Source organism: Manduca sexta, chromosome 27 (assembly GCF_014839805.1).
Source record: "Manduca sexta isolate Smith_Timp_Sample1 chromosome 27, JHU_Msex_v1.0, whole genome shotgun sequence".
Lineage (NCBI taxonomy): Eukaryota > Metazoa > Arthropoda > Insecta > Lepidoptera > Sphingidae > Manduca > Manduca sexta.
Genome location: NC_051141.1, coordinates 18,844,248 through 18,952,340, shown reverse-complemented (window position 1 = coordinate 18,952,340; position 108,093 = coordinate 18,844,248). Strand labels below are relative to the sequence as shown.

Here is a 108,093-nt window from a genome sequence, read left to right as displayed (position 1 = left end):
CCTGGATAAGGAGGCGGTGGAGATGACTGACTAAATTATTTTGGAACTATAGCCTTGGAAGACCTACGTTCCTCAAGGAACGCGAATCAACACATCAAAATTGTATCTTATTGAATTTAAATGGGAAATTATGCCCACAAATCTATTTTTACCAAATTTTACCTTTTCTTATCAACTTTTAACTGTACAACGCTCAACAGTCCATTGTGGTGATTTTATTGTAATCTGATAAAATAGTCCATAATACGTGTGTACGCAAACATAAAATGACATGAAAAAATATTTCGTTTATTACATTAGTGTATTTATATTAGCCACGTTCCGAATTTGACAGTATTATTTTGAAATGTCTTGAAAAGAATTCTTATATAACGAAAATCGAAGGTTAGTGTTTGAAGAATTCCTTGTGTTTGTGTACATACTCTGATATTACTGTAACTAATAACTCGTATCTGTGAACTTATATATAGTAATTTTAGGGGAAGGTGGGGCATGTAATAGTTATGTTTAGGCTTGTATGACTTTGTTTGCGTGCCTTTGCACTGCGGCGTTTTCGTCGGATTTTACAACATTTACTGGTAATCTGTAAGTATATTTTTCACAGCTCATTCAACATTAACTACTTATTGCTTATAATGCAAAGAACAGGCACTGTGATTTTTTATTATATATATTTCCTATCCATGAGCTTTTGCTTAGAAATGTTTTTATTACAAAGAGTTTTCTATGGAGTATATTCGTACGAGTCGAGTTGATGGTTTTTGTACGAACGTACCTCAACAACTTTATAAAGGTATATTGTGATTTTGTTTTAGTGCTTTGGAGAGAAATGTTGTTAAGATATTAAAGAGGGAAATGAAGACTACGATAGGAGGGTTGTCTATGGTGTTTCAAAGAATGATTATAATAGATGATAAGTGACTATCCGAATAGCCGTTTGGGAACACATTACCCTATTATAGTAGGTAATCTTGATGACGCGGGAGTGAAAATATTATGGCAGTGAGTTTTTTTTTATACGATATTTGGCATTATAAACGTTACGGAATTTTATGTTTATTTATAAAACAATTTATAGGTGAGAGACGTTGATCATTTGAAATTTGAAAAACTTGAAGCGATTTTGTCACGTTGAAATATGCCAAAAAATTCATACCGGCTAAGATAACTTGGGTAAGTTTAAAAAAGGGGCACAAAGGATATATTAACCTACGCGGAGCGAAAAATATAGTGCAGGACCAAGAAAATGATCAACCAACCGAATGGCATGTAGAACATTTCATTGCACAGTAGTTCGGTTAATTGACAAAATTTTGCTGAAATACTACGAGACGTGGAGTTCATCCAACTTCATTAGTACATATTTCATGTACTGTCCCGTTTCCTAGTTCCATGATAGACAGACACCAATCCCTCAAGTGTTTATGCTGCTACTAATATTAAAGAGAGTAAATATTTATTTATTATTGATTTCTGATAAAGGCACAATATCTAATAACGTGCATATTCACTGTTTTACAAAAACAATCTTGATACTTAGCTATAAAATTCAAAATCAATCACTAATATCATTATTTCCAAAGTAATTATTTTTATAATCTATGTACATATTGGCGACGCAGGTATATTGTTATGTGAAATGGATAGAAGGACCAAAGTACTTTATTATATTTATGTAAGTATTTCTGTTACAATAAGACTTTAGAAGAATCTATAATTTTTAAATGTTAACTTACTTTTAGTGTTAAAAATACTAATTATTTTATTAAATGATAATAAATTAAAATTATTTTAGAAAATGTTAGTGAATTGCATTACAACAAATATATTATTAATTCACGTGTGTTTGTATACGATAGAATGTACTAAGAAGTGTATACCCCTTGCTACTGGCACACGAAAGCGCCATATTTATAATATTTTATTATTAAGGTCAGTGGCCCTATTCCGTCTACAGGGGGCAAACCCATTTTTTGCCATTAAGGGCTCTCTAATCGAAGGACAGCTTTGATAATCTTATAAATAAAAGCGCCGAAACGTTCCCTATTTACCTAAACCACCTGTGAAATCGTTCGATTAGAACGCCCCTAATTGCGAACAGATTTGCCCCCGTGGACGGTATAAGGCTCCCTGACCTTACTTTATAATGTTATAAATATTTATTGATAATGTATTATTTACTTTGTATAACGATTGTTTAGCGCAGTGTTTCCCAAACTTTTCAGGCCATGCCCCTCCTTAACATTTCTAAAATTTTTATGCTACTATACATAATTTTTAACGTATAAAAATTGTTTTGTTCCCCTAAAGAATACAAATGATAAGTTTTAGGAAGAAATCACTATGAAAATGTTATTAAAACATCGTAAGTAAAATTTAAAAACTTTGTTAAAAATTTGAAAATTCTGTTTAAATTTTCCCCCATAACTATCAAATTATCCCCCTGTGGGGCGTGGGCCCCACGTTGGGAAACACTGGTTTAGCATAACGTTAATCAACTTGTACTTGTTTTAAGACAATAAGTCGAAACTGTCCGTGTCGCTGCACTTTCCCCTAGCAAGTGTATAAATTTAATATGGCGTACTTTACACGCCATAGCCGTGCAAAGCGGGCTATTTTAGACTTAGATTTACTTAATCTTGGTGTATGGATCAGGAAATATATTCCTGAGACATGGCGATAAACCGCCATTATAGATATATAGAAATGTATCAAAATTAATAACACTCTCATATTATAAGTTTTTAACCACATTCTATGTGTTAGATCTGTGAATTTGTAACGCGAACGCTGACGTCCGGTAATTGTCATTGTTGTGTCGACCGGGAACCAGCTGGCGGACTTAAGGAACTAGAAGGTGCGAGAAGTTTCTGGAATGTTCCATTCTGTTTATTCATGAATATATAAAGAATGTAACTCGATATTGTCGAAGAATGACTAGCAAAATATAGCGTGTCTCATATATTTTAGGAATATCGAAGTTTTGTATAACATCCGATCTGTTCATAACTCGTGAGCCATATAAAAATAAACAAGAAGCTACTTTAAAATAACAGACGCTGCGTTAAATTTGACATCGACAAATCGTTTATCGATAACCTAGTCGTCAGCGTTTTGCGTAAATTATATTAACATAGTTTATTAGGGAATTTCAATATACGCGATATTCGCTTTATGAACCGGGACTGGTATTCATTCCCGACGGATGTTGCGTGACTATTCTACGTAAGGGCGAAAATCCCGTACCCAATAGGCCCTTAACACTATCTAGACAAAACCCAGCTTTGAACACATCTTGATGTAAGCTTTGAATGTTTCATTATCAGTGTGCATATTTAACTAGAAATGGTTGTAACAATGAACAAATCTGCATTCAATGAATCTGTATTAATTAAAATAAATAAAGTAGAAACAGTACCATTTATGTTGCCTTATTCACTTCAACTTGATTTATAGATGAGAAAATATTTTAATTGGAGGAAATTTTCCCAAACGGACCACTTATAATAAGTGGCCCTTGAAATGTCTAGGGGAGGCCTATGTTCAGTGTTCACCAATTGACTTCTAATGGGTGATGATGACAATAAATAAAAAATGTGTTGTTTTATTCTTCCACGGATCAACTCAACTTTTCTGTTTATCCACTAGGATACCCTGATTGAGTCCGCTAATAGGTTTCTTAGTTTAGCCCAAACCCTTACGTTTTGGTTTGATATTTCCTTAACTGCAGTCAATTATAAAACTTAATAATTTTATTTACGCTGAATTACTAGAATTTAGTTATATTTTAAACATATTCATAAGGACACGAGCATGCCGCTGGTCCCAACGAAGTCAAAAGAATAGAAGCAGTTCTTTTAGAAAATGGGGATGATAAACTTCAACTTCACTTATTCTGATGGTAAATAAAAACCAATGCTGCAAACCAGAAATAATTATAACTATCAGACGTATATGAATCGGTGATACTGTAAGTATCCAAGCTGCTTGGCGGGAATCAGAGCTGAAAAATTCAGACGCCGGTTGTTTCTACCCATGTTGCGTGATGCCTCGAATTGTGAGTACATACTTCTACCTGAACAGCGGCAGGTCCGAAGTAAGAGTACGGTATTGTGCAAGAAAATGGCAAATAAGACACAGTATTTTTTGACCAGACGTGCCAAATGCCAAAGTCCTATCGTCCCTATTCACCCCGCCCTATGTCTAATTGAAGCCACCGTAAGTGGTGGTGACATTCAATCTTCAACCGTTTTGAGAAATGAGGAGTCTTAATAATTCTTCAGTTAAACTAATGCTAAGTGCAAACTGCTAATACACTGTCGCTTGTTAGCTAACCTAGGTCACGGCTATACCGTAAAGAGAGCCTCGACCTATTGACGCAATTTCTAAAATAATTCGTCTTTGGCATTTGAGGTTTTCGACGATTATTTTTTAATTCTTTATCACACAGACACAGAGAGTATATCAAATTAAAGCTCGTAAAAAAAATATTATAATATATTATAATTATTAGCAATACACATTAAAACTAAGATGAATTACAAATGGAAATAGTGACAACATGTACAACAAAAAATATTTCCTATAAATATCACTAACATTATTCACTATAATAAAATCTCCGTATCGTCTGTATAATGCTATTAAAGGGTATCTTATTTAAAAAAATAAAATAATACTATAAAGCAATTATGGAGCTCCCCACAATAATTTAGACTTGTTAATAAGTACCTATGTGTGTATTTATATTGTGTTTAATTTTACCCAAATTCATAACTTATATACTTAATGATTATAATAGTATCGTTTTTGTATAACTTCAGAGGGTACAAACGATACAATAGTAAGCACTGTTGACGCTGTATGGGCAACACAAATCTTATTTGTGTTTTAAGAGCTGGCAGCATATTATTTGAATTGTTGTTTATAGAAATATCAAAAATGTCTACACCCAACTCTACTGAGTTCTATGTGCAGTCTTATTTTGGTTCGGTTTTGACGAACAATTATTTACTTATAAATAAACAGTCATTCTTATAAAATCTAGTTCGCTAACACTCCCTGAACATACTAATTCTGCCGTGCAACTCTGCGAGGGTGGTCTATGCCAATAATGGACACCCATAGCTTAATAATGATTATAATGAGCCCAGTAATTAGAGATTGAAAATTTTATATGCCATTTCTAGTGACATTTCGAACTGTGCAAATATAGTAGAAATTAATATCTCGGCAACTCGTATCGAGCCTTTCAGTAAGGAAACCTAAGAGAGCTCGGCAATACAAAAAGCTATTCTGGTTGAAAGTAATGGATAGAAATTCGTAAACAGTAAGCAAGTAATAAGTATATAAAATGTTGGGAGAAGAACGGACTGCCGAGACGAAAGTCCGCAGGTTCAAAACCCAAAGGCACACGTCTGAATTTTCTAAAATTATGTGTGTATTCTTCCTGAATTATCGTTTGCTTTAACGGTGATGAACCTGCATCCCTGAGAAGTTCTCTATTGGAATATTGAGGATGTGTGAAGTCTTCCAACCCGCACTAGGCCAGTGTGGTGGACTGCGCCCCTATCTCTCTGAATAGTAGTGGAGGCCAGGGCCCAGCAGAGGGACAATATATATTACAGGGCAGACATTTTTATTTATTTTATTTAAAAGCAAAACGAAGCCCATTGGCGAGGCTAACATTTTTAAAATGGGAGGCTGAAGACGCTAAGTCGAAAGCAGATATATTTCTTGTAATAAACGCCTTAGATCTGCGACCTGTGCGAGTCTGCACTACTTCCAAAAAGGTGTGGTTACATCGATATATATGTACTAAATAAATGAAATAAAATGCTTTATTCACCACGTAATTGCACTTATCATAAGTCAAAGTACATGAGAATATTTAATTATTATTACCTTATAAAAACAAAGACAATTTATATCTATATAAAATGAATGAAAAATATAGTAAACAAAGAAGCCAGCTCGGGCTGGCAGGAAAGAACGTAACGTAACGAACGAATGTACTACGTACTAGATTTGGCGTTCCGTACATCCACTGTGTTCAACTGAATTGAACTGCAATCCATTCAAACTGACTTAATTATGGTGTCATTATTGACAGCTTGTGGCAATGTACGGAGCTGCGCTTATATTATAATAATTAATCTAGTCTAAGTGTAACCCTGGATGTGAATAAAAATTATTAGTCAAGTAAGTCAAATTATTTGTTGTTTAAGTGAATAAATAGGTGATAATACTGTTATATAACAATAGAAAAAATATGTTTATATATGAACTAGCTGACCCGGCGAACTTCGTAACGCCTAACAGTCAATTCTTAATTTTTGTTTTAATACTTTTCTGCTATTCGGAACACCGGGTCAGGTAGTAAAATAAAAATAGAAAAAATAAAGATGGATATGATGATGGATGGATAGTGGATCAGTCCAAACACACTGATGATAATTAATGCCTATTTTATTTTCTTAGGAAAATCCTATGGCATATTGGATCAGTCTAATCACACTGATGATAATGAAGGCCTATTTTGCTTTCTTAGAAAAAGCCTATGGCGTAATGGATCAGCCCGAAAAGGCTGATGACAATAGTTTCCTACTATTTAAAACACTTACGACAAAGTACCTTCAAGTGTTCGATATGAGACGCTAGTGTTCAGTATGAGACGCTAATAGTGTGATCAGGGGGTACTCCGCGCGTTCGTCCAGCGCGGCGCTTGCATTATTTAATTTCCTGTTACGCTATATACCTTAGGCATTTTTTATCGAATGTTGCAAACGAAGGTTTGATGCTAGTGCCATACCGGCGACTACTCAGTCTTATAACGGCTGTCTAAGCTGACGTTACTATGCGAGGTCTGTTTTCAAATAAGCCTTTATTATCTACGAATTATGGTATATGAATACTTTGAGAAAAGATCTCTAGTTCTGAAGATAAACGAGGTGAAAATATTAGAGATTCACGAGCTTTACCGTTATTACTTAAAAATATAAACTAATAATAAACATAAATTCTTAACCCTACTAAAAGACCAATCTGGTATCGGACATATTAAATCAGCATTATAATTAATTATTCATTAGTATATAGCTTAATCTCCCTATAAGTTTCTAACTCAACCAACAAATATGAATCCTGAAACAAGGACATTTACTCCTTATCTTTGCACCACACCTGAGTATATTAAGTATGTTGAGGAAGAAAAAGCCGAGAAAGCAAGAACAGGAGGAAGAAATACAAAATTAAAAGTTGTTCGTACTAAAATTTCAATGATTTATGAGGGAGTGAGAACAAATATGGTAGCAACATTCCTATTCAACCTGGAAGAATCAAAGGTACTCATAACAGAGAATCAGATAAGTCACTACTCTGATCCTAATTACCGCAGAATCACCTATGAGAAAATCCCCAAGTTAGCTGAGTTCATAAAAAATCAAAAGAGGGTAGGGTTAGAGCTTCCATTTATTGCAGATCAGAAGAGACCACTCTATATTCCAGCCAACAAATCAGTTGCAGCGGGAGTTATCCTTGCATTCTATAATGGAATGAGAGACCCAATAGAAAAGATTACCACTATTTATGGGGCTGATACAGGGGAAACCTCCGAAGAAATTACTAGACTGATCACGACATATTACATGTGCTGTATCAAGTATATCACTGATGTTAATTTAGTCGAGTTAACCACTCTAGGGTCGGAGGAACACATAAGTTTCATGATTGATGACCAAACGTTCACTCCAAGTGCTTTACTAGACAGGTATTTAAAATTAAAAGAATCCAAAATTGAGATACCACACAGTTGTATAGCTTTTTAAGCTGTGTATGGGGCTTATGTATTATGTAGACCTGTTGCAAATAAACGTGAATTTCGTAACTGGATTCTCAAGAGATACAATGCCTTTCTGTCATCAATCCAACATACAACCGAGACAAATGTCTTCCCCGAACTACAACAAGGAGGCACAAGAGTAAATAATCAGGCGGTCTCCAGACCAACCCTGAGACTAGCAGTTTACAAGGTTATTAACAGTGAGTATATTAATATCAGAACATGTGCCGCCAAGAGCCACATCAAAATGTTGACAGCTCTTTCAGAGATGACTACATACTCATTAGTTAATCGTGTTATCGCTTTAGCAGGATGCGCCATTTTAAAAAAGCCTCTCCTTGAACAACTAATTAGATTCACAAATGAACATAGAGAAATTGAAGAAATGCTTGAGAAAGAAGGATACACAAATGATGACATCATATTATATATTCATTTATTTCGGCCCCACATCCAATCTGCTCATTATGCTGACCTGGTAGTGGCTGCGAATGCTATCGAGGAACATAATGACCCAAAGAACAAGACTTTAGATAGATACCGTGCCAAGACTGAAGGTGCAACATTGAACATTACAAGGTTTAAAACATTTTTATGAGCCCAATCGGGAACACCGACATGCTCGGTTGATGAGGCAACCAAACTTCGGTTGAGGGGAATCTTTGGAGATTCGATTGATAGCATGATAGAGGAAGCTGAAAGAGTCATGAAAATACTCGCACGGCAATCTCGTTTGGAATAACTTTCCTATTATACATAATTTTTATTAATTGAGTAATTAAGTAATTTACTGGTGGTAGATATCTTCTTACTATGAGAGAGTCCGCGTAACAAGCAGCAGTGTGTAGTCACTGTTGTGTTCCGGTTTGACGAACATTGTACCTAGTGTAACTACTTGACATAATAAGGCTTATCATCTCATGTCTTAGGACGGCGAACGCTAGGGATACCAAACAATACTTAGTAATTCAAGGTGTTGGATGTTGTTTCTACTGTTTATCGTAGTATCGCCCACCATTAAGCGAACGGCAAACTCGTCTCGTCATTCAAAGCAATAAATAACAAGAAAAAGAAACTTCGAGTTTTAATTTTCGACACCCAACATTAAAGAATACTTTAAAAAAATCCTTCGATATAATCGAAACCGCAGCATTTCGACATGAAGAGTCTCCTCTACCCGCTGGGCCAAGGCGCGACACTTGAAATCTAACCCAACCAATCACGACATGAAAATTGAATTCTACGAAATGGACGGGGTCCAATCTAGACGCAGATGCCGCCCGGGACCTAGATCAATAAATGAAAGGGACAGAGCGATCGAGGGACAGTGTTCCCTAGAGTCCCGATTTTTCAGCAAATCTCTCAGATTTGAAGGAAACCAGTTTTTGTTAAACTTAAAAGTATCACTGTAGAATTTTATTATAACGTAATTAAATGACACTATTACCTCGCTCAATATCCAAAATAATTTGAAAAACCTCCAAATTTACCGTAATTCAGAGGCTTCTCAACTAAACAAATCTTGTGTTAGGAGACTGCAATAAAATTTGGATGTTGTTGACGAATTAAAGGATAAAATATTAATAAAACAAGAAATAAGAAACTGAATACTACTTAAACATCTATACTATGGTTTGATAGATTTAATAACAGCAGTTTATATTGGTATAGTTTTATTTTCACTTAATAATATTCAAAACAAAGTAAAATAGTATTTATAAGTACTAATACCTTAACTGATGTTTATAGTATAAGTAAATTCAAAACTGAATAAAATAAAAACTTAATATTCCCGTTTCCGAATATGATATAAGGAAATCCCTTTACCGAATAGGGAATTGTGTAACTTCGGGAAAATTCTCCCGATTTCGGGAACGCGTGCCGCCCCGGCGCTCGGTGCAGGTATCCCCGCTCCCGATATTGCTCTGTGGACGCGCGCGAGTCCGGACGTCTCCACTTTGTACACCGGACTATGTATTTCATAATCGCTGCCGACGAAGGTTAGTTTGTGTTTTTTAAAACTGGACTCGCAAGAGATACCGCGACAGTAGAGCAGTGAAAACCGTGTTGTGAAATCCGTGCCGCGACTAGACTCCAAGCTGCCATTTATTTCAAAGATCGAGACGCAGCAATTTAATTTTCAATTTCTCTCTCAGCGTAGTGATCCAGTGTTGTTTAATACCATTGTGTATTAGGGAGTGAGATATATTTTATAGTTTTATAAATTTTGTTATGTGTTTGATTGGATAGATATTTTTATGTATTAAAAAAATTGACAAATCTAATTGGATACTTTAAAATTAATTCCTAGGATACTAATCTCTTGTTCCCAAAAATCAGTGTAAATATCAAAATTAATAATTTTCTTGAAAGTTGTGATAAATAATATATTAGTGTAGGATAATTATTATTGTATGTCCAGTCGATCCCCAGGCATTGTGTTAGGCATATGTAGATAATAAGGGATAGGGGTGCGCCGATCAATACTTGGTGCACTCGAAATGGTTCCCCTTGTTAATGTGCGCATGTGCAATGTGCAGGAACCCGGTACCTGCACTGGACGACCCGCACCGGCCGACCAGCGGGACAAAGGAATAACGTTCTTCTATTAAAATACGAACAACACATCCTCAAAAATTATATGGAATATTTGATGAAGGATAGATACCTACTTTCCGGTTAATTTTTAATTACATTATATTTTGTCATATATTTTAACTTTCTCCAAGTACTAATATAGACCTTTGTTGCAGATTTATCGGCGCAAAAAATGCTCAATATTCTGCGTGAGGTTGACCGCGAGGACCTGGAGATCCTCGACGTGGAGACGCTCATGAAGCTGTTTGAGAAGCAGATGCAGAACAGGGGAGAGAACTTGGGCCATCAGTCGTACCTGCAAGTGATCTGGCGCAAACTGTACGAGACGTACTTCATCAAGAAGGACGTGCACCGCAACGACAAGCTGCTTGCGTTCAAGCAAGGCATCGCGCTCAAGAACTCGCGCGACGGTGCACGCGAGGGTGCGGCCGAGGGGGCTCGCGATGACGCCGTGCGCCTGCGCCCCAGAGCCGAATAAACGTCTTTATTATGTTTATTACAACGTTTTGGAGTCCATTCATTGTAACTTAATGCCAATGTATTTTTATAAGATTTTTTTCTACTCTATTTATTTTAGTATAATATTTTTGAAAGAATGACTTGTAAAAATGATGTCTGCGGACCTTGTTTTACTTGTTTCCATTCGAGAGGTCTAAAATATTTTTGATAAATGACTAAAGGAATTAAGTTGGGCCTAAGGTCAGTTATTTAAGTATAAAATTCGATGTCACCCAAGCTTTGCACTGCGCTGTTTATTGTTGAAATTGTTAATGAATGATTTATTGATCTGCCAAAGTTATGCGTAGCGAAAATTAACTGTTTATTTACAATTGTTTGTTTTATAAGCGATTGTGTTACGAGTGTTTAATGTATTGCTCTATTTAATTTTATTAATGGAGTCACGGCGGTCCGCTCTCTACATTCCTTTTCTCAAAAGATATTGAAATATATATTTTGAAATCTTATTTAAGCTATAAGTACTTTCATGTTTATTTATCTTTTTATTCTTGTTCTCTTTCAATCCCCTTTGGTTTGGTCCCACCCTCGTTCGAATTTGCGTTTCATCTTTCCATTTCTCGTTTCACTCCCCTTGTGTCCTCGGCCCGAGCGCCGCCTGACATCTAAGCTACGCGCATTTCCTTTTCTATTCAGCTAAGCGTGGGTCTCATCGCAATCTCTTCAAATTGTTGGTATATAAAACAAATTAGTCCTCTCACACATTGGCACTTAAAACGAATGAAATTCTTTTCTATTCGTCATTGTACTGAGTCATTCAATGAGTATTTCTATTGTTATTTTGGTATGCTCTGTCCACATTGTATCTTTTCGGCGCAATGTTACGCCACTAGTATCGAGGTGTAGAACCTTAGACATATCTTAATGTATTCTATGTATTCATGTATTTAACAGGAATGGCTGAGCGTGAACTAATGTTGGCGTTGTGACAATAGGCAACTTGTGAGATGAATAAATTGAGATGGTACTATAAATGGTGTATCATTTATCTCTTTAGGGCTCTGCACACTGTCTGTTATCATGTTATTACCACATACATACACATAACATCACGCATTTATCCCCGACCGGGTATACAGAGGCGCAACCAGAGCACCCACTTTTCGTCAAGTGCGTTCCATCCCATGATGTGATAGGGGGCGAGTCTATGGCCATATCGGTCACAAATTCCAGACTTCGGACTGACACTGAGCAGACAATCCTAAATAACACTTTGCCCGACCCGGGACTCGAACCCAGGACCTCAGAGCGCTGTCGTACCGCGCAGGCAGTACCACGCTACTGAGGTGGTCAGACTATTATTACCGATACATAATAATACTCACACCTTTTATCCCCTTAATATCAGACTACTAATCTATCAAGCGATAGCAATGGATACTACTGAACACTTGCTGAATGAGTGGCTAGTGAGTGACTGACAGACCATGACCAACAATCGCTTGTGCTAGAAGCAAGAAATTAACGAGACTAGGTCTACACAGATTTTTCAATATAAGATGGCCATATATGAAAGTCATATTGTTGATTATACACACAAATAAACAATTACTTATCAAATGAAACACTATTTATTTATTTGTAATAAGGTACACCAACAGCACTACATATTAGATCAATCAATACTAAAAAAATCAATAAGGTACAGCAGCTGATATGTCTGCTTCTAATAGGTGAACACAGCAATCACCACTAACAACATATTGAATTAAAATCTAAAACATAACAATGATGAAACACTATTCTCATAATATAAGTGACTGATTATTGAAATTAAAATACATCCTAATTTCAATAGGGAAGATGGTTGGAAGCTTGCACAAGCCTGGGATCCAGTCCAACATTTAATTAAATTGGAACCCAAAAGACCGGCTGCCAGACTTCAAGACACTGTGAGCTCATTCTGCGTCGATCGGACCACCATCACCTAATAAAAATTTAACAAGTTGTAAAATGTAGGTAGATATTGTAATTTTGACTTTGCGAATGAACAATACCTCAGTCTCCTCCGTGACCCTGAAGAGTGCAAAGTCTTCGAAACGTCGCGAGAAAACCAAAATAATTAAAACCGCGATGAAATCCGAAAAATAGTTTTATTTCAATGTTAAAAGACCATACCGGAGGATTTAAGCCTTATCCGACTGTGGCGGTGGCCCGGCACCATTTTTTTGTTTTGGACCCCGCAGTCAACACCGGAGGAAACCTGCGAATTGGATACTGCAATCCCCCAGCTTAGGTACTGCAGGACCTGCATCTATCTTGGAGTAACATACATATAGAAGATAGGACTTATATAGGACAACTGAAACCGTTCTATAGAAAACCTTAATGTGGATCGAGTTAATCACCATGTACATTACCCGAAATGACATAATGCATACTTGAGTTATTAAATTTGTGATATTTTTTATGAAAATCGACCTTTACACTGAACCTCATAATTAAGCTATACTATTGGGTCTACAGTCATGGTATTTACACAATTAGGAGTTATTCTTAGTCGTTCTAATACCTATAATAGCTAGAATCACTGTCCCGTTAATTGAGACAAGAATAATTTTTACAGAAAACTTTGAACTGCACAATTTTCTCTGAACTTAAACTAGTTCTAGACAAAAAAATCACTAATGGTTAGAATTTTCAGGAACATGTAAAGGTGTAAACCAAGATAGATTTTACTTTATTCTTCGGATTAAGGACATTATTCTTAGATGGCGAGTCAGCCCTCATGTCTCCTGGATATTTAATGAATCCACCCTCAAAGAACGTTTTGAGGTAAGCAAATTTAGAGGTTGACTTTTTAGAGATTCAGGATACAAACCGGAACCATAATTATTCACACTTTTTGAGACAACTTAGTTATGTTGAAGAGAAATACAATGAAGCACATATACAACAAGAAATATTGTGGAGCAGTGCGTTGGTGTGTAGTAATAGCACTTCCAACGCCTGCTCCATGGCATGTCTGTTAAATGCCAATGTGAAAACAGCCTCGCATCTAGGGAGCGGGGGAAAAGGGGATTCAAGCCAGGCCCCGTGCCCCGGGCGGCGAATTCATAAGGCGGCAAATTCACACTTGGCAGACGCATACAAAACTCATCATTGACGCAACTTTGACTACTGAGACGTTCAGTAGATTAAACACATAAATGATGATGATAACAAAGGTACAGATGATGACAAAGGTAAAAATATAGATGGTCGGGGGTGGCTTTATCCAGGCTTATCCATATTTTTATTTTGCCCCTCCTCCAAATAATTCAAGACTGTGTGAAGACTACTATTGTGACTCTTGCAGTGTTGCACAACATTGCAATTGCTCGAACAGATACATATGCCACTAAGAAAAGAGTGTCCAACATTTGAGAAGTGCCTAAATCAATTAAATTTAACACTGACCCAAATCCTAAACGGGGCAGAAATTTTGCCATTTTGCAGGCTTTTTAGGTAGGCACTTCAATGAATGAGGGTCACGCCCAAAGGTCATAAAACATCAAAATATAGTTTAGAATATTTTATTTTTTGATGTAAAATATTTAATTCTTTCTTCCATTGATATTTCATTTAATGGAAACATTTTTTTTTTCATTTTCCATTTGTATGGAATTCAAGTTTTTGGACATTGTATTTCGAAATCAGCAATTTGTTCTGCAGGTGTGCGAGAAACCTGAAATAATATAATAACTATTCTTTTGTTATTTACTTATCTTTAATGATGGGTATGTGTGTTTTTTAACATATTTATGTTTGTTAGTCTGTCGAAGGCCGGCTTACACAGTTATACTGGACCTTTGGGTGTGCTCTTTAGGCGCTCGCAAACCTTTAAAAATTAAGAGACCATTTACCGCGGTCGAATGGAGATGGATGTGTTTTATAACCGGTTAATTATAATATAAATAAATTTTGTCACGATTATATTCAGACGAAAATTTCATTATTACTATTATTTACTCCTTAAATAAGGAATTTTAAAGCTTAGTTACTGTAGCAACCTCTCTTTTTTGTTTGTTTATTTGGCTGTGAGTCAAAAGCTACTGGAGATGGTTTTAAGGGATCCACGACAATAGTGTTCTACAATTTTATACGATAAAAATCGAAATATTTTATAATGATTTCTAAATACCTCCTTTATTTTTGCAGTTGAAGGTAGATTTGGAGGAGGCATAACTTATTCCTGAAAATTATATGTTTATTCATTTATTTACAACAGTATGCATATTAACATGATATTTAAAAAAAGTTGCTATAAGTTTGTTTGCCTATATTCTTCTCACGAGTCCCAAATTTTTAAACAGTTATAGGTCAAACCCTGCCAAAAAACAAAATTCAAGTTGTCTTTTATTTGATTTCAATATTGTGTTTTGAAAAAGATTTCTGCTGGCCCTCATGTGTGTTAATTTAGAATCTTTACATTACTTTTGAATAAAAATGTTTTTATAATTTGGCATTATAAAAAAAACATACATATAGTTATAAAGAAAGAGAATTTTAAAATATATTTGTTAATTTAAACAATTTACCATTTACTTCAATTTATCCTGAAATCATAAATTCTGGCAAGTTCGCAAATTACAGTAATTAATACATTATTAATTACTGTTCTTTTTTATAAAAAACATGAAACCCTCCTAGCCGACTTTCGGACTTAGCTTAGGACGCAGGATATATTATAGTGTACAAATGTGTTCTGTTCCTTCACTCTCACAGTCGGATGGAAAGGCAATCCGACATGACTAGAGAGTGATCAGGCGCAGGACCAACGGCTTTACGTGACCCAGGACCTCAGCGCGGCAGCCTTACTTATAGCGTGTGCAATTACAACTATGCCACCGAGACAGTCAAATAAAACATAAAACAATATACAAACGAATATACACTATTATTCTTATAGAACTTATGTTAAAAGTCTTTGTCCTCAAATTATTTGACATATTTTTCTACTAAAAACCAAACATAATTTATTCCTCTGTAGGCCCTTGGGGATCACGTCTATGTAAATCAATGGACCATTCTTGGATCGAAAAGTTGCTTTGACATGTGGAAAATAATAGTCCAATAGGCCCACGCCTATACCTATAATAAACAATTGCGACTCGATCTAATGTCTAATTAACTTCCAATATAACGCCATGAGAATAATTTAAATATATGCCGCACAAAATACACTACTGCGTGGCGTAGACAGACCTACGCCTGTACGACAACAATAGAAAAATACCATAAGAATGCGCAGAAAATTTCGCCATAATTAAATAAAATGAGATAAATAATAATGTACTTGGAGATATTATTAAGTACATTGAACGAATAATGAAAGTTTACGGAGAATATTCGAGCTGATATGAGATCTGTCCTTACCGAAGAATTACAACATTTGTTAACGATCTAATTAAACCGAAATATGGCTACAATACAGCTCCAGTACTCACTTCCAACATAATTCACTTATTAGAACATAATATCCTCCAAGAAATCTAAAAATTATCCAAACCACATCAAGCGACATAGATGAATAAATAATTCACGAATCATAACAAACGCAAGTACTTAATCAGATTTTATTTATATAGAAGGGTGGATTCCACCCCCTGTCTGGCGGGTTCCCTAGCAACCGCGAGGGAGGCCATAAATCAATATCGCACACCGGTCATTTTGGATGCATCCGTCCTTGTCACCTCCGTGCATCTGAGAGGAGGCGCAGTTACAAGGTACATTGATATAAATACTAGCCATCTCCCGCGACAGCGCGAGGAGCATGCAACAATTTTAAAACATATGATGTCCACTCATTTTCTGCCGGTGAAAAATGAAAAAAGCAAATTTTCGCAAGGCATGCTGATTCTTGAAATGTAATTGTTAATTATGTATCAAACTAAACAAAATGAAAATATAAAAGTTAAAAAGATCGCTGTCGGTAAGAAATCCTGTTTAAAAGATATCGGGACGTTCAAAATATTACAGAATTAAATGGAACGTGACGAAATAATTAGACATTAATTCTATCTGACATTTATTTCAGCAACAAGAAAAATTTTACTCCTTATAACGATACAAGCAATTTATTACCATCAAAATATACTTAGTTAAATCATATGGAAAGAAAAAGAAACAAGAATAAAAAATTGTTAATTGGACAAATACACACTAAGACGACGAAATGTAATTTCCAATACATTTAACTCTGTAAATTTTCATAATTACTTAACAAACGCAACAAACAGACAGAACAACATTCGTGATAACATAACTGTGTTTTATAATAAATCATATCTATGTACCAGTGTTCCGCCATTGCAGTAGTGGTGGGGGTAGGAAGATAGAATATTAACTCTCAATACGAGCGACAGAGAGCTCTCGTATAAGGCTATGACGACATTAAATCAAAACTATAATTTAATATAATAATACTCTGTATTACATACTGCCCACTGCTGAGCACGGGCCTCTTCTATTACTGAGAGGGTTTGGCTCAAGCTTTAGACTAAAGTCTTCGCTGACCTAATGCGGTTTGGCAGACTTGAGACACCTTCCAAATTCTTATGGAGAATTCTCACGTACATAGATTATCTCACGATGTTTATCTGTATACCTAATATAAAATGTCTGTAATTATATAAGTGATCTTGAGTGTTATTCAGAAATAATAATTATTCTTATAAATTGTTTTAACGTATCATAAATTCAACTTTGTTCGCTTACGTGATAAATAAAGTATTTTATTTTATGTATATTATATTTTAAATCGAACTATAATCAATAAAGAATACACTCGTAATTGAGAAAATTCAGATATGTATGCTTTGGGTTTTGAACCTGCAGCATTTTGTCCAGGCAGTCCATTTTATTTACAACCAGGCTATCGTGCGCTTGTACTAAGAATAAGAATAATGTTAACTAACCAAAGTTTTAATTTATGTCTATATGAACCTGTAATTCTAAATACTTGCATGTGTTCGTTCAAGTTAAAAATATTTAAACACACTCATGTCTCGTCGAAACGTGTTCAATAGAAGAAAAACAATTTGAATTATTTTGTCACTAAACCGATCGTCATGAAAATTAGTATACATATACCCGAAATAAACATATGTGCAGATGAGACCGCGGCGAAACCAAACATATGATTTTTCTCAAATAAATTAATTAACCGCCTTATCTAATTGCGGTGCGTCCTTGTATGCCAAAATACATGAAGCTGCGAGGCTATTGACGGCAACTACGAATAATTGTGAACAAAAATGCTCTTCAGCGACCACATCAAATATATCAAAACAACACGATATCTTAACTGAACGAATTTACAAAGATTTTTATTCCACTCTCGTTTGAGTAGATTTTTTTGGTAGAGATGACATTCAACAGCCCAATAAGCATACATGTTTAATTTAAATTTATATATTTGTAATAGATTATTGACAGATGCATCTTAAGGTTATAGCTTAATAACCTTAATTTAATACGACGAAATTTTAGAGGCCGAAATATCCATGCATATTAATTATTTTTACGTTTTTCTTTCAACTGCGAGAACTAATCACTAACTAGACGTGAATTTAAATTCTTTACTTGTCAATACTTGTTTAGTTACCCAGATTAAAGGTGAAACAAAATGTATGAAAAATGTACCTTAAGCTATAACCTTAATTGGCTTGCCCAAGACGCAATTATATTTTTCATATTCAACTAAAATTAATTTACCTTCCCGAGCCAGCATGTTCGAACCCTTATTGATATGCGCACATCATGCTGCGGGGTGCGGGGGGAAGGCATATTGATCGATGTGAATCTGCAGCTCTCGGGACAGGATTTAAACTCATTTTAACATCACAATTTTCAATGTATGAAGTGGTAAAATTAAAATTTTCACATTACTAACAATTTATTTATTTATAAAGATACACTAAACAGATTACTGACAAAAATAATCTAAATTACATTACAGTGGATCTAATGGCTAGTCAGAATCCAAATAGAAGTGTATACAACTTATTCAAATTGGGTGACACGTACATGTTATTTAGTTACAAATATGTTATTTGTATCACATAGGGTTCAAAACAGAAATGTATACATACTACATAGCATCACATCCTTACCTACGATTAAGGGTAGGCAGAGGTTATCAAATCCACATATCGCGACTATGTGCTGATGGTTGGATATATTTTATATCCGCCGGGATAGCGATGGCCAAACACAATGTCTTAAAGTCCGCCATAATGGACGACGTGAGTGTCTCGCGTTCCGGGACCAGCCTATGCATATTCGTTTATCGGTGGGGTAATCATCTTGCAGTCGACAAAATTATGCCGGCCTATTGAAACCGGATGTAAGTCGTATAACAAAAATGGTCTATAAGATGTCCTATATAATACTACTGACAATATTCTACTTTCACGTATCATATCGTAGTTCGTAATAATAATTATATGATAATGCATCGTTTTTGAATTCCGAATGCAGTATAGGTGCCGTGGCTGCACTTATTTTTATTCAAACATAATTGTTAACGAACACAAAAATTGTAAAGATGCGATGTAGTGATAAATTAATTGATACATATAGACATAGAACTGATAAACATTTTGAGGAAAACATAAGGGATAATGTAAAACATTGTTCAAATCTTTTTTTTAATTATACCTGAATACGATAGTACAGATCTGGCTGTACGACTGGAATCGTTCGAATTCGAAATTCAAATTCGAAACGAATGAAATCTTATGCCACCCGTAATCATTTATGAAGGCATTTTTTTGCAAAGGTGTTCGTGTCAAAAATATTGAAATCGGATCCTAGGATAAAATTAAAGAAATTTTATTTTTTATGAAGTGTACCTAAACCTCCTTTTAAGACGGTTAATAATACACTGTTCAATATATTTTTTTGCCAATTTAAACAATTAAAATGTGGACGTTTAATATAATATATTTTAGAGTATCGCAATTTGACATAGTCCATATAGCGTCGGATATAAAGTAAAAAAAATGTATTACGTATTGTATAAAGTAATTGTATCGCTGCCACGTAGGTGTTAATTTATTATGCATCCTTTGTTACCTGAATTAAATAAATAAAAAAATAAATCTATATATATTATAAAACAAAGTCCCCAAAATCTGTCTTGTATGTGATCGATTTTCTCAATATCTACTGAACGGGTTTTTGCATGGTTTTTATTAAAAGATAGTGCTATTCTTGATTCTTACTTTTTATTAGCAGTAACACCTAGTCAGGAATAAGGTGTAAAGAAATACATACGATAAAATTCAATACATTTTCATGTCTCAAAACATAAAAGAAACTAGTGATAACCTTAAATATAGGACATCCCTCCGTGATTTGGGTCAGGAATGACGTCAATGTAGGGTTGTCAAATACTGTGTCAATTGTATTATTTCAATTATTATGGGATTCTTAAAAATGTATTACAATAAAAAAGCCTATAACTACTAATAACTTACGTATTTAAGGCTAATAAAATATTTTCCCATGAAGTGACAGCCCTGTGTATAGGATATCTCTTTCCCTCATTTGGGTCATGCAATGACGTGCATGCGCGGAACTTGTTGCGCCTTGCATTTCAGTCTATTGCACCACTTTAAAATATTACATAATAACTAACAATATTTTCGACAAAGGAGATACTATTTTCACACTGACTATGCACTTTCATACTTGCTTTTCGGAGGCAAATATGAACAGCAGTATCTCAAATTTCTTTACACGGGTCAACTTTAATATTATCAAATGGTAAGTGATCATCGTTGTCATCTAAAGGGATAACAAAATATACAACAAACTGCTTAATATCCATCGCTTATAATCAGTGAGATACATATCAAATTTATAATTATCATGTAAAAAAATAAATACGATAACAAACCCTTGAGTAACCGCGGAACACAAGGGCGAAACAGGGGTATGTCACTCTATTTGTCTTTGGTCTAACGTCAATTCAAATTTTGTTGTATGTTACTTTCATTTAGATGACAGTGGAAATAAATTTTCAAAACACTAGTCATACATAATTATTTTATAAATTTAAATAAGTAATTAAAAACATAAAAACAAATGTCAGAGGCTATTTTGATCAATCAAAAAAAATATGGATTACTTAAAAATTCCGAACGAAACACGATAAAAAATCGACGGACACAATGTCAAGACGAATTGCCACAATATCTGATGATTGTTATTAAATGGTAGAATATTTAATGTTCTCCTTCTGTTGTAACATGACAACTGAAGCTAAATTTAATATTTCCATTTTATTAATACAAATACAAACAAATCAACGCATACTTTTAAAAAAAAAAAATTCCAGTTTCCAATACATTAAATATCTATTTTCTCACAAGCATGTTAAAATATTTATTGCATTAAGTGGCAGCATCGCCTTGTTTCCGTAATTCGTTCTCCGGTTGCAAATTCTCAAATTTCCCATTGCAGTTTGTGTGCGATAAGTGCGATTACTATTTCCTAAATAATGAAAGAACTTTGCTTATTCAAACGGACCACCGATGCCTTCTTACTAATTCACCCCTGGGCTTTGTTACTTGTTTTGCACGTGATAAGGAACTGATAAAATATTTGGACAAAATGTCTCATGTTATCTTGGTTGTGCGATTGATGGTAAATGACATTTATATTTTTCATAAAAATAATATCTGTAGTACTCATTAAAATCGTACATAATGTTTACTTATTCACCGCGATGGCGAAATCTGCTCATTTAAATAAAGTCTTTTTTAAAACACGTGTGGAAATCTGCATACCTTAAAATTATGCGATATTCATTTTTAATTTAAACTATGAAAAATCTGTTGGTAGACAAGATTGTTGTTAGTACGTCATCTTGGTTTAATATATTTATTTTGGTTTGCCTATTGAATAAACAAATTTCAGAGCTGTATGTCTAAGGGACTAATTCCTTGCATTTGTATTGTGTTAAAAATACATGGCATCATTTATTATATTTTAATAAATTATTGTATTATTTTTCAGTACCATTACATTATGTCCCTAATGCAACTAGTTATAGGTGCAAATCTTGGCAGGACAAAAGGTTTCAAGTTTGAATTAAAGTTCTCGATAAAACTCTTAACAGAGGACAAGAATACATATAAAAAAAAATTTGCGGTACACATATACATAGGCACTTTGAGAGCTGTTATAAATTATATATTTGACAGGTTGAACTGATTCAGATACTTAGATATTATATATCTCCCTAAAAGTGCTTAGACTAGATGTTAAAAATAATTATTAATCATGGATATTTCGGCCTTTAAAATTTAATATGACGAAATTTTAAAGGCCGAAATATCCATGATTAATAATTATTTTTACGTTTTTCTTTCAACTGCGAGAACTAATCACTAACTAGACGTGAATTTAAATTCTTTACTTGCCAATACTTGTTTAGTTACCCAGATTAAAGGTGAAACAAAATGTATGAAAATGGACCTTGAGGTATCGCCTTAAAGGACAAATAATAACCCCGTTTATGAGCTGTTGCGGCTGAACATTTAACGGCAAGAGGCGACCTTCCAGCAGAATGTCGTCAGTTAGAAGATTTCACACTTTTACTTAACAATTTATTTGATTCATTGAACGGGTGTAGCGATTGTTATTTATTGTAAACTAGCATTTGCCCGCGGCTCCGCCCGCATGATATAGGTTTAAATCTCTCAAAAGTTATAAAATTTCCCCCTTTTTGCTACAGTTTTCATTACTGCTCCGCTCCTTTTGATCATAGCATGATGATATATAGCCTATAGTCTTCCTTGATAAGTGAGCTATCCAGCACTCAAAGAATTTTTCAGTTTGAAGCAGTAGTTCCTGGGAATAGCGCGTTCAAACAAACAAACAAATTCTTCAGCTTTATATAATAGTAAAAAGTATCCTACGTCCTTTTTCTGGTTCTAAGCTACCTGCCCACCACCGTTCTTGAGTTATAAATAGTGTACCTAACACAGCTTTCTTTTATATGTATAGATTAGTTCTCAATAATTAGGTATAAACTCAATAAAGCTAGAAGACTTAATACTTAAGTAGGTTGCTTATTTCTTCCTGTGCTCTAAGTCTCTATGCAGAAATTGGTTTTAATTTCATGACAATTCACTCATTTATCTATTTATTCAATGACCCTCACCAAATATATATCTCCGTTCTTTAAATAAATTTGTGTTACTGTCCCACTGTTGGGCATGGTCCTCCTTTGATAATGAGAGGCATTAGGCCTTAGTCCACCACGCTGGCCCAGTGTGGATTGGTAGACTTCACACAACCTTGAAAATTCCTATAGAGAATTTCCCAGGTATGCAGGTTTCCTCACGATGTTTTCCTTCACCGTTAAAGCAAGCGATAATTCACAAAGAATATATTTTTTAAATAATTTTTTAAACAAATAAAGCAAACGACTTTGATTTGAGTTTAAAATAGATAAATTATTAAGTCCAAGTGTAATTCTTTTTACTGACGTATCCTTTATGGAAGAAAGCTTCAGCGTAAAATTGACATTTCAAAATGTTAACGTGCCTAAAACAAAAATACCGTTTGTAAATTTTTCTACTCTGAGTACGATTATGTATTTTTCATATTTTTTAATACTTAATTTCAAAGAAACAAAAAATAAAAACCGAGAAATTCTTGATGACGTCACAAATACAGTTGAATGAAGTTGTTCCTTGGTCCACCTTACTTTTTATTAAAAAAAACTAAGACATCGTCATTTATCAATGTCAAAAGTTAATATTATGCCGGCGCCACAGATAGTAAAAATATTTGAACTCATGTGAGGCACGGCCAATTGCGTATTTGTGCAAAGTTTGTTTAAATGTTTACGTATTTGCCACTCGGTATCGGTTTTTCGACCACACATCAAAGCGTTCAAAGTTATCGAGTTTTAAACCTAAAAACCTAAAAGTAAAAGCCATAAAAATTTAAATTTGGCCAGTGTCTGTAATAAAATAGAAATACGCAAATACCACGGGTATTTGCGTATTTGTATTTTTGCTACCAAACATGAGTTCAAACAAGTGTTCAAAAATTTGTCTGTGTGTGGCACCGGCAAAGACGTTTTACAAATAGAGGCGTCATAGACTAACAAAATTGCACATAAAAACGGCGCACTATTCACTATAGCCACATGACTGTACAATGTACATATAATTACAAATTGGCTCGATGAAGGAATACATATCTGCTTTTAGTTATACAGGTGTCAAATTAACGAAGGACCAGCTATACCAGGTTGATAGAGGATTAATTTGCATATATATGTATATATAACCCTTCTGTGTCGCCTAATAATATTGCATCGTTCAGAAAATATTAATTAGTTCCTCCGTCGACCTGCTTGCTTTAGTTGATGTTTTGTTGATGTTACAACCGGTACCTACATTTCTGCAGCAATTCGCATTACTTCCTTTATATTTTATGTAACAATTATCATTTTGTATACGACTTATTTATGATTTCGTTATTTGATCATGATGCTCATTTTGTGTTTATTGTATGTTGTAATTTAACCACCATATAACCCATAATTAATAGTTAAGTGATGGCATTTTAAAGATAATATCATGTAGGTATACAACGGCGAAATTATTTTGCTTTTATCGCGTATATTGTTCGAATCTCTCCTTTTTTTTTAGTAAATACTCTATTTAGATCATATAAAAGATTTTTTTTGCTTCGCCTGGGCTTTCTGCAACGATTAGATTGTTTATTGCAGATAAAATAAATGTTATCAACTCATACAAAATTAAATAATATCCTCCTTTACCACGTGTACTTAAAATAACAAATGGGGCCTTCAAAAAATTCTACTAAGCCTAATTCAAAATCGCAACATAAAGTACCTAAGAACCTGAATACACCCGCGAGCCGACTAACCATTAACTCCTCGCGCACTAAAGAGAACAGTTCTGATTATAATACGAGTATCGAACAAAATATAAGCCCAGGGTTAGTCTCAGGAAAGCCCGAAGATTTAATTACTGTAGAAAAGATCCGTGAAATATTAATAGAGGAGCTAACTGCAGCTCGAAAAGTTGATCGTGAATATATGACAAGTCAGCTCCGAGCAATACAGGAAGATATTGGATCTTTTCGTGATGCGATGAGTTTTTAATATACAATTTGAGGAATTAAAGACTGAACTTAACCAAAAACAGCTGTAATTAGCGAACTACAGAAAGAAAACGAACATCTTAAGGGAAATATTAAGGATATCTCAGGCAGGCTCAACACATTAGAACTCCATTCTAGGAACTGCAATATTGAAATTAATGGTATTCCCGAGCATCGTTCAGAAAATTTGATTGATACGGTTATACAGTTGACCAAAACAGTAGAAGCCCCTTTGATTGCTGAAGACATCCAACTCGCCACTCGAGTAGCGAAATCTAATCGAGACAGCGATAAACCACGAGCAGTGATTGCCAAGCTGCGAAGTCCTAGACAACGTGATCTCATTCTGTCCGCCGTATCCCACTACAATAAACGGAATCCAAGCAACAAACTTAACTCCCATCATCTCGGGCTTGGAGGTACCAAGAAACCAGTTTTCGTTGCAGAGCATTTGACACCTGCCAATAAATCTCTGCACGCTGCGGCCAGAAAGAAAGCAAGAGATCTGGCGTATAAATTTGTCTGGACTCGTAACGGACGCGTGTATTTAAGAAAGGACGAATTTAGTCAAGCAATATTAATTAAAAATCTAGAAGTATTGACCATAATATCAACTTGAACGTACGTAATTAATATATATAAGCAGTTATATATATAAAACATAATATAATTATAAGATATAACTTCACAGAAAAAATATTTTGTTTCCCTAGTTTGCTTAAATTTAGATTTTTAATTATAGTTTAAAGATAGAGATAATAGTAATTTAAGTTTCATATATATTATCAGAACGTTAGAGGCTTACGAACTAAGACTGACAATTTTTTAAAAAATGTTTTACAAACTAACTTTAATGTGATTGCTTTGACAGAGACATGGTTAAATGCCAATATATCCAACAATGAGCTAATCGATTCTCGGTACACTGTTTACCGCAAGGATCGACAACATACTAGCTCTACTAAAAAAGATGGTGGAGGAGTTTTACTGGCAATTAATAATGAAATCCCTTCGACTCGCATGTCTCAATGGGAATTGGACATTGAAAATATATGGGTTATGCTCGAAATAAACGCCAATAATATACGTAAAAAAGTAGCTATTTGTGTTGTGTATCTTCCTCCGCCAGTAAAGTCGGAACTTTGATCAAGTTTTTAGAATCTGTTGATACAATTTTAAATGAGGCAGATAACATATTGCTTATGGGAGACTTCAATCTTCCACTGATTAACTGGTCTAAAGGACCAGATAATTCCTTCATGACACCGTCCAACAATAATTCTGGGTTAGCGTATAATCTCATAGATTTTATATCATTAAATAATTTGTATCAATTTAATAGTATTAAAAACTGCGATGATAGACTTCTCGATTTAGTATTAAGTAATTTGAATAACATAAGTGTAGAGACACCTACTGATTTATTGAGCAACTTAGATAACAGACACCCACCTTTGTTAGTAAACATTAAATTTAATAATGTAACACCTATGCGCAAACAATATCGTACCGATTATAACTATTTTAAGGCTAATTATACAGTTATACTTTCACATTTGAAAGTCATCGACTGGCAAGCGGAACTATGTAATTGTGATAATGTAAATACAATGGTTGCAAAATTCTATGAACTCGTAAGAAATATCATTAAACAAACGGTACCTAAACGAAACATTAAAAAGAACAAATATCCTACTTGGTTTAGCAATGCACTAATTCAACTTTTGGCTGAAAAAGATAAAACTAAAAAGCGACTAGATATATATAACAATCCTCGTGACAAAGATGATTACCATAGACTCCGAAAGAACTGTCATAAACTGTACGACATTTGCCTCAAAAACTATAAAAATACTATAGAAACAAATTTACCAAAGTGTCCAAAAATATTTTGGAGTTATATAAAAAACATACGAGGAACTAAGTCGTATATCCCTGCAAATATGGAACTAAATAATCAAATTGCGAAAACTAACATTGAAGCTGCTAATCTATTTTCGAAACATTTTTCTTCTGTTTACAACCCTAACATGAACAAAATATTATCCTCAACTACTAATCAACCCCAGGAAAATTCCCAACTTATAACAAATTGTCTAACTAAACTCAGTTTCACGGAATCTGATATTCTTAAAGCCCTTAAAAAATTAGACACTTCGAAAGGTGCAGGACCGGATAATATCCCTCCTCTTTTTATCCACAGATGTAGATCTGTTCTTGCTCTTCCCTTGAGTCTCATTGTTAATTGTTCCCTCAGCGAGGGTAATTTTCCTAATGAATGGAAGAAAGCACGTATAGTCCCCATTTATAAAAAGGGTGAGCAAAACTCAGTTAAAAACTATCGTCCAATCTCAATCCTCAGTACTTTTTCTAAAATATTTGAATCCCTTATCTGTCCAATACTATCAAAATACATTGATAGTCAATTATCAGACTTCCAGCACGGGTTTCGAGCGAGTCGATCCACCAGCACTAACATGATCTCATATGTCTCAGACCTCTCACAAGAACTAGATAAAGGTATACAGGTGGACTCTATATATCTTGACTTTTCAAGCGCATTTGACAAGGTCAGTCACTGCTTACTGTTGGAGAAACTAGACGCCTGTGGCATAGGAGGAACATTGCTCACTTGGTTTAAGTCTTACTTGTCTAAGAGAACTCAAACAGTATCCGTTAATGGAGCCGAGTCACAGGCTTATATCGCACAATCTGGTGTCTCACAGGGATTGCACTTAGGCCCCATACTATTTTTGATATTTATCAATGACATCACGATTGCTATTAAACACAGCAAGATATCTCTCTTTGCCGATGATATGAAGCTTTACAAACCAATTAATGATCGCAACGACACGATTCTCTTACAGACAGACTTAAACGCCCTCTGTTCTTGGTGCAATATGAATGACATGTCACTCAATATCAATAAATGTTTCCATATAAGTTACACCCGTAAAAAGAAACCATATGATACTAGTTATGAGCTTGTCGGGGTCTATCTTCAGCATGTAAATGAAATCCGTGACCTCGGTATTTATATGGACAGCAAACTTAATTTTATCTCACATATTAACAAAATAGTCGCTAAGGCGGCTCAGATGTTAGGATTTGTAAGAAGAAACAGTAAGGGCTTCAAACCGCACACCAAAATTATATTGTACAATGCATTAGTTCGCAGTCATAGCACGTTCTTTTGTTCCCTAATTGCCCCTTGGGTATTTGGGTATTAATGAGTACAAAAAAGAGTATTATGAACCTTATAAACACACGTTCTGATGACGTTGCAATGGACATTGCTTAACATTGAATTTCTTAACATTTTCGCTTATAACTTTTTTTATTTATAGTTCTACGACAAAAGTTACTAAACCAAAGTTGTAGAGAATTTAATTTGCAACAAAAAGTGTTTATACATTTTTGTAAGATAAATAGTTTAAGAGATACATCGTAAAAACCATTTCAACCCCTATTTTCAAGATGGCGGCCGTGGGACAAAGGTGGCGACCCCACAAACTTGGTTTTAGCTTTAGACTGACCCCCCCACCACTTCAAAAAAATAAAATTGCGTCCTCTAAAAAACGCAAGGTAAGGCCTAAAAAATGTAACATTTCAATGGAGTACATGACTTGCCTGGGATCGGAAACCTCCACAGGGTTGGTGGCGTCGGGCATGCGGCCCGTCATTAAAACTAAGCTGAATCTATTCTACAAATGTGTTGACGCCATATATAAGAAATGAGATAATAGCAGGTGAAAATAAAGATTAATTTAATCCATGTAATAAAATAAGTGATAAGTTAGAAAAATATGTACTTACACAAAGGGTCGGGTAGTACTTATATGCTCAGTGGAAAAACTAATATTCCGCCATACTATCTTAGAAGTTTTATTGGAGCTACGTCTCATCAGATATGTTAATACCTATCAGTTTCTTAATAGGGCGATTAAAGCTAAGTGAAAAGAATGTCCAATAACTGTTTATAGCAATATCAAGTAGGTACTGCAATATTGAACTTAATTAGGCACGTAGGTACACTCTACCGTACATTATTGCAGTCCATACTTAACCTCAAAATAACCGAGTTATAAAAATTCTGATTACTCTTAACTCCCATCGAATATCCAATTGATTTCAATTTATTTAAGATTTAGGATACATTTCCTATAGTTTAGTGAAGGTTTTCTACAGACGCAAGCGTAGCCCAACTTTCATACAAAAATGGGCATTCTCCTTTATGTTTGATTATTCTTTTTATTGTATTATTTTTATATTTGCCATTTTATTGTATGCTCGTTGTTCAATATATTTTTATAATGGCTAAATAACGTTTCATTTAAAATAACCACTCATTAAAATCAGTAATAAATCAAACAATAGTTAGTTATAGACTGGACGTCAGGACCCAAGGGCGCATCCAAAAACGGTTATTATTCGACAGTAACTAAATTAGATAGAACTATAAATAAGGAGCCTATTGCAATAAAGCATTTAATTTAAATAACTCTGATTATAAGATTATTGTAATTTTATTTTACTCTATTAAATTTTTTAAAAAGGCTTTCGAAATATAAATGTCTCTGCATTGGAACGCATTCCCAAAAAAGGAAAATTGTCAAAAATCTAGTTTATTTGTGTCTGAGAATAAACGCAAGACGAATCATAACAAATTAAAATTGGACAATAACCGCGAATTTAAAAAAAGTACTTTATAGCCACAAATTATAAAAAAAAAACTATTTACTAATTATAGCTACTATGTCAAAAAGAAATTAAAATTCTAAGTAGTTTCCTATTCCACCTCTAACAAATCAATGAAGTCATTTTTATGAGTTACTCTGCCACGGCATTGCTCTCTTATATTTTATATAAATGGAGGGCTTTAAAATGACTATTTGAATGATTCCAAGCTCCACATGTTGGACACTTTTATCCAATATGTTTGAGGTTGGTTGGAATTTGTTCAAAATAAACCACCACCATACAAAAAGCGGATATGTCCTTTACACCCACAAGTCATTACCAAACCTTAAAAATTCGGTTATGTCTTATTTGAAACGTCCATTCGAAAAGTCGTCACAAACCGCTTAGATATATACAAAAATAATATTTACAAAAAATTATCCCCGTTTGCGCATTAAAAACGTACAAATCTTGGAATGGGGGGGAATAGTATGGTAAAATTTTATACATATAATTTCAAAGAGCCCTGGGTGGTCTAAGAAGCATAACACGAATAATATACACACAATTGTAGTGTCAAAGGCAGCAAAAAAATATATGATTTTTGTTCAATATACCTATAAATTCGTAATAGCTAACGAACGTTTATTATCTGTATGAAATATGAAAGCACACAGGCTAATACTTATTGTATGACAAGGGGATCAATGGGCTTGGCAACGTTGTGACAATACGAGTTACTGGCATTACTTAATTGGCATCGATATATTATCAGCAAAAATTGAGCCACACATTAACACAACGTGTGGCGCACCGTCGGAGAGACAAGGCTGATGATGGTGATGATTAACACGACTTAATTGAGCACGTGGTACTGAGCCACACCTAATATATAGTTTGCATGTGGACCAGTCATACTGACTAATACAACAGTCATGAGTGCTCACTCACAAACCCCTTGAGAAGTAACAATTAAAAGATTTTTTTTTTACCTGAAAATACGTTTGTTAGCCTGGCTAGGTCGGCTTATACAAACACACCGGACATTCGGGTGAGTGCTTTAGGCGCTCACAACCCTTAAAAATTAAGTGGCCATGATGAGGACGACCCACTAACGGATCACGAACCTCGGCTCATGATCAACGGGAAAGGATGGGACATCATCGATTATGAATTAAAAGAGATCACAAATAATCAATTAAAATATTTGCAAATTGGTATGGGAATGTTTTAAATACGTGGAGTAAAAATGATCGGTCTGAAACAAAAAAAAATTCTACGTACAGCATAGAACATTTTTGATATTGATTTATTCACAAAAGTATGTGCGATGAACGAACGCACTAAAAATATTCCTTATCAATGAGAAGTAGAAAAAAACAGACAGACAAACAAAACTTACTATGCGCCAAAAAACAATCAAGCAGTCTTAACCCGCAAAACTGAATACCAAACATCAACCACAAAAAATATTACATACAAAAAACAATAGTTTCCAAATCTGTTTTCAAAATTTTATGTTATAGTGCAAACTATTTGCCAATACAATATTGTAGCAAAACTTGTATTTATATTAGATCACCTATCAACCTATCAATGTATTTATTTAAATTCACATAATCCTTATAAAATTTCTATGAACAGATGAATGTAAAAATAATTGACAGAACAGGAATGTCAATTTAAAAAGTAAACGCGTAACAAAACTTCTTTCGTCGTAACATACCTTCACACTGTGTCCAAGGAGTTTTATTTAGAGTGACACATCATTGAATCAATTGGTCAGTGCAATACTTCGTGTTATGCAGATCCTGTTACTATGTAGCATGATGGATGGCCTTGATGCCTGTAAACAATAGTACTTACAATTTATCCCATTATAAGTTATTTATACGCAATTAATCCAAAAGTGATACGTTACCGCCGATTGTAGATTAGGAAAATGTATTATTTTTAAATAGTAGTTGTAAATAGTATTTTGTATTTATAAAAATACAGGCAATATATTATCAAAAATATTGTAAAAACAGTATGAAATAAAGTTAAAAAAGAATACTTATCATACAAACCAGAATTAGTCAAATAAAATTTATAACTTAAGCCTGTATGCACCAACGTTCCTTAACTTTTCAGAAATGATATTATAAAAAAATAAAAAAATAATTAAAAAATGGTGTAATACATCATTCCATAACATAAAAACAAATTTAAATATTTCTAAAACGGGTCAAATTATAAGAAGTAAGTAAATGAAATTTTTAAACGAAAACCATTGTTTGTAATACATTGCTGGATTCGGCGTCTACGGTGTTGAATTGTATTAATAGTCCACTGAAAAGTTACATTTGGGGTTGCGTTTTTTAGAGGACGCAATTTTATTTTTTTGAAGTGTAGGGGGGGTCAGTGTAAAGCTAAAACCAAGTTTCTGGGGTCGCCACCCTTGTCCCACGGCCGCCATCTTGAAAATAGGGGTTGAAATGGTTTTTACGATGTATCTCTTAAACTATTTATCTGACAAGAAAATTGTATAAACATTTTTTGTTGCAAATTAAATTCTCTACAACTTTGGTCTAGTAACTTTTTGTCGTAGAACTATAAATAAAAAAGTTATAAGCGAAAATGTTAAGAAATTCAATGTTAAGCAATGTCCACCGCAACGTCATCAGAACGTGTATTTATAAGGTTCATAATACTTTTTTCTGTACTCTCATTAATACCCAAATACCCAAGGGACCATTAGGGAACAAAAGAACATCTGCCTGCTATTATTATTATTATTATTATTTCTAACCTCTTATTGTAAGAATAGCTGATAATATTGTGTTGAAGTTGTCGTTCAACTTATATCTTTTAGTTGTGCTACATATTTCTGTACGTGCGGATGTATTTTATTCTTTTTTTAATTGTGAAGACGATTTCGAATGATGTTAGACACTATTTTAACTTTAGTGAAAACTACTTTTTTTTTATTAGCATTTTGACTTTTTAAGTGAGCTTTTTTTATTATTGCATCATGAGTGATTGTTTTATTTGTAAAAAACCTTTAGGTGAAAATAAAATATGAACTGTGAAGGCAAAAGGTGTAAAAACTTTAATAGAGCGAGCTGTAGCAAAAAATGATGAGGTTAATGAACAATTTTTACGAACTGTTTCGGAAGTTACTGTACATATTTCGTGTTACTGTTATTACGTGGACAATCGAACCGATAATGTTGTTCGTCGTCGCAGCAGCAGCTCCAGTAGTTTATCGTCAGTTTCAGAAGCTCCAGAGCCAGACTTTGATTTTGTGAACAATTGCTTCATCTGTGCCAAAGCGATTCAGGATCCAAGTAATTCGCGTACAAGCCGACAACCGCGGGTTTGTCTAATACGTAATACGTAATGAGAGTACAAAAAAAGTATTATTAACCTTATAAACAGACGTTCTGATGACGTTGCAATGGACCTATGTCCATTTAAGCTATCTTAACATTGAATTCCTTAACATTTTCGCTTATAACTTTTTTATTTATAATTCTACGACAAAAAGTTACTGGACCAAAGTTGTAGAGAATTTAATTTGCAACAAAAAATGTTTATACATTTTTTTTGTCAGATAAATAGTTTAAGACATACATCGTGAAACCATTTCAACCCCTATTTTTAAGATGGCGGCCGTGGGACAAGGGTGGCGACCCCACAAACTTGGTTTTAGCTTTACACTGACCTCCCCTACACTTCAAAAAAATAAAATTGCGTCCTCTAAAAAACGCAAGGTAAGGCCTAATAAATGTAACATTTCAATGGACTATAAGCATTACAATATAATAGATCCATTTATAACATTACCCAAAAAGGTTCTCCGAAACAATTAATATGTAGGTAACACAAGACAAACAAAAAAGTATTGGTAAATAATTAACTCTTTCCTTTAATTTGCCCTATGTCTTTGCTTCCCATAATTTGTTTTACAATCAATTCCAATTCAACGTGGAATATATCCTTTGATATAAAAAATAATTTTCGTAATCTTTAAAAAGTGTGTGTGCAGTACACAGGTGTACTCTCTGTTCCTTCACTCTCATAGTCCGATGAGACAGTAAGCCGTTATGACCGGAGAGAGCTGAAACGCAAGATCAACGGCTTTACGTGGTTTCCGAGGCACGGGGGTATCACACCCCAACTTCGTGACTCCGAGCTGCGACTGAGTAATTTTTAAGATGGAAAATCCCATTCGTATTTATTTTTGGCCAGACCCGGAATTCGAACCCACGACCTCAGCGCAGTAGTTGTACCCGTACCACGTACGCATAACAACTACGCCACCGAGGTACCCATGCTTTTAATCTCAGAAGGGGTAAGCAGACCCGCAAGACGGAAAGTAGATCCACATCTACCTTCCGTCTGCATGCGTATTACGTCCCACTATGTATTAAGAGGCAAGCCCATCTCCAAATTATCGAGCACAAATATCAGAGCTCCAGACCAAAATCCTCAGCACCGCAGTTGTACCGAATTACAACTACGCCACCAAGATAGTCGGCTGTATCCGTTACTCATAAATTGTATTCATATTCGTGAGAATTATTCGCCAATGGCCTAATGAGGCACATTATCTCCTGTATTTGCCGGCTCGAACCAAAAGGTCCAGTAACTCATAATTCTAATAATTCTACCGCACCACTAGACTGTGGAATGGTTTGCTAACATAGGTGTTCCCTCCTTCCCACAACTACTTCCCGTTCGGGGATGTTTATCTCTTAGCCGTCGACATGCCTTTGGCCAACTCTTCACTTACCATCAAATGCAGTGAGACCACTTACCCGTGCCTGCTATAATAATAATAATATCAGCCCTGTATTATATACTTGCCCTCTGCTGAGCACGGGCCTTCTCTACTACTGAGAGTGATTAGGCCTTAGTCCACCACGCTGGCCCAGTGCGGATTGGTAGACTTCACACATCTTCGATATTCCTATAGAGAACTTCTCAGATGTACAGGTTTCCTTACGATGTTTTCCTTCACCGTTAAAGCGAACGATAAATTCACAAAGAATACACACATGATTTTAGAAAAGTCAGAAGTGTGTGCCCTTGGGATTTGAACCTGCGGACATTCGTCTTGGCAATCCGTAGCACTCCCAACTAGGCTATCGCCGCTTTTTAAACATATACATATGGAATGTTAACTCCATAATTATTGTTCCAATGGTCGTAATTGCGCATGGGTTGATACCAATGATAGGCTGACCAACATCTCCAGAAGGTTTCAATTGGACGTTGGATCAGACGCCAGACGCAAAAGACAGTACTGCTGGACATGGCATGCGTTGTGAGGAACTAACTACCGATGGCTTGGGTCTTGAGCTTCGGCATCAGAGGGTGCTTCATGATTTTATATTTTTATATGAAACATGTAACTGTATGGAAACCCCAGAATGAAGAGGATTAATATTTATTTTATTTAGAAATACCTTATTTCTTATAGGTTCTGGGTATTGTTTACTAGAAACTTCTATGTATATAAAAATGAATCCCTATGTCCTTTGGTCACGCCATCACGCGTGAACGGCTGGACCGATGTCTCGATTTTTTTTTGTTTTGCTTGTTATTGTCAGGAGAAGGTTCTTATGAAAGAAAAAAATCATAAAATTGCGCCGAAAATTAGAAAATTTAACGAAAATATGAATTTTATATAACTGTCAATTGTTTGAAATAACATAGTTAGGACGGGACAACGTCTGTCGGGTCAGCTAGGTCAAAATAAAATTACGCAGATCGGACTTCCATACACAAAGGAACTTTAAGACATCTTTTCAACAACAAAAATATTATGAAATTTCATTCAACTAACTCCGAACCTATAAATATTTGACAAACCTCTCAAATTAGCCGAGTAAACGACCAAAATTGTTTGAGTCAAACCTATGTTTTTGACCGTCTCGGGTGCTCTTAAGGTATATCTAGCTATAAATAAGTAGGAGTGTCGCATAGGGCAGGAGCATAGGGCGCGTGTGCACCACACCTGATCGATACAGCGGCGGGCCGGCGCATCCGGCATTAGTCTGCGAAGTACCGCTATCGCCACACGTGTGCAGTGTTAGTAAAACCGGTGCGAGTGAACTAGGGAATACTGACCATGGGCTACATTATCCGCAGTCATAGAAGTAAGTCATGTTTTATAATTGTGGAAGCTAGTGTCGTGGGTGATACCAGGGGAAAATCTGTTACCCAATGACTTGTGAAATTCGTAATGACAAACTTAGTACATGTACCTATATGTAATATATTTATTTCGTGAGGAAAAATAGGTAGTTTTGAATTAATTGTTTATATGAAAAACTCAAACAGTGGTGATAATTGGTGATAACTATATTTACATACATGATTATATATTACTTTAAGAAATAAAAGTGCAGTCAAATCTACTGTCCTGCGTAATTTGTGATATGACGTCAATATGCATCCTATGTATGTGGTAATGGTCTCAAACCAAAGCTAAATTATATAAAAAAATATTATATAGTAACTTTTTTGGGTATGAGACAATTTTAAGACTAATTAATACGCATTTCAATTGCACCGTTCCAGTTGTACCTATAGCCAGTTATAAATATTTTATAATTAATAAAACAAATCTATGATTACATGTAAATATTTACTACAATAAACTTTACTGGGATATTTTAATCATGACAACTGTCAGCTGAGACGACTTTACCTATATAGAAATTGTTATTAACTTTTTTATATATTTGTTACAGTGCTGACTTTGGCGGAGGTCACCGATTCTCTCGTAAAGAACTACAAGATAAATGTGAGGAACAACGAGACGCCGCTCGCTCACCTGCGCAATAGGCTGGATGGTGACCACGCCAGTCCGTTCTATATGGAGTGCGTACGTCAGAACCCTTTCGAGTACCTCATTCTGAACTCCGCTGAAGTTGATCAACTGATACAGACCTCAATGGAGCATAACGTCTCGCTGGAGGACCTGTGCAAAGTGCTCGCGCGCAGGGACCGCAATGACGATCGTGACGACTATTTTGAGCCGTCGGATAGTGATGAAGAGGAGGAGGCTGAGGCTGCAATCGGTCCGCAACCACCTTGGCTTGTGCGCGGACCTAACAACGAGTTGGAAGAAAACCCCCGCTTCCAAGATTGGGCCCAGCGCGCTATCAGAGTCTCGCCTGCCGCTGCCGGCGAATACGAATCTTGGGCCGTGCCCGGAATCGCGGGTATGGGTATTGACGAGTTCGAAACTTGGGTGTTGCGCGAAATCGCAGCTATGCCTGCTAATAATGCTGGGGCCGATGGTGCTGCTGCTGGCGATAACGAGGCACCTGTGATCAACGGTGAGCCCGCCGGCGAACCTGGAGTTGAGGCGGTTGTCAACAACGCCGCTGATGCTATGGAGGCGGCAAACTAAATACAAACCAGTATGAAGATGGTTGTAATGTGGCATACCTACTCCAAATATCAATGGGTACATGCCTCCACGTGAAGAGGACTAGAATTCCTCATCTCTAGTCACATAGACGCCTGTTCACAAGGCATTAAAATCCTTCTCTAGTTGATTTAAAATGATAAACTTGAGAAAATCCCCTCTGTGTCCTACGATGCCAATGTATTTAAGAGGGATTTATATTATATTATGTTAATTTGTGCCCTAAAGGGCATGTTGATAATTTTTCTAAAATATTTTTAAAAAATTAAAAATATTTTTGATAAACTTTTCTAAATTAAAGACCCTAGGTCATTATGAAGACTGAGGACACCCAAGCATTGCTTTGCGTCTTTTAGTTAATTGCGAGTATTATATGTTCCTAATACTTTGTGTATTTGCAAAGCGAACTGTTTTTTTTTTATTTAGATAATTATGATGCAACATTATTAATTTCCATTTACAATAATAATAGCTGGCTTGCTCAATTTTTTTTATAATTATTAGTACCTGTTCAAAGTACTGCTACTTCTCATAATTCGCTCCATTCATTCAGACTTGAATCGTCGCCTCCACACTTGGGTTAACGGGTTATTGTTTGACTTTAATCCGTCTTTACCCGTAATTTGCTTTATAATGTAGTTTGGCCTCTTGTAAGCAACGTTTCAGTACACTAATCACATAATTCAAGGTATAGCGCCTTCTTGCTTCTACAAGGCTATATTTATTTAAAATCCCCCTAAGTAAGCCCGGGTCTGATCATTGTCGAGTTGTTGGAGCATCATTGTACCCGTTGCTCTCAACAACAAGCCCAGATTTTAAACACATTGGCACTACCCTTTCTAAGTGTAATGTTTGTATTTATAAAAATCTGAATGTAATTTCTTCGATGGTTTATTATAAGTGTTTGAATCGTCCATTGCTTAATATAGTGGACTGATTTCATGATCTTAATATTAATAAAAAATGTAATACTCCGATTATACTCTTAATATAAATAAATGGATGCGATTGGTTGTTTTAATGTATACTCACACTGTAATGGTCGCTATACGAAATATAATATTTTACACACACACATATCACGCCTATAACCCAAAGGGATACGCAGAAGTGCACCTGTGGTTGCAACCAGGTAACATACTTTCCGCCTTTTGTATTTCATTCCATGATGTGACAGGAACGAGATGGTATTTGTACCCAATATGGTGATAGCCCCATGTCGGGTATAATTTTCAGACTCAGGTTGGATACTGAGCAGAAATACTTGATTTCACTGTGCCCGTCTCGGGCTTCGAACTTGAGACCTAAACTGTGCAGTCGCATCGTAATACAATTACGCCAACGAGGCAGTCGATATTTTGGAACAAACTAATATCGTTTTATAACAATAAACATTATTCGGATTTCGAAATTCGAAACTCGACCTTATTAACATAAATGTATGTAACTAACGTAAAATTAATATTACCTGTAAATTAATATTTAATATTAGCTGTATAATTATTTTTTTCTTACTTAGGTAAGACTTTTTTAAAATAATGTAATAGATCGCCACAAGCTAATCACAACTGCAATATTTTTAATTATCCATAAATATAGCTGTTTCTAAAATATGTAGAAAGAAAATCAATAAAACATTCTACAAAGTTAAAATTGGTCTACTCTGAGTATTAAAAAAGGTTTTATTAGGCATATAATGTTTTGTTTGGCTTCGTTAACCTCTACATGACAGATAAAACTAATACCTAACCATAACAAACGTATACTAACGTTTATTAGTAAGGTAGATATTTACTTTATTGCCCGGACTCTGTGGCTTACCTTGGGAGTGGTCTATGTCCAGCAGTTATTGAAATGGGCTGGTAATGATGATGTACACTTGCAATAGCGAAGTTTTATATTAAAGTGGAAATATTTTGAATTTTTACTTTGACACATTTCATTAAAAGAGTGATAAGCGCCTACTTATCGGCGGTTGGGCCAATTGATTTAAGCGACATTTTTTTTCGAAAAAATTTGACTAGGTTAAAAAAACATTAAAAAAGAGCTGATTTTAAATTTGTATGCAAGTTAGGGCGACAAAATGCAAGAAAAGAATGTAAGTCAATTAGATCTTCAACCATCTATATATTTTTTATACTGAGCGGTGGGATTGGCGAGCCGCTCGCATGATAATGCAGCCATTAACAGCTCACCCGAACTTTGAATTAGAAACACTGCGAGGCGCTGCACTGCGTTTGACACCCTAACACATTATACCTTACGTATATTCCTTAATAAATTCGTCCATCATCATCATCAGCCGCAGGATGTCCACTGCTGAACATGGGCCTCCTCCAAAGATCCAGATCGCCCTATTGGAAGTGACCCGTATCCAGCGACCTCCTGCGACATTAATAGATTAATACGCGTCTATTTGCAAATGGCGACTGCACTGGCTGTATATCTTAACAGCCTCTTGAAATAACTTGTTACATAGATGTAAGTAAATGAGTGTGTCATCACACGAGCCCGTCGGATTCTTCTCTCGTCTTTGAATGCCACATGTGACGGTTCTACCTCGGTGATCATCCGTAACATGGGTTTGTATATTACATAATATTGTGCAACATAGGTTAGTGGTGGCTATATCTTCTATACAAAAAATAAAACCCCAGAACATGGTAAAAAAGTAATAACTAACAAAAATGAAACTGCCTTACAAACCACTAAAATCCAAAAAATACTTTTATGAAACAGGGCCTACCTACTGGTTATTAATTCTGCAGTGGGTAACTATAAAATAATGTATATTATATATCGTCTCTATACACTTTGTCGAAATCCACTCATTAGTTTTAAGTTGATCACGTTAAGGCGATACCTCAAGGTCCATTTTCATACATTTTGTTTCGCCTTTAATCTGGGTAACTAAACAAGTATTGGCAAGTAAAGAATTTAAATTCACGTCTAGTTAGTGATTAGTTCTCGCAGTTGAAAGAAAAATGTAAAAATAATTAATAATCATGGATATTTCTGCCTTTAAAATTTCGTCATATTAAATTTTAAAGGCCGAAATATCCATGATTATTAATTATTTTTACAATGTATAAGGATATTTACATACTGAACATAAAAGACATCAACACGCAGTGCTATATTGAATATTTAAAGTACTTAAAAATAGGAACATTGCTTTATTATATGAATATAATTTAATTAAAAATATATTTTGTTAAACAAGTTTTTTTTTCAGTTGCATTTATGCCACTAATGAGTACCTATCCGGTACGTTTGTGTGGACTTGTTCTCCAGTCGAAAAAGAAATTGGTCGACATAAAAACAAATCTGGTGATCATCTAAGTAACAATCATCAATTCTAAAAGTGGAATGCAATAAAATAAATCATGCTGTGTATTTGATTTCCAATGGTTGAATGCCGGTCAACCGTTTGGAGCCCCGCGCGATGACTTAGCTGAGAAGGGAGAATTTTCGAAATTAAAAAAAAATACGGATTTTATCGCGGTATACTCGTATTATAATTATCTCCCGATGTTTCGAAGACTGACGGCCGTCGTGGTTACGAATTAAAGAAGATTTGTATGATAATTGTATAATTGTAAAATGTAGGTAGATATTGTAATTGACATGGCAGATGACCACCACCTCAGTCTGCCCCGTGACCACGAAGTCTGCAGTCTTCGAAACGTAGGTAGAAAATTATACTATAAGAAATATTTTTATTTCAATGTCTAACATTCGTGTATACATAAGAAATCAGTATTTGAAGTTTTCTTTGGAGAAGGTCATCACCTTGGTATCCAAAAAAACATCTTGGGGCCGTAAAATAATTGTGAATATAACAAAAAAAATGACACTAGAATTACGTAACTTTTGGATTGCGTACAGGAAAACGTGATATTTATCCGTGGCCTCGGTATGGTTAAATAGCCGTTGCTCACACTATTCCGGTGTCTGCATTGTTGAAGCCGGCGGTAAGTAAAGTAAGTAAGTAATTTCAGTGAAAGATCATAAAAAATAATAAAAACAAAAAAAGACAATGTACTAAGGTATCAGTAAATTTTGATTAAATAATAAATAAACAAATTCCTTAGTTAACGATCACATTTTGTAAGCTTTGGTTTAGCATCGACCATGCAGCCTGCTTGAGGTTTAGGTTCCTAAATAATGAAATGCCATATGGTTTTTGCAATAACCCTCAGAACAACAAGCACTATAATGTATATCTTGACACAATTTCTGAAAGGTTTTGACATTAGGCAAACGGCCTATTTTTTTACAATGAGCTCCCTCCATCTGATGTTATCCATGAACAAATAACAATTAAACCAAATACATGAAATTATTACTCATAAGTCTACTAAAATGTGAATGCATTGAAAGTTTTAACTGATCTTAAAGCCTGATGTGCCTATACTGGAATGTGTGGGTTGCTTATAGACAGCACTTATGTATGTATGTAGGTAGATAAAAAAACATTTACTAAGTACACAAAATTAAAATAAAAACTTATATAAAAATTAAATTAACACAACATAAAAATAAATATTAATGTAAATTTTATATCGATATTCCGATGTTTTTATTTGTAATGCCAAAGGATTAGCAGTCATATAGTATAGGTTCAGACCGGCTACTTAGCCTTTGAAGTCAATTTGAGTTCATCCTTCGAGGACGGCTGTAGGCGTCCACGCACGACAGCTGGCATCCCTTCTTCAAAATATAAACTTTTTATTACTATCTTTACTTTCTGCACCCTCTTTCCTTCTACACTATGTTAATTATACTTATAAAATCTACCGTGAAGCCAACTCTTTTTTTTTCGCGATGACAAACGCGGTATCTCTCCCGTAACTTGGAGGGGAACGGTTATGTTTTTATCAACGGTCTTACGGCCCAATGTCGACATTTGGGAGTATAGCATCATCCGAGCGAGCATTGGACCCAGTCTCTAACTTCTGTATATCACCGATATCAACTAAAACCCGCGGTGGCCTTCTTCGTTGTAATACAGGACGGCCCCGGGGTATCTTGTTGCACTAAGATAGCTGCGCGAAAGTCCTTTCGAGGAGTCAACTCTTAACTTTAATTTCTCTATCACTCACTTCTGCTATCGATCACCTATTCACCTTCCTCATATTATGATAGTTTGACAATGATTTTTTTATTGCTGTGCCGCTGATTTCTGAAATCCAGCGTGTATGAAATGAAGGACCGTGGGTGCCAATCCCGTAGGCAGGGTAGCTACCATAAAGCTAGGTGGTGCAATACACGAGGGCACCAGGGACCAAGACATTGACACTGATCAGTAACAAAACCAGAAACTGCACTTGTAAAGGAGCCCTCGCGCGGTAGTTTGCTTAGCACCCTTTTTTTAGGTCACCACCATGCGACAACTAACAAAGCACTTTGCTTAACAAAAAGTACGCACATAGGACCATGACGTTTTTTTTAATTTTGCATCGGGACTTGTTTACTTATTTACTTGATTGCCAGTACAGAGAGGAAAGCTTTATGTGATCCACAGCAATTTGCTACCAATATTATGAGACCAAAAATTCTCTCGTAATATCTACAACACAAGAAAATGGAAAATATTGTAGTATCAGGATTACGTGTTTGCCTGAATATACGCCATTTATAAAAAACATCAAGCCGTCGCGGGGGAATATTGAAACTCGTTTGTAAATAAAATATATATGAAAGGGTGTTTATATTTGAAAACATGTTAAAGTTAAAAACAGAAACGAAAATCAATAAACGAACTGGTACTATCACAAATTAAATGCATACACTATATCTTTTAGATGTACAAAATTGCAAGTGGCGAAAAGGCTGGGAGCATCGCCATTAAAAGGACAGGAAGCGGACTCCCTATCGATCCGACGAAACGCGTTTTGCTTTGTCATCGCGCATTCACCGACTACATTTAAAATGGCGACTCTGATCTATATGCTAAGTCAAATTCCTTTTTCGTTTGAACAGATTGCTTCAAAGGTTGAAGATCGAGTGTATTATTAATATGAAAGAATTTATAAAATATTACAATTTACTTGGAACCTTAATAAGTTTTCAACGTGGCTTTGTCCACACCACAACATAGAAGGCTATCTAAGTTGTTCAATAACCATGGAGAAGTGGGTCTCTCTTTGTAATTTGGTCTATATTGCGACTTCAGTTTTCGTGATTTTTATTTTTTGCGTTGTATATGGTTGGTTGGCTTGGTTCAATATAATACAAAACAAAAGAATAATTATTGTGTGTATTCTTTATGATTTATTGCTTGCTTTAACGATGAATTAAAACATCGTCAAAAAACTTGCATTTTGAGAAGTTCTTTTTGAGAATGTCGAAGGTATCTGCTAACCCATACTAGAGCAGCATGGTAGATTAAGACCTAAACCCTCTCAGTACAGGAAGCCCGTGCTCAACAATAAGCATATTTAAAGGGCTGGTATAATTATTTTTATAAATAAAGACAAATAGATACCCTCGTGTTTAAGAGAGATATACCATCTATTTATCTTTAAAAGGATGATTGGAAATAAAACACAAAACATCAGCGACACCGACTATATTTGTCCCATAAGTTGTTATAGCTTTCACACACACATCGACAAGTTTTTTAAGACCACATAGGGGCGCCGACTTGAATACAATATATTGAAACGATACATTGAATAAACTTAGTACTAACATATAGGTTGCGCTGTTGGTATATGAGTAGCTCCGTCACATACCAAGACATATCTTAACTTACGAACAGGCTGCGAATATTAATTAAACGTTATGATTCCTTTTTTTACGACATTCATAAATGTAGACACTTAAACACGACCTCTACTGTTACATCGATAACTAACATCAAGACAAAAAAATGGCTCATTGTAGCCTTCTTTCCATATAGCCGCGCATTCGTACAAGCCTCCCCCAGGACCGGTGGTACCCTCACAATATTCCCTGCTGTCCGGGGGACCTAACTAACTTGATTAAATACTGATACATCAATAACTAACATCAAGACAAAAATTGGATTATTGATACTAAGAAAAATGTTATGTTAAAATCTATTAATATGAATATTCCATACACACTTATGCTAGAATAACGTGGCCGACTGTTGACACTGGTTAAATATATGCTTAAACGGCTAATGTAAGAACAAACATACAATCTTAAGCTAACACCGAGAATTCAAAATATGTCACTATGAATTAGCCTGGTCGTTATGACCAGGCAAAGAAAGAAATCCCTTAGGTTGATCATTCCTGAACGCCGGCCCCCAGGACTTGTGTTACCCGCGCAATATACCCTGCTGTCCGGGGGGAACCAAAAGCTTTACTGTTCAATCATCGTGGGAGTGCGTGATGGTGCTGCGAACCAGTGTCGCTGGTGATGGTTATACCATTCTGGTCCTTCTTACGGTGGTGAATAGACGTCGCCCCAAATGTGCCGGCGCCGACCGCTGCTTGCTGGAGAGGCAGCGATGCCCGGCGACGAACGCTCCTCTGCCCGCCGAATCATGTTGAACCTTCACTTCAACCGATACATCTTCATATCCGGACTACATGCTTGCAGACAGACCTATCTCCTTCCCCTCGGCAAGCAAATTCTTCAACACTTCGTGAATGAATTCTGCAGAAAACAAATATTTGAACATTAAAACTTCACTATCACTGACGGGGATATTAAGTTTGAATCTAAAGGCTTATTACTGTAGGAACGCCTATTACGTTAACCAGAAGAATTACCAATTTAGAAAGAAATTCAGGGGCCCATGGCTATGTACTACCCTTCGGAAATATCCAGGGACCTTGCTGGAATAGCTCAGGTCCCCAGATATTTTCGATAGGTAGTGCGTGATTAAAATGTGAAACAAGACTGGCCTGCAGAGCTGCAGGGCGCGGCGTTAAATACCCAGAGGTCGGGCACTGCGTCACTGCACATTGCACATGCGCGACCTGCGCAGTTGGACTGTCGCATTGGCTATCCCGAATGCAGTCAATATTGATCGAATGATCCGGATATTACACAAAGGTTTCTTACACACCTAAATAGTTTTATTCTAATGGACATTTTTAATGATAGAAATAAAGGAACACACATTTACTTTTGCACCCAGGGCTAATATAATAAAATGATAAAACAAATTTATGAAAATAGTAAGGCACTACACAATATACACCATGCAAGGGAAGGCATCAAATCTCTTATTTCTTTTATACTCGCATAAATTATACACTTACCTTGGACCGCGACGACGCTTGGACAATTTCTTCTTGGCCATATTATAGATACCAACTCAGAATACCTCTCTCGTCCGGCGGTGGCTTTGATCTAATTAGACGGTGAGACTGAATTGAACGAAATTCTATCCCATACCATTCGTTCTTTGCGAATAAAGTGGCGACACAAACGGCGCCCAAAAGAAATATATAATCAATAGGGATATTCATTCATTCATTCTTTAAACGCCATGCGAATTGTGGCATCCAGCCGTATAGGGTCTGTACGGTGGAAGGACCGTAGATCGTCCATGTTTTTCTATGTTTCTTACAAAGCTTGTTGATCATAGTATAGTTTGTATGGCTATATATTGCGAGTGAGACAGAAAACACTAAGCAGGTGTTAATAAGACAATTTGGGTTTTAATCGCTAATTCTGACATCTAGCTTTCTCATGGTTTGGATAACATTAAGTAAAAGTATTCATTAGTAACAAAAGGAGGCTGTACTTAGTAATTCGTACGAAACAAAATAGTTGGAGCTCAAACTGCGCAGAATTGCAGACATGCGCATTTGCGAATGCGGATTTTAGCCCCATAAGCAGACCGGTCTCCGTGACGTAGTACCTTGGGAAGGCCATGTCCAGCAGTGGACTGCAACTTTTATAATTGATGATGCAGAAATAAAGGACGTTGCCTGGATATATAAATTTTTTTTAATCACATTTATTCTTTGTTGAAAAGACTTTTTTTTCTTTTTTTTGTAAAATATAAAACGAAGATATAAACACATCTGCCACAACGCAAAAAGAAATGAAATCTTATGAGTTTGAAGAGTTCTTTACTGCGTCTTCGAATTCCAAGGGCCAATACCATTGAGACTAAAACGTTAGGCACCGTTCCGAAGCTATACACAATCCAATGTAAAAACATAGGGTTTAAAGTTAGTAAACATATTTTTTTTGTATTACGAATTGAGTAACCTCCTTTTGAAGGGAGACGAAATACGTATCAAATAACGGACAATATGTGAGACACAATTATTAACTATCTTCGATTATATTAAAATACCAATTTCGAATCATTAGGAAAAAAAACTCCTTTTGAAGTCGGTTAAAAAGAATCAGGTCATGACTCATTGCCAAAGCGATTATGATACTAAAATACATTTTGCCCACCAATGATCAGCTAATTTATGGACATCTAGTACCCAGATCGCCAGATTCGTCTAATTGGGACTTATAATTATCACAAGTGTCGTGTATAACCACCCGAAAAAAATTATTCGAGAGTTCAATTACGGTAAATCTCCGACGCTTTGCTAACCAATCTTCGTGTTTATGTCAAAAGGGAAGTCCTTTTCTCGTTATGAAATCCGCATGATTAAACTATTCATCGTAATTTCCATAATTTTCTTTCTTCTTATATTCTTTTTGTAAGAATATTAAAAATAATATAAGAAATATTAAATTTTATCTATACTGTCATATAAAGTTTGTTTGGAAGCGCTAATCTCAAGAACTAGCTAAACCAATTTTGAGGATTTTTCCCTAAAAGCTACATTACTCTCAAGTGCAATAAGGTCCAGGAAACTTTATATTCCGAGAAAAACATTTTCACGCCTACGGAACCGCGAGCAAGACCTAGTATTCAATCAAATCAATGTCACTGATTGTTCAGGCTCTAGAGTGTTCGGTGCTCCAAAAACTGAAATAAATTACGGTCTTCGCAAAAAAAATATAAATGCGGACGCGGATACCCGCAACATTGCTACTTTGATCGGGCCTGAGATGCCGAGCCTGCCTGATTGACGACTGAAAGCATATATCTTTTGATAGCCTATCTCTGTTGCTATTTGCTCTAACATTGTTACAAACACATCACGCATTCATTCCCGAAGGGGCATGCAGCGGCGCAACCAGGGCACTGTTTCCACCAATTTTATTCCGTCCTATAATGTGATAAGAGGCGAGCCCATCGCCATATCAGGCACGAATTCCAATCTCCGGGCTGATATTGAGCAGAAATACCCAAATATCCTATGCCCGACCCGGGATTCCAACTTAACAATGATTCATGTAACGCGGATTGCAGTTCAAAAGTATATAACGATTTAAAATTTAGACTTTGTCAATCAGTTAACATAGTATAAATATAACTCAACTGTAATAAAAACCATTATTTTGTTATTATTCCTTTTTATTAGTTTCTTCAAATTACGCATACAAAAGGAGGTACATTGCTTTTTGCGGAACTTTGCACAGGGTATAATCTCAAACATCGATACATTATCTATATGTTAAACGATAAACTGTAATATTGTAACTAATTTTAAGTGCAAATGTTCCTACATTATTTCGTGTCCGTTACATCGATTTTCGCGACATTTGAATTTATGTTGTCACCGCTCTGTGCTGGGTGTTTAGAAACTCGATTAAACGGACATGTGCAAGCAGTGTTAGCGATATCGACCCATCTTATAATTCTCTTATCCATTGACCATAATTAATTACAATTTAAATGACATTGCCTCTAAGGGGCGAAACGATCGAATTTTCACCGCAACGTGCTGCCGGCAATAGGCTAAATTGACTAGCATAACCAAGTCTGCTCAACATTGTGATAGTTTTGCCAGTAAGTTGATTAAAGAAATTGCAAATTCCTAAATATTAGCATGAAATGCTTGCCGGTCGCACGTTGCCGCAAAAATGTAATTTACACGTACGTACGTAAGAGACTTACATCATCGCAAAGAAATACCCACGTATTATTTAAATATCGCATTCGCAATATAATAATGACCTATTTTAAAATTGTTGATTTGTAGCAGTCGTCGGAAAAGTATGTTTTGTTTGCTACCTATTTTTTGAAGTTGCTATAAAATTGAGCTTATTAAAGATAGGTAAAAAATTAAACCAATAGCATGAAAAAAAAAAGGGAAGAAACTAAAAGGTCGCAAAAAGAAATTGTTGTTTGACGATTACCACAAATTGGCAATTTTGGAATGGGTCATTATTTTATTAAGAGTGCGAATTATCTCTATTGTATTTAATTGACAGATCCATCAAAGGCATTGTACAAGTATAAACTTTTCTTTTCCTTCCTGTGATGTAAGACATTGATAAGGGTCCGTATCGCGTCCCACCGCCTCACATTATTGCTTTGACGAGGTCGCACGTTACATAATAATCCTTAAATATACGTTAACAGGTTTTAAATTGCGCTTTTTAATATGAAAATAATATAACCTATAAAACATAATATGTTCACAATCAATTATTTCTCGTAATAAGATTTATAAATTCAAATCAGTCGAAACGATGAAAATTATATTCTATTATCAACAATTATGATCTATTTTAAAAAAAGCATTTCCTTACCTACAGTCCGATTCGACCTGACTCAGTATTGTCGCATTATCAGTTCACTAATCTCACCAAATAAATGCTATTATGCTTTTTGTTATACTAGGGTTTAAAAATGTCTAACGTCAAAAAATATCTCTCTCCGTCCCTCGCAGCGCAAACTGTGTAAGGAAGCAGTCTACATTCTAAAATACTGGTAATGTGACAATAGTGTGTCCAAAGTACATTGAAATGTATATCCGCGCCCGATTACCCGACACCACACAAGTGTGTACCGCGAGACGGACCTAGCGGGACCTAGGGGGCCGAAAATAGACGAAGAATATGAATAAACCAACTTCACTGTAATATATTCGATTAATTAACACGTATGGGAAAAATAAATTATTAATAGTAGTGAATAAATTGCAGAGCAGTCGTTTTATCCACGCCAGAGTTGCGATGTTCGATTTCACCCCGTAATTCCCATTCGCCCCCTTCACTGATAGCAATGGACATAAAATACGCATGTAAAATTAAACTAGATAATACAAATCGATAATTTAACTAAAACATTACCGACCACCGATTAACTTAGTCTCGACTTATCGGCCACGGATAAATTTGTCATTAAATAAAATAATCAAATGTGTACATCGGAATATTTGCACCAATATACTAGACACTTTCACTTGACGCTTTTATTTATTTATACTAAAATTACTAGCAGCAGAAGCACGGCGGCCTTTAATTATAAGCCGTGGTCGGCCATTGATTAGTGCCGGCACGTAAGTGGACCGCTAGCGTGGGATGCGCAGGAGTGGACGTTGAATCTCTACGATTGATTGATATCGCAAACTATTAGCTGCCGTTGTGTACAATAGCCGACAAATAACTTGAGCACGCTACCGCTTGGTGGGTTTTTTTTACGTAACTATAGCTTCGCTAACATACAATTGGTTCGCATCATACCGTAGTGTGCTCAAATAATTTGTTGGCTAGTATAAAAGAAAAACAAGTTATTTTATGCGCATGCGCAACTGAACGTTCCACACAGCGTCCAAGTTAACGCCGACACGTTTAACTATAAATTTACTCCTACAGTTACCGCTAATGTGGAACACTGCATAACAACAATGACATACTGTGTGATGTCAAAAATTTGCCTGAAAACCACTGACCCAGTTTTCAGTCGAGTGTTCTTGAAACACGGTATATTTATAGCGTAGTCTTCTAATATATTTCTAGAAGAAAAAAAGGTACATTTTAATTATGCAGCATATCACATTTGCGTCCATTACCTAGCCAATAACTTGAACGTTCCGTTACAAAAATATAGAACTCCGACACTGAAGGCAGACAATTTTGACCGCCCGTGTCAAATGTTCTTGTATAAAAGTCATTCGCAAATATTGTACCAATTTGAATAATAAAATATTCTACAATATATTTTTTAAATATAACGAATTTCAAAACCAGTTTTGGTTTGTTTAAAAGTTTGATATTCAAAAAATAATTTTATTGTTTTTAAAACATGATCACTATAATTGTATACAATTTTAACATATAAAACATTATTTGTTATTCTTCAATAAAATGTGCCCAAGTAATGTGACGAATAAGAAAAAATATTACCCACATATCTCAATCTATTTTCATAACCAATATCTGAGCTATCAAAACTGCCATTGCCTTTAGCATCAACATAACTGAACTATATTCGACGTAATTTGCGTCACGGAATTTCCGCATAAAACGCGCAATGTATTTTATTATAACTTGCAAAAAATTCACTCGACAATCATACTGTAGCTACAAAAATAGCTGCCAAAAATTAAAACGCACGTCGACTTCAACTCCTCATTAATTTATCGTTAAAATTTATCGCAAAAAATAAAAATTTCGTCATACTACGCAAACACCCGTCCACAATACAAAATTTCGCGGAAATTACGCACCAAATACGCGACGGAAAGTACGCCACAGTCCGGCAGTTAGCATACAGTCAAATAACTTACGAACTAACAATTTACATACTGGACAGAAAGCGAGGCTCGCAAGCGATACTGATATGCGATTTTTTTTTTGTCAATCATTTACGTATTGCATTAATAATTCGAAATAGTTTATCAAAACTGAGAACACAGCGTCCGTGGAACACGTAAAAATCTGTTGTACTTTGATACTAGTTTCAATTCTATTTGGCGTGATCATATGCCCGTTATGTACAAAGTGAGTATAATAAGTATGTATTATACTATCTTTAGCAATTTGTAAATCTTTAGTTAAAGCGATCTGTACGAATTCCATGGACACTGTATGATTTAATGCAATTTTAGTATCTCGATTAAAATACAATATTCTGCTCAAACCGCGTGTTAAGTGTTGAGAGCGTGGCAAAGGTATTAAGGCCTTAGTACGAGTGAGACAGCGTATATTTATAATTACGCGTAACTAAGACTGACTGAGCGCCGTGTCCGATATTTGTAGGAGTTAGGCCCCATTATCCTTAAATTTATTCACAAAATATCAGCCGAGGTTGACAATGAAAATTGAGACGTATGACCCTACACAATAGCCTGGTCTTAGTCTGTTATAGCTATTCACTGTCTGTTTAGATTCAGTGATAATATGCTATTCTATGGTATAGGCAAAAGCGCAACTAATTCCCACGCGGAGGTCAAAACACGACAAACACCTAGATAGTATCTGTAGGACTTACACGGCAGCCCGCCAGTATATAGGTCGATTATATAAAGCTAGGGCATACAACAGGACCGCATGCATAAACATACTGCCATGACAACGCAACAAACCGCCATTTTCAATAAATGATCCATTTTTCGATCCACCTAAATTTTTTGGCTTTCTTACTAATGAATTATTTTGATTGGTTCGTTCTCGGATTTGTATTTAAGTAGATTCGGATCGTTTATTGAAAAAGGCTGAAAGTCGATAAATTTATGATGAATCTATTCCTTAAATTATAATATGAATATTTTTAAACACGTGTAAAATTATATTAGTGTGGGTACAGAACGTGCCAGCTTTAATTAACCGACCTATACAATTATTACATTTATACATTTACACATACATAATATATACTTATATTAAAAATATATAATTAGGTTAGACATTTGGCATATCTAGCACAGTCACCGCGGACGGGTCCGAGGTTTTGTGACAATGTTACAGATGGACAGAACCGGATTTTTTTTTAAGGTGCACGGTATAATGATCCTTCTACACATGATTATAAGTGGAGTGGCGTTCAATAGTCGAGTGACGAGAAATAATTATCCCTCGCCAATCGACACAACAAATTGGCACTGGGCTTAGTATAGAAAGGATTGGAATTATGTAATATTAATTATAGAATGCTATATCTACGTGCTTCATATGTACGTATATTCTAATCTGTGAATGAGTTGTCCGTAACGTTGCCTCGGAACCCCGCCACCCGCCGTCCTTAGGTACCAGACCTCGATTTTAAATATAAATATGTATTCTCTTGACTAAAATTAATCTTGTAAAGCTTTCACGTCGCTACCTATTTGTGTCGGACCGTAATGCGTTCCACGTTTAAATACAGGGTGTTACATGATAGATGCACCGAGGTAAAAAAATTCAATACGTATTTTTTTTTACTTATATTGTACGTAAAAAAAATCCAAATTATCAAAACACTAATTCTATCTATTATGAACATTCGAAAATCCAATTATTACTCTTATTTGAGTAAAAATAAATATGGCCGAAGACCGAATACTTCAAGTTTACTTACGAAATTTTGTTTTATACTTTCATAGCAGACATTCATAAAAAAATGACAAAACTCGACTAACATATATAGGGGGTCACAAAAATCGACCAACATATATAGGGGGTTACAAAAATCGATTAATGTATATAGGGGGTTAAACCGTTGCTCATTTCGACCTGCTTCGCTTGATCCATCTACCATGTCGCACCCTGTATATCGAAGCTTCTTTAATGTGCTGTAGGTATATATAAATCTATTTTGAGGACTTATTAAAGCTTGAAAGTCGATGTCACTTATAAGGAACAATGATTACCCTCGTCATGCACGCTTGGGTCATATGGACCTTATGTGATACACTTCAAACCGATGTTGACGCAACTTTAACATACTCTGACGTCACACCTTAAACGATTACGTCACGAGTCCCTAATAAACGTACACCTCAAGCATATTTACTTATTGATAGCACGCTATTGTTTTTTTTTTTTTTTGTCATCATAACACCTCAAACAAACATAGTTATCGCATTTACATAGCCAATATAAATATTTTGATATATTTCCAATCAAATATTAGTCTTATTGTCGACGGTTAAAAGGCTAATTGACTTAAACAAAATTTGTTTTAATTAACTAGTTTAAAAAAGCATAGAAAAAGGTGTTGATTTTAATTTTTTATGAAATTTAGTGTCGAATAAAAATGTCGTTTAACTAAAATGACTTAAGGTGGTAGCTCAAGGTCCATTTTCATACATTTTGTTTCGGCTTTAATCTGGGTAACTAAACAAGTATTGGCAAGTAAAGAATTTAAATTCACGTCTAGTTAGTGATTAGTTCTCGCAGTTGAAAGAAAAATGTAAAAATAATTAATAATCATGGATATTTCTGCCTTTAAAATTTCGTCATATTAAATTTTAAAGGCCGAAATATCCATGATTATTAATTATTTTACGTTTTTCTTCAACTGCGAGAACTAATCACTAACTAGACGTGAATTTAAATTCTTTACTTGCCAATACTTGTTTAGTTACCCAGATTAAAGCCGAAACAAAATGTATGAAAATGGACCTTGAGCTACCACCTTAAACGACATTTCTTTTTTTAAAATAACTAGTTTAAAAAGCATAGAAAAAAGTGTTGATTTTAAATATTTATGAAATTTAATGTCGCAATGATGTCGCTTACTCAATTACACTTTCACCCGCCGTTTGTAATCAATTAAATTTGAACATGTGTTACCGCGTGTCACTTATAAGTGTCATTTACTATTTGAAAGGCCATTATGGTGTGTTATCACTACTTTATAACAAACACTAAATTGTCAAGATAAACGCATTACTCCGCGGTACAAAACACACTTTCCAATCAGCAAAGTATTCAACGTAGGTAAAGCGTGCAATTTTTTTTTTAATTATTTATTTTTTATAAATCTATGATAAACAATGCCCCGACTGCACTCGAATCGCGTAAATCTACATATCTATACACTAAGGAAATAACATTCATAATAAAAATAGCCTTGTGTATATTACCCAATACTTTTACGGCTCAAGATTGCTTGAAGGGTTGTGGCGTCATACATAAATCTGTCTCATAAACATGCGATGACGGACAAAGTGCTTTAGTCATTGCTTTTATGTTTTTATTATTTGTCATTATTTTTATGTTTTGGAATAATAAATATTGTGTCAATGTTTTTTGGTCAAAAAATATGTCTCAGTTAATGTCATAAAAATAAAATATATTAAAAATTTAAATAAAAAAATTCGCTTAAAAATAAACAAGTTTTTTTTTTGTTCTTTATCTTTATCATAAGTTTTAGTAATATTTTTATCGTCTCGCTCCGGGGTCCGGTTTCCCGCCGAAGACGATTTGTACGCGAAGGTTAAAAAACAATTTGGTCACTAAGTTAAAAATAAAACAATTTGTTAAATAATAAATATAAAAGCACTGCAAATTTACATAACGGGAAATTAATTTTATAAAATATACTGTGTAATTAAAATTATTGAACGGAGCATTGTTGAACGTAATACAAGTCCCATATTATTGAATATTATATTGCTCAAGATAAAACTTACTACTTAAATATATTCGTCTTAAAAATTCGTCAAAATAATAAAAAGAAAAACCTTTGATCCCAACATAAAACACGTGCTCAAAATTAATACTTACATAATATTACTGTTTAATCATCCAATGAAACCTAAAGATAAGTCATTTGAAATTCAGTCACGATATTAAATAAAAAATAATAATTAACCATTACGTGAAGTATATGTTTCAATTCTGATATATATATATTTTTTATATATCTATAGTCAAATGTCCTCTACACATTAGTTTTTGTTAAAAAAAAATAAACATATACCTACATAAATAAAACAAAAACAATAATATACATCTTTGCCCTTCATTAGACATGGTTACGAGACAACCACGTGGCGTCTCACAACAGCATCGCAAACACACAAGTCGACATTTTATTGCTACCGTTGCAAGCCATTGAACGTGAGCACGGAGGACACATCCGAAACGTATTACAACTAACCGCCATTTTCAATAAACGATCCCAAACTCTTTTTCGATCTATCTCAATAATGAACCAACCAGAAACAGATTGAGATTGAGATCGTTTCTTGAAACCAGTTGCAAGCCGATAGTGTTCCGCGCGTGACGCCTCGCTGGGGTTGTACACCGATCGCAGGTTCACAGGTCGTGAGGGGCAGTTAGTCCCCGACGCCGCCGCCCGCGGCGCTGCGTCGCCTGCTGGGCAAATTTACTAATTATAATAATCCGAGTTCTATAAATCACGCATGTCCATAGAAAAAATCTTTACATTAATTTTAAAAAATATTTAGAAAAATTAAAATAATATAAGCCACAATAAAGACGAATCGATGAACACTATTACTCAAAACCAAGCCACTAGATACATACGTAAGATGTTAAAATCATTACCTTTCCTTCTTAGCCGTAGTCGGGTAAAATATGTTATTATGACCTAAGAATATTTAAAATATAAAAATAATACACATTTATTCCGCAATCTACGCTGTTAGCCAGTTTTATTACGACGTCGTTCAACAGCACCAAGATTTTCATATTTCGAGGACTCAAAAGTCGTAAACCAAAAAGTATAATTTTATAGGAGACTCATTTTAATGAGTATTATTATTTTAATAAACATTTATAATATTTACGTGGGTGCTATCGATTTTTCAATCGTATAGCTGACTTGACAGCTATCCGAATCTTTTATCACGAAAGGCTAAGGTCTACTTCGTACCTGTCAGCTGCCATGAGTGCTTGGTGCGCTTCACGCTGCGCCGAGACCTGGACTAGCTCTGCGACGGTCGCCGCTTGCTGCTCCGCTGTAATACACAACACAAACTCAATTCAATATATATAATTTTTTAATTCCCCAACATAATATAGATATTAAATATTTCTACACAATATCACTCTGGATCTGGAATTTTTGCCTACTACGGCGCTAGGCTCGCCCTTATAACATTATTGTCAAAACGCACATGGCAAAAAGTAAATTACCCACTCATCTGCTTACCCTTTTGAAGATAAATAGCGCAAAATGTGTATTTATAACCTATTATAAAGGAGGATATTACACAAGCTTCAAGTAAATTTTAATTAACAGTTATTCACTATACTATTGTATTGAACAGCTAATGCGTATACCATTTATTTGGAAGGAAAGGCTACAGTTTGACATATATGGAAAGCTTATACATTTATGTGACGAGTATAATTCACCCAGAAGTTGTGAAACAGGCCCTAAATGCTATAAACAAAGTAAAAAAAATAAAAATAAAATGGTACGCGCTGCTATAAATACTGCTAGCTTTTAACTGTATCTGAAAAAAAATAACCAAATACTTTGTGAATGTGTGCAGTGACAGCATGCTACGATATTAATTTTGAATCCCATTCAGATGACAAGCATTCGACCTGTATGTCGCATGGGGTAAAAATATGAAGAATATACGGAGGGACAAACTCACATTGAAATCACTACAAAGATATATCAACCGAATTAATAAGTATTTTTAATTATTAACATAAATTAATAGTCGAATGTTTTACTAATTAATAATAGTGCTGTGTTAATACCGCCCTCTTCTATCGAGAGGCGCGTGCCTCTTCTAGCGTGCGTGGTGTTATGAAGAATTTCGTTCTTATGAAGAATTTCTTACGGTGTTTTCCTTCACCGTTAAATCGAAGTATACATCAATAATTTTAATTAGCTCGTTTCATTATTCCAATATAAGTCTTGTCCGTATTATCCCCTCATCATTATTTACCCCAATACACAAAACTAATTTATTCTCTAAGTTAACAAGCTAAAGTTCAGTCTAATGTTTTGTAAAAATCAATACAGACGACGCGATGTCCAAAGCCTGTCATGTGAACGGACTGATGATTGCATATGCTTGTATGTGATGTCGCATGCTGTTATGTAAAACGTATCATAAGTGATGGGATTAACGATGAAAATGGTTTGACATTGACTGACACACTGCAGCGTGTAGTAATACAAACCCTGTATTATATACTGCCCCTTGCTTCACAGGTCTCCTCTACTTAGGGTTTAGGCTTACCACGTCTAGATGCCATTAAATATAAACCAAATATATAAAGATTGTTTAAGTTTCAAACTAAAAATAATGTCAGAATTAAAAAGGAAAAATATGTTAACAAAACACCTTGTCAATTAAAACTAACATAAAATTTAGAAGTTGAAAATAACTTATACAACATTATGAAGTCCAGAACGCGATAAACCCAGAATATAAGAGACCACGACCAACAAGGAACTAGTCACGACAATTGCAGAGAAATTAAAAATATAAATTTAAAAATATGGTTGCCATAAAGAACACAGTCCTTCTAGAATGCGGTGTAACAAACACGACACAAAGGTTCGTGTCGTTTAACTTTGATTGGTCAACTTACGCTTGAGACGTACTGATCTCTCGACCAATCACAATAAAATGAAACGGATGTTTGTTTTGTGTTTTTATCACGTTCTAAGGGGGCTAGGTTTTTTTTTTTATTTCGAATATATACTCCAGAAATTGAATCTGAAATGATAAATCCAAGAACCAAATAGAATACCAAGTCCAACCCAGAAAACCGCAGCCGCGACAGACATAAGAATTGGTTTATTTAGATTGTGCTAAAACAGGAATAGAAAAAGGTTTATACACAGACACCCCCTCCAGCTATACACCTGCCATAAAACAGATACGCAGCATAAAAAAAAATTAAGACTCAGCAGAGCGTGATCCTTCTATAGTCTGATAGAAAAAGCAAAGGAGTTTACATAAGGAACAAACAAAGTGGGACATATGATCCCATTATCGGTAAGTGATCATCGTTGCCCATAAATATCTGTCATAACAAAGGTATAGTGTAAAAGTGAAGAGAAACTGACGCTGACACCAATACCTTATACAAATTAACGGCAGTTTTAAATAAACGATCTCAATCTTAATCTTAGATCCGATCCCAAAAATAAACCAATAAAAATAAGTTGTTTGTGAGCACGTCAAAAATACTTTGGCTTTATTGGTCCGTTTTCGCGATGGATCGGAAAAAATGATTGTGATCATTTATTGAAAACGGCAGTACCTAAGTGAATAATGGGCTTTAGACAATATGCCTTTCTACATTCGATAACGCTAATAGAAATTTAAAAATGTACGGGAATGACAACGTAGCGATAAGTCTATGTCATTCTCACATATTTTCTGTTTTCTATTAGCGTTAACGATTGTAGATAGGTACGTTATTTAAGGCCCCATTTAAAGAAAAGTCGACGCTGAAACCAGAGAGAGGCCTAAGTGAATGTATTACCAGAGAGCGGTCTGGTGAGCCTCCGCTCGAGGCGGGCGAGGCGGCGCGCGACAGGCTCGTCACGCGACACGTCGCACGACATGTCCCGCGCGCGTCGCTGCGCCACTAGCCGCGCCCAACGCGCCTCGAACCACAGCTGCATCGCGTCGCGCTCGTCCACGTCGCACGCACTCGACGACGCTAGCGCCGCCGCACGTTTAGTACCGTACATGAATATGATCAGGTGACAATACCTCCTAACTGACATATCAACCTACACACTTAAGCCTCGTTTAGATAGAATTATTGGTATCAAAAAGTAATCCTACACAATTATTACTTAAACAGTTACCACGTGTGATCATGCGCAATGTCTAGACAAGTCTTGGCCGCGTCGACGTATACGGGTCTTATGACAAATATTCAAAAGACGATTATAGTTCCGCCTAAATGAGGCTTAAAGGCCTTACCTAAATAACTTTGTTTACGTCTGTAATAATAAAAAAATGTTTACCTTAATTAATATAACAGTAAATGACACTTAACTCAGCACAACAAAACTCTTGATAATTATTACAAACATATACAACGGTAAAGGTTGGAACGTATGAGAGGTATTGGCACATGAATTGATATCACAAATGAATCGTGAAATTTTCATAAACAGATGTTTAATAAGCGCGCAGTGGCTAGTCACCTGCTGATTGATGCAAAAGACGCTAGTACAATATGTTCACTTTCAAAGAGGCGATGCTACCTCCCTTTATATCGAAAGGTGTCTAGCACATGCGCACAAATTACAACATAATACCTTGTTAAAGACATGCATTTCGTTAATGATTTGCGGACATCATACTCTCAGAGAAGCATGATATGATCATGTTGATGGAAGCGGGCATTTTGTACGTCACTAGCAGCGTAACTACGACACATGATGGTATGAAGTTTTCAATTAGTGGCAAACGCACAAACTAATCGTTAATATTAGATTAAATTACTTTTATAATATTGTTTCAAATTATTATTATTTTGTTTATATTCAATGTGTATGTAATTTTTTTCTGATAACAAAAAGAAATATTATAATATTAATGCAATATTAACTTATTACGTTCTATAAGTGAGTTCTTTCACTAGCCATTGTACAATTGGCCAATTGTCGATTGTACATAATATCTTAAAAAATGTCTGTGAAATACAAAGATGCCACGTCCCCAATGAATCGGTCGATAAGCGATCACCGTTCGTATTACACGGGATTTTAGATGCAAAGCGTGCGTAAAATATATCCAGTCTTTCTATAACAATATTCTAAACATATATTGTTATTATTCAAATTTTACCTTGTATAATAAAGACGCTTCCCCTGGCAACTTCATTCCTCTCTAGTTACAATTAAATTCCCCAGGCATTACTCCGAAAAACGAAAATTTACTAAACAAAACAGTAAAAATACCGCATCCATTTCTTATGCACTATAAGAGAGTTAAATTTATTTATCAAGGGAGTATAATTAAACTTGACTGACCAGGTAACCGTGGCGGCGGCGACCTCTGTTCGTTGGGCAAGCAGTAACCGGCCGGGGGCGGCGGGACGGGGGGCGGCTCCGATTGCAGCGCCCCCGTCGACTTGTGCGCGTTGGAGATCCGCTGCGGCGCCTGAACACCCAAAGGAGCCATAAACAACTGCACCGAATTTCGACCAACAATATCGGAAATACCAAAGACTTGTAAAAAAAAAAAATATTTTTTTTGTTACTACTTTTTCGAATACATTTATAAATAGGTCATGCGCAGTAGGAGTTCTGGCGAAGTATTGATTGCAGGTAGGTAGTTGCACGCAATGGTTAGTGTGAACGCGCAGTATAGTTAGACACAGAGGGAGATTACACAAATTATATTTTTATTATCGAACTTTCAAACATTTTAGAACGTTAATTTCATATTTGAGGTAAATTAATAGTTCAGGATAAAAATAAAATTTTACAATGAAATTTTAAACAAAATGTGTACATAAATGGTACAGTAACCATCTTAAACTGTTAGCAGCTAAAATATTAGTCGCATAATGGAAAACCGTTACCAGACGTTTTCAATTTTAACTATCATAGAACATTAAATATTTGTTCGCAACTACCTACAACCAGCATAGGGAATAAGAGGCCTACAAAAGCATAGACATGCTCGCTGAGAAGCGATAATATTAACAAATAAAGCCAGTCACAAGACATGTATAGCGATTTATCGCCTTATTCATAAACGTTGTGTATCTAGGGACGGAGTATCGCTGTGATAACAAATCTGTTTCTCAGTGCTGACGGAATGACAGCCTTCGCAGTGCGTAGACATAGGGCCGTTGTGATTGGCTAATATTGAGATACAACTTTAATCTAGTTGGCTGTCAGACAAACAAAGCTGAACGAACAGCAAGCCGTCAGATAAACAAAGTTGAGAAACAGACTTGTTATAGCAATACTCCGTCCTTTGATAAATAACTTCTATGAATAAGAGGGATAGAAAATAAAAATGCAAAGGCGATCCAAACACGCAGAAATAAGCCTAAAAAAGAGAAAAATAGCCTACAGCAACTACATATATTGGCGTTTTGGTAACAAATATCATACGAAAATGAAATGATATTGACATTTTATAGTTTATTTATTTTATAAAAATATTTATAATGAGCAAACCATCTTATAAATAAATGTTGTTCACATCGGTTTTAGTTACAGACATAAATAAGTACAATGTTTACTGGTATCACTTAAAATGTTGGATATTTTATTGTATGAAAATTCCTATTCCTGCAAATATAATATAACAAGAATATGCCAAATTAGTTGCCGTACACTTTTTTTTAAAACACATAGTAAAAGATAACAAAGGCCGAATTAATTGCAATTTAAATACGAACGAACGAACGTTATAGCCAGCTTGCAAAGTATATATATTTTTTTGTATTCTTAGAATCTATAACCACTTTGTCAGAACTTAATCAACATCATTATCGATGTTTTATTGCAAATTATACCTTGGATTTCTAACAGCCACAATAAAATCACACATTTTGATAAACAAAAGCCTAATAAAAAAAACATCGAAAAGCAAGAAAAAAAACATTCAACAATGCAAGACACAAACAAGTAAAGAACAGTACAGAATGATGGTGTCATGCGAGATAGTGCCGCGTAATATGATGCATGCCACTCACAATACATGTACGTAATGTTTCGCTTACTTGCCACGACAGCTCCGGCTCCGAATACCACTGTAAATTCAACCAGGGTTAATGCTACCGGTGTCCTCGTCTACGGAATTTTTGTTTTGCGAATTGGCGGCGCATCGTGCGACCCGATATTGATTAAACAAAAGCCAATGACATTATAATTTTTTTCTTCTGGGATAAAGTATAGAAAAAAATCAATTTAGATCACAAAAATTTTGACTGAGAAACCGTATAGTTTTGAATTTATTGGGCAATTAAAATTGTTAAACTAAGTCAATATTTTTTGTTTATATGGTTGCCAATTCCCGGACACCGTTTTGTTAATGTCACCAATCCCAAAATACTACCTTTTTTTTTACAAAAATATACACACGTTTCTCACTTACGTACTTGTGAAATTATATACAAGATGTATAGTTATTTTTATGCTGGTGTCAACCCACACACATTTTGTCTTTCTGACCGGAATTAACTCTTGCGATCACAAATTAAATAACTAAAAAATTTTCAATGTAGGTTGACATTTGTGTAAAATCTTGCATATGAAATGAATGTGCAAGATTAATATGTCTGATATAAAAATGGTTCGTATGTAGATATTGGTAGTTAAAGCCGTGCCCACACTAGACGCATGATCGCGCGGTACCTTCGCAAACTTCATCGATCCAACTACGTACAATCAACGACAAAACTAGTTGAACAAATGCGAAACTTAAAATCGCCTATACACGTTCAGTTTAATTGATACGTGTTTATTTCTTTGTATGAATAAAGTCGCTTAATTTTATTTTTGTGAAGATTTTTTTTGGTTAGGACACAAGTGATAGCACTTTTTGAAGTTTTGAATTTGTTCAACACTTATGTCAGTGATAGTACATTCGTAAAATCACTTCAGTATAGATATGATATGATAGACTATATTAATAAAGCGACTACAGTTCGACAATCTTCAACGTAGTGCTTTAATTCTCTGGTCAAAATTTTTTTTTCCCTGATATGACAGGCGGTGAATTGAACGCCATTTTAGGTATACTCCTTATGTGGCAATTTTATGTGGCCGATCCCGAGCAAAGCAATCAGAATAAGTCATTTGTAAGCATGTAAAAAAAGTTTGTTCTGATTGGTAAAATTCCGAAACGGATCGGAAAAAAGGATTAGGATCGTTTTGAAAACGGTAGTTAGTTTGGTGTTATATATTTTAACTTCGAAGGGTTCGGAAGACTACCACGCGAATTCGCTCATGTGTAGACACGGCCAAAACGTTCTTGATACTTGCATTTAGTAAGACACATTTGTATGGAAGTGTTGAGCCATGCTCACTGTCATTCTATGATATGTTTATGAAAAGAAAGTATCAGATTTTTTGCACAGAACATAGTTTCGAAACCTACCTGTTAAGCAAATATAACTTACTCGTTATTATTTGAAACACATTTTATATAAATAATCGTTTTGTTTAAATACGAACTAAAAAAAACCTGCATAGACTTTTCTACTTTAAAAACTCTATGAATCTGGGTAATCTTTAATTTTCCGAATAGCAATTAAACTTTATCGAAAACAGGTTTATAGATTTCTGCATTAAAACTGAACTAAACTTTTAGGTTAGTGTGTCTTGTGTTTACTCAATATTACCTTTTCCACACATTCCTCACTGATGTCTACTATACCATTATTTCCAAAGGTTCAAAAGTATTGTGCTTACCTTATGCCGCGGTCCGAGCCGTCTGTTCAGGTAATTTGTTATGCTCTTCATGATGCTCTTCCGTCGCCTTTCCCGTGCCAGCTCGGGGTCCGAGAACGAGGGCGTGACCTGCAGAGGCATCGCGGGGAGCGCGGGGCGAGGCGGGGGTGGAGGCGGCGGCGAGGCGACCATCACCGGCGGCGGGGGCACCGGCGGCGGCACGTTACTGCACGGTGAGGCGCGTGTCCGCCGCGACGATTTGCGCCCCTGCCGCGGCCCGCTACCTAACCGCTCCAGCACCAGTCTCCTCACCAACTCCGTCTGCTCCTCCCTTTCCCTCTTGATCTCCTGCACTTTGTCGACAGTATCTTTGACGAGCACCGGACTGATGGGCGACACGGAGCCGGAGCTCATGTGCAGTGACAAGGACGCGTCGCCACTGCGCGTCGGCGAGTCGGTGTTGGGCGAGGTCGACCGGTGGAAGGTCTCACTCGCCGACCGACAGATCGCTGGCGCGTACAGCCGCATCGAACACGTGAACGGTATCGACGGCGGCACTTGCGCGGCTTTAGGCGTCTCGGTAACTAGAGGTGGGGATATTTCGTCTACGAACACTTTTTCGGTTTTATCGAGCGGCGGAGACGTCTCCGATAAGCTCAGATGGCCAATGTCGGCGTTGGTTGCATTATTGGTGCTGTCGGAAGAGCGCTTCTCACTCGTCGACTCGCTCGGTTCGTTGTCAATCGAGGTCAAAAGTTGCGGTGATTTTAAATCGCACTGCGCTTCTGACTTCTGTTCGGTATCATCCGTGTCCTCTTGATGAACGCTAACGTCTTGGCTAGCGGGCTTGAAAACTGTTTCTGAATAACTCTTCTCTATGAAGTTCATCGAGCGGTCGTTGTTCGGGGAATAGTACTCGTCCTCCACCAGTTCCATGTAGCCCTGGTTCTTTGGTGTAATGGGGTTCTCTAGCGAAGGGTCCGGGTCGCCTTCGTCGGCGAATTCGAAATGTTCAAGCGCGTTAGAGTAGAGCACCGGTTCAGTTGGGCTAGTGCGGCCGCACACGTGCGAACATATTGTCGACAAGTTCTTCGCGTCGTGTATCAACTTGGGTCCGCTGAGCGACCGCGGGTTCTTGCTCCTTTTCCGTTCTTCTCTATCGTCGAAGCCGCAGTCGTCTAGCACGGCCCCCTCGGCCGCCCAGTCTGACAGCTCCGTCTCTGTCAGAGCTAGAGTTGTGGCGTCGCGACAAGACTCCGAAGACTCCGAGTCCGCGGCGGCGATGACCGTGGGCCCCGTAGCCGTCGCAGTCCCGGAAGCTTTGTCGTTGTCTTCCGTGCTATTCACTATCATCAAACTGTCCAGTTGAATCAGTTCGCCGCCTTCATCGTGCACCTCGACTCGTGGCACCGGCTGATTGGGCCCAGTCTCCGTGTGCGAGGAATCATCAGATAAAGAATCTGACTCCAAGTCAGGGTCCTTTTGTTCCTCCTTCACGGGGTCCGTTCTCCAATCCTTGCAGAGCGGCGAATCGCCTTTAGTGAGGAGATCTACCGGCGCGTCGTTACACAGATTTTTGATGATGTCCGGCATCGGTTGTGGTTTCTTCTCCTCGGCCACTTGGAACGTGACCACTGACTTCTGGGGCTGCTGCGCCGCGGGCGCCGGCGCCGGATGCAGCAGCTTTTGGAATTCGGTGATAGTGGAGCGGAATGCTTCGAACTTGGTGTCTATCTGCGACGTTGAATCCGACTTGCGGACGGCGGGGGGCGAGGGTTCACCTAATAGATATTTTCGTTTGAGTTCCAACGCTCGTTTGGTGGCCAGGCCGCCTGCGGAGCGCGTGCGGGAGAGGGGATAATCGTGCGGGGGCGGGGGCGCGGGGGGCGGCGCCTCGGTCACGAGGATGGCGGGAGGGGAGGGCGCGGGCGCGGGGGCACACTCCTCGCGCGCAAACTCGCTATCGGTGGAGACCTCCGTGGCTGAAGACACTTCCTCGCTACTCGACTCGCTTTCCTCTTCAGACTCCACCTGTGTTAGTAGTTGCAATTTAAAACAAACCACAAAGTTAATCCATCACTCCGCGGCAATTACAAACGAGATTCAGACGTGACAGACACTTTACAGTAAGCTTTTCAGTATTTACAATTTCGTGCCTTTTTTCATACAAAGAATTCGCATACAGTAAAACGTCGTCACGTATTTAAGCGAAATAATCACTCAAACAATTATTAGCATACATTAGCTACAATAAAATATATGTCTGAAGGTAGGTGCGCAACAACTTGCCACACTAACTTACCGTCTTGGACACTAGATGGCACGGTACGGGACGGCACATATAGATTTTTTAAAAATTATATATTTTTATAGACATATACGACAATAAAAATAAGATCAGCACTGAAGAGTCGGTGGCGCGGGATTAAGTCAATAAATAAACAAAAAAAATTATATCGATTAAAATTTCATATATCGATAACTTATAATGCGTTCAAAATTAAATGTAGACTTGTATTGACCGGTTTTATTTTTTTTATATAATTTTTTTTACCGTTGGATTTAATGTATGTATCAAACAGTACATTCATTTATATTGATATTATATATAAAGATGAATACTTAATCATAACTGATCTCTTCCAATTCTTTTCTAAAGTGTAATATACGACTCTCAGTTCTGTTCCAATTTCTAATAGACTATAAAATATAGAGAAATAATATAGACTAATAAACGATACGGGTCCTTAGAGAATAAAGGATATTCCACGAGATAATTTATAGAAAAGGGCACACGACCCCAGTATATATAACGAAATATACATGTATTGATTTTATGTGAATTGAAGGGTATTGTATTGATATTTGTTTTATTTCATGTGGGACAAGTTTACCAAGTTCAGTCAATTTTTACGTACTGTTACAAATATTGAAATAAAAAGACTATTAAGGTGTAATAATCCGCGTTATTTACTACTTTTTTTTTAAGTTATCTGCGGCTTGACTTTAAGTGATGTTTCAGCATTTGGTCGAGAAATATCAAAATCATGCATGGTTTATGATCATACGAAAACTGTCACAAAACAACACTGACATATTATTTACATACATTACATATACTTAACAATGTGCGTATATATACATATAGATACATGTTATAAGCTATGTTTTAAATGTGATAGTATATACGCCGTAGCCCGATACTGTTGCTAACAGAAGATATAGCAATTCAAAGTAACGTTTTCACCAACACTCTTTAAAATACAGACCATCTAACGTTTTTATCTTTTCATTTACTCCACATAGTTAAACATAAGGAATATACTTTCTAAGGAAAAAAAAAATATATTCCTTTTAATTTACAAGACAATGTAAGAAAGAAAACGAAAAATGAAAATGACACATAGTGTAGTAAATATCATTCGTACACATCTGAAGTGGAAAAAATTTCACCATGGCCAGATCATTTATCTCTGTCAACATATCTAGTTTCATACCTCGCAGATAGTCTACGTTTCAAAAAGAAATTCGGTGACAAATAGCAGGTTTCACAACTATATATAAAACAGTATATGGCCACGGCGTCCATGTGTGTGTTGTATATAATATAGTGATATGTGACATAAACATACAAAAAGCGCCATCGAAATTATTCAGCTTACTGTCTTATCGAAACGTATGTTGATTGCTTTCTATGTTTTACCTTAAGCTATTAAGTCACTATAGTTAGGGTACAACTGTTAGGTACCTCTTGTGGGTTGGGACCGGGGATAACAAGGGGGGCCTTTTGAGTTCTTTTGATATTTGCTACGTTGTTTTTACTATAGTGGTAAGTATATATTTAATTTGACAAGTTTGGTTCTTTATCTAAAAGATAAGCCGATTTATGATTTATTAATGAGGATTATTCTTTTATAAAAAAAAACCTGGCTGCGGACGTAAGTATCGATAATTAATGAGATATTCCAAGACGTGACTTCGTGCGGACACTATGCCGTTCACAAGCCACAAGACGTGCCTAATCTATCCTGCATGTTGCCAATTACTAAATACTAAATAAACACAAAAAATAAATATCTAGAATTATTTCAATACTGCATAGAAAATCAGTAAATTTTAATTTTAAATTACATTTTCGATAGCTAAAGCATTTTAACGTTATCTTATGTTTATGTTCATAATAAAACAATAAGCCTCGGAAGACGGAAGTTAGTGTGGGCAAACTACACTCTTACCACGCCTCCTGCCGCCGCCCCTGGTTATCTAGCGTGATGATAACGCATGCAGAATGACACCCCAGCCTATTATCCTATTATAAGATAGGCAAGAGAATAGTACAATAGAATATTATAAAAAAAGATGTCGGAGAAGTAGTATGCTTTTTATATACATCTCTCAACAGCCAATTTTTAAGTCTTTGGAATTTACATTGTCGGCTCCTGCATAAGATATGAGTGTATTTACTGAAGTTTAAGATATAACGAATCGGTATTATTCATACTATAGACGAGGGATGCTACGTTCGTGATGCGAGATTCTTTCCTGTTTCAGAATAAAAAAATAAGATATTCAGTAAAAATATACCATCTTAGCTTTGTTTTACAATTACTATTTGAGATACTCGAAAAATTCCAACCCTGAACGAAACACGTTAAAAATCCCAAATAAAGAGTCTGACCTTGAAATCGATACACATCACACAAAAATGCGTTTCGTTGCCTATAAAAAAAGTTCACTTGTATGTTCTAGATTCTAGTCGGTATAAGTGCACGTGATATGAGAGGAGGCGGGGCGGGGCGGGCGCGTTCCGCGGCGCACCTCCCCCCGACGGTAGATGGCGCTAGGCGACGGCGCAGCGCGGTACCTCGCTGCTGTCGGTGGGCGCTCGCCCGTCCGGCGGCACGCAGCTGTCGGCGGGCACCTCGAGCCGGCGCGCCTCGCGGGCCGCGCGCATGCGCGAACACGACTCGTTACCAGACGACTCCGCGCCTGCGCATCATGATTTTTTTTTGATACTATTGATTTCATAGTGTGGTTATATTTGTGTTTATCATACCGGGCCGTCCCGTCGTTTGTACACGTAGTAAACGTGTTATATATAACTAAATATGATGAGACATCCACAGTGTCCGTAACGAGTAGTAGCTAACTGCTTACGTTAATAAATGCACATCGTTGTGTTCCTAAGAACTATAGTTTAACCTGTCTTTAAGGCTACTTGCCATAATTTTTTATTATGTAGCAGTACAGGAGTTGTGTAGTGTATAAGTCGGCTTATGTAAGATGCTCGCTATCTCAGGATATTATGTTAGATAAGTTGATTTGGCTCAACTGTACGGAGATCAGAAATTATTGCTTTCAATAAATAAATGATTATTGATAAAAACAAAAAAATAAAAGAGCCTTTGAGTTTCGTATTTCTATCCAACGATAAAATTTATATTGATTACAAAATATTTGAAACGTTGGCATTAGATATTAATACAAAAAAATGCGCGCAAACTCACTGCCTCTTTAAAAAAACTGGCTCAACTAAACTATGATAATAGTGGGGTACAAGTGAAAATCAGTGCTGTTTAACAGCGTATACTGAGCTCAGGACCTGGTATCCCTTCTAACACACATCATGCAAGGAATTCGTTGTGTGCCTAGTATTGTTAATTGTGTTATTTTCTTTTTTTTTGTTGTATTTATGTGTGTATAGAAAAATAAATGGTTTTAAATAGTTAAATGGCTCAGTCCATTATCTAAGTCTGCAATAAATGCAACACTTACCATCGTCTGAGTAGTCGTCGTATCCGAAGGAGTCATCGCTGAAGTAGAGGTCCGCGTGGTGCGGGCGCGGGGCGGCGATGCACTGCGGCTCGGGTGACCGCTCCGCCTCGCCCTCAGAGTCCCCCGCGTCCGTGTACTCTTCAGAGCTGGACTCTTCCTCGTCACTGTGGACACGTGACGTATAGTGCTTCTTTAGCTATAAACGATCCAGAAAGAATTTGGTCTTTTGTGACGTCGAATACCATTGGAATTTCCAGTTTTACTATTTGATACAATTAAAGGCACGAATGATTTTTATTAGTTATTGCTTTTTTACATCCAGTGGCCCGTTAATAAATTTCACACATAGGTTCACCCGCGCTGCCCATGGACTGGCTCCAAAAGTATCCGAAGTTATATCGGCTCCATGAAAAGTTATAACTGTTAATCTGTTAATTTGAGTATTTGTTAAATACTTTTATTTCGCCCCACTTTTACGGTGATGTGCGTGTACTAGCTTATATAATTAATAAGACTATGCATACTAAAGACTTGTAAAAAAAATACAACAGATTCAATACACAATTGATGACAATAAAAGCCCGGAGGTTCTTTCTGCCTTTCTTCTTCGGGTAGTCATTGCTTAGGTAGCTAGTGAAAGGCTGCTAGGTTAGCTAGGTTAAGGCTTTTATCATCCTCACCGGTGAGGATCGCGACGCGTTCCTCCCTTTATCTTTATTGAGATTATTTCTTCTTTTGTGCCATCCCGAGCTGGCATCTTTGTTTACTTTTTAGACTTTAATTTATTTTATGTCGAATATAAATTCTCTTTAGTTTATATATAAGCGACTTTATCTAAGAAACAATTAAATATTCTTATGTACTTTGACCTATCATAGCTGCAACTATGTATCTACGTGATGAATAAAGCATTTTATTTTATTTCTTTACATCCTGCTGATATGTTAAGTCAGTCCAGTCTATCTCGGTTTGGTCATCATACAAACCAGGAAAATCTGCTTTATTGTAGTTTCAGTAAAGATAATATTGCGAGTCTTACTTAGATTCCCCACTGATGTCTGTCGACTGTTAGCGACAAAACTTTTCGGTAAAGTGAGAATTATTTCCAATGGCGGATGCTAAGCATTCATCGGTACGAAAGCCTCAACATCAGACGTCCAGTAAAACAATCCGAGTAGAAATTTGTTAAGACTAGATCTAAGATTAATACATCGTCATACTCATACCTCAGCCCGCCAGCGCCTGACGTCTCAGAGGCCAAGAAGTTTCTATCCGTCCATTCATCTTCATCAATCTCTCTAGCACCGCTGTCGGAGAGCTCAAGGCTGATGCGCTCCGGTGTGGAGGTGGGCACGTGCGCACGCGCAGGAGTGGGCGTGGTCAGCGTCGCCGAGTCAGGCACGTTCGCGCCCGAGTGACGTAAGCAGACCAGTCGGCTGCCGTAACGCTCCATTGTGTAGTTCCTGTAATTCGAAAGTTAATAAAATTGTAACTCATCACAAAGTTGAAAAATTTCTGAACGCATAAACACATCGTAGCAATATATTAAGCGTAGACTACCTGTCGTATGGCATACATACTACTATTTTTCAAAAAAGGAGGAGATTCTCAATTCGACTGTGTTTTTTTTTGTGTGTCTGTTACACGATTTCTCCGCCATCTTTTTATGTCTGAAAGGAGATGCTCCTGAAGTGGTCCCATAGTTACAAAGTCAAGATCTGATGATTGGATCCTGGAGAAATCGAGGGCAACCCTCAAATTTTATAGGCTCATACAGTTTCTTGCAAATTTTATGAAGTAACTTATTCAATTACACATAGTGGCGCTTTTATGAAGAGTGTTTGTGTTTAGAATTTGTTACGACTTATGACGTTACACGTTTGCAGTGTGTTATCTCATGTGGCATAGGGAATAAACACCCTGACGACTGACAATTATGAAAAATGGATCAGTCTGTAAATTTTTCAGTGGCAAAGTCTAAGGTCGGCATATTAACTGGGGCCTTATTCTCTATCCCGCACGTTATTTTAACAGTGCGTAACAAGCGCGTAACACAACGCATCATGTTTAGGACTATAAAAATTTGGCTTACAGAATACCATTCCACGCACATTTCTCGAAGATAACATGACACGGCCGCGTTACGCGTTTACACTATCATACAGAATAAGGGCCCTGAGCTGTAACGTACCCCGGTCGCAGCACGGTCTTGCAGACGGCGCAGCGGAAGCAGGCGCGGTGCAGGTGCAGCCCGTCGGCCGCCACGCCCTCCGCGGCGAACACGCGCGTGCCACACGCCGCGCACTGCATGCCAGTCGACGACGGACCGCGCCAACTCTTCTTCATCTTGACCAGACACACAGGTTTTGGCTTAAAACTTATTATTTATTTTTCTCGGCAGGTTTGGGCTTAGGTCAGTATCGCAGATACGGCCCCAAGGTAAACGTTAGTCTGATCTTTCTAATCCCTATTATTTATGTTATATCATATGGTATTTGACCCCATTTTTACATCACCATAATTTTCAAATAAAGTGAATGTCAATGTTTTGTATTTAAAAAATAAGGGTTTTTAATCCCATAGAAAATGCAACAAGAGGTGTTGTGACATTTATTTCTGTAATATATCAATATTTCGAGTGGCATCACTAAGTTAGATGTTAAGTTGTCAATGTCAATGTGAAACGTCATATTAAATAAAGCTAACAAACCGAGAAAGGCTATAGGTTAATCACGCTATGACCAATAGGAGCGAAGCATCAATGAAAAATGTAAAAACGAATAAATTTTATTCCTTCTGAGAGCTTCCGTTACTCGCTTTGAGTAGAGGGTTAATGTTACGCAACAAATATGTATGACGGAATAGTTGTCTAAGCGAAGGACAGCTTTGATAGCCGTATAGATAAAAGAGTAAAAAAACCTTTTTACCTACATGACAAGTAAAAAGGTTTTTTACTCTTTTATCTATACGGCTATCAAAGCTGTCCTTCGATTAAAACGTCCGTTACTGCAAAAACACGAATTCGCTCCTATAATCCGTCGATAGGGCCCCTTAAATTACAACTCATTTTAAAAGCGATTCAACATTATTACAGATACAAAATAACAAAGGTTTCGTTCCAATTTGTTCACAATAAGTAAATAAATAACTTTTAAAAAGTATCAAATGCATTCATAAATAGTAGATAAAAACACTTTTAAAGTAATTAAAAACGCAAAAAATATTAATACATTTTATAAAGCTTACCTCTTCTTTCGGTTGATTCTTCGCCGCTTCTGGTTCGTCTTTCTTAACAAATTTCGTTGCTAAATTAGCTACCTGAAAACATAATTGATCCTTTTACTTTGTTTGAATTGATTAGGAGATATCCCCGACGTATTTTTAAATGTTATAATTAAACCAAGCAGTATTCAAATTGTATCAGTATTGACATAGGATATACAAGACATCTTCAGTAGTAGATCCATGACAGACTTTAAACCTTTGTTGGGTAATACTGGGCAAATATAAATTAATACAAATCGCATCCATTATAAATCCTTATGCAGAATTTAGTGGTAGTACCAAAAGCTATAAAAAAACGACTACTGTACAAAATGTTAAAACCCGCCATAGTGGCCCACGCAAGTGTATCGCGTTCGGGATCAGCCTGTGTATATCTGGTTCCAACAGGCCGGCATAATTGTGTCGCGTGCTGAGAGGATCACCTCTTATCAGTCGACATTCTATTAAAACCACACTCCACTTACCATCAGGTGCAGAGATCATTTTGCTGTGCCAGTATCACTTTCACTCTACGTGACGTATTTTACTTCGCAATAAGTTCCACGATATAAAAAATGACGATAGGGAGGTATTGACCATATTCCTTTGAAGACTTTATTCATAGACGTTTTTTATCTTAGGACGGAACAAAGGTGTAATAATAAGTCTGTTTCTCAGTGCTGACGGCATGGCAGCCTTTGCAGTGCGTAGACATAGGGCCGTTGTGATTGGCTAATATTGTTATATCTCAATGTTAACCAATCACATCGGCCCTATTTCTGTTTCTCAGTGCCGTTGGGCCTAATGTCTTCTAAAAAACGTCTACGAATAAGGGGATTATACAATAGTGAATACCTTCTTCGTCCCGTGGTCGGGACGGCCAGAGTCGCGCAGTTTTTGGTCTAGCTTGTGCAGAGTTTCGTCGATTTCTACCCATTTCTCGCTCCCCTCGCCTTCCTTTAGCCTCCTTTGACGTCCTAAGAACTGTTAAAAAAGTAATAATAAATCCAAAATATTCAAAATATATGGACTATGCAGTCGTTATTTGTTATGAGCAGTGCAGTGTTATGCGGTATTTTTATTGTCCTGTATTATGTGACACCTGTTTGTAGTGGGACATGGCGTTAGACATTAGTCATTGAGTGGTATAAGTATAAAAAACCCTTCTACCTTTCTTGTTTCTGTTTCATTTTAGTGAGTTCAAGACTTAGTCATTCTAGAAGCTCGCAGCCTTACACCGGTATTCTTAAACAATACTATGAGAATAAACAGCGGTCTCGAACGCAGTGACGACAATTTCATAGCTTTTTTATGGTTTGTTTTTTTTGTTCAGCTTAGTTATCTGACCAAATTGAGCAAAGTTATATCTAAATGTTATCCAATCACAGCGCCCCGTTGCTTATGCACTACGAAAGCTGTCTTGCCGTAAGAATTGAGAAATAGACCTATCATAGCATTCCGCTTTATTAGCAAGGTAACTTTGGCGACTGGGCCACAAAGCTCAATGCCATAAAAATGCGTGCTACCGCCGCTTTTGGCCCTAAGATGCTGCAATATAGAATGTCAGGTAGGGTATTTTCTTTACTGCATTTAACTACTCCAATCTCACTAACCTGCTCCCTGTCCCACTTGGGCACCTTCTCGGCAGTCTTCGGCTCTGGCCTGCCCAGTCGGTTCTCCAATATCTTCCTCTCAATTTCTTTCATATTCCAGTCGTCGCGCTCGATCTTCCCGACGGAGCGCATGAGGTCCTTGGGTTTTGAAGGTCGTGGTGCCGAAGAGTTGGTGGTAGACCCCGACAGCTCGGCGGCCAGGCGAGCTACTCGCGCGCCCCCTCCCGCCGCTCGAGTGCCTCCGCCTACCATTCGCCCCTCCTCCTATGAGTATTAAATGTATTAGACACATTGACTTCATAAATTTATTAGTTCTGCTATGACTCAGTCTTTTATATGTGGGAATAGTATACTACGGCTAAATGTGCACAGTTGTACTTCTCTTTGAAAGATATTGTAGCCATAGAATTATTGCGCGTTATGATACACAACTTTGTTTTGGAATGACGAGCGCTGTAAAGTACCACGTTCTTTATAACTCAAAGTTCAAAGTGGCTTTGCTACTGTTCATCAGACGTTATGAGGATAACCATCAGGCAAGTAATTATTCTATTTTATAATATGTATTTACATGTATAAGCTGTAAATTAATAATTATCACACAAGAATTATCGAAATAAAACATGTTAGTCAGAAAACAGTGTAAATCGGAACAAAATATCGAAACGTGAACGTTAATATAGTAGTTATCGATTCAATATCGATGAGTTTCATGCACACACATCGATTGTGACAATCGTAGTCGATCTCGAAGATTCGTTGTTTTAAGACACACCGTGCGTATTATTATATTTCTTATATGGTTGTGTGTTCGCTTGATGGATGAAGGAGAAAATATTTCCTACAATTTACATTGCTTCGGCAAATAAAAACAATTAATATGCTACCTATGTATGCAACCTCATTCAGCCACCAAGCAAGCCGCACTGTTCCGGCACTATCGCATCATTCCCATGCAACACACAACGCCAATCGGCTCACATAGTGCTGCAACTTCTTCTCCAGTTTCTTCACCCGTTCCTCGAACACGGGCGCGCTAGCCCTATACTGCTGCAGCCCGTAGTCGTTCTCCAAGTCCGCGGACGGCGCGAAGTCCATCCGCGGCTCAGTTGCCAACATCTGCAGACTCTTCTCGAACCGCTGCCTCATGATCTCCCTCGCCGCCTTCCTCCTACCGACGTTCTTCGGCCGTTTCGCCTCTGCGCTCTTCTTCTCCATCATATCAGACATCCTTTGCATGCGGAATGACATTTCTCCACTGTTCTTCCGCTGTGGAGGTTCGGGTGGGCGCAACTTCGTGCCTTGGATGAGATCGACCACTTTCTGCCGTCGTAATGCTAGTTCTGGGTTACCTATCGTTTCCCGTTTCGCTCTATCGGGACTCGGCGTGTCCCGTCTTTTACCCTCGATTATCTCCGTCATTCTTTGTAATCTGAGTGCCATTTCGGGGTTATTAGCGGATCCTGATCGGACGGACCTGGACTCCGGACTCGGAGTATGCCGTCGTTTGTTACCTTCGAATAGCTGAGCTATACGTCTCGTGTTCGCTATCTCCGAAGATCCGATGGAATTCGACCGCTTGTATACGATATCTGGACTTTGTGAATGCCTTCGTTTTTCAAGGACTTCGGACAGCCGCCTATCTTTAGGTACGCGAACCGGACTTTCCGAAGATCTTGCCAATTTACTCTCTATAGACGAAGCTCTGCTCTTCTTTACCTCAACACCAACAAGCGTCGCATCAGTATCATTTGAATCATCGAACTCTGAAAAGTCTGTTATTTTTATAGTGCTCGCATCGAGGCCTTTCAACCTGCGCGGCGGCTTGACCGGCTTCTCAGGTTTTTCCTGGAAAAACTGAGCCAGTTTCGACTGATCATGCTTAACGTGGGTTTTGGTCGGGCCGGAGAGAAGTTGCGCAAGCGATTGCCTCAGCACCTTCGGGTCTGGCGACTCCTCGGGGTCCAGTAAGGCGATGATCTGTTCCTGCAGGTTGTTTTGTTTGTCCAGATGTTGATCGGCGGTGGCGGCGTCGTGCCCCTCTATGAGTTTGGCGAGCTGCGTGATGTCGTTAAGGTCGAGTTTGCCGATCTTTTTCCTGATATACTCGGCCGGATCGATACTTACTTGTGGCGTGCGCAGGGCGCGTCGTTTTTTTCTACCGCTTGAATGGGACTTTTCCGTATCCGCTGCGTCTGTAAACAAAAATATTTTTCTTAATAACTTAAAAGTAATAATTATTACAACATTAAGTATTAATTGGTAACATTTGGTATTTTCCATCATTATAATATTAACTATAAAATATTTACAATTCCTTATGTGTTAATACTCACTCGAATATACTGAAGGCGAATGGTCGGTCAATTTTCTTATCTCTTTCTGTTGGCTCTGTTTGATCTGAAATCGAATATATTGATTCATGCACACCTTTATATGAATATTACTATGACTCAAAATTGTGATTGTATTCCGATCAATGATTCTAGCATTTGACTTATGCGCTTCAATTACTCTACAGTAATATAAAAATAAAACGGCAGTACTGTTATTTGACATTTGACAATAGCTGGTCAATGATACAACCGCACTGCATTCCGTTTATCTAAGGCATGTGTAGAGTATCGTGGGTTATAGGTAAAAATATATACTAAATTGTGTACAGCCCTCAAGTTCCTTCGTAATGAACCATTTTGTGAACCAGTCATGTTTTAATACCGAAATTTCAATGTGTGAATAACTGAACCCAGTTGTACAGTCTCATATAATTTATGAAACTAAAAAGTTCCTTTATTAAAATTGTATCATACATATTACCATGTATGTAGGTGAAAGTGGTGCGAAAGGTCGCTGGTAAGAACTGGATGCGACAGGCCGAAGACAGGATAAAATGGCGCATATTGAAGGAGGACTATGTCCAGCAATGGACAAAGATATAGGCTGATGGTGATGATAATGTATGTAGGTAGGTATAAGTATAGCGTGGTGCGTACACGCACCCGTCGATGTGCTACAACCCAGCGTTCGTTTTGTTTGTGTCCCTTATTGCATACCTAACACCACCTATTCATATTCTCATCGATTGAAACACTATCAGTGATGTGGTGTGTGAAGTCTACCAACCCTCATTAGGCCAGCGTGGTGGACTAAGCCCTATTCCCTCTCAGTAGTAGCGGAGGCCCGTGTCCAACAGTAGGACAGTATATAATACAGGGCTGATATTATTATTATATTATTGGACACTCACTTGGTCGAACACGTCGGTGGCGTGGTGCACGTGGGGCACTTCGCCCTTGAACGCGTTGTACACGCGCGCCAGGTACGAGCGCACCTTCGAGTCCGGCACGTCGCGCAGGGTGCCGCCGGACGAGAAAGGCGCTATGCCTGTACACGAGTTATACAACATATACTTTTTTATTCAGTGTTGTAATTTGATTTTTTGTAATGTGTTAATAGGGTGTGTGGGAATTAATTATAAATTTTAATATCGAATTACTAAAATATAAATATTTTAAATTTAAGTAAGTATAATAAAAAAAACGTGGTAAAAAGCCGCCGCTCTAACACATGTAGGCGACATTGACACATATTATATGTTCAACATATTTTTTTTGTATCTCCATGTTACACGTCTATGGACGTTGCTAACATGCCTTTCTACAATCGTTAACGCTAATAGCAAACGGATAAAATACAAACACATCGATAAATCAATCTCTCTCTCTCAATAGGTTATGCTCATAGATAGCGTTAACTATTATAAAAAGACATCTTGGCTAAGGCCCCTGCACCATCAGTCCCGTCTCACCGAACTCGTGGTGTAGCACGTGGTAGACTGCGCGTGGCGGTGCAGTCGGAGGCAGCAGGTCGGGCCGGTAGCGGCGCAGCAGCGCAGCGAGTGCGGGCGGACTCACCGCGCCGCGCAGCCCGCCCTCCGCCGCGCCCACCCACGACACTAACGCCTCGTCCGACACCTCCGCTTCTGGAAACAAACAACTCTTAACGATCTCATGGAATTGTGCTTACAATCTTTCTATAGGTCGATTTGGGAAAGCTTTTCTTTCATGCCGGCACGGCAAAGCAGTCACTTGCAACCACCGCATCTTATGGTTGAGTTGGAGTCCAATAGAATGTCGACTGACGAGAGATGTGACAGTCGACACAATTATGCCGGCCTGTTGAAACCGGATATATACGGGCTGATCCCGGAACGCGACACGCTTACGTGGCCCACTATGACGTTCACCAAACAACAAACCAAACTTCAAAAGGTAATCATACACTCTTATACTGAATATCTTTGTATTAAAAAATGTTCTGTATGTATTATCTAATGGTATCTCTAATAAACAATAAAAAAAAACCAGTTAGGTGAATTCAATAAAATGTAGATATTTAAAAATAGGTACAAAAAACTTAAATCGCGCCTAAAATTAAACACAATGCAATATTTTTGTCCATTTTACATTGACAATCGAACCCCATACCTCTACGTCTCTTCCTGGCGGTGGAGGTGGCGTCGAGCGCCAGCGGGTCGTCCGAGTCGTAGAATCCCGTCACCCTGTGCGGCGTGACGGCGGTGCGGTTCAAGTTCGGATACCTGGTGCCCGGGTCCAGCGTGTATGCGCCGAAGTCTCTGTGCAGGTTCTCTGGCGTTGTTTGTGCTGGAAATGACATAAGATTTGAGCGAAATGAAAGTTAGATCTGAAGGATACACATTTTATTTTATGTCGGTAATTAATGGTCACAAAACGTGTTCGTAGTCAAACATTTCTGATATATTAGAAAGACGATAGATTTGAATGTATTTATAAAATTGTGTTGTAGTTTTAGGCTATGTTATTGTTAGTGTTTTGTCTAAAACTTACAGGCCCGTATTATTTACAACATGCTTATTAGTTATTAGTCTATGACTCATCACTTTTCTTTTTAATTTGTTCTTTTCGAATCTAAAGGCAATACTAATTATAAGACATTCGTCCTACCACCGATTTCGATACACAATCGAAATAGCAATTTCAATCCTTCGCAACAATGGAACACTTAGAACATATTTTTTTAGCTTTCAAACGATTTATTTCGATTAATCCCCACTGTCAGATTAAAATAATGATCGTCTATTGAAAATGAATGTAAGTGTATAAAAAAACCGGCCAAATGCGAGTCGGACTCGCGCACCGAGGGTTCTGTACAAACGTGTAGGTGGCATATAAGTAAATGTTGACCCATCACGACAATCGAGTCATAGTTATGGTATTTTTATTGGAAAATGAAATCCATAATATTACAATATAGAAAGCTGGAGGAGCATAAATTAAAGATAAAGGTATAAAAAAATTAAGTTTTCGGTATTGTTCCTTTATATGTGTTATTATACACTGCTTCATGCCAAGTTTCAAGATTCTAGGTCGACTGGAGGTAACCTTTAGGTTTTGATTCCCTTGCTAGTAGTTGCGAGTTGGAAAATATGCGGCTTAAATTGCTGTTTCTTTTGATTGCGTTGGCTTAGAAGTTTGTTTTTTTTCACAGCTCCAAGGGACAGTAGACTTGATATTTGATATAAATTTCAGCTCAATATCTCCACGCGTTCTTGAGAAAAAGGGTCTTGACAGACGGACAGACAACAAAGTGATCCTATAAGGGTTCTGTTTTTCCTTTTGAGGTACGGAACCCTAAAAAAATTATTACAATGATCGTAACGCTCACCGAGCAGCCTGTATATCGATTCTCTCTCTGCTATAACATCTAGCGGATGCGGCGCGGGGGACTGGCCCCAGGCCCGCACCGCCCACGCGGCGTCCAGCGCCGACAAGAACCCTCGCGCGCACCCCGACCCGGTCGGCCAGAACGGCTCCAGCAGACTGTCGCCCACCAGCTGGCACAGCAGGCGACGACCGTGCCGCTCGTACACCTGCGAATTTAAACCGTATGGGGTCGATAATAAGGTCTTTTATATTAAACTATTTTTCGGATTTTATCACGGTTTTAATATTTTACTTTTTCGAAGACTGTAGCCTTCATGGTCACGGGGGGGACTGAGGTGTTGTTGAACCGCAAAGTCAAAGTTACAATATCTACTTAGATTATACAAATATACAACACTTTTCAATTTTTTTAGCCGTTGGTGGTCCTATTTACGCAGAATGAGCTCAGTGTCTTGACGCTCTTTATTACAAACCACACAGCATCAGCTTTATAATATATTGTTCCACTGCTGGGCACGGGCCTCGTCTACTACTGAGAGGATTTAAGCCTTAGTCCACCACGCTGGCCTCATGTGGGATGTCTTCACATACCTTGGATATTCTTACAAACCTTACATATATCTCCATAATAATCTGTGACGCACATAACAAATACCCGTCACGAAACCTGACTAAAGTGAAAGCGGATACAAACTTCATGTTTTGAAACATAAGGCAAAGTCACTTGTGTATGTTTGACAATTCATTTTAACTAGCCTGTAAACACTGATAGTACATTGAGCTTTACCATACTCAAAGACATGTGATCCATCAAGATTCTAGTGTAGGGATCATCATCAGTCACAGTAAATCCACTACTAGCATAGATGTCTCCTAAATGTTTGAAGACAGATCTATCAAGAGTGGTCTGCACCAACGTGTTTAGAACAAAAATCAGTAAACAATCCAGTGAATTATTAATCTAAAGTAACAGTGAATAGGACACATAATTCGCAGTAACCGTTTAACCCCATCGATATATATGTACTACGTACTAGATTTGGCGTTCCAAACATTCACTGTGTTCAACTGAATTGAACTGCAATCCATTCAGACTGACTTTAGATGATCAATATTTACAGCTTTTGGTTGTGTACGGAGTGACGCTCATGACATAAGAACTCAAGTCTAAGTGTAAACCCGTAAAATTATTTGTTGTTGAAGCGAATAAATAGGTTATAACAGTGACGTTTGCTTGCAATTTTAGTACAGATTTTGAACAAATAGTTTATATGGACGTTCGTGTCTATAGAATATACGTCAATGGTTAACCCTAATCCTATTCTTTGTGCACTTACCATACTGGCGTTCTCTGCTGCGTACATAGAGGTAAAGTCGAAGAGCGCGACGTCAGGCTCGCCATAGTGGTTGAGCGCGAAGTCCCGCAGCGGCAGTCGGCCGTCTGTGGAGAACCGCGCCGCCTCCTGCGCGTACCGCATCAACGCGCCGCGGTCCACGTTCTCCACGCTCAAGAGACGCGACACTTCCGTGAAATCCTTAAAAGAAAGAAAGAAAACGATTTATTAGTCATAGTCGCAACATAAACACAATGTACCTTAATTACAAATAATAATTAAAAATGGCTGGTCGCGACTGTAACCGGTAGGTGAGCACTCAGCATAATGTTGTGATGTGGTGCGAAACGCAACACAACGCTGTTTTTCAGTAGTCACCTTAAGTGACGTATCAACGGGCGTTAAACTAGCCAATAAACAAGAAAAATAAAATATATATTAAAAAAACAAAGTTATTTAAGGTGTGCGAAATGAGCCTCATCAACGGAGCTGTCGATTGCACGCACCCAACCACGGCGATAATATATTAGTTGCGTCGGGCAAGCCGTCGCAGGCGCACGCTGCGACGGCTTGTAATAATTTTATAACATGTTATAAGGCAAATCCGGAGAACTTGTTATACAATGGCTACAATATAATGTAATACAAAGCAAGATAAATGTATTTAATTGATCGAATTACATCGCGGATAGTGCTAATAGAAATACTTCCGACATTTGCAATAATAATTAATGCATATATTTTTGGACTACAATTTTCACTTGTAATTATTATAGCTTCATAACTAGTCCAAGGTTTTTAATTGTCAATATGTCCGCCATTACTTTTGATACATAGGTAGCCTTCGTGGCATAATATTTCTGCTTTTTTTTTTTTATACATTTATTATTCACAACCAAATTTTGTGCAATATAACAACAAACAAAATACTGACGCTAACCGACTGTTTACATCTCGTTCATAAAGTCATCTCATAATGATTGATTCCTTCCTAGACGAATTTTGACCACGGCGGCCAATCTCAGGTTAAATCAGCCAAGTACGAAAGAAATATTATAGTACACAAGTGTGTTCGCAATACACAAACACTCTCTGCTTTCACACTCATATTCAGGTAAGACGGCAATCCGATATTACCGGAGAGACATCAGGCGCAGGACCAACGGATTTAGCGTCTTAAATACCACCAATTAATAAAAATGGAATAACCTTACCATAAATATTTTTGATCCAACCCGAGATTCGAAGCCGGAATCATAAGCGTAGTAGCACCGTGTACATATTACAACTACGCAACCAATGCCGTCGCGGTAGGCGTACTTACACCATGTACTTATTACCGGCATTGAAACCGTCAAATACTAACAGCAAACTACTCACATTGAGAAGCACGCCCTTATCTAGCAAGCTGTGCTTCTTGGCCGTCATGACGAAGTAATGCGTATCGTCCTTGTAGTAAACTATGTTCTCCAGGTCGATGCCGGTCACTTCATACAGCTCCTTGAAGAACTTCTGGTTGAATATGAACGCGACGCCGCTTATTTCCGGCACCTGTGGGGTTTGAATTCGTCATGCTTATTATTATTATTATTATTGCCACTATACCAATACATAAATTTGCATGCTGTGGTCTCCTATAATTGAAGAGGCACGTCATATTGCTAATTGTAAAAATGCTACATTTTTTTTTATTATATGCCGTGTATCCTTCGTTAGAGATCCTTAAATAAATAAATAAATGCGACTTGAATAAGACCGAGGCGATACCACTGTAAATAACTTGCAATTGTATAGGAAAGTCCCTAGTATCAAAAGTGAAAATTGTTACTTTTTTATGAGCAATTTAAAGACTGTTATTTGCATGAATTTGTTTTTAATAATTCTCTGGCTCACTACTACAAGATCCTATTTTAATCTAATTTTTTTTACTGAAATGACATAAAATTATAGATTTTTGTCATGGTGAGCCAGCGAATCATAACTTAATCATAAACAGTTGTATAGTTTGGCCAAAGCCCTACTAATTAAATTATTAACGGCAAGATAGGAATGAAATACTTTTAATTACATATATATTATTCAAAATCCATCAGTAGTCATATTTGGCAACTTTAGGGAACGAATAAGAATTATAAAATGTTAATTAGACCAGCAGAAGTATCACTCATACGGATGCACAATGCTGTCACTTAACGGTTATATACATCGAACAAGCCCCTATTTGTTTACAGCAAATGTCAACCATTTATGAAGGAACACAACGCGGTGTTAAGAAAATAAGATTCTATCGATTTCTGGTTTTCGAGTGGATAGTCTATTTGTACTTTCTAAATTTTAAAATGATATAATCTTAAAACTTTTTAGTTTATTTGAAATGCTTACAAATGCATTATTACGATTGATTAATCCTCGAAATCGGATAGAAGATTGAGATCGTTTATTGAAATGGACTTTAAATAACGTATCTGGGATTGGAAATAAAAATAAATGATTGATATCGATTATTTTTACAATTTTTGTCGATCATAAACCTGTTTGCGTTGATAATCATTAATAATACTTTAATAACAATATTGAAATAATAAGGAATATGTTGCACGTGCTCAATCGTTATAAGGGGGTTTAAAGTAATAGGTATTAATTTTTAATTTGAAAATATTTTCTTCCAATCGATCAATTTTGTTGGTTAAATCGATATTTTATAATTAGTGGTAAGGGACGTTACTGATACTGCAGTTGCAACCACAAAATACAATATTTTTTCACGTACATTTTACGGTTCATAAATACAACATTTTATAGACGTTGTCAGTTGTCCCAGGTCTCCTCCACATTTGTACGAAGTATATAATATTATACATAAAAATGAATCCCTATTTCCCTTGGTCACGCCATCACGCGTGAACGGCTGGACCAATTTCACATTTTTTTGTTGTTGTTTGTTATTGTCAGGAGAAGATTCTTAAGAAAGGAAAAAAATCAAAAAATTGCGCGGAAAATTATTAAATTTAAGAAAACTTTACGAAAATATTAATTTTATATAACTGTCAATTGTTTGAAATAACTGTCAGCGATTGACAGAATGCACGCTGCAAATTCATAGTTAAGACGGGACAACGTCTGTCGGGTCAACTAGTAATATAATATTTGATACCGACCGATGCCTCCTGCTCCGTGTGCCTGTTGATGAAGTTGGCCGTGATGGCCATGGCGAGCTTGCCTCTGAACTCCTTCCGCTTGAATCCTTGCAGCGTGTTCCGCTTGCCGTCCGCGCCGAGCAACACGTCGAACTCGTACTGCGACACAGGGTGGTCCATGGGGGAGACGCGCGCGCGCCAACCTAGAGCTGACAGTTGGACGTGTTAGAACAGGCATATTATACTCTTTTTTAAGGGCCATAAGACTTAGATTATAATGCCTCGGACTACAACGTTAAGGGCTAAGGGTGAAATTTTTCAAATGGTAACTCGATTAAAAAAAATAGCCTTATTTTTCGCGACCAATTTAACAGAAAACAAAAACTAAGACAAACGTAAATTAACGTAAAAGGTAAGACGGTAGGAATCGTTGCATGGACGCTTCGCCACTGTTGCCCCGCTTAATTGTAAAAACGTGGAATAAAGTGACGCTAAATGGTTCTTGGATTTAGGTTTCTTAAAGTTATTTCCTACAATAGTGCCTGATTAGAGATATCGAGTGATAGTATTAGAGAGCAGTAAGGGAGGAGAATGTGTCGCACAGTGCTTAGAGACCTTTGGAATAATGTTGGCACAGTACACAGTTGCGGTTAAAATAATCTACGTAAGTAAAATTTTATATTTTATTTTCAGTTTGACGATTACTTTTATAACTATATTTTTTCATTTATATAGCCTATAGTATAGGGCCTGATATGTTTTTTTTATGTATACATTGTTATTAAAAGCATGAAATTCAGCTGGTAATTTGAACTTTTAAAAGAGCACGTAAGGATGAATTTATCATTTCCAATATCAAACAAGACTTTATTTTTTTTTTTTTGTAAAAAAAAATTAACAGAAATAAGCTAAGAAAAAGTTTTAAGTAAAAGAAAGAGCGGAAAATTCGAGTTCTGAGGACTAATGCTTTCATTCAATTTTCCGTAAGCCTGTGAGCCATATTTACACATAGTCACTGGCAAAGACTTGGTGCGCCGAGCAACACTAGATTTGTAAGGATTAGCTCCATGAAAAGTGCTTTAACAACTTTCATACAATAATTGTGATTGTGACGAGGACTGAAAAACACTTTTAATTGACTTTAGACTAAGACTACAATGCTGTGCTTTAGTTTTAAAGTAAAAGCAAATATGATTGACTGGCTAGCAACACTCGTTCTATAACACGTAATTTTTTTTAGCTCTGACTAAATAATTATTAAAATTGTAATATAATAAGAATACACCACTATGCTGCGACTGTATCGCTGTAATATCTTGGTGATTATTACAGTGATTATGTAAAAAAATGATGTAGTGATGGAATTAAAAGAGTTTTGGACATAAATGTGCGACCAGAGGACATCTTGTGACGCCTTTATTAAAACATATTTGCGCCCGCGCATTCATTTCTAAGTTGCACTGAATTCTTTCACTATCGTACGAGGGCTATCTAGAACAAAATGTAGTTGCTTTTCGAATCGAAATTCATCGACAGACGACCTCAAATAATCTCATTGTCGAATGTTTTTTCACTATGGCTGTTTTGAATGAGCGGGAAAGAAACTATACAAGGACTTAACTGCTCAATATAAAAAGTCATGGATTTCTTCTCTGTGTAATAACAAAAGTCTTAAGGACCCTGCAACCAAATTACACTCTCTTCAAACTAGTGAGCTGAATAACATCACGTGTCGGCAAAAACTAGCTAGCTTTGCAGTTTTGACCCGGGATTCGAATCCTGGACGTTAACACGGCAGTTATATCGTAATACAACGCCACTGAGGCCAGCGTGTTTACTACTTACTTTCAGAGTTTTCCTTGACGGTCGGCTCTAGTAGCTCTTCGAAGCTGACTCCTTCATGGATTTCCACGCCGAGTAAGAGCGCCACCTGAACATAGATTGTAATACTTAGTATCTTTCAAAAGTTATTTATCAGAGCATACCATTGTAAAATGTATGTAAAATAGATAATACTTAGTAGCGTTCACAAGTTTAGTAGTAACGCATATCCATTGTAAAATTAATAATGTATTTAGACCCTACAAAAATACGCCGTGTAACAAGTTTTGGCCTATAAAATCCATACTATTGTATAAAGCTGAAGAGTTTATTTGAAGCGCTAATCTCAGGACAAATTGCATCGAATTGAAAAAATATTTTAGTGTTGGATAGCTCATTTATCGAGGTAGGCTTTAGGCTATATAATATCTCGATATGACCCATAGAATATAAAAACATACTATAGCATAACTTTTTATGTCGGAATACTCTTTCACGTGGGCGAAACCGCAGGCAAAAGTTACGCCATGGATAAAACAATTCTAAACATTTTTTTTACCAGGTATCTATAGAAGCTTCGTACTAAAAATTTATATACAGTTAAACAGTAACCCATGAGGTTTATGAATAAGGATTCATAGACATTATTTATATAAGCTCTATCTTTGCTGTGATAACGAGTCTGTTTCTCAGTGCTGTCGGCATGGCAGCCTTTAGTGCGTAGACATAGGACCTTTGTGATTGGCTAATATTGAGATACAACTTGAATCTAGTTGGCTGTCAGATAAACAAAGCCGAGAAACAGACTTGTTATCACAGCAATGCTCCGTCCTTAGATAAATAATGTCTATGAATAAGGGGTAAGTAATTATAGCGATTAGATGGCATTTTCTCGCAGTCTATTCCTGCCTCCGGGCAACATTGTGCGAGCAATGTTGCGTTCCTTTTCAAAGAACATTGCTGCTAGTCAAACATCTGTCGCAAGGTGACGAGCGCTGTGCTGTGCGCTGTCATGCAACACTTTATTATCCAGTTTGAATGGTTTAAGTAGATACTCATTTCGTCATTTATAAAAAAAAAGCGTTGTTCGCGACATTGCCCGCGTGAAATGTTTTTTTCAGTACAGTCCCTATGAATCCCTATAGCAACCTGCGTCATAGGGCCATCTATTTAGAAAAAATAATTATAAAATTCATATCTCCTTTATTTAAGAAGCAAATTAGCGAAAAACAAGTAGCTTACACGTTAATCTAGAACGTATATACTGTGCCAAATTTCATCCGAATCCGTTCAGCGGTTTCGAGTTTACATCTAACAAATATCCAATCACTTTTGTTCATTCCCAATTATTATATCAATTTAGTAGTACGTTACGATATGATTGTTAGGTACCTTCATAAGAATGCACTGCAGCTGTCGTATGCTGATGTGGTCGATGGAGCCGGCGCAGAACTTGCCGAAGAACTTCTTGGCGCCGAGCGCGCGCAGGTCCTGGATCACGAACGGCCACAGGTGCAGCACGTTGTTGCGCGACATGCGGTCTCGCTTCTCCACCACCACCTGGAATCAGCGTGAATGGGTTATACTTGGAAATATCCTGGGTAAACCCCACTGGGCATTTCTGTGCGGTTTGAAATAAACTATATCTTACTCCAGGTTTGGACTATCTCGGTGTGCATACAAATCCACGCAGTAGTTAACGTTAAATTCTAGCAAACATCTAAACTTTTCCAAAGTCTTGATATGAATGAAGGTATAACTGCATCAGATCACAGAAGAAGAAATACGAAGAATACAAACGCATATTGCAACACAATAACACGTCAAATTATAAATAGAATCCGATGGTAAATGGACACCTATTATTTACACACAATGCCGTGCAGGGCGGTCATCGAGGAACGCAGCGACGCGCACGTTGACATTATACATGGACTATAACAATGTACTTACAATCAGGTACACTGTACAGTGCGGTCACTTTGGCGAAAGTTTGTCCAACTATTTGGCAAGCAGGTATTATAGTGAGATGACTGCAGACTGCAGTGTTGCACAGGACTTTGATAACAATAATGTCAGTATTTGACCAAATTAGTGACATAACGGTGATAAATAAATTCCTCCCACAATCAAATGGCATCGTAGTGGCTCAAATATTTAGATCATTATTATACATGGACACAACACACAAATCTTTCATAATTCTCAACATTCCAAAGGCAAAAGAAAAATAAACTATAAGAAATCAGGCAGTAAACACTGAACCCTCGCCAAGATCCATGCTCAATTATGGAACTGTGCATAATACAGGGCTGGTATTATGATAATTATACAGTCACAGTACCCATTCGACATTCTGGCCAGCCTATTGTATGGGACCTCGTCATACCTCTACGCACACCACGTTCTCCCCTAACAGTGGTAAGCTAGAGCCCTATTCTCTATTACAATGTTAACTCGGTAACACGGCCGTGTTACGTTATCTTCGTGAAATTAACATGGAATGGCATTCTGTATGGCAATTTCAATCGTGTTAAACGCGACGACGTTACGTGCTTGTAACAATAACGCGTGGCATAGAGAATAATGAAATCATGCAACACGTTGTTTCTGTACTCACCACTTTCGCACCAAGCAACTGGCACTCGATGGCGGCTCGCATCCCGCATGGACCGGCTCCGATGATGAGCACCTTGCTCGTGGAACACACGCGACCCTTCCCGTACACCTTGTGGTTCGCGCGCGCATCGAATTTCTTGAACAGCGCCTGCGCCTTCCATGAGCTCGCTAGTTTTGCCTGCGCATTGACAACACGACTGGTTATATTAATGGCGGAGGCAAGTGCTCCTTATCTTTTGAATTAATTACTTTTGGTTACTAAACGACTGCCATCGTGAAACCATGATTTAGAGATATACGAAATTCTAATAACTACACGGAATTTCGAGCAGACCATATCAACACAGCTCGTTTTATTAACGCATATGTTATACGGGACTTGAAAAGAAATGGTGAAATTGTTTACGGGCAAAAATTTCTAATCGTCTAATAGTGAGACAACGTAAATAATATAAATCATACCGCACAATTTCCAAATGGATTAAAGCTTTCCATTCAATAGCCGTGCGGATTGTAACCACAGATCTAACGATAATTGCACATAACACAGTTATCTAATGACAGCAAATACTGCGTTCACAAATATACATGAATATAATACTATTCTTATAGACATTTTAATTGGAATAGGTTTTGAGATTATTATAACATTTCGCCAATTTTAATTTCTGAAAATAAATACCAATATTATCAATATTCGCTCTTGCATTAAATCCATACATCGCAAATACTCGCAGGAACAAATTTTGCAATAATCGTACACAAATAATTACATTCGTAATGCATCAACCATGAAGTCATAATATGCTGTGCTCACAAAATCGCATAAAAATACAAAATAGAATTCGCTGATCGGTATTTATCTGCAAGCGTTATCTCCTTAGTCATGCGAGCTTAGCTTAGTTCTTGGTCTGCAACCGTTGGTAAGATGTTTTAAGCAACATCAAGGCATGTTCAGAGACAACCAGCGCTTAGGCAAAGCGGTGTCCGGCCTGGTTGAGGTTTCGATACGACCGATGTTTGAACCGATCAATCCCATTATCACGGCGCCACTGATAACGGGTACATGTGACCTTCTCCAATTATGATAACGCTGCAATTATGTCTAAAATATAGCGAATATGTGCAAAATGTAAACAAGTCTATTTATGAGAGAAGCAATCGCTCACGGTTTCGTCCGCCTGAAGAGACTTTTCCGGCACAAAAGTCGCCGAAACACTACGACGTCAGCGTCGTCAATTTTAAAAATCGAATCTAATGTCCCATTATTTCGAATGGGAGCAAATAACCGGAATAAAAATATAATAATACGGACTTAATCATTTGCTGTAAAGATTCATAATGCCTTATCACTAATTGGAGCACGCACATAAATAAAATTTTAAAAGTATAGTAACTAACATAAGCTATAGGGTTTGTAAAGATTACACCTTACAACGAATGCACGTTCGAAGACGTTCATCTTTAGATATAAAACAATGCCACCTCATTAGCGTATTATAAAATCCATTAGCACATTCGCTAATCTGTTTTTGTTGGCGTGAGGCTTGTCGCGTGCGGCGTCAACGCTCGCCTAATGTGATGAGATGCAACGAGGTGAAACCGAAAATCATTTCACTGTTATCTCATGCTGTGATTAATTTAAGGTGATTGTGTTGCGATCAGGTCGACTAGTGTGCGGTGTTGGGGTTTGTGTGTAAAATTAATTAAAATTGTTGGATACCTTTATCAACGAATACAATTTTCAGGCAGCACTTTGCATTCACGCCTATTCCCGTAGTACGTTCTTTATAACACTCAGGGGTAATGTAGCTTTATTTAATGAAAGAATTATCAAAATCGGTTAGGTAATTGTTCAGTTTATCTATTGCAAAAAAATATATTCACTACTTATTAAATTAGTTCGATACCTGCATACATTTTATATACATAATCCATGTAGAGGAGTGTGTGTGCAATACTTCGTCACGAAACACTTGCAAATTAACGCACGCACTTAACACTACACAAGGGGTATTAGCATATGAAAAAGGTGCCGACGACGATCTCTTTATAAGTTCGTTCAGACTTGGATTTATAAACTAATTATTTACATATAAATGACAATCGCTGTTCCAACCTTTTTGATGTCAAAATATACTTCATGAGGCAACAATACTGTGTCAATTATTCCAGTCCCTTTTTTGTCAAGACCGTTACGAGTAAATGGGCCTCTCATATATTTTTTATGTTATTTGGAAGCTTTAAAGTCCATCAGCCACTCGGAAACGTTGCCACCTGCTAATCATTTTCAATTGAAAATTTCTATAGCATGCGCATGCGCATCGTATGACCTCCGACAGGAGAGATTGAAGCATTGCAAAGGGTTTATAGATAAAACGGAATCAACAAGTCCGGTAGAAATGTAAATATATTTCTCGGTATCACAAGGTACGTCGCCATAAACTTGTGTCCCCCAGGGAAGACCTGACGGAATGCGGATGATATGCTCTACCAGTCTTCCTAAGGTCTCAATTAGCATATACGAAAGTGTAGAGAGAGTTGTACACTTAAGGTGCGATGCGGATCATTAATTTTTATTCGTACGCATGCGACACTGGATTGATAGCTACTTTTAATGCAAATCGGTGCGTTGCCAACTTAACGATAGATATAGACATGGTTCTAGAAATACCTTCTTTATGGTTCTATATGAAACAAGGTAATTTTAATCGTATGGTTTCTGTTAAGACAACATATACGAAAAAAAATTAGTGAATGTTGAATTACCCTTGTAAAGTAGACACGTTAAGAACAAACGAAAAAAAATCGCGTAGGTTCTACCTCTCCTAATAGTATTACGTATTTGTCTTCTAAAAGGAAGATTTTTCAACAATTGTAGTGCTATGATTAGATATAAAAATTCAAAAATTGTTTCAATAGCTTAATTTCTTTGTTGTAAACATCTTCGTAATTTGCTCGGTTAATAAAGACTATTTTATTTTATTTAATAATATTATATGCTCTATCTTACATCATAATTCCTGTAACTATATTAAAGATTAGGGATATCCAGGACTCTTTTAATCTGTTTACACACAATGACAAACAAGTTCTACCAATTTTTTTTATACCCGACACAAATTATATTATCATTTTCATAGGTACAAATAATGCACGCACGTCAAATCAATATAAACGTTAACACGTCTGAATGCCGAAGCAAAAATAAACCTAAATACATTACAAAATAATGCAAAACTTGCAAAGAAAACTAAGCATATTAATTATCAAGTGTCGCTCGCAGCTTCGCCCGCGCGAAAAGCAATTCTCGCTACCAAAGCCCCTCAACAATGCAGCGATTAATTACGTCATCTGTACGGCGCCAGCTACATTAAAATAAAAAATCAAATTGTAATTCAATAATTTCCCATGGTAGCGAATTACCAGGATAAGAAGTAGACTATAAGTTAGTGCAAGGCATACTCTAGCTGTGTGCCAAATTATATCCTAATACGTATAGCTGTTTCTGCGTTTATTTCAAACATCCAAACCAAGCTATTCCCAAGCTTTGTCATTTATAACAAAAATAAGATATTTAAAACAATCCAATATAATTACACGTCGCGCATAAATTCCTATAGGATTGACGTTTTATGTCATTACATACACTACAACATACATCAATAATCGCAGCGATTCTGTCGTCACCGTGCGCGGGCGCATATAATTTCCGATGTTATTCCGCGTGGTGGTTGAAAAATGTTGAGCAATGACATAGGTGACATGAGAAATTACAAGAAAGTTATTTTATTATCTTGTTTTAAACAATCTTAAAATATGTCAAATTTATAATCTTAAGCTAAACTATGCCATCAGTCAACTACAGTCACTTTCGGTTTTATGTGTTCCGCCCCATGGTGTCACAGGTCTAGCGGGTAGGTGTAGGAGGCGAGGGTGCCACCGTATTGGGAACAAATTCCAAACTGGGCTGATACTGAACGATAAACATAATTTAACTAACCAGTCACTGCTTCAATTGCTTTCCATACAGACAGACTAATAGAATAACAAGAAGAGCATAATCATCATGGCCATTAGCAGCCACATAGTCACCTACTGAACATAGCCCCCCTTTAAAAATCTCCAGTCATAAATACATAAAAAATCATAATTTTGCCGACCTTCTGCAGTCACTAATCGACATCATATTTCGCACTCTTAATAAAATAATGACCTATTTCAAAATTGTTAATTTGTGGCAGTCGTCGGAAAACTAATTTTTAAGAGCTACCATTTTTTGAAGTTGCTATAAAATTGAGCTTATTAGAGATAGGTAAAAAATTAAACCTATAGCATGAAAAAAAGGGAAATAACTAAAAGGTCGCAAACAGAAATTGGTTTTTTGACGATTCCCACAAATTGGTAATTTTGGAATGGGTCATTATTTTATTAAGGGTGCAATTTGTTCTACGCCACGGTACACCTCAAGCTCTAATACATACACCTGCACCAATGATATCCATCTCTTTTACCTCCAAACGACTCTCTCTCGGCCTTCGTATAAAATACGAATGTATTAAAAAGTATGCACATGTGTATGTAATTATCCGAGCGAACTGGAGCGAAACGCAAGCGGACCGTGACCGGCGTCAGATGAAATTTGGGCACCGCACTTGTAAGGATCTTGTATCAATTCAAATAGATATGTAATTATGGTCTATATTAATAAGCAATCGTTTACAACTATAAATGGCTATAGGCAACAGTGATTTGTGGGTAGGTTTCTCTGCTTCGGTTACAAAATGTAATATGGGTCGGTATGAGCAATAATATCATTCTTTATTCTAATTGGTTAATTTCTTGATTTCAAGACATTCACAAAGTAGCAAATAAACTCACTATGATTATTTTTGTTTACGCGAATGTGAGACATTAAAATAAAACTATTTTACGGATTTTATCGTGGTTTTTTATATTATAATTTTGTCCGTTTTTCGAAGACTTTTCAACCATCGAAACGTCGGGACAAAAAATAAAATAACATAGTGTTATTTTAAATAAACCCCCTACTAAATTACTTCGCGTATTTCGCTTAGAAGATTTTAATAAATACTACAACGCGGTTCCCGTGTTATACAAGTTGTAAGTCATGAGGAACTAATTAATTATATTCCATCCACAAAATGTCTCAGACGTGAAACAAAATATTAGTAGGAATAGACGGCTTGCCGACCGCAATACCACAAAGGCTTCCGATAAAAAGACTACATTACAGGAATACTGCAGTAGATGTTTGAACGATTAACATAAAAACCTATGACATTAATATGTCTCATTCCAATAAGCACGACATTTGCAGAAATATCAAGTCGCGTAGCGAGCGTTGAGGGTAGTTTGAATAAAAAGCAGTGGCTCGAGCGTCGAGGCCATCTCTATTTCGATTTAATTTACGATGATGTTTTACGTGTTCTTTCGGAAGCAAAGAACAAATCCATTCCAGCCTCGTCTTCGAAATATTTATATTCACAATAAAAATGTAATTGCCATGCGTCATCAATCCACATTTTTTTCTATTATGGACGAGCACGGGTTTATTACACCGGGCTCAATTTAAGCCTAATGAATCCAAAAGGCGTTCCGTCACACAAAATCTGCAACTAACTTTTAAAGAATAAATTCGCAGAATTCCCACTCTCTGTCTACGACAGATAAATCGAGTCAGTTTAAAGCTAAATCAGGTATCAAACAAGAGGGAATTGAAACATCTCATATCCGATTACATGGGTCCATTTAAAATCACATAAAACACAACGTGGTCGAATGACGTGTGAGTTCACAGAATGTCTTCGTAAAGACGTCCCAGTTTCGAATGTTGCGCGACATTACTGTTATAATGCTTGGTCGTATATTGAAAAGCTATAATATAATAGCTTGGCATATCTCAAGGTGTAACACTTCAGAATGAAACACCGCCCTTTCACGCGCACTGAGCCCGCGCCGCGTCTTCGCCACGTATTCTCATGTTCATAGTATCGCCACGCCGCGGGCGCCTCATCCCCAAGTATCGCCACACTTTACCCACTGCCTGAAACGCGTCATATTTCGCAAAATAGCCCCCATGCGACTCGGAACAAATGGTATCTCTATAAAGGAGGCATTAACAAAACTACGGCCAAAAATATCTCAATAGCATTAGAAGCGACGTGGAGCACGGCGCGTCATATACAAACCTTAAAACAAGAGCTCGACCAAAAACATTAGAATAGCGTCGCTTCCCTCACTATGCGTAACGCTTACAATCGATCTAGCGTCAGTTGCAATGTTTTTGGCATATTGCCACCGAAAATATGCGGATGGTCTATTTCATTCGGCGAGGTGGAGACTTGCGCGAAACGGTCGGTCGTTTACCTGCCCACGAGTGGGAAACTGCAGAATGTGTACAAAGTGGGTACCGGACGTATAAACATGAAGTACTTCTTCAAATTTATTTATTAAATTTTTATATTTATGACTGTTATGAGCATGCGCTCGAAAGAAATCTACAAAGAAGAGATCCCTTGCCACTAACAATTACGTCACCCAGAACTTTGTAAAATGCATAGCTATGTTCTCCGGTCCATACCCATTAGATCGAAGCTGTCACAATACGCAAATGCATGTACTGGATGTACTGTGGCTGAACGAAACGCACCAACCTATGCTATGGTTTTCCATCAGTACCTTACCCAGTTTTATCCAGTCGAAGTACCTACAATATATCGGGAACGTGCGCACCAAACATTTATAAATCGAGATCAGATTCAACACCAAGGTTAATTCATTTAGAATATACAGAACGATATTAAGTTTTCTACTGGTCGATATATCACTCATCTTATTATGGCACGGGGCAGATAGACTAATTTATGCGCAATTTCAAATGATTTGTGTGGACAGTTCACTCCACGCGTTCGTGATAGATTCAATGTATTTGCATAGCGTGATATTTGCGGGCTTTTTATATGTTTCGTCTATTATTTTGAGAATTAGTAGCAGGGTATTTATAAGCTATTACGACTTTTAACATCTCGTACGTAGGGCGCTATTCATGCAACGTAGGGTAACATATAAAGATCTTGTTGGTATTGCTCCCGTTGACGGGCAGACGTGACGCTATCAGACAAGCGACTTGCTAGTCAGATAGTCAACAAAGCTATCCTCATGCCGAATTCTTCTTTAGACATCAGCTATGTTCCCACAAAATATAAAGTTGGCCTTTATATCCGTTTGTGGTCATGTATCAAAACTTGACTCAATCCGTCTTATTACAAAAAGCGAAATAAACCTTAGCTTAAACCTATACTAACAAAACCAGGCTTATCTGGGAAACCACGGTTTAAATTTCTTCGTATTACAAAACTCATAAAAACCGTAGACTTCTTAGTACGGCCATTTGAACCATGGCCTATATATAAACCACAAATAATTACAAACAACATTCGTTCAATACATCATTCAATCGCAACGTTCAATATACTCAAAAAAGAAAACGTTTTCATACAATGTTAATCATTAAATAATATTTAGGAGTATAAAAAATATTCAGACTTGGTTATTTTGCTCCAAGATCAATAATAGTTGTAACTTCGATTGCAATTTTGTTTAGGTTTCATGTTTTGACTAATGTTGTATTAGCTGGTAATACATCAAAATTCAAAATGCGTGTTACGAAACGTAAGCTTCCCGCGCATTATATGAAACCTTAACATTAAAAGAAAACTATTGCGGTGACTATTGCAAATACCTTTGAACTTTATTATCAGTGTCTTATTGTATAGAACAATTGACTCTTTGTATTATAGTGATGGATCAACGAAAGAAAAAAAAGATCTGAAAATTGGAGTACTGAGTCGAGTCTATTGAGTAGGCGTGGCGTTTCCAGTAGCTCAACGGCTTCAATATCCTCAATATCGACGGAATCTACCACGTTAATATCCATTTTCAATAAAAAATAACACGAGACAACGAAACAGATGCCAATTTAAGAGATAATCTGCCAAATGATTTGAAATTTGATTTGACATTTACGATTTAGACCATCGTCAAACTAGGGGCCGCCGAGGTTTAGGATTAGACCATCAAATAGTCCATGGTTTATCGTTAAACCACTTTTTGTAATACCATTTTTATATAAACCGTAATTTGCATAGGTTTAAACCAGAGTTTTTAGTTAAACCTCGTTTTGTAATAAGGCGGAATAAGTTCTGCCATAAACAAAACAAACAATCATAGTTTCACACGCGACGTTTTTTAAACCGTCGATGCGCTTTAAACGCAATAAAAATGCGAAGAAAACGCGATGTAGCCGAAGGCTGTGCATTTTTGAAATCATCGCTCACTGATTATACAGTATTATTAGCCTATATAATATATTAATTGACCCATAGGCATTATCAGATATTATGTGTCATGTTCTTACACGTATGTATACAAAAACTCCCTTGATGCAATTACTAATTAGTAATAGTACAAACAAATATCTAGCACTTACATTACAGAAACATTAGCAATTACGGGAAGTATACATTCACTACTATGATTCACTACATTTTAGAGAGGGTGTTATAAACTACGTGTAAAGTGTAGATAATAAATATTTATAAAGAATTAAAAATCGTAGGCATTTATTTGGTGGTAATAAAACAGGCATTTCATGTATTATGAATGGACCGATTTTTCAGTTTTCCATCCGACGTTATTGATCCAAGGGCGGGTGGAAATTAAAAGGAGGGCGCATTGGAGTGATGTCAATACGACTTTACACATATTGCAAAAAAAAAGTTTAAAACAAACTAAAATAGAAAGTTCAGTGTCCACACACGTACACAAATGCAGCGTGTGCAATATATTACGCGCAGCTTGCTTTAGCATCACAATGACTTGTACTTTTATCTATTCTCAACACGAAAAAATGTATATATTTTTCAAACAATAAATCGACAGATCGTGTAAACATTGTCCGTTAAAAACAATTCGCGTTGGCTAGCTGGGACGTGTGGTGTGTTTGTGCGAGCGCGTGCGCATATTATGTTCGCGCATGCGTACTAGGTGCGCTTCTGTAGGTAAGTCTGGGTAGACACCGCTATTTTGCCACCACGCAGTGTGCAAGTTGTGTCCCGGTTTGAGAGTAATAGCACTTTCCCCGCAAAAAATAGCTACATCGGATTTTCTTGTAACGCTTTTTTATAAAACGGGGTGCAGGTGTTGCTGTTGTTTATGAACAGGCGTGGCAATTATAATCCGGAGAGTTACTCATATATGTTCGTCTCATAATTGTCTTAGTTAAATTCTGACAAATATAGCTTAATAAAATTCGCCAAAGCTGTGCAACTTAATTAAAAAAAAAATGGTACAAAACAATCATTTTAATAATCATATGTAAGCTGTTATATCTCTCTGTCTTAGCGGTTACCTAACTTGATAAGATACTTGGTATAACCTGCTCAAGTAAAGCAACTATGGTGTAACTACATACAGCAAACTAACTCATGTACCTTAAGTTTAGGGTAAAAGTCCGGCAGCCTGTTCGGTTTGAGTGTGAGCGTGTTGCATATCTCCCTGTGCAGCGCGAGGATCTGCTTCATGGTGCCGGCGGAGCAAAAATGGTCGAACATCTCCGCCGCCAGCGCGCACTCCGGCGGCGTGGGCTCCGCGCGGCCGCCTCGGTTCATCCTTGTTGCTGTAAACAAATGTAGGAAACTATTACTACTTAGCCCCTTTTATATATTCCGTGGTCAGGTAAAGTTAAAGATCTTATTACACCGGACGAGCGCAGAGCGCCTTCGCCCCGCTATGAACTCGATTGCAATTCGCCAGCGTGATAAGACCCTTTTCTATTCAAATATAAACTTGTTTTTATAGTCGACAGAGATTGAGGAGCCGACAGCCTAACATTGTAAGTGGTCATAGTCACCCATGTACAATCGGACAAGTTGGTGCTAGTACACTTCCAAACACATTTTGCTTGACCGGTCTAATGTCCCGAGATATTTAGACACGCCCCTGTCTCATATTTCACCAATTACGACAGTTTTGGAGATGTGCGAAAGGAACAGCAGATAACTATTATTGTTTACTTTAGTTGTATTTTACTGATTGACGACGCGCACGCAACTATTGAGTACCAGTAGTATTTTGCTCACAATTATTTTTTCGTTTACGGACACCGATATCTTGCCACTACGTAGACTTATGTTCGTTTACTGGACTCTTAATTACTTAGTCGCCGACCCGTCATGTGACTACTGCACCATGGATTATATATTCCGGGAATTAAATATTACAGTAAGTAAATCAGTCATACTATACTATATAATATTTTAATATTAATTTTAACTAGTGGACGTTAATATGCGTGGGAAAAATATCGTCAGGGCAGAGAACTAATAATTAAAATTTTGCAGTTTTGAGAAAATCGCGGTTTATGGCTTTTTAATTATTGGTCATCATAATTAATTATATTTAAAGCCAACATAGACCACCTTTTTAAGCTCTTTTAAATATAATTATAATATTATTGAGTTTTGATGAATACTTATTCCTTTAATTGTGTAAAACAGACTTCAATATGCTACTTATTATATTTTATATTAATCCTTAAGTTATCCTATCTATCGTAGGGTCAAATATGATTAGTCATTGGTGTGTTTTTTGCCAAAAATTAACATAGTGCTATTAATCATACTTGTAGTAATCTATGTAGTATGTTATTTAAGTTGCTTTACGTATAATCAAATGTCAAAATATTGAAAAGAATTATAATTGGAAAACTAAAAGTACTCAATGCAAAAATAAACTACTTCGACGGGTATACTCACTATAGTTATAGGTGTTACCTATCTTTTCTTGATCTCAGTTAAAAATTCAGAGTTTTCGATATTGAAACAGCAGTAGCATTAAGCGTAACTTTTACCGTCGACTTTTAATAGTAAACTCTAATTTAATGTTGGGAATATATTAAGACAGGCCGGTAAGCCTTTTAGTCCAGTCAATAAGCTCAAAAGGTGTCAATTTATGTATTATAAAGATCCAAAAATATGAGTGATAGCTCATTCGATTTGGATAACATGACGTCTAGAAAAATAATCTTTAGTGTTCATTGGCACTTAAAAATACAATTGTTATTAAGAGGATAAAGAGGTTCTTCGATAACTTAAAAAATATTAATATGTGTAAGAAATAAGGAGGAAATTTCCAATTTAAAGAAGTCACGACGCCCGAAATTCTATCTCCTTTATTAATATTTTTATTTAATGCCAAAAATATAGACGAGTATAAATAATTTATTGATAGGCGATAATTTGTTTTTATTACAGTAATATTGCATAGCCAACATTTTTATTGCTGCACATGTGCAGTATAAAAAGTGTAAAGATTTCACATAAAAAGGTCTTTGTTAGAGGACGACATTTTTTATGTTTTTGTTAACCCCGGTTCCACGTCGACGCCTTTATCGGAAAGCGGCGTCCATTGTTTATTGAATTTAGACGAGTTTAAAGATTTTAAGAAGTGGTATTATGATTTCTTACTAGAGTAATTAACTATGTCGGCGCGTTTGTAAGATCCGCTTATAGACGTTTAAGTTCCACCCAGTTTAACCCAGAGGTTTCTGTTATTATTGTTTCTTTTACAACTACATAATATGTAGCACTGAATTAAAGTAGAATTACAATCCGATTTAATGCAAATTTGGGATTTTTATCTCAATAAAATGTGTGCAATTATGGAAAACAGAGCTAATTTTTTTTTACTTGAATTTTGGATTATTTCGTACTTGACCCACGTATTTTGTGTCGGCCGCACTGGCGTTCTGCTCCCATATAAATTTTATTATTTTGGCACTGTAGTCATTACGTTAAAATATTATTAGAATAATAGATTTTAGTAATTAATATATAATTTAATTGTATTACAGAGAACCACTGTCCCTCGATGGATACACTAGGATACGGATGAGAGCTCCATCGCTAACCGATCCAGAGCGCACACTCTACTCAACCTGCCTGCTGAGCGTATCAAACTTGTAATGAATACAATTAAATCATATCACTGAAGTAACAAAAATGTGTTTTATTTACATGGACTTTCTACGAAATTTCATTTTACATGTGTATCTCATTATTTTGTTGGTATAGCAAATATATTATCTACTATATTCGATTTTAACTTTTGATAATTATATATCGTAGCGATATGTGCGTGAGCCTCATCGACTGGTTCACAAAACGAGCCTATTGAAATAAATCATTTTATTTGAAAGATTTGATTGTGAGATTTTAAAAAAATTATTTACTTTAAATATTACACTTAAAATGAACTCTTTGCAAATATAAAAGTCATTACATTTTGAAGTCATCCCAAAAAAAGTTAAGTTATCAAAAATCTTGTTTAGTTATCTCTGAAAATAATTACTGCGAATAACATGTTTTCAAATTTTCTTATTTTTAAATTTTTCCCTTTATATCCGCAAATGATAATAATAACACTTACTTATGTAAAAAAACAGGTAGTTATATCTTTTGACGAATCGTGAAATTATTTGTATGAATTACTCAGCCATGACTTTTCTTTCTTATTTTTCTTATCAATGAAGGGTCTAAACTTATTATTGTAATGACTCAAGTTACTAATTTTGGCACATTATTATTCAATAAGTTTGAGGTTGGTTGGAATTTATTCGAAACAAAACCAGCGCCCATACAAAAACGGACATGTCCTTTAAAAAGTAAATAAAATGTTCAAAAAGCATAAAAAATTGAGAAAAATATAATAATTTCTAATAATGAAACGAATAACAATAATTTATGATTATGTGAATGATTGAACAAATAAAATAAACTGAACTATTTAAGTAATTTTTATAATTCAAAATTCAATCATAATATGCAGCTATTAAATCGGTAAAAAAATCAATAACTGTAAGTTGATTATAGACTTTGGGTTTTAACTGAGCGAAAACTAAATAATTGGCTAAAGAAAGTAACTAAAATTTACAAACTGGACATGTGCAGCAATAAAATGTTAGCCTTGCAAATATTACTGTAATAAGAATTCAAATCAACGCCTACACTTATAATCTTTAAATGCCTCTAAATTCAATAGCATAACAATAGACTCAGTTTAACGATAAATGCGTCCACGTAAGACCGGTGTCAATACAAACATTCATAAAAATGCGCTCTTTAACAAACCATTTTTATGTGATATATTTATTCTTTTCAAACAACATCTGCAGCAATAAAAATGTTGGCCTTTCAATATTACTTTAATAAAAGCATATTACCGCCTACACATAAAATCTTTAAACTCACGCCTCAAATTCAATAAATAATAATCGCTGCATACCGATAAATAGTCCAATTAACTACTTCAAAAAGGTGTTAAATAGTTCAAATTAGGATGAAAAAAGGTATTTCGTTATTAACTCAAAAACTATTCATATTTAAGATAAAAAAAGATCATTAAGAGGAAATAAAAAACAATATCTCCAAGAAGCTAATAATTTTAGGTCAATTATTTTAACTTTAATGTTAATACATATTTGTAAATACAGAGATTGGAATAAAATGTTATCGTCTAAGTTTTGAAATTAAATAAAATAACAATTCAAATAATGAAATCTATTAACTATGATTTATTATTATAATATGAATTATTGAACGAATTGAATAAACTGAACAGTTTAAATTTTACGATTCAAAATTCAATCATAATATTATGCAGCCATTGAATAAATTAATTATAGACTATGGGTTTAAAGAGACCGAAAATTAAAAAAAACGGCTTAAAAAAGTAGCTAATCATAATTTACTTACAAAATATAGTTGTGACAAATATGGCGGAAATTGCTTTAAAATGATTATTTTTGAATACAACATAAAGTTTGGTTTGTTAAAAGTTAAAAAGAAGGTAATCAGGCACATAATATGATATAAAATAATTAACGTAATGTCGTTTCTCATTTATTAAAAAATAATGCCAAAAAATTCAACAATAAAAACACTGTAAATCGCGATTGTCTCCAAACTATAAATTTTTGTTATTACGTTCTTTACGCCGACGATATGCATCTTACAAGTATAGGAATTATCGTCATAGCATAGACGTGCGCGCATCAATTTTAATTTCGTTTTCTATTATACACTCAGCAGCGGTTCAGTGGTGTTACGTAACGTCATTGCAAGTAGCCAGCAGGCCAACGACTAATATCGATCTATGCAATTGATCCCAAGCCCCGCCTCCCAAACGTAGTAAAACAAATTTGCCAAGTTATTTTGACCCTTAGGGTGGTCGACCGCCAACTTTGCTATTTGTACTTTGGACGCCACCTAGCCAGAAGCATCCTAAAGCCGCTGTCTTGAACGCCTGGAGAAATGATCATAGGCGATAAACAGATGTGTAAAATCTCAGCTATATAATTATCTTTCTATTATCCAGTTCAGACTCCGACTGAACCTCAGATCATATCCATTCACCGACTCAAGCTAGAACAATAACTCGTACTCTCACTAATATAAACAGAAGACCAATCTAATTTCAACCATATGTAAATAAACATATTTATCATTTCCGCAACACCGGCAGATCCGTCTCGATAAAATTCTTGACGCGTGAGTGGTGTGATAATAAGCCGCGAGTGATTTACGCGTCAGATACTGGCGCGCGACACTGGCCGACATTACCGGATCGGATGCTACGTCCGACGCATTTTTTATACGGTTTTAGGTGAGCAAAGAAGCAGGTATAAGTTCGATGTCTGGCCGAAATTACGCGTTTGTTTTCTTTATTTAAATTGAACGATGAGAAAGTCTAGCAGTTTTAGCCTGATTAGTTAGAGTTAAGATTTACCATAAACTCTACTAACCCTAAGTTTGGGACATACCAAAGTAATAGACAATGTGGTGGTGTTTGGTAGTTAATATCCACCCAGATGATATTCCAATATTTGAGAACCCACCTACGTATTATTTATAACTTCAAAATGACAACATTTTAAAAATTACTTCACAGGTTTACGCGACGGAGTGGTAACGAATATTAAAACATCCATCGGGAAAATGTTTGAATAATACCAAACTGATACAACGATGACGAGTTCTCAAACCCTCGGATATCAGCTGTCATTGCATAAATACAGCTTCGAATAAATCAATGCAACAGGATGCAAGGTTCGGTACTTGAACTGCATGAATGATAAGAGGTCTTTGACTTAAGTAATGCAACTAAGAAATCAGCATAGCTGCCAAACATGTACTAATCTAATTGAAGCACGCATGAGGTTACCATATGATAAACGTTTGTCGCATTTTAAGGTTCAGAAAGGCGTGCGGCTAGCATGGATCTGAGGCTGGCATTTTTGCAAAATAATGGACTTCGAAAAATGCTAGCCCTCATCTTAGATATAAAACAAACATATCATTAATAAACACTTGCCATTATTATCTATTGTCTTCCAATTTTGACTCATGATTTTTTATTCTAGACAAACATTTAGGCATTTTAGGTACCCTACACAGGCATTTCTCCATTAACAAATGGTATCTCCAAACACAAAAACCTTGCTTAACCTAAAAAAAAATTTAATTGCCAATCTAAAAAAGCCCAATTAATATAAAAAAAGAATTTTTTTATCTATCTTCCCCAAATATGTCTCAAATTATGGTTAGTCACAAAATCTGTATTAAAAAACACGATAAAAGTCACTTTGTTTACAAAAGTGCTGCCAAACAACGCCATCTCACGGGACATTTTAATTACTTTAACAGCATCAAGGCCGTGAAAGGACGTCGACGTATGTCACCGAAGACCTTTTAACAAACAGGAGACCCATGGGACAAGACAAACGTTTTATTTAATTAAAACTTGGGTAATCTTTATAACATTACCTGTAATCGATATGTGAGAGTCCCTCTGGGTAGGTACCACAGTAATGACCTTTTCTATCACCAAGCAGCAGTGTGTAGTCAATGTTGTGTCCGGTTTGAAGGACATTATAGCCAGTATAACTACTGACATAATAAGACTTAACATCTCATGTCTCACGATGGCCAGCGCAATGGAATACCAAACAAATACTTTGTAATTCAAAGTGTTGGATGAACCGAAAGTTTTCGTTATTCAAAGCAATAAAGAAAACCTTGGGCGAGATTCAATTTGCAGTAAAATGTATTTGACCAGTGACGTTACGGAAAAGTATAAATGGTATATATATAAAGAAATTAACCGACTTAAAAAATAAGTGTTTGGTATTCGTTAATCTGGTGCAATACAGCGGACTTTAGAGCTCTTATTAGGCCTGCAAACGTACTTCGTACTATCTAAAAAAAGAGGAATTAACAAGTATTCCCAGTAATTTCAGCGCAATCGATACACCTAGGGTCGTTATCTCTACAGGCGAGTGTTAATCAGATCGCGCGGTAGCCACTGGCACGGAACTTCAACTGATTATAATGGAATCGATATTCAGGGATAAAAGCAGCGATAGCCTAGCTGGTTGTGGAACGGACTGCCGAGAAGAATATCTGCAGTTTCAAATCCCAAGGGCACACACTCTGATTTGTCTAAAGTTATGTGTGTATTCTTTGTGAATTATTGCTTGCTTTAACGGTGAAGGAAAAACCTTGTGAGGAAACCTGCATACCTGAGAAGTTCTCTATAGGAATTTCGAGGGTGTGCGAGGGTATCCGCACTAGGCCAGCGTGGTGGACTAAGACCTAATCCTTCTCAGTAGTAGAGGACGCCCGTGCCCAACAGTGGTGGGACAGTATATAATACAGGGCTGATATTATATTAGTATTGAGGGATAATGGATATTATTAAAAGTCGAGATATGTTAGGATCTATTCGCAGCTTGCTCTCATGACCTACATAGATTCTGCATCAAAATCCGTGTTAAATCCGCGTCCTATCTCAAGGAACCTTTGTTTCGACTACGAATGAATCCGTTACTGACAACTTTCTATTGGAGAACGACGGATATATTTCAAAACAGGCGCAGCCAAGGAAGGCCAAAACTCAATTCTTTAAGAATCGGCGTGATGCTGATAATCACATATCATCAGGTGAAACGTCATTGATTGACAAGTTCAAAGGGAGCTAGATTAGGCTTAAATTACAATTAAAGTTACAAGCCATAGACAAGATGCCTTTGCAATCGTTAACGCAAACAGAAAACAAAAAAAAATTATGGGATTGGTATCGATAAAGAAAGACAATTTATCTACGGCCCAGAACTGCTAATTGCTAAGATATACAAAATAAGCATACAGACCAAAAGCCAGGGTAAAAGCGACCACAATTAGCGGCTGAAATATAATGTTACTCCGTGCTCCAGAGAAAAACAAATCTTAAATTAACTTTGGAATTCCGCGCTATAAATTCTCCGTTCGACCACTCAGACTGAGTGGATAGTTTATATTACCCACTCTAATATTTCTATTTCATTACTTTCGCCAAGAATAGAAGTAACACGCATCGAATTAATTTTGCACCTCTCGTTCACATTAGAAGTGTTTTCAAATCCCTAGGGAATATGGAGTTAACAGGCAACAGTCCACCTTATAGGGTAAACGACCATTCAACAGGAGCATCCATTGTTTCGATTTACTACTTCCGGATGAGGGCGAACATCTCCAACATTATCGTTGGACCACACTGAGTGCGGGTTTAGAGCGCATCCTACTTTACATATTACAGAGACGTTTTAGAACATAAGTAAGCCATGACTTTTGAATGGATTTAAAATCTATTCTTTACGCACAAACGGTCCACTTTCAAATGGGCGGAGACTTGAGCGAAAGCTATAGATGTATTTCCACAGAAAAAAAAAACAAACAATAAAATTAACCTAAGACTACAAAACATAAGCCACAAATTTGTCCAACAAATAATGTAGTCCCAAATTCTGATTATAGTCATATCTAAAGTTATGATTACAAAGTAAAATGGTTTTAAAGTTTTAAACATTTATATCTGAATGTTTTGTTTATTTACATCTGTCTTGAAACTACAATGTAAATCCTAATAATTTTAATATAACTAATACGTGCTGCGATGGTGAATTGAGCTAGAATTTGTCCATTGTCCCTACCAAACATAATACTATTTTATGACATGCTTACTCCGTAGTTCTGTAAGAAGACAAAACTGTAATTTATCTTACTGGATGTAAAGTAAAATTTAAAATAAAACATATACATTTGCATAAAGGGATTAGTGGAAGGTTATCATACTTTCAATATTGTTTATCTATTCAAATATTTGTAGGTGTCAAGATTATTGTATAGGAAGAATTCAAGATTTGTTATTAGTAAAAAATGATTCTTTCAGAACAACACTAACAATATTATTTTTCGTGTAAACACACCATATACATGCATAGACAAACTGCATGGCGACTTCAACGTATTTCCTAAACAGGGGACCATTATTGAGTTTAAAACTCAATAGAAACTCCGAACAGTTGCTAAAACATGTTTCAAACTTATCACAGTAAGGTAAACTAGCAAACTGATTCGTCAGTAAAAGCTTTAGTAACAGGCAGATTGCTTCACAGTTCACAACACAACACAGATTAGTTTGACCTCAGAATAAAAGTTCCATATATTGTGCTTGTAGATAAATTAAACGAATAGAAATTATAGTTTAACTAGCTTTTGTTTGCAGCTTCGCCCGTAAGAGGAGTTTTGGGATAAAGCCCTGTTATATATTTTCCCGGGGTAGAAAGCCTATAACCTTCCCAGGGTCTTAAACTATCTCCATACCAAATTTCATAAAAATCCGTTCGGTAGATTATGAGAAAATCGATAACGTACTGACTGATGATTGAAAAGGGGACTTTGTTTATAATATGTATAGATGGTTATGATAGTAACCTACTGAACATTAAATCCAATCTTAGTTGTTTCTAGAACGAACAACTTCAGAATTGAATTCCACACCAAACGTTTCACTGTCCAAACTAGCCATTAGACATAAATGAAATTCATAATTTCTAAATTATAATGCACTGTGAATGTCTCAGCGTAATATCATCCTTATAAACCTCTTAATATCGTCAATATAGGTATCGGTTTCAATAATGTGTTGATTCGCGACGTCCGCTTCCCCGACGGCGCAATTTCCGTTGCTTTTCACATTATACGGTTTCCTCTCAACATTGTAGATGGCACGTTTTCACATATTAAAATGTGTACTTGTATCGGATATTCATAACGCATGCTAGATCCGATGTAGTTATATACACAAGAGGCACTTACTTACACTTAATTATACATTTGCAATAGTGCGCATTACTCATCTGTATTTCAAATGTGAGGTTTTGAATTCAATACCTGTCGAGTAATTATACTTTGACTTTGTTATCCGCGTAAACTGTCACCTGTTTAATACACCTTATATGGTGTTAAACTCGTGGACTCGTTTCATTATGAGACAAACAAAACCTTGGCGAAATAAAAACAGTATTCACTACTTTGCCGTATTTTTTTATTGCTGAATGACGAAA

At 36.5% G+C, this 108,093-nt stretch overlaps 3 protein-coding genes and 1 long non-coding RNA gene across 13 annotated transcripts; 2 read left to right on the top strand and 2 right to left on the bottom strand.

Moving 5' to 3' along the window:
* The first annotated feature begins 9,743 nt into the window (after window positions 1–9,743).
* Window positions 9,744–11,928, top strand: LOC115440578. 2 transcript variants are annotated; one of them, XM_030164949.1, is made up of 3 exons: window positions 9,751–9,840; window positions 10,381–10,518; window positions 10,594–11,928. In XM_030164949.1, the coding sequence occupies exons 1-3, from the start codon at window positions 9,813–9,815 to the stop codon at window positions 10,914–10,916; spliced, it is 489 nt and encodes a 162-aa protein (XP_030020809.1). In that variant the 5' UTR covers window positions 9,751–9,812; the 3' UTR covers window positions 10,917–11,928. The 2 variants fall into 2 exon arrangements, with proteins under 2 accessions (XP_030020810.1, XP_030020809.1); XM_030164950.2 differs by lacking the exon at window positions 10,381–10,518 and having other exon boundaries at window positions 9,744–9,840.
* A 23,902-nt stretch (window positions 11,929–35,830) lies between these two features.
* On the top strand, window positions 35,831–38,210 carry LOC115440579. The gene is made up of 2 exons (XM_030164951.1): window positions 35,831–35,922; window positions 36,520–38,210. The coding sequence occupies exons 1-2, from the start codon at window positions 35,895–35,897 to the stop codon at window positions 37,182–37,184; spliced, it is 693 nt and encodes a 230-aa protein (XP_030020811.1). The 5' UTR covers window positions 35,831–35,894; the 3' UTR covers window positions 37,185–38,210.
* Window positions 38,211–43,761: 5,551 nt separating this feature from the next.
* LOC115440544 lies at window positions 43,762–45,112 on the bottom strand. Its single transcript, XR_003938358.2, has 2 exons — window positions 44,954–45,112; window positions 43,762–44,837 (listed from the first exon to the last, which is right to left on the bottom strand). It is a non-coding gene; the product is annotated as an uncharacterized LOC115440544 (long non-coding RNA).
* Window positions 45,113–53,631: 8,519 nt separating this feature from the next.
* Window positions 53,632–98,263, bottom strand: LOC115440545 (F-actin-monooxygenase Mical). 9 transcript variants are annotated; one of them, XM_037444133.1, is made up of 26 exons: window positions 98,084–98,263; window positions 88,570–88,746; window positions 87,342–87,509; window positions 85,974–86,058; window positions 84,150–84,337; window positions 82,372–82,542; window positions 80,995–81,192; window positions 79,659–79,863; window positions 78,440–78,616; window positions 77,761–77,934; window positions 77,200–77,336; window positions 76,289–76,352; window positions 74,934–76,147; window positions 73,953–74,216; window positions 73,195–73,323; window positions 72,322–72,393; window positions 71,267–71,421; window positions 70,302–70,538; window positions 69,076–69,239; window positions 68,165–68,289; window positions 63,322–65,331; window positions 61,602–61,658; window positions 59,920–60,049; window positions 58,413–58,592; window positions 55,825–55,909; window positions 53,632–55,304 (listed from the first exon to the last, which is right to left on the bottom strand). In XM_037444133.1, the coding sequence occupies exons 1-26, from the start codon at window positions 98,258–98,260 to the stop codon at window positions 55,265–55,267; spliced, it is 6,783 nt and encodes a 2,260-aa protein (XP_037300030.1). In that variant the 5' UTR covers window positions 98,261–98,263; the 3' UTR covers window positions 53,632–55,264. The 9 variants fall into 9 exon arrangements, with proteins under 9 accessions (XP_037300030.1, XP_037300031.1, XP_030020760.1 ...); XM_037444134.1 differs by having other exon boundaries at window positions 53,632–55,301; XM_030164900.2 differs by having other exon boundaries at window positions 61,629–61,658.
* Between the last annotated feature and the right edge of the window lie 9,830 nt (window positions 98,264–108,093).

Bases quoted from the DNA above. Each gene is read 5' to 3' on its own strand.
- LOC115440578 (XM_030164949.1), top strand. From the start codon at position 9,813: ATGTATTTCATAATCGCTGCCGACGAAG. The intron at 9,841-10,380 runs GTTAGTTTGTGT...TGCAATGTGCAG, and splicing joins CATAATCGCTGCCGACGAAG to GAACCCGGTACCTGCACTGG. The intron at 10,519-10,593 runs GTTAATTTTTAA...CCTTTGTTGCAG, and splicing joins GGATAGATACCTACTTTCCG to ATTTATCGGCGCAAAAAATG.
- LOC115440579 (XM_030164951.1), top strand. From the start codon at position 35,895: ATGGGCTACATTATCCGCAGTCATAGAA. The intron at 35,923-36,519 runs GTAAGTCATGTT...TATTTGTTACAG, and splicing joins CATTATCCGCAGTCATAGAA to TGCTGACTTTGGCGGAGGTC.
- LOC115440545 (XM_037444133.1), bottom strand. From the start codon at position 98,260: ATGAACCGAGGCGGCCGCGCGGAGCCCACGCCGCCGGAGTGCGCGCTG. The intron at 70,539-71,266 runs GTACGTTACAGC...TTCGAATTACAG, and splicing joins AAGACCGTGCTGCGACCGGG to GAACTACACAATGGAGCGTT. The intron at 55,910-58,412 runs GTAATACATTCA...TGTGTATTACAG, and splicing joins GCTCACCAGACCGCTCTCTG to CGGAGCAGCAAGCGGCGACC.